The sequence below is a fragment of the Sabethes cyaneus genome, chromosome 1, assembly GCF_943734655.1.
Source record: "Sabethes cyaneus chromosome 1, idSabCyanKW18_F2, whole genome shotgun sequence".
NCBI classification, from domain to species: Eukaryota; Metazoa; Arthropoda; class Insecta; order Diptera; family Culicidae; genus Sabethes; species Sabethes cyaneus.
In genome coordinates this window covers 134,235,178-134,379,356 of record NC_071353.1, presented here as the reverse complement: position 1 = coordinate 134,379,356, position 144,179 = coordinate 134,235,178, and the positions used below count along the sequence as shown (strand labels likewise).

Here is a 144,179-nt window from a genome sequence, read left to right as displayed (position 1 = left end):
CTTTGCTGGTGGCGACCGGGTGCTGCTCGAACAGCTTGAGCCCCGTAAACACTGCACCGTACCTCTGCAGGAAATCTGCCGCAGGGGAGAGGTTTGCAAGTTCCGCGGCGGAGAGAACCGATGATAGGGCCCCTTTACCTTTACACAGACAGGAATGATAACGGCTAACGATGTATAAACTTCGCAGCTTCCCGAGGCCCGGTAGTCCGAAGCACCCTTTTCTCACTCAAAGATATCCTCAAAGTCACCTGGAGGTCACCTGACCAACGTACAAAGACCTTGATTGACCATGTTCTCATAGATGGTATGCTCTTCTCTAACATCTCGAACATACGGTCTCTACGGGGTGCGGATGCTGACTCGGAACATCACCTAGTATCAGTATATGTGCGCTCAAAACTGTAAACTATATACCAGACACGATAAAGCCGTCATTCTCGGTCGAACAACAGGCAGTTAAATAACCCGCAATCTGCCGAAAACTCCGCTCGAATATTGGATGAGACACTACCTTCTTCCGAGAAGATAGGTTCTTCAAACCTTGAAGACAGGGCAGAAAGCTCTGGCGGAGAGGCCGCTATCGCACCCGGTGAAGAATCTTGGAGAATATAGAATAATTTGCTTGATGACGAATGCCAACAAACAGCGGGGAGAATGAAATTGCTCGGAAAAATTATCTGAGCATTGCTACTAGGGAGAACTTGGCCAAATACCGACGAGCAAGGGAGCGCAAACGGAGGACAGAGCGCTTGAAGAATTAGTACTGGCTATTCGAGCTAATGACGACACACGCAAGTTTTACGAGAAGGTGTACAGAACTCGTATTTAAGAGCTACACACCGATACCTGACATGTGAAGGGATGAGGAAGGGAATCTAACCACAAACGAGCGCGAGGTGGTCAACAAGTGGAAGTAGCTCTTCGATGAACACCTCAATGGTGAAGTTGCACAAGGAGACGGAACGGAAGTTAACCTAGGAGTGCTCATGGAAGATAGTAATGTCGCAGTACATGATTTCCAAGAAGTCAAATGAGAAATCGTGTTGCTGAAGACCAACAGAGCCGCTGGTGAGGACCGTCTACCGGCAGAGCCTTAAAAATATGGCCGAGAAATACGGCCAACGGTTCTTCATTGGGTTATTTCAAAGATTTGGGTGGAGGAGAAGCTACTGTCCTTCGGCTATCACCAGTAGCACAGGGTTTCGTAGGGAATTACTAAGCGGGCTTCATGTGGGCTTGCGCAACTACGGACCAGATTTTTACCATCCGACAGATTTTGCATAAATGTTGGGCGCACAACGTGCGCTCGTGTCACATCTTTATTGATGTTAAAGCAGCATACGATACGGTCTATCGAGACCAGCTATGTCAGTTAATTAAAGAAGGGGTTTCTGGATAAACTGTCGTGACTGATCAAAGCTACAGCTACAGATCGAGTGATATGTTTCGTACGCATCTCGGGGACACTCTCGAACCCCTTTGAGACATGACGAGACTTGAGACAAGGTGACGGCTTATCCTGCATGCTGTTCAACATTGGCTCGCTCTTGCGGGGGTAATCCGAAGAGCAGGTATCGAAACGAGAGGTACGATTTTCACCAAGGGTAGCCAACTCCTAGGCTTTGCAGATGACTTTGATATCATAGCCTGGGAACATTGCGATGGCGGAGGCAATCTACGTGATTGACCCCAAACAGCCAGACTAGTAAGTTTCGTAAGTAATACTAGTCAGTTCGAAAGTAATTTGCGACTTTTGAGACGACTGGAAAATTGGCGACGAGTAGAATGGAGACGACTGCTTAAAACAGTACGACCCATCCAGGCTCTAGCGTGCTAATAACGACGACGTCTCAACGAAGGTCCACTGGAAGATATCGTAGCTGACTAACCGGATAATTTAAGCTCCATTGTCAGTCAATAAACCAGTTTACAAAAGTAAACGTGTTCGTCTTCTAAAAATGTTGAACTTCCAATTATGGATGAGCCGCATAACCGAATGCAGCGACGCTATGAAATTTTCATCGCAGTGATTAAAGCAAAAACAAAGTATGAAGCATGAGCAAAGTAACTTCAATTTGTTTCCCAGCTGCTCATTACGAGAATTTTATACAACTAATCAGCTAACTTATTCCTTCTCTATCTCGGTCTATGCTAGAACACAGGTCACGTGGCAATATGGCAATAAGTTGGAAATTAGAAAAGTTCGTTCAACTTCTGGGAGAAAAGAAGAGGACCGTGAGCTTGACGTTGACATTGAACCTAGTCTGTATCTCTTTTTTTCAATTTTGCTTTGCGATATTATTATGTACTATGTGTCTCCATTGAAATACACTCTATATTGTTGATTACTTAAACATTGAAATCAAAGGAAAAAGGAATTTAGGACAACGATAAGAATGCATTCGCTGCCGGGGGCATTTAAATTATTTATGTTTTGCTTCTAAAAGCCACTTTCTAGGATTCTGGTATTTTTCACGGTCTATTTGTCACATTTCCAGTGCATTAAATTTTCCGTTCTTCTTGAAAACATTTACTCCTCCCGTAAATAAAATAAAATAAATAAAACTATTTAATTGGGATAGATTGTTGGAGTCGGTGTACGAAATCCATCACGTAATTCAAGCAAAAAATATAGTCAGTTCGTTAAATCCATTCCACAGTCGACGTCATCAAACTCGGTAGCAGCAATAGAAATTAACTTTACCATTCCGTTCACGTAAATCACCCATTAAAATCGTAACGACGACGATGCTGCACAGCGATTTCCCTGGAGCTGCTTGCAGTAAAATCCATCCTCGTGAATATCACTTGCTTTTAATCTCTGAACGGCAAATGGCAGCGTGAAATGGTAAACGCGATGCGTGCTCCCGCGCGCACGGCTGTTAAAGTGTCGTGGAAAAGTGCTCGTACGTATCTAGGTACATACATAGTAGTACTTCATGCTTTTTCGGACGGACGGGACGGGACGGGATATATGCTTTCCACATGTGCATGCATACGTAAATATGCCCGCACCCGTCGTAGGCACTATGTTGTAATAGACCAACCAACCAACCAACCAACCAACCGACGGACGAAACTGTGATACGTACTACTAAGGGTCGAACGGTGCGCTAAAAGCAGTCGATGGGAAAATTCACGTTTTGCTTTCGTTTGCTCTGCTGGGGTTGGGCCACGAAATGGGAAACGGAACGAGATTGATGATCTTGGATCGAAACGTGAACGTGAATGTGATTTCGTGTGCGTGCGTGTTGATTAAATGGCAAACAGCTGATTCCTTCTAACGCGTTTTTCAGAGATGTTTCTGAGTGCTAGGGCACTTTGCATTGCATGTTTAATATGAAACATTCTCACTTTATTATCATCAATAAAAACGACCCATTTCTGTTGCCGTAGCAAAACATGTTTAGTGCGCTGTTACTTAGTTTAGTTGTGCTAAACCTTTCTCGATCGATGCCGTTCGCTGGCAAAACCTGTTGACCCAATTCGGATTCTATTGTCAGAAACTTTTTCAATCAGATTAGAGGACACCTGCAGAGGTGTTGAGACATGCAACGCCATGTACCACCAACCAGCTGAATATAGGAGGAAATGGGAAACTGAGCTGGAAACATATTTTACCACGGTTGGGAAGTGTAGTTATGTTTACCCAATCTGCAGCAAAGCGACTACGAAGCTAGCGAGCGAGCGAGAGAGAGAGATAGGGGATGTGTAAGTTTATCGAATGAATCAAGAGGCACAAATGGGGCCGAAACTTGATTATCCCCCCGCTTTGATGTAGCACAATTTTCCAGCAGTTTATCTTGCAGATTTGCCTCTGTTATCTCCTCTACGAGCATAGGGCTTCGTACCGAAGTTTTTGGCCCAAATTTTCAGCTCCCCTGATGCTAACCGGATTTACCGAATATTTCTATCTACGGCGTCGGAAAAGGTATTTGATATATTGGATCAGGAAGTAGGTTAATTGGTATACTAGCGTAGATAAGTCATAGCTGAGTATTTTAAGGATTTGTAAAGTGAAAAATTTTTACTTTTCCTATTGGAAAAAATTAATTCGCTCATAGAGAGTGAGAATTATGTTTTACAAACTTTTAACAAAAACTAAAAGTACATTCGGTACAGGTTCAAAACAAATTCAATTGTACTTAAGAGCTTTTGGTCTTAAGCAAATGATTGATTGCTACAATTAAAGTTACATACAACAAATTTTAAGAACTAAATGCTCACTGATAATTTTTAGTGATTTCAAGATTGGGAGCAACCGAAAACAACTCTCGCTGTGGAGCACACGTCACAAAGTTGCGAATTTACTTTCCCACTTACAGGTTCCGTACGAAATGGTTTCCCAGCCAGACAATGGACGCACTTTACATCCTAGTTAGAGTGGTTCAAGCCTAGTCTCCCTATCTTGAATAATTCAAAAAATTTTTAAAGAATGTGGCTTTATTGACTTTCACAGAGTCACAGCCTGGTGGGAAAAATAGACCAGAAATTTAAGCCTAACAATCCTGTTCATCCGGTGGTGAACCACGCTGGTACATAAATAAAATGCAACCCGCAAACGGTGTTGGCAAAATGTCAGAAACTTTTGAGTGGGTGGTGGTAGGTGGCAAGCAGCTATTTTTCGCGCTACCAAGGAACTTACAAAGCACACACACACACACAAAAGCTTCTTCGGTGGTGAGCAATGCAATTATGACAGCAGTAGCGGTACTGTGGTTTTGCTGACGGATGCTGGTGGAGCAGGAAACATTCCGTCCGGTCTGCTGATTTTCAAAATTAATTTGTTTAGATTTGCCACCCATTCCCGGTGTAATTATAATTGTAGCCGTGGAAAGTAGTACGCTCGGATGCGGAGACGGCGTTGTACTGCTGCTGGAAGCCCACAACAACGGCGTCAGTAAAACGTACAGCTCTGCTGCTGCCTTTCTGGTTTATTTGGACTGCTAAATTTTAGCAACTTGTTTTCAACTGACCTAAATTTTCTGGACCGTGGCTTGTTTTGATATGAGCAACGGAAGTTGGTCCGACAGGATCGAAACATATTAGGGGATTCAGCTCTATTGACTGAACAAAACTAGTGTGTTTTCAAGAGTCGTGCGTAAACTTTTGCTAAAGAATTTCAGCTGACGACACACCATAAATCTACTTTATATAAGAAAACTGTAACCCCTTCAGGAGAAACTTTCAATCAAGAGCAGTTAAGATATGGCAAAATTTATGTAGTTTCCAAAATCGTATTAAATAAAGAAATCATAATTTCATAATTAGCATACAAAATAAAGCAAATAAAGCAAATTGCATTGAGTGCGTCTCCTCTCAGCTTCACCTATTTCGAAGTTGTTTCACCATCGCTGTTGACCTCGCCTTGTTTAGTTTCTTCAATGTTCTCGTCACAGGAAAAATAGTTCGATTCACTGTCGCTGGATTCTGCCGCCACATTTTCCGGACCCGTATTTGGAATAGCCATATTTTCCTCTGCCACCTCCTGAGCAATAACTTCAATGGCGAGTGCAGCAGTGGAAACGCTACTTGCCAGGCTAACTGTTTCCGCTTCGAGTTGAAAAATTCCAACGAAAATGACGGAATCGCTTTCGCCTAGTTCATGCTCAGTCGTCTCCTCCTGTGAAGCAGCTGCGGTCATCGAGCGCGTAATTCGCACTTTTGTTTTCTCCGGTGCCGATCCAGATTGGCTGTTCGACTTTCTTTTCCGCGATTCCATTTTTGTTCCTGTTGAAGATCCAAATAAGCAAAATAGTTAAATTAATAGTTATTCAAGAGTTGAAATGAAGAAGTGTTACCGGCTGCAGTTTAGCAATCAAATTGATAAAAAAAAACTGACAGCGGGAAGTCTTATTTTCTTGTTGGTGAAATATTTTAATCCATGGCCAACCTTGCTGAAACTGGTGAAACTACCACTTTCTAATTCACATCTGATCCTTCTTTATAAAAAGAGCGAGAAATGAAAATTCCCCATTCGTCCCCATTAGACATACGGACGATAGCCATACGGACGCTAGGGATACGGACGTTAGGTATAACAGACGTTAGGCATAAATACGTTAGGCACAATGGACTTTAGGCATAATGGACGTTAGGCATAATGGACTATAGGCATTGTTAAAGCAGATCGTAATTTAGGGACGACCAACTGCACGAATGCATAAAATCAGCTTTCCCGTTTCAATTAATAATTATCAGAACCGAATCGATTAATTACTCAGGTAGTTTTTTCTCCTTGCATATCGATCGATAAAAGCCCACTGCACTCAGCAGTCGGCAGCTTAGTAACAAATATATTGCATAGCAGATCACCCCGGTGTATCTTTTCGCTACTTCTTTCGGTCAAATATACTTACCTTCAAACTACTCATTGCGAATACTGTTCCCAATAATCCGAAAGACTTGATCTGCGGCTACAGGCATAATGGATGTTAGGCATAATGGACGGTAGGCATAATGGACGATAGGCATAATGAACAATAGTTTTGTTTATAGGATACGAGACCACTGCACTTAGATTTATAGCGGTAGATAACGGACGTTTGGCGATTTGCCGTCAGCTTATAAGCGGTCTAATCAACTCAGTTTAAAAGTGCATTGTATGAGTCAGATTACATACGAGTGACAGAAACACAAAAGAATTGTACATTCAAGTTAAGTCTGCTAATGGTAAGAATCTGACCTTCAAGAAAGGTTGTCAGATGTGGAAACTTAATGTCACATGCAGAAACCTATTTATGGAACTGAAGGAAACCTGTAGGGTGCATCCCAGTTTTATATTCTCATTCGAATGCTCCTTATTCAAGTGACTTGCACTTCTTCCTGCAATAGGTAGCAATTATCTAAATATATTATGATATATCAATTGAGCCTTAACTCTTTTAAAATAACGCTGGGAAACAGCGGCGTGTTCCACATGCCAAAAGAACCTTGTTTTAACTTTCTGACACATAAACCGGCTAACTACTTAATAAATAAGTAGCTACGGCTAGTAGCAGTAAACTACGACTTTTGGCTAATGTGTCATCCCAAGTAGCACACTTTAGGTCCATTCAGTTGAAGCAACCGGATTACGACAGAAATTAGTCATATTTTGGTTATCACAACAACTTTGTAACAACCGTGCTAGTAGGGATCTTTGATACTGCGATGCGGAGGTCCAGCCTGGATCACAGCACGGAACCAGTATGCGTTATCGCTGGAATGATCCCCATTGACATCATGCTTGTGGAGGATAACGAGTGTTACGGACGAAGAAGCACCAGAGAAGTTTGGAAGCTAATGAGGGAGGAATCGTTGGCCAAGTGGCAACAAGACTGGGACACGGCCGAGAACGGTAGATGGAGGTATAGACTTATACCGGTTCTGTCAACCTGGTTGAACAGGAAATATGGAGAAATCGGCTTACATCTGACCCAATTTTTGTCGGGTCACGGTCAGGGCTTGAAAAGGGATCCCAAGTTGAATGTGACTGCGTTAATGCGTACGCTTTCCGCATTGCGCACTTGCGCTTTTTTGACGATCATTTGACTGTTTTTTGAATCCAGTCAATCTGGCGCTTGTGTTGCTGCTGTCTTATAATTTAGGTGGCATCTCAAGTGAACCCAACAGTCGTTCTCCCACTTTGCGTTCATATTGAAGAATATAAACTGCAAGCTGACTGGAAGCATAAGGTGACGTATTTTTTCGTCTCTCTTTTTGTCTCCAAATCGGCAGCCCACCCAAGTAATAGTTTGTCGCCCTGTCAACCCCGTGCTACTACGAAGCAAAATTTTACTCCGACAAATCCTGTAGAAATGCGGAGTAGTGAATAACGTGCTACGTGCATGAGGGCAATCTCGAATTCTTTCGAATCGCGCATAGGGTTCTGGCAAGGGGATGGTTATTCAACAGTGCTATTGTACATCCGGCGAGCGGGTATCGAGAGGAATGATCTTCAACGAGACTAGTCAACTCCTAGCCTTAACAGACGACCTCGATATCATTACTAGAAACCTTGGGATGACGGAGGCAATCTACGCCAGACTAAAAACAGAGTCTGGGAGGATTGGGTTACAATATATTTGGAATCTCTGGTCACCGCCGATACCCAAGCAGCATATCTTTGTCACTCCTGGTTGCTGCAACCTATTTATGACAGAAATTAGTCATTAATTGGTTATCGCAACTGGTTTATAACAACTGTGCTAGTAGGGTAGTAATACGAGTAAGGAGATTCAACGACGCATTCAAACTGGAAGTCGAGCATACTTTTCGGGTACCCCCAGAACATGCTTCGACAAGGCGCATACGCCACCGCACAAAGCTGGCGATGTACCAAACGCCAATCAGACCGGTAGTCTTCTACGGACATGGAACAGTCACTTTGCTTACGGAAGACATACGTGTACTTTTCGTTATATGAACGAAAGGTGTTGCAGACTATTTTTGATGGAGTAAAAATGAAGCACATACGCATAAACCACGAGTTGCAGGCATTACTTGGAGAGATTCCCATTGTAGACTTGGCGAAAGCTGGGATACTACGCTGGGCCGGGCACGCTGCAAGGATGCTGGTCGGCTGTGCAGTGAAATCCGTTCTCTTCAAGAACCCCACCTGTGCAAGGCAATGGAAGGACCTAACGCTAGATGGCTCGACCAGGTTGAAGCCGACTTGCGTGTGTCGAGACGCGCTACGAATTGGCGAGTAGCGGAGGACCGAGTACAGTGGAGAGGAATTCTTGATAAGGCAAAACAAAAGTCACACCGGCTCTCGGTTGGTAGAAGAAGAAGAAGAAGAAGAAGAAGAAAAAGAAGGAGAAGAAGAAGAAGATATACAACTTGATAGCGATGGTTCCTACTTTTTCGGCAAAAGAGTTAGACCAGACCCTCCTGTTGTTTTGCTCACAAGTTTGTTTAATAGCCGCAATGGTCCGAGCTCACTCAATGTCGGATTACACTTCCCTCCGCTCTTCGATCGTCCGCCAAGCTTATTCGAAATCCGCTTCCTCTGTCCGGCCGCTGTGCACTTTGCCGAGGATTTTGTCACTGGCCGTATTAAAGGCGTTCTCGAAACAGTTCCCCGGACTCCGTGCTGGCTGATCATGTGTAGACCATATCACAACGCTCCGCAATATATTGTGGCAGATCAACGAATTTCAAGACTCTTTTCTGCTGGTTTTCATTGACTTCGAAAACGCGTTCAACCAACTCAACCAGGAAAACAACTGGGAGGCACTTAGGCGTAGAATAGTACTAAATAAGCCAGTCCAGCCAGAGGCAGACCCAGAGGTACATAGCGACGCAGCTTAGCCAACGATATCTGGGCTGTAGACGAGAACCTATCCTGGCGACAGGAAAAAGCTATGGCGAATAACCGTCAACAGTGGAGTTCTCTGATTTTATCCCTTTGTTATGCCAGATCGGCGGACATGGACACATAAGCAATTAATATTTTTTTGAAACGGTGGTTCTACAATTGATGAAGGGTTGGTAGGGCAAAGTAATGGATTCTTTTTTAAAAGGAGGGGAAAGAGCAGAAAGTTGAGGGGGGGGGTTATTGGTAGCTACGCTTAACAAGTAGTCGCTGCGACTCCTACCTTTTTCCAATGCTGGAAGGTACATGGGTCAAACCAAGCTATAATCTGAGAATATAACCGGATACGAACCTACAACACCCGCCAGGGCATGTGATTCGCTGGTACCCATGTACCTTTGAACCGCAGAGGCGCTGGACAAAAGGAGACTGCACAACCCACTTATTAAGGTAGCGACGTATCTGGTTGGGTTATTTTTAGACACAAATTGTGTCTCTTGCTCCGTCTACTATAGACATTCAAAAATAAATATTAATACATATGTTCGGCCGCATTTCAAGGTCAAGACTAAAAACACGAGGTTTGGTCACATAAGTAAGTTAGAAGGATATTATAAAAAATTAAATGTTCCATAAGTTCTCTAGAGCGGTTTAAGCTAGCTCATATCATTTCTAGCCGGTTGGCTTCAAGGCTTGGCGATATCTGGTTACTTTGTTAAATCATGAACCGTCCAGCAAAACTTAAAAAGTCTACCAAATTAAAATAACATGTAGGTAAAGTATAAAACAAAACTGCGGAAAGCTTAAAAGACCCGCAGGGCGCTAAAATCAATGCACATAAATAGAACCAGTAAACTCAGAACCATTAATACATCGGAGTCTCTGTGCGCTTCAAACGTCAGAGTGGCACCAAAACAAAGCAATCGTTTTAAAAACAATATGGATGGCAACTGCAGCATAAAAGTAGAACAAAAATAGGTCACTCATCCAATTAAAATCTCTATTGCCGATGAAAATGAACAAAAGAATCGCTTTCCATTGCAGCATCGGAACCGAACCGCTCTTGGCCCGGGGAGGAGCCGCCGGAAGGATGTCTCTGATATCAATTTAATTGTGCTATTCTTGCGTTGCCCGGGCTCCGGCTATCGCGAATATGAATTGGAATTTTTGTGCAAACAAATAGGCAATAAACTGGTGCACAAGCTTGCTTTTGCTCAGTTGCTGCCGTTGCTGATGGTGGAACAACATCGTATCCTTAGGGGTCACCAAGATGATGCCATGTGATGCCGACGTTCAGCCCAACTTTCATTGACCCATTTGGCAGACTCTACAGAACAGCCTCTGCTGCTGGGACTGCGGGATTACGTTTTATTTTTTTGTTTTTGCTTTCTGTCGTGTCACGGCGACCGACGACCGACGGCAACGGCGGCGTCCGGCTTTTCCATAGCCAAGCCAGTGTCATCCGCCGGGCGGCACACAAGGCCGTCAAATTCCTGAGCAAGTTGTCCTTGCTTGTTTACCGACTGGCTCTTTACTAACAATGCCGACCGGCGTGGCGCGTGCTCATTATTTTCTGGACTTGGACAGAGCTGCATCCGAATGAGACGTTGTCCTAATTGGGTTCTATGGTTTGTTGATGGTAAAACGAGAAAAAATAACTCACTTTCTCTATGGTAATCATATTCATAACTTATTAACAACTTAATTAGGTTCACAAAAATTACTAAAAATAGCAGGTAATACCAAGAATCGCCAGATAATTTCTTTAGTACCATTTTACGACTTAAAAATATAATCAAAAGTAAGAGACCGACAGGTTGCAGGAATCCCATTCCGAGTGCACCCAACCGGTTCATCGTTTTCACGTAGGTAGAATTTTCTTAAAACTTCAAAAGGGTATCATTTTCTTTGCCTCTTTCTCTCTGCATCTATCTCGTACCTGCAAATAAGATGTATCAAATATCTTCCGCCGGTCGTAAGAAAAGGGAATAATCGCTCCCGGATGAACTGTAAACAATTTTCTTTTACGTGAGAAACTCGTACCAGATGCTGGTTGGCATTTCTTTTTTCCGAAATTAGGTTCCTACCTTGAGCTGGAATTTTCACTCTGAAAACTGCTGTTCGGTGTTGTTACGAGGGAAATGTTTCAGTACATAATGTAAGTGATCTGCAAGCTGAAAATTCAATAAATGTAGGATTAAAATATTTTAAACTATAAATTAAATTATGACTGTGTCCAATTTACTTTGCATAGTTGCTCTCACGAAGGGGCTGTTAATAAAAAGGGGTTAAACTGATTTTCCCAATGCTGAATAAGCCATTTCAGTGCCACTTGAGTGAATAATCACGTCAGCTTTAATTACAATGTAAAACATTTACAACCACACAATTTTCCTCTGTTCTATCGTTCCAGAGTGTGCTCCCGAACGAACCGGTGCGCCCGAAAGAGGTCAACAGTTTTCCGACAATCGCAGCGGGCATAATTTTCCACCGCGAGTAAAGTGTCATCATTTAACGATGTCTGGTGCCATAAAATTGCAATACCGATGCGATTGCAGTGAAATAAGCAGTGGTCACAGTAACTGCAACGGTAATAATGGTTCTCCCGTTCCATCGGCAAGTCAAGCAGCAACAGCAACAGTAGCGACGGTACCGGCGGGACGATGAAAAATGACACTGTAAAACGTCCAAACTTGCCCGTGTTCCGTACCCGTGCCAGTCAACGGCAATGGACAAAGTTTGAAGCAGTGAATACCGGCGGCTATGATGTCTCCGCTCAAGTACAGTAAAACATGGCCCTCGATCTTTACCAAAATGGCCATGGTTCAGCTGCGTGTTGACTCCAAGGGTAGGACCTACAGCTCGATAGTGGAGTCGAATCGCATTACCGGATCGGTAACCATCGTCGAATCGAACCCCGTCGGTTTCCGGATGGGGCATCCGCAGATTATAGTGCAAACTCCGGGGGATACTCAAATGCCGCTACCGGATGTGGCCAACGTGGGGGGAGAGTTGAACGCTGCGAGAAGCAGTGTCGGCTACTGTCAGTGTACGCAAAGTGAGAAGCAAAGTGTGCGGAAAGAAGAAAATGTGCGTTCGACGCGACACTACCGGTCGGAGTCGATCAAAATCGATAATTGGGATTACATTTACACGGAGAAAGTACTGCCAGCGAAGATATCCGGGGATTGTGGATAGTAAGTATTGCTTTAATAGATTAAATAATCCTAATAGAAGATAGTAGTTTTTGTCAAAGACGAAACAAGTTACTGCATCTTATGCACCGATTTCCACTTGCAATCTCATTCTCTAATTGAGAAATAATCCAATTAGTGTTGCACCTATTATTTTCAAATTATCTTCGAAGCTTCCTCACTTATGCCTTCAAGCTCCAAGTTCAGAAGACAATAAACTCCTTCGAGCAGTATGAAACCGAAGAAGCTTGGCATCAGCACAATCACAAACCGCTGCCGTTTACGTCTTCGTCGGTAACTGCTGCAATCAGGATGATAGATTAACCGGGTCAACGGTACCGGTGGCGTGCGCAGGATTTAAATCAAGGTGGGCACGATTTATTCGAAACAACAAAAGGTGCTTGATCTAGGTACCATATTTTAAATGCAGGGAATAATTCTATGATAATAAAATGCTCTCCTGAATATTGCATCTACATTGTGGATTGGTTCCGCCTTCGCCGTTTAAATTGGCTCCCGATTTTTGTATCCGCTGTACTCTATAAATATAGTGACTATATTCAACGCTTCTCCTGCAAAATTGGGGAAGCCAGTAACGTTGCGCCTCGTGATGTTGTCTCATTCGAGTTGCCTCATACCAGCCCTGATACCATAATTGCAGCATTGGGTAAACTGAAAACTTCATATGCAGTTGGATCGGAGGGAATCCCTTCTGGCATTCCGAAACGAAATTCTGAAATTCTTTACTTCGTTACCCTATTGCAAAGCTTTTGAATATATGTCGATAGAGCAATGCAAAATTTCCTGATCAATAGAAAAGCGACTACCGAAGAATCCTGAGCTGCAGAAGAACGTGACGAGTTCCAGGTACGCCCATTTGACTACAACGAAAGAACTGACGGAGTTTTCATCCGACGAGGTCTGGTATCTTCCACTCAACGTTGCACTAAACCCGTTGTACAACCTGATATGATACGCTTGGCATGGGATGCCGCAGCCACTGTATTAACAGTTTCGCTGAATTCGCAACTGCTGAAATGGCCAGACATTTTGGTAAAAGTTCTGTGTGATTTCCGAGACTGGTGACTCACCTTCGGTGGAGATGTGAAGGAAATGTTTCACCAGATGAAGATTTGCCAGATGAGGATAGATAAAAACAGCGGCTTCTCTACAGGAAAAATCCGAACGATCCACCGAATATCTACATCATGAAGGTACAGAAGGACAGCTGGTCGAAGCAGCAGCTAGAAGTTCTAGAAGTGATCTGTGATCCGAACACGACAATGACTTAACTTAACGACAACGACCTGCGAGCGGTGGTGAAATGTGCATTGCAGCCTGATGATGTGTCAAGCGAAGGTTGCACCGATAAAACGACAATCAATTCCTCAACTGGAGTTAATGGATGCGGTTCTCGAAGCCCGTTTGAGTCAGGTGGTTCTGGAAAACCATTCGAACGACAACTCTTGCATCATCTTCTGGATAGATTCTCTTACGATTTGCAGCTGGATCAATTCCGACCAACATCGCTACAAGCAATTCGTAACATTTCGCGTCAGAGAAATCCTAAGGCGCACTAAGGCATCAGATTGGTGATGGAAACCGCCTAAACTCGACTCATCGGATGGTTACTGACAAAGTGGCGGTAAGACCCGCCGCTTCACAGCGATGGCGTTTGGTTCAAAGGACCGGAATTCCAAAGGACCTGAATTTGTGCCAAGAGCTCACCAGTGCCAGTGATAGACGATGGAGACGTGTTGCGTATGGACGGGAGGCTAGCGAATTCCAAGAAACTCCTCTTCGACAAAAAGTATCCGATCATCCTATCGCGCTCGCACGAGATCACATAACGGTTGTTTAAACACTACCATGAGGAGTTCGACCACGCAAACTCGGCGTATAGATCCAAAAGGTAGCTGATAAATGTATATGGTGCAAAGTGAATCCAGATGGCCGAGAACGTCTTCCTTGCCAGTTGATCGGGTTACGTCGAATCTACAATCCTTCAACTCCGTAGGTGTCGATTATCTGGGCCCGGAGGAAGTAGTAGTCGGACGGCAAAAGGAGGAGCGTTGGGCGGCCGTATTCACTTGTTTGGTGCGAGGGCGGTGCATCTTGATGTAGTGCAGTCTGACGACAGAGTTTTTTCGGATGGCCATCACTCGTTTCCGTAACCAATTCGGGGCGCAAAGTCATATCTATTCCGATAATGCTACATGTTTCCAGGGAGCAAACAACAAAATGATTAGAATCGCGACCATCAGTCAACAGCGTGATTGGCACTCATTTTCTTCTGGAACGCATGCCGCACATGGGCGGCATTTAGGAAAGCATGGTGCGATTGGTAAAGGAAGCGATTACTGGAGGATAGAAGGAAGCTGACGGCCGATATTATCAGAACGTGTACCTACCTGGTGCAAGATCCGGTAGAAAAAAAGGCCCTGAATCACTTTCTTAGGAGAGCAGTGACCTGTGTCGATACTAAGTTGAATGGTGGACCAACGGAGCTTGCTGAAGCACTGCGGAATTATTGCCATCGATCAAAATACTTCGAAATCTACGCTCTTCGATTGGTCGGAATAAGTAGTGCTGATTTGCCGTAGCGAGAATGATGTTTCCATACCATACCGGTTACATACAACCGTCCGTAAATTTACACTCATTTCAGTTTTTACACTTGCGTTTAATGGTTCTCGTTACATTTTTCCTTTATTTTTATAAAATAAGTGACAAAGCCCCAACAGGTCGAAGATTCGTAACGACGTTCAGATTTATACTAATTTGTTATCTGTGTTTGGGAAGTATGCTAGAAAAGGCGATAAAATCCTTTCGTCCTGTCCTGTCCTGTCAAAGAATTCGAAATATTTCGTTTTATTATGGATCTGAGTTTTTTTTTGTAATGCTTGCTGGAAACTGAAAAAGTGATAAGAGATTAAATTCTCATTTTCTGGTAATAAACAACAGCAATTTTCAATAAATAACAAACCTTTGAATAGTCATATATTCCTAGAATAAGAATCACTATTGTCACGTGTTACACTCGATGAGCGCACCTCCCATCCAATTTACCACTCACACTAGTGATAAGTCATATCAGCGTACCTCAAACCATAAAACAATCATCCACTAGGCATCTGTCAAATCCACATAGTAGATGAAAAGTGATACTGAATAGGCGCCAAACACGTTAATTCTTCTTCTATCATAAAACCAGATTTTGCGTTAATAAGTTTAATACGAGAGGTCAAGTTCAACTAAGTTGTCCCATATTAAGTTATAAGCGTGAGTAGAGAAATTGTACGATTAGTTTAAGTACTGAGAAAAAAAACCCTTTACAGTTAACAGTTGTACCATCAAACATAACCCAGAAGCCAGCCTAAGGCTATCTACTGTTGTACCCATTGTATGACCGTTAGTTAATCGAAACTGTTTAATAGTAAGTAGGATGAAGACGAATTATGTATATGATAACAATGTTATTCTTCACCAGCCACCGAGGTCATCGACCCAGTCTTAACAGACTTACCGATAGCAACCGTTGAGGTACTGTACGCAGTCTAGTATCCCGTAATTTAGCATATTGCGTACGGGATTTACGAAACGGAAACTAAACGTGAGTTTGAACAACCTTAAACCAACTAACTTAGTAATAAGATCCCTAAATTATGCATTGTACTAATTTAATTTCGATCACACACAGGAATATTATAATCCTGCTTCATACCATTGCACATGTGAGCGATTATAATAACGGAAAGAAATTCCCTTCGGTTGCGACATTAAGCAAAAACTATTCATATTTAGAAGTATTATTAATGTAATTTATGGTTCATTCCACGCGAAGTGTCCGAACCCCGTGTAATCGATCTTCACGAATTTGAACCAAATTTCACCGGATTGTTCGTTTTCGGTCAGAAAGCGAAAATCGGAAATTTGGTGCCGATCTGACATTCCCTCGATTAATGGGAGCACCTCCATTTTTAAGGAAAATATCCTTTTTTGTCAAAATCTCTTATTTTATTTTGCTTGTATCTCCGGAATTATTGGGTTTAGAAAGACACTATTTTCGCATTTTTAAAGGAAATGACCCAAGGAATTCGAAAAAATATTATTTTTAAGCACCAGTACTGCCAAATATTTTTAAACTCAGTTTGAAAACTAAATTTTGATTTTTCTCTCAATAAAGACAATGTGATCTCAAAAATTCCAACTTCGTGTTTTGCAGATTTTTTACATAATAATCACTCACCGTCCCGAGGTATTTTCTTAACAGTGTTGCCAACTTTTTAGTTTTTCGTTTGATTCATAGTGCTAGATGAGGAAATGTTACTTCAAAAAGGCGTAAAATATACGTTAGTTGTTTGATCATAGTTTGATAAAATTGTCTTCATTGAGAGAAAAATGTAAATTAAGTTTTCAAATTGAGTTTAAAAATATTATTATTAGAACTTGTTTATTCTTTTCGGTGAAAATCAAAAACTATTGATTTGGTGTGACGTTTCTGCCTACTGTTTTCCTTCGGCCATCATCAGACGTAATAACGCGTCAATTCTGCATCATCACTTACAACCAATGATGATGCAGAATTGACGCGTTATTACGTCTGATGATGGCCGAAGGAAAACAGTAGGCAGAAACGTCACACCAAATCAATAGTTTTTGATTTTCACCGAAAAGAATCAACAAGTTCTAATAATATTAGTGTCACGGTGATCTAAATAAGCAAATGAGTTTAAAAATGTTTGGCAGCACTGGTGCTCAAAAATAATATCTTTTTCGAATTCCTTGGATGATTTCCATTGAAAATGTGAAAATAGTGTCTTTCTAAACTTAATATTTCCGGAGATATAAGCAAAAGAAAAAAAGAGGTTTTGACAAAATCGGGTATTTTCCTTAAAAATAGAGGCGCTCCCATTAATCGAGAGAATGTTCGATCCGTACCAAGTTTTGGATTTTTACTTTCTGGCCGAAAACGAACAATTTGGCAAAATTTGGTTCAAATCCGTGAAGGTCGATTACGCGTTTGAACTTTTTCTCGGTCACTTGGCATGGAATGACCCTTATTCATTTGCTTTATAATTGTAAGGGGTCTAACCGACCAATGTTACCTCGTTTTACGGTACTTCAAGCTCCACCAACACTGGCGAGTTGAGTTCTTTTTGGACACAAATTGTTCCTCTTCCTCTGTCAATTGTAGTCAAATCCCCGGACGAGAAATTTAATTTAACTTGTTTACTAACCGGGACGACGAAACTATGCAGGCACTTGCTACTGCACGTTACGCTGCTCGTTCGCATTTCACAACAGATTTGTACTAGGCGTGAAGGGGAAAGAACGTACCTTCTTAGAAAATATTTACCTGTGCTTCATTTTTATCTTCGGCGCTTAGTCGTACAGATTCCAAAAAATTAAAATGGAAATCGATGTTTGTTTATAATCTTTAAAAAAACTGGATTTATAGACAATTTATTCTATTTTCCATTGCTGCGAGTAACTACTTAGCCAGGTCATTCCTTCCTGCAGGAATGGTATTTAAATGAGCCTGACATACCAACCAGTCAGTATAAAATTGTAGCGAAGTAACATGGGTATTTTTCAGTTTTATTGTAGGATGGATTGAAGGTTCGAAAGCTTTGCAAAATTTTTTAATAAATGTCCAATGTTGCAAAAATTTAAAATTAACAGAAGGTAATTTTTGGTTTTTGTAATTTGATATTAAGAGTGTATACTTAAATTTTAATCCTGATTTTTAGCATTACCGTAAGCTACGTTTCTTTGATGGACGCAACCTGAGGATATTGCAGCAACCTCTCCAGGAATAATTGAACCAAGCGATACTGTTGTGTCAGTTTTCATTGATATTAACATATTTTTGAGATGTCGAGCGGCTGCCAACATGTTATCTCCGTTATCGCTGGTGATGGATCAATATTGAATCTGAAAAATTCTTCTTCAGTGACGTTTTTGAGGTTTATAGTTGTTTGTCTCTTGGTCATTTCATGCGTAATTATTAATTAAGTTAGAAGTCATATGGAATAGAAGTATAGATAGATATAGAGGATACAATATGTTTACTTAGCCAGATGAATAATTTCAATTTCTTCTTCGTTATACACACTGTAAGTTTATTGCGAAAGCGGAACGTCCTCAACGTGATGCAGAATCTACCGAAAATAATTTAAAAATCGTATTTATTACTTACTCACTTGTTCAATAATTAACAAGACGTCAAACTTCTTACGACAAGGTCTGCATAACGTCGTTGCTTCATCTAATGTAGACCAAAGACCACGAAGATAGTTCTCAGCACTCGCAAGCTATTTAGTTGTAAAATAGTTATAACAGTTCGCCACACCCGCGTTGTTCTACCCCGAACACGCCCGTGTAAACCGAAGAACATGGACACCGCTGGTTGTCTGGGAGTAGCTGTCTACTGACTACTGCAGCGAGTCGAGCCGTTTTATGCATCCTCCAACCAGCAATCAGATTCCAAAACAATGAAGTCAATTTTGTGGCTTAGAAGGTGGTGATGAATGTGCTACCATGCCACAACCGAAATGGAATATGTGTTGTTGTTTCGCAAGCAGGGGAAGGAACGAATGTAACTGGGTACAATGCGAGTCAATGGGTGTTTGGAGCAATGATGCACATGTGTTGCTGCAAATGCTGCCACTAAAAAGCTCACCCTTGACAATAAAACCAGCCAACGCAGACGGTCTGTGGTTACCCGAACCGAATGGCGGGCGCCGGCATCGGATGAAGAGGTCGTCCTTGCGTGCTCCGCAGCCATTTGATGGGAACGTTTTGCTGTTTCCTGCCGTCCTGTTTCTTGCTCCGTTTCTCAGTCTGCCTGTCGTACTGTGGCCGAATCAGAAGATCCAGATTATCCCGATTATTTTTCTTCAACGTTCGCCATTTAGTGAAGCACTGCAATTAGAGTTCAAGTCCAGTGATCAAAAAATTTAAAGTTGCAATTCTAATTGGATTATTGTCAGCCATCAAAGTATGCCAGTTAATGCATTGTTTTGATCTTGGAATCCGTTGAAATATTTTTCATGAAACATTTCATTTTGAATGTCGACTTAGCTACAGTTTTCAGCTTTTCATTTTTCTTATCTTTTTATCATTCACAGCGCAGCAGCCGAACTCCAGTGCGGGGAGCATCGTTGCATTTCCGGCCAGGCAGCGCTGAAAGCGTCCACCCTGCGGAGACACTACTACCCGGAAGGCGACTGGGGCTGGGTGGTTGTCCTGGTCGGAGTGCTTAGTACGATTCTCAACCACGGAGTTCAACTGGCCGGGCCTCTCTATTTGCTGCCGGCGGGCGAGCGGTTCAAGCAAAGCGCCGTCAACAGTGCAGGTAGGTGCAGGCTCTTAAAAATTCGACCACCAGTTTTTACGATGTTAGTTCCATCGAAAAGCCACCCACTCGAGAGCTAAGAAACAATGTGCGTTCAACCACACAGCTCTTGTAAAGAAGACACTGAGCTGAGCTGAGCGTAGACGATAAAAATGAAAGAAATTAAAGTGTCCATGCCCACCGTAGCCCCTAAAAACGGGTGCATTCCGTAATACCAGTTAAATCAAAGGAAAACTGGAGATGCACGAAAAGCCAAGAGTAAAGACCATCTACTAAACCATTTTTTGCTCCTTGATGATACAGGGTGTTTGAAATTGAACTCAAACAAACATTAAGCTGATGTAAATACAGCTTAAGCCCAAAACTGAAGCTTTACTGGCCCTGACACCCTGTTGTTGGTATTTCACCGCTTAAGACGTTCATCCTCCAGACAGACGCACATAAGCATCCACCAAATGGGCACATAGTTGGCTGCTCTATATTTAGCGAGCAACCACCAACCAGCATTTTATTTTTTTCCTCAGCTTTATGAAGCCCCACTTCTCTCGGCTAACGTGTCGTTCGTTACTGTTGTTGGCTCGAAATGTCTTTCGCTTCCATCCATGACTGCTGCCACGCCAGCCCGAGTGCTTCTGTCTCGGAATCACGAAAAAGGAAAACCACAGCTCCGTTGTGGGTGGCCCGGATGCAATGGGGATGATGAAAAGGGACTATCTAGATGCTTTTATTTTCTTTCAGTACAAAGAGATAAGTTACATTAATAGGCAGACCGTGCCAAGAATAAGCGCTGGTGAAAAGAGATTTACGATATAAAAAGGAGAATATTAAAAAATTGAGTTTAGATAGGCTGTTCCATCAAATTGGTCTTAAAGAGTGCAGTTTCCGAAAAACAGTGTTTAGAAGAAATTATTCACTGGATCAAGCAGGAATATCTGAAAAGTAAGAAGGTTGCCACTTCAGCGTAGCAAAGACTGTTGACTGTTGAAAATTGAAATTTTCATGACAACAATTTTTGTTGTTCCAAAGTTATGACTGGAAAACTCGGTCTTCCTGAATATTTACCTAAATAATTTAAACATTCATATCTCATGAATCAAACAACTTAGAGCAACCAGTTTCTTATGAAAAAGTTAAGAAGTTTTTGTTGATAAAAATGGAAAAACGAGACTGAAGGAGAAAAATGAAAAGGAGCACGAAGGAAATCGTGACAAAAACCAGACAAACGAGATAGAAGAAAGTAAACACAAAGTGACATAAAGAGAACAAAAATTGGCATGAAAAAAACCGAAACACGAAAGAAAGAGCGTGACAGAATGGGAGGCAACATAGAACATGAAAAGAGAAAAAGAGGGAGAAAACAAGAGGAAAAACAAGGCCAAAAAACGAGCAGAGTGAGAAAGAATTTAAAATGGAAGAGGAATAAAAAAACCGTAAAGAAAATGAAAAAGCATATGAGAATAAGCAGGAGAGAAAAGGAGAAAATACGGGATAAGGAAAATGAAGAAACGAGAGCAGAAAAGGAGGACAAACTGAACAGAAAAAGGAAAATTGGATAGAAAAATGCAAACGAAAGACAAAAAGAGTAAACGACAAAAGGAAAACCAAACGCGACAGAAAAGAAAGAAAACCAGGACATAATAAGAGGAAGAACGGACGAGGAAGACAGACGAAAACACAAAAACGGGATAAAACCAAAGGTAAAAAATAAAAAAACGAAAACCTAGATCGAAACAATTGGTAACGGTTGAAAACGAAGGTAAACGGAAGAAAAAACATGAAAAAACAGGAAAACAAGGACTCAGAGTGAGACGTGAAGACGGGACAGGAAAAGAAGAGCGCGTAGAAAAAAGAAAAACGAGAGAAAAAATCGGGTAAACGAGACAATAAAGTGAATACGGAACAAAAAACAAGAGAAACCAAAAGGCAAAAGAAGAATAGGAAAAGAGTAAACAGAGGAATAACGGAACAGATGAAGTCGAAAAACGAATTAGAAAAAGACGAAAACTGAAAACGAATAAAAAGGGAAAAAAGAGAAAAGAAAAACCGAAAACCGGGAAAGAAAACAACAGAAAACGAGTGTAAAATATGAGCAAACCCTGAACTGAAAATAAGTAAAAATAGGAATAGAAAAAACGCAACAATGAAACGGGAAACACGGGACAGAAAAAAAGAAAACAAAAGTAAAAGAGGAAAAACGGAAAAAAGGTGACAGAAAAAAGCATGCAGGTCTGTGCCTAGGGGCACGAACGAGGGGCTCACGTAGGACTACGAATACAGGTTCGATTCGACAAATCTTAGCGTTATGCAAATGTTTGTCAGGCAAATTTTTAATTTACTCTATTGTAATAAACGCTATGAAACATTCCTATAAATTTGATACAAAAAGACAAGGTAAAATTTCCTAAATGCCCGTGCTCTGTATATCAGTTTTATCTGTTTCTTCGAGTTTGTAGTTCCACTAAGAGTTTCATCAAGCCACAATCACACTTGTTTCTGGTAACTGACGACGATATTGCATTTTGAAAATCTTTGTGACACTCGTAGCACTAGGCAACTGTAGGTAACTGACTTGAAACGAATGTTAATTGGTTTAAGGATCTTGCTCAAAACATAAAAGATTTGACAGGTCAATTTGAAATATTATTATATTTCATTCGACATTATCATTCAACTACGATTGCCATTAACACCGAGTTAAAATTGTGACAGTAAAAATATCATCAATTACCTAGGGTACGGGAGGGTATTCCCAGCACGCTACTAATTTCGGCACACATTACCTTTTTTGGCTACACTTTCCTAAATAAAAACTTTGCCGCAATTTACGCAATACTGAACCGAATGTAGCACTCATAAGCTTTAATGTGTTATAGCTATTTTCATAAAAATGTAAGTAATTTGCTTAATTTTATTCAATAAACATCAAAACCACTGTTTTCCACTAGCACGTAACCAGGCTGAAAAACCCAGCAGCAATCGCTTACGCATATTGAATTGAATTGAATTGAACGTGAATTGAAATTCAACCAATTCTAGAGTGTTCTACTGTGTGCTTACGCAGAAACTATAGACATTCGAATATATGCATCATGTCCGATAGACGAGCAGCTCTAAATGCTTTAAAGTCGGCGATATGCACATCAAAACACGTCTGGGAATGTATTCAATCACTCCAAAAATTATCTTGCCGTAACCAAGTCAACTTATATTGGGTCCCAGGTCACTACGGAATTAATGGAAATGAGAGAGCTGATGCGCATGCAAGACTCGGATCTTCTCATCAATTTATAGGACCTGAGCCCTTTTGCGGCCTATCTGCTTCTGCCTTAAAAATGGAACTGAAGGCATGGGAATGTACAAAAGTGGAATCAAATTGGAATAACACTTTCAATGCTAGGCAGTCGAAACGGTTTATCTCTCCAAACATTTCTATGACTCGCAAAATACTGGAGCTTTCAAAGAAAGATCTAAGCATCTATACTGGTCTAATAACAGGACATTGTCCGAGCCGCTATCATCTGGAGCTTATGGGAAAACTCCAAGATGATATATATCGCTTATGTGGCATAGAAAAAGAAGACTCGGAACACCTGTTATGCTGATGTCCAGCAATTTTTAATAAAAGAATAAGGTTCTTCGACAGGGGGCTGTTAGAACACTTTGATATTTGGAGAACAATTCCCAGTACGGTAGTGCACTTTATCCGAAATGTATCACCGGACTGGACAAATGCTATTAGTCAAACAATGACGGTCGCTTCTGGTGCGTCACTTGACAACATAGCTATAGTAAAATGGGGGATATATCACAATAGATCAAACAAATGGTCGCAGCGATAAAAATACCAAACATGGAAAAAAATCCCTGTGCTGGCTAGTTCGGCCTGTCGGATTTAAAAAACACAGACACCACTATAGAAAATCGACTCAATTTAGTCGCAGCGACGTCATCATTTCTCGCGACTATAACTCAAATTCAGTAACGTTTCATTAAGATCAAAATACACGCCGATATTCAGTAAATATTATTCTATCAAAATATAAAATATAATAAAAATAAATATAAAATAATATAATATTATTCTATCAAAGTATAAAAATCTTGTCTCGAATAAATATAGTTTCAACGTTATTTCTGAATATTGTTCAGGCTACCGTTTAATGGGCTGGAAATACCCTCCCGTACCCTAATAAGACTGAAAGATTTAAATTTACAGACTTTCCTGACTTTTGCTATGAAAAACTATCAGAAAACTTATCTCTTGCCAAAGGATTGTTATGAGAAATGCTTTTTACTTCTTTAAATTTATAGCATCCGTTACTCCTATACGAAGGTAGGACAGAAGGAAAACCATCCCGTTGAAGATAAACATTATTGCAATGTTACACATTCCGTCCGACTGTCGATCCTTTTCATCTCGACCCGCAAAGTGACCCACACCAAATGACTGATAATTTTCAATATCCTGAACAACAACTCACACTGCGTTAGGGTCGTTAGGGTTTGCTCTTTTTTTTTGCTTCTCTGCTCTCTGTTATTCAACCTGCTATTCCTCTTCGAGCCATTCGGGTTGCCCCATTCTCGAATGACCCATTATTCGGTGTTGGTCATTAGTCAAACATGACAGGTTTGCTGGCCAGAGCCAGAGCCACCGAGTTCTATAGTAGGTATATAATAAATACAATAATTTTTTCCAGTTTATTCCTTTCAGCAAACGGTACACTACGGTCCTCGGTGCGGTGGTAAAGTTTGCTTTTTCACCCCCACCCACCGGAATAAAATGGCCGTTGATTGCGGGTAGCAAAAATCGACTGTGATCTGGCAGTCGATGATAGGTATCTCTATTTTTTTTTGCTTTGCTTGGTCAAGGACGAATAGGTATCACATTCTGTACCGACGGCGGCGATAGGCTACGGTCGGTGCCCTAGTTTTTTAGACTCCCAACAGCGCTTCCGCGCTCTTGATTACATTCGCGCAGGGAATTGCGAGTCGCAAATTGTGAACGCGCTGCCGTGCCGTGTAGGTTGAGGTCGTAAAACGGAAAGTGTGTGTATCTCGCACGAGCTGCGTCGAAAATGATCGTATTCAGTGAGTTTTGCTGGTGAATAGAAGAAGAGAAAAACTTGTTGCTTCAACCAAATACTTGCTTTGTTGCCGCCTGCTAGCGCTAGGATTTGGTGTTTGCAAAATTATTATGAAATTTTTCACTACATTCTTTTTTTTGTTTAGATTATAGTCACTTTAACCAGCTTTGGGTCCTTCGTGACTTCTGCGGGGTTGGGATTTAATCCCGGGTCCTCGGTGACTTGATTCTGCGGGGTTGGGATTTGAACCCGGCCTCACATGATTCCAGTGTGGTACTCTAAAAACAAGGTTTATTCTCGTCTATTGCGATTAATTTCTTTAATTACAAAGTAAATCGTAACTTGCTAGTTACTATATAACGTTACAGATCCTACAGATTCCACTATTTGTCTTCGTATTGTTTCAATAACCAATCTTCTAGAATGCTAATGGATTCGCTGGAATGGAGCAGAAACCAATGGAAACGCTGGAAAATAAAGCTGCACCTTCTTAGGAAATCGTTAAGTATGCCATCGTGTCTGCTCACAGACAAACTGAGGCGTTAAGTGGGCGTATTTTGAAACTCGGCTTCCAACAATTTTTCAATCAGGAATCACAGTTCATTTGCGTACCAGCAAACATCAGTCCGAACCCGGGCTTTCACAATATTTTAGCGACGAGCCTCTCTTTTAAATGTTTGGTTTATTTGCGTAAGCGTTTCTAACGATAGTAGTACCATCTACAGTAAAATATACACTAAAATTATGACTGAACTTGCATCGACTGCATCGCAAATGCAAAGTGTGTGGGTGTGTGTGGTTGGGTGTATTGTGTAAAATATGTTCTTAAAACGTACGGGAAAAGTGGTAAAACGTAATTACAAATTCGAAACTTTTCGATATCATATCAGCATTTCGATATCAAACGATAGTAGTAAATCATATAAAATCATGTACATCTAGTCTTACACAGTAAAACATAGCAGCAATTAACGGTACGTAATTACGTAAAATATCCTACGAGCACGCACGATAAATGTAACCTCGGGCAGATCGGGATTTGTTAGAGAACGGAATACTGAACCAAACGCATATCACACAGCTCAAAACTTAGCTTACGCACGCAGTAGCTTTTAAAAACCCAGTTCACCGATTGGTTGGCTTTACTAATAATAGGACATGACATAAATGATCGAAGATGGTGTTACTTTCTACTAGGTATAGTTTTGTGGTTATTCCATGTGGACACGGAATAGCATTACTCATTATTATTTAGTTGGTTTAACGCTTGTTTTTTGTTCTACTATATAAAGGCGTGTGTGTTTATCGATTTCTTTTCTCGAATTTTGACGGCAGCGAAACGGTTACGTTCTAACAGGAAAGCGAAGTTTTGCGGCGAAACTTCTTTTTTGTTTTTAAAATGACGTGTTTCGATATTACCTTGCGACTGTGTGTTATATCGTATTTAGTGGTGGCGGGATTTTTTATACTGATATTTCAATTTACGTGTGTTTGTAGCTGTACGTGTGCTTTGGGTTTCTATGGGTAGATTATAAATGGTGCTAGTCTGGTTAGGCTACTGTGGGTCTCTATTGTTTTTTGTTCGGTAAATTTAAAGTTATCAGTTATGACTAGAAGAGCATATTTGTCGAACGTACGGTTTTTCAATAAAGCGACTAATTTTTGTTCTGTTTAAGATTTACTGTTCTACGCAACTATAGGAAATTCGTCACTCTACAGCTTACTAGTACCTTCTATTGTTGGTGCTACTTTTGGATTACCCATTGGATAGGTGCAGTTGATTTGTTTTTGTAATTTTTTTATGACTTACTCCGCATTGAAAACTAAAACACGTTCTTTAATCCTAGTTCTAGGCAATAATTCTTAAACCATACTTATAGTATCGTGTACTGCAATTAGATGTAAATTTTCTCACACTCTTCTTGAGCCGGCAATATAAGCAGCAACCGCATCGTTTGATGTCACCGATCAATGATGGTGACACATTTTAATGTTCCGTTAGGGTGGCCTTTAGTCAACAGAGCGATCCATGCGTTACTAACTTCGTTGTTGTTAATGTTCTCCAATCTTTAAGATTGGTTCTAATTTTTCTCAGTCATTGAATAAGTTTGCGTCTTTCTGTCATTTTTTTAGTCACATAAATTGGATCGATTTATCGATAAATTCAACACTCGAGACAGGTAGATTACGAGAGCACTCATCGGCCAGGGACGGGAAGCGGAGAAGGAAAAAAGAGATTTTATCGATAACAGAATTTCCACATACTGTATAGATGACAACGTTCAGCTTTTAGCCTACCGTAGCGAGATGTTTCTGGTGGTAACTTAATTTATGATCAACAGTTGACATTTGTACATGGCAGTAATGTATATTTATCGACTGCCAGAGGACGTGATTGAATTTAGTTTATCGCACTTGTTAACAATTACAAGCGAATGAATTAATTAATTATCATGAAAGCACCGCAATTTGAATACGGCTCTGACAAGCAATGAATGCCATTTTTTGAGTTTCCACGTAACAATATGATTACAGTTCGACATATCATAATCACAATAGTGATAAATTATTGCTTGATTTTTTTTTAATTTATGTTACACTTAGATCCACTTCATTTTATAGTTTAAACCGTCGAATAAAACTGGAATATCAAAATTTCTAAACACAAACAAATAGGCGGGCAAACCATCAAATTGTGTTAATCAACTAATTAACGCAATCTAAATACTGTAATTAACAATATTTCACCGAATCCAGACGTCCCCCTATTTCGCGCGCAAATAGAAATGCCTTCCTTGAATCCTAGGAAACTTTTGCACTTTGTTTTCTTCGCCCGGCTAGGATAGCCGGCCCAGAGAAACCACGAAACCACTAAGCCGGCGCATTTTTCCGCCCCATCGCTCTCCCTTTTCGCTGACCTCGCTCTCTCGCGTAACCAACCCATCCATCCATCCGTCTGCCTACGCCGCAAGCACGGCGAGCAACACGATTCCAATCTATCTATTTTATACTAACGAAATCACCCGTTTCGTTTCGCACTGATAATTCGCAGCAGCGCAGGGCTCGCTTGTTTCCTATGCTATGGTATGGCAGCACAATCAAACAAAAACACTTGCAATAATCGTGGCGCTTCTTCGGTTTGGTCAATTCACACACCGACTAGTTTGCAACCATCATAATACGTGCCATGCAAACTTTTACTTTCGTCTACTACAAACACCGAAGCAACTCTATCGAAGCGGCTTTTCCTTGTGGTCTCTAAACCCCCGTCGTTTCATAGCAACTGTACGACTAAAATCTTCATAAAGTACAAAATAAATAAACTATAAAACAGAAACAGCAACAGATACACAAACCACACGTCGGCACCATTCCTGTCAGCTAGCTACTCAATTCCAAACGTGTTCGTTTCCTCGACCGCTAGCAGAAGCTTCTCGTACAGAATATCCGGCGTAGGGTAGGGCGGCAGATCCAATCGGTTAAAGCAAGTATGTGCCCGGGGAAGGGCGTTCGGTTTACCCCACTTTTCGATGCAGAACCGGCGCGGCCCGTTCGAGCCGCGCAGCGCGGCAAATCCTTCGTACGGAATGCTGGACGTTCCCGTCACGAACTGCAGCAGCCGCAGCCGCTGTTCGTTGGAAAACTTCTCTATCACATGCCAGAACCAAACGATCACCTGATGGCCGTCGTGGTAACCGCTACGGTATTCGGTGTTTATGCGCCAATCGTTGAGATCAATCTCCGCCGTACCGGCGATCACTAGTTCCAGCTCGCGGGCATCAAACACGGATACGAGCCGCGGGTCGACGACTTCATAGAAGCCCCGAACCAGCGATTCCGTTTGCTCTTGTACTCCGCGCTCCAGGCGCCACTTAACCATTCGTTCCAAATATTCACGTTTGTTTTTCTCAGTCACTGGAATGTTTTTACCACCCGGTTTCAGTTCACGTTCCACAACTCTACCCAGCAATTCCTCCGTTACGCAGAAGGTTAAACCCAAGGACGCTCCGGAACCGATATCATTGTCCCGAATCCACTGTAGCGATTGATGGAACTCGTTGTCTAACGATTCGAGATCACTGAGTGCGACTGGCAGTCGCAAAAGCGCCTTGTAAAAAGGTCGAGTAAAGAATGCATCCAACAAATACTGATGCACCAAAGCTAGTCCTAGAACGCGACCGCTGAAGCGAAACCTAAAAACAAACAAATTAGTTAATTATTGACCCAAATTGAAACGAAAAACTCACGCATCTCACTCACCAGTCATGGCTGTTGTCCACGAAGGCGGACAGTGGCGAAACCTGCACCGTGTAAGTGTCGTTGGCCGAATACTCGAACAGACCGTAGTACGGATTGAACAGTTCGCGGGACAGGAGGAAGAAAAACTCCCTCGAAGGCCCACCATAATCGAGCCCTTCCTCCGTGTCCCACAGGACGGCCAGTCGGCCGCGCTGAAGGTCTTTCTTGTTGGCGGACATGATCCGCCGGAAGGCATCCTCCAGCAGGTGCGACCGCCGGATGTGCAATCTGTGAAAAAAAAAACAGGAAAAAGACAAAATTAAATTTGGTTTTATTGACTATACATTAAAAGTAGCGCTTATAGGAACTTTGTTACTAGCCGATTTATAAGCGGTTAAACTTGTTGAGAAGGTTAGAACAAAAATTTAAAATGTGCGCATTGAGATTGCGATTTCAAATTCAATTTTCTGTCCCATATTTCAACCACTATTTCAAATTGAATTTCGAATTGAAAGTCAAGATTCAAATTAAATTTTGAATTAAATTTAAAGTACAATTTGGTGTTTTATTTGAAGTCAGGTTTCATGCCCAAATTGACCCAAAATTGACCCAAGTCTAATTTCGCATCAAATTTTATACCAATTTCATGTTGAGATATAAGTTAAATTTTAGGCCTAATGTCAACCACAATTTTAAATCCAAGTTCAAGTCCGTATCCAAGTTTACATTTAAATCCAAATTCTAATCTATTGACAAGTCCAATTATAAGTCTAGTTGCAAATCTAGCCTCAAGTTCAAGCTGGGGCTGGTATCCCGTTTTCTCTATAAAATTTAATGTAAAAAATCCCGATTGTGTAGCCCGGAAGTTAGCAGTTTTTAATCTAATCGACCGGCATGTTACGATTACTTGATTTTTCCAGGCCATAACATACCTTTGAGCATACGGTGCTCTACCTTCTGTTTAAGTTTAAGCACGCCGGTCAATAAGCACCTTTCCAATAAAGATAGTCTCAAACAATTCTATATGACAGTTATTGGCGTCTACGTATCGTATAAGAATTAATTTATTTAGTTCCAACATGAAATAATTTGTGATTCTGACCGTTTATAAGTATGGTGTCTTCGACACAGTTGTACAGTAAATCAAGGCCTTCCAAATCGAGTGCAGTAGTTAAAAGTGTTCTCGGTACGTGGCGCAGGTGACTTTAGTCTTCGGGATAATTGTTGAAATAACTGAGGCCTTCCGAATTGTGTGCAAAACGAAACGGATTGTATCACTATGCCAGCCACTAGCACCGTGCGAAGATTGTTCAAGTAATTGCAGCCTACCAATAAAGTAATGTAGTAATTAGCTCAGCAATTCCACACTACACGGTGCTAAAGTACAGATTAGAGACAATACTATTGTCAAGTGTCTGTGGCAAGAAAAATATAAACACTAGCGTCGCATGATGAGATGACTCAGAACTGTCTTACATATCATTCGGAGGGCTTTCTTGAGTACTAGTTCTGGAGAAAGTATGTCTCTATATAGTTAGACATAAAAGAATGTTACGTATACTAACGCCACGTAGCGAGAAAAAGCTGAACAATTGTTTTTCAATTGAAAAGTCTGATCTACTGAAGAATTTTGTCGAAGACACCATACCATGAACGCAGATAATTTCGATCACTTAACCAAAGTAGTCAATTCTTTTGAAGATTGTGGATTTGATTCAAAGGAAACAAATCATGTTACTGCTTTCCCTTTGTTCGATATATTTCGTGCATCTCTACTGCTTTATCACAATTCTCTTTCTTTGAAAAGTGGGTCATGCCACGCGTGGTGACCGAGAAAAGTTCGACCGCGTAATCGACCTTCTCGGATATAAGCCAATTTTTTTCAAATTGGTTGGTTTAGGTTAGGAAGCAAAAATCTCAGATTTGGTGCCGGTTGGACTTCCCCTCTAGGGAGCACCTCCATTTTTAAAGACAATGCCCCGTTTTGTCAAACCCCCTCATTTTCTTTGATTATATCTCCGAAAATATTAGGATCAGAAAGAAACTATCCTCATATTTTCAAAGGAAATCGTACGAGAAATTCGAAAAAAAAATTTTTTGGGGACAGTGCCGTCCTAACATTTTTTTCCTAATTAGATTTCAAAACGAAATTTACACTTTTTACAATTTGATCTCAAAAGTTCAAACCCAAACGTGTTCCTAACATTTGGTGGGGCACAAGGTGTTTCACGCCGACCCCGGGATACAGTCTTTTAAATAAGCAACTCCCAATTTCTCATGTAACAAAATTACATCTTCTTGAGGCAGTGAGTCTCCATGCAACGTACAGACACTTTGCAATATCGCGGAAGCATGTATACAGCATGTAGTAAAGTTTATCTTAACAGTGTTATTAGGCCGTATGAATAAAACAGTTTGCTTTGCTTTTCCCGAGTAAATCTTATGGGAGAGTTTGCTCTAACTCTTTTATTCACATGGCCTATTTTACTTATTAGTTTTCCGTTGAAATCCCGAGTAAATGATTATAACAAAAAGATAACAGAAAAATATCTCAATTAGATATAAATAACAGAATTTGTTATATTTTTGATCAGATAAAATAATGAGGTAAACAGAATTATTACAAGTTTTGTTATTATATCAAAATTTGTTATAATATTGTTATAGAGCAATTCCAGCTCAACTAATAAAACGGTTTATCTCGACTATTTTTGATTTCGAAATTTTGCTAATACATTGAACCACGCACAGATTCATTTTCCATGAAACATATTTTTTCGTCAAGAGTAACTTTTAAAAGGGCGTATTAAGAAATAAGATTATATTTTTTGAAAAATGCTGTCTCGAAAACTACTTATTTTATGAAAATGACGTCAAAGGAAAAGTCGTAGTAAAGTTGATGTATTTTCAGAAAAAAATACACTGAAGGAAAAAGCTTTGTAAATAGGGTGCTGGATGGTTTCATCCACTTTTCCGACATAGGCGTGAAAAACAAGCAATATAACTAACTTTGAGGTGAATTACATTCAAACTAATATGTACTTTGCATCAATATTTATGTATTGTGCCTTAGTAATCGACGAAAGATAATGAAAGAAAACCACTATTTTTACCATTTTCTTCAAAAATAAAAGTCCTCTTGGTTTTACTATCCGTTTTGAATATGACGAAGAGCATCAACAGCACATCAGCAGATTACTCGGAGTAAAAACAACGATATCTAAGCTCTGATTCAAACTACTTGCACTATTTTGGTGCCAGTTGAATAGCTCATGCACACGGCATAACGAATACATGCATAAATTTTTGTAAAGAATTGCGTTTGTCCATGGTGAACGAAAGCAAAACTTCGTCATGACGAAGTGCAGTTTCAACAAGAATATCTGTGTCTGTAAAAAATGTAAATTTTGAAATATTTTATCTGTCTAAATGGGTGTATATGCAAGAAGTGAGAGATTTATCTCGTGCCAAAAACTTGAGTACTTGTGGATATAATTCTTTTAAAAACTCGAAATAAAGTGTGAATCATGATTACATATGACGAGGTGGATCCGCAACCCTACGTTGCTTTTTTGTAAAACTAAAATGAAATTTTTCGCGTAATTTTACGCAAATTCTTCACATAATTTTGAACAAATTATGTCACATAAACTTTTTTCTTATGTTGTTCTCAACTTATTGCAAATGTAAAGTCTAAATAATACGTATTAGGGTAACTCTGCGCGAAATATCCGAGATGTTTCGATCTTCACGGATTTGGACCAAATTTTGTCAGGTTTTTCATTTCAGGTCAGAATGTAAAAATCATGTCGCTAAAAAATTGTCTAATCTAAAACATACTCGATGCAGTAATGCACCGTTCCTGTGAAGTCACGTTTTGGGAACCTCATACACTTTATAATCAAAAATTACAAAACGTATTTACAGAAGTCTTTGTTTAAATAACCTAAAGAGTTATTTTCGAACGTCATTGTAGAATTTCATGTATGAGAGAACCATTTTTTTAGTCAATGCTACAACTATGGCATGTACTTTATGGAGAATCTTTCGTTTATTCAAACTTTTATTTTGTTGCTAGATGCTTGGAACTGAAATCTAAAATGGTATTTTAACACTAATATTCTCGGTTTATGTTTTGTTTACAAAGTTACATAATGACAAAGTCATAGTACAAAGTCACATAGTTACTGAGAAATAGTTTCTTTTATATTTATATTAACATTAATTCATCTGACCACAACGTCTACATAAATAAAACGTTACTTTACAACTAACTATAGTACATTTAATCTTCGTAATCGGCGTCTAAAACTATCACAAGAACAATGAAAATCAAAAAGACTGTACACACGATTAAACAAGCAACACATAGCTCTAATTGGCTCATTTTGGCCGTACTCGGTTCGTCGGAAGTCCAGGCGAAGAAATTGTATGTCTCGAAGCGCACGTGGTGTGGCATTAAAATTGATTTGAGCGAGGATGTTTGGAGAGTCCAATTCGCCCACTAAAACTTTCCTGATGAACAGAACTCTTTCAGTTTTTCTCCTATTGCCGAGTGTTTCAATGTTGAGTAAGTTGCAGCGGTCTTGATACGGCGGAAGCACTAAAGGATTTCGCCAGGGCAAAAATCTCAAAGCATACCGTAAGAATTTGGCTTGTACTGCTTCTAACCTGGAGGACCATATTCCAGTGTAGGGGCTCCAAACTACAGCAGCATACTCTAGGAAAGAACGCACAATAGAGAAGTACAGGGCACGTAAACAATATGGATCTCTAAATTCTTTAGATACCCTAAATATGAAGCCCAAATTTTGATTGGCTTTAGATATTATATATGAGTAGTGTTCCCGAAAACCGAGGCTCGTATCAAGAAGCACTCCCAAGTCTTTGATTACATAAACCCTGTCCAGTACTTCGTTGCTGATGCGGTAGTTCCATATTATGGATTCTTTCTTGCGACTAAAAGAGATTACCGAACACTTGCGTACGCTAATGGAAAGCTCATTCTTTAGACACCAGTCCGCAAAAATGTCGATTAGTTTTTATAGTTCACAGCAGTCTTCAGTAGATTTTACCGGTACAAACATTTTAAGATCATCAGCGTACAGCAATCTGGATCCTCGTGGAAGTACAGCACACACGTCGTTAAAGAATAAGGAAAACAATAGCGGTCCGAGATTGCTTCCTTGTGGAACGCCAGAATGATTACAAAATTCGCTAGAGGACACATCACCAATCACCTTTTACGCATCATTTGAATAATTAAGTTCGTAGTTGTTTTTAATCTTTGCTGTGGTCGGGTCCTGCCAAAATGAGCAGAAAAGTTTATAGACACGAAAGCTTAAATATACGCGTAAGGGTCATTGCAAAAAAAACTTGACGGCCTTATTTTCTTATGTATTTGATGGCACATTGTACAACATTCTTAAAAAGGTGCAGCACGGATTAAGGGGGCATCGTACCTTTTGCACCATATTTTTTGCCTCATTTCAAATATTTTTTTGTCGATAACGCGCTAAACGATTCGATTCGACTTTTTTTGCATTCTAAACATTGCACTTTAGACAATTATTAACAATTTTGTTTTTATATGGAAACCTCTTCGTCCCTCCCCTACGGCTCCTTGAAAAACGTCATTCAGAAAAAACATGAATTGCGGTACCATGGGTTGGCGCTCGAGAGCTTATCCCAAATGAAAAATTCCAAAACGACATGAAAGTGTATTAAATTATCTCGTGTTTGACTCATCCTTTTTTTAAAATTCGAACGCCTAACAAAATGACGGACATTCAAACATAAAAGTCAGGTCAGGTGAGGTTTAGTCGAAAAAATTTACTTTAAACATTTCTAAAAACCTTTGTTATATAGTATAACAAAGGTAAAAATACATAAATTCCAATATCGAAAAAAGGATGGGTCAAACACTAGATAATTTTGTCATCTTTGAAGCAAAAAAAGAAGCAAGAGAATTGCTCGAGCCGTTCTTGAGATATTTATGGTACCGACTTTGAAAACCTGGTTTCAAGAAAAACGGCATTGAAGTTTTTATTCTCTGTGCAATCGTTCCAGACATGCGCAGTACAAATAGCTATAACTTTGTCAATTCTCGAAATTCATCCAAACGACTTCAACCACATATGCTCAAAATGTTAATCTTTCGAACTAATTAATAAAAAAAAATCGATTTTTTGGAATTGAAAAAGTACTATGCCCCCTTGAACGGATTCGATTTCTTCTTCTTGATCACGGTTTTGGACCGAACACCAAACGCTTTTTATCTATTTATAGCCAGCTTGAATCAAAAACTGACAACCCCGAATAAGCTATCGGCCAAATCATATAAGCCTTTAATCTTCCTTCATTCAAGAGTAGTTCTGGTATAGGGGATAAGACGGTTGCATTCTATGCGATATGTCATGAGTTCAATCCCGGCTGAAGGATGAACAATTTTTGAAAACGTATGAAAGTTTTTTTTCTGTGCTATTTGTGAATGTTGTCGAAAGTAGTTGTCTATTTTTGACAATTTCGTCGAAATAAAATGTCGATATAGCAGATAAAGGCAAAGAAGTTTTTGCTATATTTTAACAAAATTATAGCAAAACCTGTTAGATATATTACAACAAATTTTGATATAATTTTGTTCTAAACATAACAAATTTTGTTACATTTTTGCTACGGCTGCATATAAGTTCTGATAGAATTTTTGATATTTTAACTACTAACGAGACCAAAATTATAACAAATCATGTTAGAAAAACGGTCGTAACAGAATATCATGATTTGTTATAATTTTGTTACGTTTGTCTGATCGGGATACCATCATCATTAAAATTAGTTCAGTGATTCAAAAGTTATGAATTTGAAAAAAAGCTAAAGAGCAAAAAAGCAAAGCCATGTGTAAAAACATTTTTAAGATTTGGCCCTTCTTTATCGACAGACTTCCCAGCTAGCATTTTTATATGTACATAAAAGTTAAAAATCAGCATTACGTACATATATACATGCTAATAAATCATATTTGATGCGCAAAATTGGCATATCCGTGATATTTTGGATGCGATATACATGATAAGGAATAAATATACGCGTTTCATCGATATAAGTAATTATATACATTGAACGCAGTTATAAGAAGCAGCATTTACAAATGAAAATATTGTAAATGGAAATGAGTTGGAATGAGTAATATCTCGACTCAAATGAAGACTCCCAGAAAGAAGCTTCTAAATTCGGAGTTTTTCTGATTACCGTGATCTGGACTATCGAGTCGTCTGATTATTGGACATCAGATTAGCGGGGGGATACTGTATGTTAAATACTCATGCTTATTGATAATAACCGAATTGGTTTAGAGGTACGATGCTGACCTAACAAGCCAGTTGTAGTATGCTCGAATCTTGGCTCGGTTAGGATGCTAGATAGAGTCAGTAGGATTGTTGCACTAGCCCCGTAACTGCCTTGTATTCTAATAGCCGGCTGTGCAGTCTGTCGATAAAGAAGGATCTAAGACGTTTATTTCCTAGGTTTTTTTTTGCATATTGATAATAACTAGCATTTCTACATCTTTGTGTTTATTTTCTTATTTTGGCTTATTTTGTTTACTTTCTCCTCATAATAATGATAATCCAGGCAAGAGGGATAATTTTACGTGAGCTTATCGTCCAAGCATATATCCCATCATTAACCATCTGAACCATACTATTATCACTAATATCTAAGACTTCTTTAAATTTTTTAAAAGTGTTTTCCGGTGTTCGATTATTACAATATTTTTTTGTTGACCATTTCCCTGGACAATTGAAAAAGTAAAATTGTGTGTACTTCTTTTTCCTCTGGTTGCGTTTTGTGATACAAAATTCTTAGAAAGTTTGTATTGTAACCGCAGCGCGCCGGTGCGAATTGGAGGCACCATATCACAGCTCTTCGATATCTCCTATGGCGTTCCGCAGGGCAGCCACCTGGGCCCGTTGCTTTTCGTATTGTTTGTAAATGATTTATGCAGCTTGCTCAGAGCACCGAAACTTATGTTCGCATATGATCTCAAGTTCTTCCGTGCGGTTACTTCAGTTGCTGATTGTACTACACTTCAAGAAGACATTGACCTGCTTTCTAAATGGTGTGAATGTAATAGAATAGAAGCCAACGTAAAAAAAGGGTCACATCATAACATTTACCCCGCAGCGCAACCCATCTCTTAATCGACTGACCTGAACAGAGTGCATACAGTCAAATATTGGAATATCACATTGGACAGTAGGTTGACTTTCTCGGAACATATCGCGTTATGTGCGGCAAAGCCATTCGCTGTGTTAGACGTTGCTTCAATGTCCCTGCCTTATTTAATTTTCCGTTCCTTCCTCTTCACTCCTTGTCTCTCCTGAGGTATTATCAACATTTTTGTTGCATTACTTTCGTCTACCGTTCCCTCCTTCGATTGTAAAAAACTCCCGTTATTGATGATTGCACGAATTCTTAGACTAATGCCAAATAATTCCAATGACAGTTAAACTTTCGCAGTCACTAATACTACTAAATATTTGTGGTGACAATCAATAACGTTGATCATGTTTACATTTGTTCAACACTAGATGTGCAATGGCATTAACTAAATAAAACAATTAATTTTCTGTAGTAAGAAATTCCATTATATGAGAGTTGTAAACCTTGATACAGATAATTAATTGTTTTATTTAGTTAATGCCGCTGTTTATCTGAATGTTTCTTATAACATTTTTTCTCAGCTTTTTGTTGGTGGTCTTGAAATTAAAATCGGTTGGGGGATCATGGCGAAAACGGCGATTTTTTGATAAAATCCAACATGGCGGCCAAATCCAAGATGGCCGCCAATTTTTTTTCACTTCATTTATAAGTCTTATCTCTTCTCTTTACAAAACCGTGTCGTTTGTAGTTTGTTTCATAGCAAATTTTCGAAATATCACAATAATTATATGAAAATTGTGAACTTTGCTACAAATAACTGGTTGTTTTATTCAGTTAATGCCATTGCACACTTAATTTTATGAATGTTTCTTGTAGCATTTTTTCTCAGCTTTTCTATGGTGGTCCTTAAATGAAAATCGGTTGAAGGGCTCTTGGTGAAAACAGCGATTTTTTGATAAAATCCAATAAGGCGACCAAATTCAAGATGGCCGCCAAAAAATTTTGGCGGTAAATTTTTTTTGGTAAATTTATGAAATATCACATGATATAGATCTCAAGGTTTGCTTAAAATTCAACTTTTTTTGAAACTGTGAGGCTCCTTGGCGAACGAGGGGTCCACTATTTCGAGGTATTAAAAGTGTAATTCTTATTTTTTAACCATTTTCAACCAATTAAGGGCAAAAGTACCATTGTTTGAAGACCTCGTGTTAGTAGTGGCACCGTTTAAGCGAGAATTACTCAATATATTTATTATATTTTCGAAATTTGAAGTCTGCCATGCCACCCTTAAGAGAAGAGAGATAAAGAGGGATAGGTATAACGCTTGCTTTAAAAAAATGAACTTTTTTTTCGGATGGTGATTAAAAAAACTAAGACAGCTAATTGAGTGTAATAAATTTCCCATGGAAGGTTATTATATTAGTTTACTTGCAAAAAAATCTACAGCTCTATCAGTAGAACTCTAACCGTGATGGCGAAAACGGTGAAGCTACTCCGCTCAGAAGTGTGCGCGTTCAAAGAACGGAACCCCGCAGCGTCGAAAACGGACATCGTGCGGCGATTAGAAGCTCTAAAGGACGCTGAAGTGATGCTTGTTCGGGAGGTCGATGCAACCGGCCAAACAGTGAAAAAGTACCTGGTGAACCTGGACATACATATCAGGAAGCGACATGTCCCGTCTCGGAGCTGCAGGCAATGACGCAGCGACAGCGGTTGAATAAAATGGTGGTGGGGATGATGGACGACGAGACCTATCTCACCCTGGATGGCAACGACTGACAGGGCACTTCGTATTTTACTTCCCCCACGAAGGAAGTGTGCTCCGAGGTGAAGTTCATTGCACACACCAAGTTCCCCAAGAAGGTGCTGCTGCAACTGACAATCAGCGAGAAGGGGATGTCAAAGCAGCTCTTCTTCCGCTCCGGACTGGCCGTGAACGGGAAATTTTATAGTACGAAGTGCCTGCCGGAAGTTAAAGTTGCATTGTTCATCTAGAAATTCCATAAGGGCGAAGACGTGGTGTTCTAGCCGGCTCTGGCGTCGGCCCACTACTCGAAGCGATCGTTGGAGGATATGGAGCGGTTGGTACCCAAGTCGGCGAACCCGTCCAGCGTTCCCCAGCTGCGTTCCATCAAGAATTTCTGGACAAACTTGAAGCGTAAGATCTACTCTACCAATTTTGTAACGAAAACTGAGGAGGAGTTGATCAATAAAACGAAGAAAGAACTCAAAAACGGGGTCAGTCCCGGCGCCGGCGTAGTGGTTAGCATTCACGCCTCTCACGCCGAGGACCCGGGTTCAAATCTCAACCCCGCGGAAGTCACGAATGATCCAAGCTGGTTAAATAACTATAATCTAACAAAAAAAAACTCAAAAACATGCCTACACACATGATTTCGTCCGCCTGGGCGAATGTTCCGGTTAACTGCCAGAAGGCCGCTCGCAAGGGCGTAGATTTTTTTTTTGCAAGTAAACTAATATAATAACCTTCCATGGGAAATTTATCACACTCAATTAGCTGTCTTAGTTTTTTTTATTACCATCCGGAAAAAGTTCATTTTTTTTAATGCAAACGTTATTAGAGATAAAGAGGGATAAGTTCTTGTTTATAGGAGACTAGACCACTGCGACCAGCATTTAGATCTATTGTGATATGCTCCATCCTTAATTTATGGGCACCGTTTGACATACCACCAGTGCAGTGGTTGTCAGTACTTAGTATGCACAAAGAGGGATGGTTATATTAAATTCTTTTTTTCATTGTTTTTATTTTTTTATCTTTGTTTTTAATCATTTTTAATCAATGTCTATGTTGTAATTTCTTTCTGATAGACCCCCGCTAAAAATGTTTCATAGCTACGCTCGAAAATGACGAAGGCTTTGCTTGTTTAGACGAATTGAGTAGAACGATGTATGACGCAGTGGGTTCGAAGTATTTTACGCTTTATTGCCGATTTTCATTGTTTTCGGTATTTAGTTGATACTACAAGGGAAAATAGGTTGAATGGTTGGAAAAACTCATAAGATTTTTTCAGCAACGGTCAATTGATTTGATTACTTAAATCGCCTTTTACGAGAAGGATACGTTCCGCGAAAATTCAAAATGTCTACGGCGATGGAAAACTCCGAGCAAAAATCATAACAAATATGTTCTAGATAGAAAGACGGTCTTTTCCGTTCCTGAATTTTGCCAAAATACTAAGTACTAACGACTGGGCATGCGACATATTATAACACCGGAACACATAGTTTAGTTTTAATCGAATTTTTTAACCCTTCACCTTCAGTCTATCCAATTAAGCTACAACTGTTTACTACGGAGAACATTTTTCATAATAACAAATGTTTCCTATAGATCTGTTTCCGAAATTCGAAAGTCATTCGTTGCTTCACAAAGCAATAGGTAGGTACTCTACCAGTCGGCGTCAATTGAGGAGGAAGCAAACACACACGCAAAATCACACTAGCCGTCAGTGATTGCATCGCAACCAACCACTCATTCTGCTGCGGCTCTAGGTAGCGTTTGGCTTGGTTAAGGCCGGCCGTCCATCTTAAGTGCGAAACGAAACAGCAGCGGGCCACCCGGATGGCCAGTCATGTGTGATGGTGGTTTCGGTTTGGCTTGCCCGCTTGGTAGCGTTCGATAAATTAGCAATTTATTTATGTTACGGGGTTGACTGCCGTCTAGCACCGCACCGGACGGTGCGGTGTGTGGCGTGCTTTACCGGTACAAAGTTTGATCATCCATATTTGATCCGCTAATAGTTGCGGATCTATCGTGGAAACATCATACATCGAGCATTTTCATGGGTGATCTTCCACCGGATGGCCGTTAAGGGTCACCAGTAAATTTAGCCATGGTATATCATTTTCCGGATCGGCAAACTTGCAACAGTCGCGAATAAATTAGTTCGGGAAATATATTGTCTCAAAGATAAGATTTTCGGGTGGGTGAGCGTTACACGGAATCGAACGATTAGATAATGAATTACATTTGAGTGCCTCTTTCATGTACCCCCGCATTTGTCGCATGAAGAGCTATCGGTTATATCTGAAGGACACCGTTTTTTTGGAACGGGTGTGTCCCTGTTCGAAGCAATATTTATAAATAGCCGACCGATGTCATGGTTCATAAGAAAAATAAAAATAAAACAAATTAATCAGAGCATGAAGGTAAGCAAAACTCGACTTACTTTAGCTTGTGCGGCCCCTGGCCGAAACCTTTGGACTCTAGCTTGCGGTAAAAGGTGCGCAGTTTGGCCTCAAAATCCCGCCGGAAAGGAGGAGGAGCCCGCAGCGGGACCCGCGAGTTGTTGTGATTCGGTGATCCCTGTGGACTGCGAGCCTCCACCGGGATGTAGCTCATAATATCGTTCTCGAAAAGGCTGAAATGGAAAGAGAGAAAGAAATCGAAAGTGAACGGAAGCGTAAGCAACGGATGAAAATTTGTGCTGCAGTTTCTTCGATCCATTGCGCGGTCGCGATATTGACATTGGCCCATGAAAACAAACCCGAAAATATGACACAATGCACAATACCCTTGTGACTTAGCGCGCAGTAATCGCCTTACGCGAAGCTCGTAAAGCTTGCATTCGAACATAAGAAAATCCTAGTTAATCCATTAGTCGCCTCAAAGGGTAGGGTATATATTTAGCACTGCGGAATGCAAACCGAAATAAAACGAAATACACTTTACGCTAAATTTGTTAATGCACATGGTCGCATACGTTGCCAAAGTCACGTTTTTTCTCCACTGCAGGAAAATCCGCTGTGATAAGATATCGGCCCAACTGTATATAATTTCCAATCGAATCTATTCCTAGATTAGTGGATCTAGTGGACGACGGCTAACGGAGGATAAAAGAAGCGGTGTGTAAACTCAACGGTTTTTGAAGTCCTTCACCACTCACCGGGAGGGACATCCACTTTAATCCAATGTTAAGTACCCTTTTTCATTTGTATTGATGCAATACAAGATCCGTTTAATCTGGGTTTTTTCTTCGAGCTCAGATTATGAATGAGATTGCTGACGATTATCGTGATAACTTTTAAGTTTTGGCCAAGCTACGGACGACTGCGACTGTTGGTTTATCATCAATACTGTAAATCGCAGTTTCTGCACATGGTCTGGTAAGAACAAGATAATAATGTACAAGCTTTCCTAATGAAACACATGAAATGATTTGCAAACGATTTATTTCTAAACGTGCAATAGTTTGCCAGCGTTACACCTCGGAGTTTTTGAATAATAACCTTTTAAACCATTTAAATGTTTGTTCCCAAAATGGATTAAGGCGGAGTGGTTGAAACGCTGCCTTATCTCGATTGTTAGTGGCTACAAGCATCGGCAAGTCGTCAGGTCTTCCAAACATCTTTTCTAGCACACCTAGCCGATCCAAAATCAATACTCCATGTATCAGAAACAACCCGCCCTTTTGCATAGCCAAAATACTTTCCGCCCGACTGTAAACAAAATACCTATGGTCCTGTTGCACGCGATGCATCGTGCAAAATCCGATAACAATAAAAACGACGAATGCAGCAAACGAAAATGACGCTTCATGAACGTAGTTGATCTTACAACGACCGCAGCATATTAATATACTCCAAACCAGAGGAATTATCCAGAAAATTACGTACGCGCCACAAAATATTTCGAGTTCTGTCCGTTCTGACTCGTCTAGGGCACTGAGAACGTGGAATACACCGCACATCAAGGACCAAATCTATAACAATCTTCGTTAGAGTGGAAAAACTGATTGCATGACACAGCGACTCACAGTTTCGAGAAACTTCATACCCAGTATGGTCTGCGTTTCCTTTCGGAGATTTTCTTCCCGCAAGCTAACTGAGGGCTCGAGAACTGTCGCCATTATTGGCGTTGTACGCAAAAATAAGTTGTGCATTTGTTAGTGGTTAAAACTGAAGTGAAATTTAATTTAATTTCATTTAATTTAATATTACATAGGTTACTTAGTTTTGACCGATCTGACCGGCTACTACTCCCAACAGTTACTAGTTGTGATTCAAAATAGAGGTATCAACCCCAATAAATGGGGCATAAAAGTTTTGAGACTTTAAAAATCGGAGTTTTTATTGATTTAAATGCCAAAAATTGACGAAGTTACAGCTATTTGCACAGCGCCCGCGTGTCAAGAGCATTTACACAGCGAATAAAAACTTCAGTTTACTTATTCGTGAAATCTGATTTTTTAAATCGGTACACTAATATCTCAAGCGGGCCCAAGCGATTCACTTACAGCAGTCTCCCGAATAAGGCAGTTTGGATTAAGAACGTTTCCAATAAGAACGGTCTCGAGAGATTCCATTAAGGCCAGTGCCGTTAATATTCATCAGCATAGCGTTCAAACTTCTGGATTATCAGTCTACCTTGCATTGAAAATCTGCTTGCTTTGATCAAACGTACATAATAACTAAATGCAGCAAGCATGAACTTCATGCACGAGAATATACAATATCAGCGCCCTGTGATATTGTAACAAACTGATATTCACGTTTGAGCAGTGAAAATCAATAAAAAAAATTTATGTTGTTATTTAGCATCTATTGCGTTCAGCTGTTGGACATAAGATTTTTCTTTTCATTTACTGCATTTAAAATTGTTTTTTTCCTGAAGTGAATATCACCTTGTGGATTTGAAAATCACTTTCTCCTGTTCTATTTTCACGATATATTGAACTTGTATACTACGATGAAAATCACTGTGCAGTTGTACATACGAAACTCAGAGGCATAAAAAACAATGTATGCTAAGAAAAAAGATTTTCTGTTTTGTTTGAAATTCGGTGATAATTAAAGGCCCTGATTAAGGCAGTCGAACGTCTTTATTGGAGTCTACGCAGCATATGGGATTTGATTTAATTGGTTCCAACATGAAATAACTTGTGATCCAGACCGCATAGAACGTTACGGTCTTCGAGAAGGTTATTACTATGACTGCCACCTTCAAGAAGGGATGGAAAAAGTGCAAAATTGTCTCACTACGTGGCACTAGCGTTTATGTAATCCTCTTATGCAGGCTGTATCTCGCGCTGCTGACTATCTAGCAAGTTGCGGTATTCGGGAAGGTTATTCATGAAATGAGTCAAAAATAGAGGTAGAAAACGTCAAACAGATGACAACAGTACGATTAAAATATGACGACAAAGGGACCAAAAGATGGAGAAAATACGATGAATAGTTGACGAAAAGACGATAAGAATATGTCGGAAATAATATGATGTAGACAACAACGTCAGATGAATCTTAAGCAAATAAATAAATAAATAAACAAAAGAAACTGGCTAAAGTTGGGCGGATACATGTTTCTAGAGAAAACAGGACGGAAAATGCCAATACAGCGACAAAGAAAACAAAAACACGACTAGTAATGACAAAAAGACAACGAAAGAACGACGAAAGGCCAAATTTTTGGTATTTAGCACAAACAAGACGGCGAAAAAGAAAAAGGAAAAAAAGTTGACAAAAATGAAAAAAAGACGACAAAAGGGCAACGAAAAAAGCCAAAAACACAGGTGGAGGAGTGTTTTGATGTGGAAGAATGGTGGACTGGATGATATTGCGAAACTTCGATGTGAGGCCAAAAATATATTGTGTAGTTCAATTACTGTTTTTTCCATCGTCTGTTCGTTGTTATTCGTTGTTTTTGGCTTTTTTTTCTGTTTTACGTGTCTTTGACTCTGTCGCGGTCCAACGTAAATCATTTTTTTTATTAAAGATGGAGGAGCGTTTTGGTGAGGAAGAATGGTAGACTGAAGGATATTGCGAAACTTCGATGTGAGGCCAAAAATATATTGTGTAGTTCAATTACTGAGTGGGACTCTAACACTCTTTCGGTTTGCGCCCAACTGTTTTGATAATTAAACTATCAGCACATGACGCCAAAAACAACGAATAACAACGAACAGACGATGGAAAAAACAATGAAAAAATGTCAAAAAGACCATGAAAAAATCGGTACAGAAGAAAAAAGAACAAAGAGATGACAAAAGACAGCGAAAAGACAATTAGACAGTGATGGCCAAGCTGCGCGGCACTGCCAAATTGCCGCAACGTAGTAAAATCCGTATGCATTGTGTCTGGGCCTTTTCAGAGTAATCCGTGCGTCCAGTGGAATAATTTGAAGGATGGTGGAGGGGAGTTATAGGTAAACTGAGGGAGAATCGAGCATAGTCGTTGGTCCTCGAACATGTTGTGCAACCAAATATTTTCCTAAATAATCAAGGCCGTATATTTATTACAGTTATGTTTGGTTATGGTCAGAAGTCTTTTTCATGTCGTGATACGCAAAACGACGATTAGCTTGACAAAGAAAAATCTGACTGTCTTGTGACGGTTTAAAGACGACGAAAATGCAAAGTAAAAATGACGAATAATTGATGAAAAGATGGCGAAAATACGATTAAAAGTTGACAAAAGACAACAAAAATATGACAAAAATAGCACCCAATTATGGTAAAAAGACGCCAAAGCAATGACAAAATAAGCAACCAAAATGACAAAAAAGACGATTAAAAACGTCAAAACATGCAAATAAGACGACGAAAAGATGCCCGAATACACGACAGAAAGGCGATGAAAGAACGATGGAAAAGCAGTAAAACGACATTTTTTTAACTCATTTAAGGACGTCGAAAAAATGGAAAAAGGATAACAAAACATTAAGAAAAGACGACAGAATAACGACGAAAAAACGATAAAACTGCTTTTTGCCGTTTTTACAGTCTGAGCCAAAACTAGATGTGGGGTCAGTCCCGGCGTAGTGGTTAGCCATTCACGCCTCTCACGCCGCCCGACACCGGATCCGAGTTCAAATCCCAACCCCACTGTAGTCCCGAACGACGACGAACAGACGTCGACAGTACGATGAAAAAATAATGAAATGATGGCGAAAGTACGATGAAAGATGACAAGAATATGTCGGAAATTACATGAAAATTATATGAAAACAGGACAAAAGACGCCAAAACAGCGACAAAGAAAACAAAAACTCCATTAACAACGACGAAAAGGCAACATTTTTGCTCTCTTGAACACAAACAAGACACAAACAGTAAAAAGCTGCCAAAATAAGCGACAAAGAAGCCAAATCAGACGTCAAAAAACCATGAACTTGATGAATGACCCTCTGGGTTAAAACCACTCTAATAAAAAAAACCCGAATTAATCCACCTAGCGGCGTGACCTAGCCTTTCTACTGCCACAATAGTCATTATTTAATTTCTCAGGAACTTAATTGTAGATGTATAGATGTTATATTAGACTATATTTTTAAATATCCGTTCCGTATTCCTCAAAATCCTTATTTGCCAGTAAAATTCACAACGTATTGTGTAGAATAATTATATTTTCTTTCCTTGGGTGCGTAAATACATGTAAGCGTCATTTATGTTACTTGATGAACACCTTATTTAGTTTTATAATATTTATAGAAAAATAATGTAAACACAAAAGATAATTTTTACAGAATTGAATGAATATGTATAGAAAATTAGAAATTAACCCTCTAACGGGTCTACAGACGGCCTTAACTTTCGGGCTTCAGAGCCACATACGAAACTTGTTTTGAATTGACAATATGAAGTATTTGTTCATAGCAAATTTTTTGATATTTTGATATTAATATCATGCATTCAAAAGTTAGCAACTTTGAAAAACAAGAGTTCAGAAAAATTATTATTATATTTCGCTTTTGAAGAAAAAGGATATCTGCAACAAAATGATTGATCTCAAAATTTTACTATTGGTTTGCTTGGCTTCAATTTTGCAATATATCTGAATTAGAAAAAATAACTGAATAGAGCATTAGATATGAAAACGAGAAATGGAACTATTTCTTAGCTAGCACTCCTTCAGATAATTATTTTTGCATGAAAATCAAAACTTAAGCTTCTTTTGAATGTACTTTCATGAAAAGATAGTCATTAGCTTGATCGCATCGTTTTTACAATTTTAGAGGGTTAGGAAAACAAGATGAGGTCGAAAAATAGTGCCAAAGCTGCGCCATAAACATGCTTGAGAATGGGCAACGTTTACTTCCTATTTTTCATATAACATTTCTAAGCTCTAGTATCTATTGATTGAAAAGAGCATCTATTGATGCGCAGAATTTGTTTGGAATTTGTAAAAATTTATTTGGAAAAATCAACTCACTAGTATTTTTGATTCTATACACCCCTATACCTACATGCTTAAATAAACTGCTTTTCTTCGCTTTTTGCTTTTCTTGTACAATTGTGAGTAACAGCAAGTGAAGAAAATGACAATTGAAATCTGAAATCAAAGAAAAGAAAAAACTTTTCGATTGAATCCCACTATTTAATATTTATTTGCAACAGATACGTAGCTCACCTACGACGTGCAGGCTTCATCAGTGTCTTATTTCAAAGCGTATACGTATCTGTCGCGAATAAATATTAAATAGTGGAATTTAGTCAGTAAAAATGTTTTCTTTTCTTTAATTTCAGAGTTCGTATTCCACTAAGAGGCTTCAAAAACTTCAGACAATTGACATGTTTCTCACTTTTCTTGAATTTTATTGCAAATTTTAAAATTGCAAATTGTCATCACATACATACATACATACATACATACATACATACATACATACATACATACATACATACATACATACATACATACATACATACATACATACCTACATACATACATACATACATACATACATACATACATACATACATACATACATACATACATACATACATACATACATACATACATACATACATACATACATACATACATACATACATACACACATACATACACACATACATCACACACATCTCATACATTGAATACAATCAACATTTGATTGATATGTTTTGATTTCACACGTTTTAACAGTTTAATATACGGTGCTTAAGTATTAAAGTTTGAATAACTTTTGAATGAAGCGTCCGATTTTAAACAACTCGGTTTCGTTTGATAGATCTCAGCAGTAATTTTCAAATAATCATTAAATTTGTGATGTTTTCCATTAAATTAATGCTTATATGTTACATAAATATGTTTTAAATACTATTTTTTCACATTTCTTTATGTAACTTTCAAACTACAAGTTCAATCGTCATAAAATTTGGAAGTTAAGGGTTTGCAAGGCTCCTCTTTCATATGCAATCAATTTTGTTCAAATCGGTTAAGACACCTATGAGATAATGAAGTCCCATATTTTTCGTATTTTTATACATAACTTTTGAACTAAAAGTCCGATCAGTATGAAATTCAATAGCGACCAATGGGACACCCAGACCTTTCATTTGACGCTAAGAACATTAAAATCGGTCCAGCCATCTCCGAGAAAAGTGAGTGAGATTAAAAGCGTCACATACACACACACACACACACACACACACACACATACACACACACACATACATACACACACACAGAAAATGCTCAGTTTACGAAACTGAGTCGAATGGTATATAACATTCGGCCCGCAGGACCTTCTTTCCATTTCCGGTTTTCCAAGTGATTTCTATACCTTTATACTATATATTTATATAGTAGAAAGGCAAAACCATGAACAGCCAAAGAAAAAACAATGGAAAGGGTAAAAAGGTAATGAAAAGACAAGAAAAATACGTAAAGCTATTGAAAAACAGGCTACTCTGCTGGTGGATTATGCGAGGAGTCGTCAACTATGAAACCACTAGCAGAGTAGCTCAATTATCCCAAATATCTCGAATATTTTCGAACAAACACGTGTTGTTTGAGTGTTGGGCATTAATAATTATATAGTTAAAAATGCGTAGGACCGAAAAAGCACGTTTTGGTCATTTTGGCTTTTACGTCAACTATGAGTCCATGGGTAGTATACAGGCCAAGTTATTTTGAACTGGTCGGTGGTGTAATTGCATAACGCACTCGACGCCAGATTGAGACTTGTGGGTTCAAGTTCCACCTGGACTGTCAATTATTTTTCAAAGTTTGCATATAATTTTTCCCAGTTTTTCCAATGTCCGTTCTTCATTAAAAACACATTTCTCATATTTCTCACTCTGTAACGATTTGAGATTTGACCACATGCGTAGAAGGATTTTTTTCATCAAATGTGGTCCTCTATCACTCTTTGACATATCTGCACTAAGCTAGTAAATACCCTGATGCATATCTATACATATAAAAATGATTTTCTTTCTGTCTGGGTGACCCTAATAGACTCGGAAACTACTGAATCGATCGGCGTGAAAATTTGTATGCAGGGGTTTTTGGTACTGGGGAAGGTTCAAGACCCCTTCTTCCTCCTCTGGAAAGGAGGAACTGTCATACAAATAAAACACAAATTTCTGCATTATTCGAGAACTAAACAAACAAATGGAACCAAATTTGGCATAAGGGAGTTTTTGAAGGCAAGAAATGTTTCTTTCATGGTTCGAGACCCCTCCGCTTCTGGAATATAATCGAAGTCACAGATTAGCAAACGAAAATATTTTATCACAAAACTCATTCCGAAAAACAACCACAAACGCGTCAGCTCTATTAAATTTTCATCCATTTAGTTGTAAGCATAACGCTCGCACCGGGTTCAACTAATGTTTTAGAAAAATACTGATTTGATAAGCCCCTTGTGCCGAATAGCTTTGATCAACATAACCCATATTAATGATTGAATAATACACCCAAAAAAGTTATGCTCATACAACCAAAGAAAAAAACAGATTGTAAAGTATCCTTTGGACCTCAAAATGTATGTAGGTCAATCGTTAAAATATGCAAATAGCCAAATTTCCTGCCGCATAAACTTCGTTTTGTTCAAATTTTGAAACATCGTTAAATCATTCCTGGCAATAATTAAGCCACTACACGCGGACTGCAAGGAGGGGAAGCAGCTGGTTTGCAATCGTAAAAATAGAATGCAGCCTGCGAGTTGATTAATGCTGGGTAGTGTTTTGCTGCAGAGGTCCCCACATTATAGCAGCACTACTGTACTGTGTAACAGGAAGGCTACTCCGTAACGAACAGCAGAACTAGGAAGCATAAAAATGTAAATAGAACCGATCGCAATCAGCTGCGTCCAACGACCGCTGCCGAAGTACCGGATTGCCAGTCGCCTGGTGCAAATAGATACGAAGAAAAAAGAAAACAACGATCTGCTGGCTTGTATTAATGAAAGTTGGCAAAAAAGTCGTTACAATTTTCAACGGGGGGATTTCAGAATGTGCGCAATATTTTTCGAAATAGTTGATCAAAAGTATCAAACTGGTTAGAAATGCGCCTTAAATATACCCGTAATTCTATCTTTTTCTCCGTTTCAATCATTGTCAGCTGCGGGATGTTTTTTTATTCTATTGCAGTGCATTTGTAGCGGAACAAGTCGATGGAGAACGTCTCAATCCATCCATAAATTACCTCTTAGTCAACAGCTCTTCAGCGTTCGCCATGTCAACTGCACTTGTTTGCCCCTAAGGACCCGATGCCGCCGCCAGCGATATTCACAGCAATAATAGAATGGACAATCCGAGGCGAAACTTATCCTTCCACAACACATCGAGCAGCTCGTGGTGGGTGCCCCGATCCGATTCCCGGGTATAGTTTTCGACTTCACAAATGCACCACCGAGAACGTCAAAACGATTTCACCGCCAGTAATTATGCAGTCAGTCACCAAAGGGCAGCAGCAGCAGCAGCAGCACAGTGTGTTATTTCAAAATTAGCACCCTGTCAAAAACGATCAGTTCACCGTTCGTTTCCCGTGACGAGCTGTTTGCCGGTTAACATTTATCGATTAACTGATGTCGTGGATGGGAAATAAAATACCTACAAGCCACCATCCCGGCAATTCTACCCACATACACGCGGTTTGGTTTGCTTATGCACCGCAAACAGCAGTGGGGTCGATTTTTTGTTGTTATCAAGATTACAGCGCCCCGCCGTATCGGGCCCGGTTGCTCCACCGATTAGAATAACAATAATTTTATCGAAACTGATACTACCTATGGGTAATTGATGGATTAGCTTTTCACACGGTGCGATAGGAAAAATACTACCTTCACTAGCAGGTTTTATGCAGTTCCATCCATCCAAAGGGGCTGCGAAGCTGGGTACTGAATTTAAAAAATGATGAGGACACTCTAATGAAATTTCGTTCACGGTGCTGAACTTGGCATGTCAAAAAATTTGATTTTTGCGTATCAAACTCCATCCACCAAATGATGTTGTCAAATTTGTCTGGATCTTCCGTAGGTATTCAAGTGAAAAGATATCCAGAAATGTGATATCGAAATGCTGAACGCCTCAGTGGAGTCGCACATATGACCGCTGATCCCCATTGTAAATCAAGGCAAAAAGATCAAACCCGTACACAGTGACAAGTGACTTTAGCATTTAATCAAAACGACGAGCTGTCGTAAAACAGAACAAACAAATGGTGATACATTTTTAAAGTAACTACATTGGCGCTTATCTGAAATGGCCTTTTTCGCTCATATTTTTGATAATTCATTAAACCATTTTCTCATAAAGTTAAAAAAAGTCAATAAATTTTCGCGATGTTATCAAATTTATGCACAATTAAAATTCTTACTCTTATTTCATTAGTCTTAAAACCTTTTACTAGCGAATTACAGAGTATTTCAAAATACATTAAAGACATGATTCGCGACCGGCGTACCAACGTCGCACAAGAAAGAAAAAAAACAGTAAACCATAACCGACAATCCCGACTGGTCGTAAAACAATTAAAAACAGACATGGGCACGGGCCCAGGCGGGACCAAGCTCGGCAGGGATGAGTCGCCAAACCAAAAACAAAAAAAAAACAAAACAACACTATTACCCTGCTCGCGAGGAAAGTGTCACGCGCTTGACCGAGTGAAGATATTTGATTTTATTTAATTTTTTTTGGCAATGTCTTTCCTATCGATAGGATGCGACCGACCGACCGACGATAAGAAATACTAATTGGTTCACTTGAAGATTAGCGAGGTGTTCGGTTAAAGAGGGGAGGGGGCAAACCCACCCAGGTAAGGAGAACAATCGAGTCGTGTCGCAGCAGCAGTGCCAAATGTGATACCCCATTAGCAGAAACAGGCACAGCATTGAAGTGCAGGATGCGAATCGGTGTCCATTTTTGGAACGACGACGGACAATTCTAGCTGGATGACTAATTTGGTGCGCTATTTTATTCTGTTGTCGCACCATTATATCACTGCCGCGCCACCATCGTCGGCTGTTCTAGATTATTGCGTTGCGATCAATTTCGGATTTGAAATGGAGCGATTTCATTTATATGGCCGCCTAAATTGCTTTCATTAGATCCATCCAGGTTTCCCTGATGAGGTAATCTTGAACTGCCCGATCGCAGCTTAATGTTCTAATCAACTGATAAGTCTAAGATTCGCTGCTAGCTGGTTCAGTTTTTATTAAGGAACACGTATATTCCATTCCATGCAACGCATTCATTGCCTAGAGTCTAGACTGTGATAAGCATATTGCGGATATAGATTAATTTTTTTCTATTCCAGATTAATAAAATATGAATAAATGAAGGCTTATAACTCTTTCACCAGGTAAACGTGTTTTTTTCTTTTGCCAACATTTAAAGAAAAAAATATGTTGAAAGCTCTCCTTTCCTCTAGCAAATCAAATTGTGAATTTGAAGCATGTGTCAGTTAGATCAACAAAACATATTACAGCCGATTGTATTTTTCTTCGACATTCAAGAAATGATATTTCATGTGGTTCTGAAACGCACATACTATGTTAGTTGCAAAGAAATTCTGATCATTATTTTGTTCTTCTGAGCAAAGTATTTACGCCTTACATATGTTACACATTCTAAAAATCGATAGAAAAAAGAACAATTTTCAAATATTATACAAAATATTTAAAGGCTTTAACACCTCGTGTAGGGTAAATCGAAACAACGTTGATTACCAAATTAGCGTGCGCATGTCGCGCCATCTTTGTGGAACAACAGGCAATTCAAGATAATGTCCTCCATTATAGGTTTCAAAAAGTCAGATTTTATGGCCTAGCCTTATTTAAAATAAAATATTTAATTATTGGCAATCCGTGCTTCGTTGTCCCAACATGAAAATTTACCGAAATCACCTAACACTCCTTTTAGGAGGGGGGGAGGGTGCTCATACAAATGAAATACAAATTTCCTCATAACTCAAGAAGTTCTCGAGCAAGTGGAAGCAAATTTGGCATGTGGGGATTTTAGGAGGCAAGATCTTTTCGATGGCGAATTATGACCCCTCCCCCTTTAAGAGAAGGGGGGGGGGCTCCCTTACAAATGGAATACAAATTTCCTCATTTCTCAAGAACTAATCTAGCAAATGGAACCAAATTTGGCATGTGGGGGTTTTTGGAGGCAAGAAATTTTTCTATGGTGAATTAGCACCCCTCCCCTATTTAGGAGGCGGGCCTCCTATACAAATGAAATACAAATTTTCTCAAAACTCGAGAAGTAATCAAGTAAATGGAACTAAATTTCGCATGTGGGGTTTTTGGAGACAAGATTTTTTTTTATGGTGTACTGAGACCACTCCGCCTTCTAAGAGGGGGTGTTCCCATACAAATAAATTCCAAATTTCCTCATAACTCGAGAGCTAATCAAGCATGTGGATCCAAATTTGGCATGGTGGGGTTTTTGGAGACAGGATTTTACTATTGTGAATTAGGATCCCTACCTTCTTTAACTTCTCCTATAGAATTGAAACACAAATTTCCTCATAACTCGAGAACTAATCAAGCCATTTGAACCAAGTTTGGCATGTGGGGGATTTTGGAGGTACGAATTTATTTCATGAGGGAGGTACAAATTTATTTTATGAGACTGCTCGCCACTGTGGTAGGGTAATTTTTAGAGAGATAACTTTAGACTCTTCCTTAAAACATTAGTCAATAACAAGACCACTTTTCGCATTTTTCGTCATGTGTACTCTATCACCTTTTGCTGGTGTCTTTTTGTTGTTTTATTGTTGTCTTTTCGACGTCTATTAGCCATTTTCCGTTGTTTTTGACATCTGGCTTTCTAGACTCTTTATATCATCTTTTTATTTCTTTGCAGCGATTTATTATTTTTTATCGATTTTCGCGGCGTTTTTAGATTGAAAACGTTTTTTGTCGTCATTTTTAATATTTTTTGGCATTTATGGAACTATTTATAGTCTTTTGGACGTTTTCTCTTGCCGTTTTTGGTATTTTGTCATGGCGTTTTTTCGGCGTCTTTTCATCGAGTTTTTGTCGTCTTGAGCCTTTATTCATCATCTTTTCGCCTACTTGGTATCACTTTTTCGTCTTCTTTTCACTGTCTTTTTTCCGCCTCTTCCTAATTTTGTTTGTCGTCTATTTGCTGTATATTCACCTTGACATCTTATCGTCTTCTTTTCGGTTCCCTTTTCCCCATCTTTTTTCAAGTCTTCGTTGTCATTTAATCGTGTTCGTCATCTTTCTTCTTTCATCTATCGTATTTTTCTCGTCTTTTCATGATTATTTCTCACATTTTCATTGTATATTCATCAGCCGTACGATGTTTTTTGACGTCTGTTTTTGTCATTTTTGTCGTTTTTTTCGGCCGCTTCTTTTCCCGTTTTCATCGTCTTTTTTGTTGCTGTTTTGGCGTTTTTTCATTTTTGTTTGGTCATTTTGTCATTTTTTTCGTATTTTTTGTTAACTTTTCATCGGTTTTCTTTCGTATATTCGTCTGTTTTGTCGTCTTCATAATTGCCCATTAGTTTTCGGTGGGCCTTAATTCCGGTGCCTGGGGGAGGGGGGGTGGTGTGGTCATGTCCTTGGGTACGAAAGTGACCCCGTTTGGTTGGCTTCGTACCAATCTAGGACATCCTTTGAATAGTGTCACGAAGCTAGCTATCCCAAGCTATCCGGCCAGAAGATCATAGGGCTCTCGTATTACTTCAATAGAGGAATCAGACGCCGCTGTAGACACTCCTTGAGGTAGATCTGCCCGTTTACAGTCCCGATAGTCACGAACGGCGATCTCCGTTTGCGACATGAGCAGATCGCTTGCCAAATCATGTATTTTTTGGTAAACTTTGAAAGTTTCTGCTTGCTTACTTCTTCCGGAAAACCAAACTTGTGCTGTGCGGTGAAGAACAGTAGCCCCGGAAGCTGCCGGTAGTCCGCCTTGACGTATGACTCATCATCCATGATGAGACAATGAGGCTTCGTCAGCATCTGGATGTATAGTTTCCGGGCCCGTGACTTTCCCACCGTATTTCGCCGTTCGTCACGATTTGGAGCCGTCTGCACTTTGTACGTTTGCAGTCCCTCTCGGTCTTTGGCGCTCTGAACGAAAGACTTGGAAAGATTCAACTTTTTGGCCACATGCCTAACCGAAGCATTGGGATTCCGCTTAAACTCTTTCACGACCCGTTTGTGATCGTGATCCCTAATAGAACAATTATTCTGACCGCATTTCTCGTTCTGTTCGATGCTCTGAGTTTCGTAGTAACGTTTAATCACACGACACACCGTTGACTGCACGATTCCTAGCAGTTTTCCGAAGACCCGATGAGAGAGTTGAGGATTTTCGAGGTGCTTGCGCAAAATCAATTCTAAACTACTTCTACCCAAATTTTCAAGAAAAAATACCCAAGGGATAATTTTCTACATCGTTTTGACCGTGAGGCAATTTAATATTGGACATCATCATTGCATCAATTCAGACGTATTGCATAAAATGAATATGACATTTCTGAGCACTGCACAGCAGTCCCTCGAATAAGGCGGTTTCGAGTAAGAATGTTCCCAATAAGAACGGCCTCGAGCGTCTCCATTGAGGCGGTCGAACACCCGTATTGGAGTCTACGCAGCATATGGAAATTGACTCAATTAGCTCCAACATGGAGTCAAGACACATTATCCTGACCGTGTAGAGGTATGATGTCTTCGACAAAGTTGTTCAGTAAATTAAGACCTTCCGGATGCAGGCAGTAGCAGTTCAGGATCTTTGCCATTTCCGCTTAGTGTCATGCCACTGCACTGGCAATCCATCAGTCCATTTGACCAGTGTGCAGTTGACCGAGCGAAATTCCGTTTCTCGGAGGACATTTTTAGTTGAGTTTTCTTCCGTATCAGATAGCAGCGTAATATACAGCTTATACGAGAATACTACATGTACGCTAGTGTCACGTAGTGAGGCATGTCTGTACTATTTTCCATGCGATCTGAAACGCGGCTATTACTCAAACAACTTTTCCGTAGAAAGTAACATCTTAGGTTACATAAATCATTAGACATAGTGTTCGAAAATCACTTGCGCCGAACTTCTACCGAATTTAGTCACTTAAACAACCTTTCCCATGTGCTGCGTAAACTCCGTTGAGGTGGTCCCCCTTATTGGGGGATTGCTATATTTAATGACTACAGATAATACTAATACTTCATGTGCGGTATTTCGAAAATAAGATTCGAATTCGCTACGAAGGTTGATTGTTAAATTAGCGATTTTAGAGTTTGATGGATTAGGTGACACATCGCGCCATCTTTTTGAAACAGCAGACAGTCCAAGTTCATGTATCACATTTTAGGCTTTAAAAAGTCAGTTATTATGTCATTTCTCTAGCATGTATACTCTTTTTTTTTCAAAAACGAGTTCGAAGTTTTTAGTTTTCAGTGTGTTTGAAAATTATTGCTAATATGTATATATGTGATGTTGAAGTGATCGTGTAATAATGAGCCACCTGACAAAGAAATGGTCCATTCTCGAGCCTTGATAAAGAATATAAATTATTCGAAGCGTTGCTGAAAGAGAAAACACCGTTTTTCTGCTTTTTAGAACTACAAAGCCGAAAGAAACTCCATTGATTAAAAAAAAAACATTTATTTCCGAGCAATCCGTTGCAGTAACAACATGTGAATTTGCCGATACCTATATTCGACGGGAAGGATTGAGGTACTCTTCAATATCACTGCCGATAGACTCAATCGTACTGTCTTAAAAGCAGACCGTTCATTGGTTCGTTTAAGATTCCAGAAATTGTTCGATTTTGAAGTGCCCCTCTCCATTCGTCGCCAAAACTCGCTGTTTTGGCCTGCTCGCAAGCTGCACGCGTGCTACCACTGTTGGCAAAAATACAGAAATTACAGAAATGTTGTGAAGACAAATACCGTAATTTTATCGTCATCTGTGTTTTTATCATTGTAGAAAAGACGTGGTACACAGATTACGTAACGCGAAATCATTCGCATTTTCTACCTTTTACGTGTTTCCTTTTTTTGTCTTTTATCCTGAATTTTTCGTCTTTTACGTCTGTTACGTGTACTCTATCGCCTTTACCTGTCGGTTTCTTGTCGTTTTATTGTTGTCTTTTCTTCGTCTGTTAGCAATTTTTCGCCAAATAGCATCTTCTGGCATTTTTATATCATCTTTTTATTCCTTTTCAGTCATTTGTTGTTAGTTTTTATCGTCTTTTGCGGCATTTTTTGTTTGATGACGCCTCTTGTCGTCATTTGTAGTTTTTGTTGATATTTTTAGTGTGTTTTTCTTGGCGTTTTTGTCGTCGTTTGTGGCCATTTTTTTCTTCTTGTTTCTGTTTTGCCGTCTTTTTGTAGTGTCTTCATCGTTGTTTTTTATTTTTTTTTTTGACATTTTTTTTCGCTTCTTTGACGGGTTTTCGGCGTCTCTTTAACGCATTCTCTTTTTTCATTTGCTATTTGCTGTCTTATAGTCATGTTATCTTATCGTTGACTGTCTTTTCTCATTTCAGCTTATCGTTGACTGTCTTTTCTCCATAATTCGTTAAGTTTTTGTAGCAACCAAAAAGCAGTTTAGGTGTCCTTTTTTTGTTTTTTCGTCGTTTGGTTTTTGTCATCTTTCCATCACCTTATCGTTGTTGTTAAGTCTGTTTTGTTGCCTTTGTGACGCATTTGAACCGTTTTGCAGGTCGTTTTGCTTTGGTTTTTTTTTTTTGGTTGCTGTTTTGGTGTCTTTTAATGATGTATCCGTCGTATTTTCGTCATCATATTTCATCGCATCGTCGCCACCGTTTTAACACATTTTCGTTTTTAGTTGCTCTTTGGAGTCAATCCTGGTGTAGTGGTTAGCATTCACGGCACTCACGCTGCGGACCCGAGTTCATTCCCAACCCCGCTGAAAGTCACGAATGAAAAAGTTAAATGTTAAAGTGACTAATCAAAACAAAACAAAAAAAAAAGTTGCTCTTCGTTTCCTTTTTCCGTATATTAGTCACCTTTTCATCGCCTTTTTGTTGTGTTTTCTGAAGGCCTAAATGTTCAACAGTTCTAAAATATCATATAAAGTGTGAATCTAGCTAATGCAAAAAGGGCAAGGATTCCAGTTCCAGTTTTTTGGAATTTCTCCAAAGACACCATTGAAAAATTACCCACTGATCGAGTTTTTGAGGTTTGGTCCCTGGTGCTCTGGTGTTCAAATTGTCCACCTAGCGCCACGTACACAATTAGAATTTCAATTTTCATCTTCTCTTGAGCTCAGGCGTTAGGACCAGTTTTTCTGTTTGTAAGACTAGAACTACAGAGATCGCCATAGATACTGGACTTTTGGAGTTTCATGACGTGTTGTCCACTGGCAATTTATTTTTTACCTAGAATCACTTTATTTTAATTTTATCGATTTCCATTGAAATTATCAGATAATTTATATATCATAATATAAGTTGATGCATGTCCAAGGCGATTGATTCAAAGGAAATTTTCAGGAAAAGCAATCTGAGCTTACAAGTTTTTTATTCCATCTGCGAACTCTGTACTCAGATGATCATAAAATTCCAAGACCCTGTGGCTTTTATTTTACCGAAGCATTGTTTAGACGTTAAGACATAACAAAACCGAAACTGTTTTGTTTGATATCTGTTTCAAAAACATTGCGGTTTAAATTATGCAAACCAGTATAATGGGGGAATAATAAACCCCCGGTACACCGATTCAGATGACACCATGAGTTACGAACTTTTCTCCGTTCCGCGATCTGTATATGTAATACAATAAAATGTTTGCATTAGATATTCATTCCTACTACCCCCGCGTCTGCTAAGCACGATGAACTTTTTCCCGGTCGATCGTTCAAAGGGTGGGAACCTGTCGGTTATCGTGAGAAAACCTACTTTTACAGCCGTATAATGCGTTCAATTAGGGGAATTGTGTATAACGTGCCCCCCCTGGCCAATGTGCCCCCCCTTCGTTTTTCGCTAAACAAGCGAAATTAAAATGCAAAACCACCCAGAAACCATAGTATTTGATGGAACTAGCCTACTATGTAAGTATGACAGTTGTCACATGCTGTAAAAACAAAACAAAAATAAATTTGTTTTTGAGCAGCTTCCGATGTAACTTTTGGCGTCATTTCCATAAGCTATTTTCTTGTCAAAATCTGTAAATAACCGGTTGTTGCGATTCGATTGCGTAAAGTGAACTTCAAAAAGACATCCCTGCTAAAAATAACGGTATAAAACGCTTGATTTGCTTTAGCATTTAATATTTTTTCAAATAAGTAAAAGCAGGCCAATATGCCCCACTTGCGGTGGTGCAATTTGCCCCCCTGCAAATGTGGCTATAAACATAGGTAAACAGATCTAACGTGAAGCCAATTGCCATTATTTAATTCAATTAGTATTGTAGAGCAACCGTGGTGGGAATAATTTATTACCAACGTCCAAATTCTAGGTAATTCAACTACCCGGTACAAAACGCCACAGCTGCGGTATAATGTGCCCCATGCAGAAAAGAAAAAGTGCACCAGAAGGCCGAAACTAGGTTTATTTTACATAAAATAACGCTATTTTGCAAAACAAAGGAAATAGTTTTACTTTCTACAAAATAGAGTTGGTCTGTCACTGGTAGAAATACTCAAATTACCGCATTGGGCATATTATACCGCAGGTGGGGCATTTTACCCCGCGCAGACGAGAAACACAACATTTAGGTGCTTTTATTAAATAATTCCTAGCATGTTTATTCCACAATACTAAATGAAATAAACAATTGCAATTGGTTGTCAGCTTAAGTACCAACATATACACGTAGTTGTAACGTTAATTTGGGGAAGTATAACGGAGATATATCCATTTATTCTTAGGGGGGGCACATTATACACATTTCCCCTACATGAATTTGTTGCTTTTATCAGAGTAGCTTAATGCAGCGAAAATCGATTCGATGAAAATGTATTTCGATGCCCCCTCTAGCAATTAGAACGGTTCACAAATTTTACTAGACCAATTTTCACAACGATTTAATACAATACTTACATTGAGTACACGATCGAAAGCGTTTTCGTGAAGACCCCCATTGCGTTTCCTCTGGTGTTTGATCCTGGAACACTTCCACGCCAAACGAAGTGATTTTTCCTTCATCATCGGGGTATCACACACAACAAACAACACAGATGCACAGATACCAACGAACTTTTTTTTCTTCTTTTGGTCCAGTGGCTGTTTCTTTCCCTCGCTTGGGGTTCGAGAAGATCTCTTACGTTCACTTCAAACACAGTCTTCCATCCAAATTGCACAATTAGCAAAACCAACCAACTACCATCGGCAGGCTAGCTAGCTAGGACCGTTTTAATAACCTGCGCCTGTTGTAAAATAATTTATGCTAATTTTTGTAACAAATTGCGTGCTACCCATTTAGGACGGTGCTTGACACAGACGGTGGGGACACAGACGAGAAAACAGAGAGTTGATTATGGTTACAATAGCGCATTGCCACCGCCACCGCCACCAGGAGTGACTATTTGGCAGCGTTCGTTCGGGAAAAGTAATTCATTGGGAGGGATCGCATCGCATCGCATCACACGATGATAGTAGGTACCTACCAGAACATTAACAAACTGCGAAACTGTCTGTGCACGCTGGCGGCGGGTGGTGAATTGAAGAGGGCTGCTGTTTAGACGGTGTTTATGATAATTATGTTTATCGAAATTTACGACTTTCGGTTGAATGCCTGCAAAATTTTGCACCCGCACAGCAGCACACATAGCTCTGCGTGCGAGAACACGGAAGCATTAGCAGTAGCAGCAGTAGCAGCAGTTGCCTAACGGCGAAAGTTCACTTCGGTTTTAGAGTAAATAAATGTAACCTTTACTGTCCTTATGGCAGTGACGCGGATGGGGAAAGCGGGTTCAAGAGACAGATTATCGATTCCGGAACTCTAATCTAGCCGTAATCGAGGTGATGGAGAATTTATATCAAATAATTTCTACTAGGGATATGACAACGAGAGAAAATATCCATACCACTGAAAAACGTCGACATTGAAATGGGTACTCTCCTAACCTAGAATCAAGGTGAAACGACAAGGTGCGAGGCAATTTTGTCTATCGAAAAAAAAATACAACGCCCTTGATGTTGTGCAAGGTCTTTGAAATTTACTGCAGAGCAGTGATAACGCGATTGAGGCATTGAAACCTAACAAATTGAACCGAAAAGCGTAAGTGCTGATAATGCGCTGGTATTTCGGTAAATGCTACCTTGAGTTCGATTGGAAGCCATGTACGGTGTCGAAGTTTGTTTTTTTTAATCTTACAAAGCATGAGGGGGCTTTAGAATTTGAAGGAATATTACTTTATAATCTATTAGAAGAGACAGTCAAATGCAACTGATAGGAACCAGTTTTTTTCTTTTATTTATATTGCTCAAACAAAAATAGATTGGTCATTAATGAATAATACAGCTCATTGCAAGAGGTATGCATTTAAATAAATAGTTAATAAACAATGAAGGTTTGAGGAAATTTTTCCTGTGCGATTTACATAATGGTAGAAAAGTAACAGAAATTGACGTTACGAAAGGTCATGCAAAAATTCTTCAATTTAATGCTGAGTTGTGATGCCTAAATGTGGAATATCACCAGTCAAGGGTTGTAAACGTTAACAGCAAAAAATAGAGAGGAATAGCGATAGCCATCGGTGGTCCCCGGTTTTTCCCTTGGTAAACTTTATGTGGCATGCTGCAGAGTGGACTCAGTCAACAATTTGTGCATACTTGCTCCTGGTGGTGACACTAAAAACATTGTTTACAAACAAGTTTTGTCTAAATCAGCTGTAATTTTTTACAAGTTGTTTACAAATGTTTTACAAATAATAAAACATGAAAACATGTTTTATTATTTAACAATTCTTTTGATCACTAATTTTCATAATAGCCCTTTCTTTTTTTGATATTCTAGAGTTACAGTCGGAAAACTCGAGCTACCTAAATATTTATTTTTCTCAAATATTTATATTTTAATTTAAATTTATATTTTATATTTAAAAACATGAATTGCGGTACCATGGGGGCCAGTCCCGGTGTAGTGATCAGTATTCACGCCTCTCACGCCGAGGACCCGGGTTCAAATCCCAACCCCGCAGAAGTCATGAATGACACAATCTGTTAAAGTGACTGTAATCTAACAAAAAAAAATTGCGGTACCATGGGTTACTGCTCTGTGGTTTATCCGAAATGAAAAATTCCAAAATGACATGAAAGTATAATAAATTATCTCGTCTTGGACTCATCCTTTTTGAAAATTCAAACGCACAACAAAATGGCGGACATTTAAACGTTCGTTCTACCAGGCGAGAGCCGGGGTGGCTCTTGTCGTATCAAGAATTCCTCCCCATTGTACACGGTCCTGGGCTACTCGTCGCCAATTCGTTGCGCGTCTCGACACACGCAAGTCGCTTTAACCTGGTCGAGCCATCTAGCACGTTTAGCCCCTCTATTCCTAGCGTCGGTAGGGTTCTGGAAGAGAACGGATTTCACTCGGATCCTTGCGACGTGACCCAACTTCCAACGTAAAAGATCGTTTCGATACCCGCTCGCCGGATCACACCTTCAATAGCGATATAGAATAACATACATGACAGTCCATCCCCTTGTCGCAACCCACTGCACGATTCGAAAGGACTCAAGAGTGTCCCCGAGACGAGAACTTATCACACATCACTCGCTCCAGGGTAGCTTTGATCAGCCGCGTCAGTTTGTCCAAAAAACCGTACTCACGCATTATCTGCAATAGCTGTTCGCGTTCAACTGTATCGTATGCTGCTCTGAAATCCACGAAAATATTATGCGTGGGCACGCTGTACTCTCGACATTCCTGGAAGATTTGTCGGAGAGTAAAAAATTGATCCGTAGTAGCAGGGGCCCCCATAGAGCCCGCCTGATACTGCCCTACGCATTCTCTTGCTATTGGGGATAGACGACGCAACAAAATCTAGAATGTAGGCGGCGTTGACCAACATAATGTCGCAGTAATTACAGCAATCAAACCGGGCGCCCTTTTTGTAGATAGAACACTCTACACCTTCCATCCACTCTTCCGGTAGTTTCTCCTCCTCCCAAATCCTTGTAATTATCCAATGGAGTGCTGTTGCTAGCGGTTTTTCGCTAGTTTTGTAGAGCTTTGCCGGGAGTCGGTCCTTTCCGTCGGCTCTATTATTCTTCAACTGACGAATTTCTCGCAGGATAGAAGAAAATATAATGCAAAATTTTTATCCCAGTGCGCCACCAGCCTCACCGGCAATTGATTCCTCACGAGTTTTTTGCCTCGGGAATAAGTTATGCAGAAAGACAATGTGAGGATGTGCGTGCGCGTGTGTGTGGGTTGCAAAATGTCTGCACCCAGCACCGGCGGCTGTTTCTTTTACACCTGCGTGTGTGCAGCGTAAGCGCTAAATGCTATGTTTCTTATACTCTTTCGCGTGTGAGTAGGCATGGTTGACTTCTTGCTCGATTCGCAACATTGCACAATAGTCGGAAAATTGCGATTTTTGGCCAAAATTATTTTTTAGTTTCAAATTGATTCTAGATTATATTTGTTATAAAAGAAATGATTTAAACTTATAAGAACTCATATTTAGGGTGATTTGGGGAAAAATGATTAAATGTATCCGATATAAATATTTGCTTGACAAAAAAAAATTTTTCTCTCTCGCTGGGATTCTCCCATTTTCTCATTGAAACTCTCTTCAGGTACTAAATAAATTTAGTAACAAAGATAATCAAATTTGTTATAAGAATATTTAAAATTTTAAAGACTTGCAAAAATATGACAATTTTAAAATTAATTTTTTTCGGAAAACGTCAACTTATAGCAAACTTTTAATTCATATTTTGATACAACATATTTCGAACTTTCAGGCGCACTGTAAGAAACTGCGGCGACAAGAGGCGACAAGAGTTGTTTTTTTGATTAAAGTTTAAGAGAATTTCATTTTTATTATAAGTAGCCTATAGTGTACCTCATTGAGTTTAAATTTGTTTTCATTTCATTTTTAAATAGGCTAAGATATTAGTTTTAAAATGATATATAACAATAATATTTACATCCGCGAAAACTATTTAATTTTTTGACTTTTTTAAAATGACTTATTTTTCAAACTTTTGAAATGGGCAACTTTGACGGCTTATTTCTACATGATATTTCTTTTCTATCAAAATTTTATTCGCGAATCATAAAAATATAGACAATTTACTACAAAACCGCGTTTAAGCATGTGCTAAAATGTGAAAGTTTACATTCGGCAATTTTGGCCGCTACTTTATATGGAGCCCTTCTTATGTGCATTGGGAACAATCTATAGCAACAATATAGAGATTGCTGACAGTTACCGTACGCACACTTTGCCGCGTATACGTACACGTAAGGGATTTCCAACCAATAATTTTTGGTAAACATGGTCTTGTGATTCCTTAAAATTAATGATTACCAATGATTGCTTAACATTATCATTGCCTACTGTAATGATTACCGTTGGTTATGTATTTAAAATGTAAATAGTTACAAAAGTAATCTCTGATTACTACGCACTTATACGCCTTACTGAAAACCTCTTGTGCACGCGCGATTTGTTGTTGCTGTAGGTGGTTTTCCTACTGTACTGCTGTACAGTTTTTCAAACTGGGGGAAAACAAAGCACTAATACAAATTAGCTATTTCTATCAGTAGAGTATAAATTCCACAACTCGCGTAAAAAAAACCGCGCAAATTACAAAACTACGTATAAAAATAGGCCCATCAGCATCGCGAAAAAGCGCGTAAATTCTCAAGTTCGTGTAACAATAGTCGTGTTAAAAGCGACTCTAGTGATACTTTTTTACTTCAGATTTAAAAAGCTCTTCAGTTTATTTTGATACTAATATAAGTATTCGACCGGGGGAAATAAATTAAAACAATTATACACCTAACTGTTCAAGTGACTTCTAGCTCCGATGACAACAAATTCAACGCAAAAAAAACGCCGCTCCTATCCTGTATTTCGAACTTCATGTTCCATTTCTCAGTGACTAAACAGCGTATTGGAATAACCTTTCTTTGTTTTGTTGGTAAACTTTTCTCGAAATTTTGTTTTTTCTTCACTAGGTTTCTTCTCAGACTGTGTTTAGTTTACAAAGCTCAAAAGTAATAGAAGTTATTTCCAAACGTCTGACCACAAAAGAGAACGAAGTTACCTTTAATGAGTTTTCATGATTTTCATGAAATCATGATTTTACAAGAGCGGTCTGTCATTGTATCGAGTTTGTTTCCGCGTCATTGGAATATTTTGACAAATAATTTCGACTTCGACTTCTCCTGGTCATCGTAAAAAAAATTAGTTTTAAATCGGCATCAAATTAGATTTAAAAATAAACAAAAATGTCTATAGAATCGTAATCTAGAAAAAATTATTACCTTTATGTAAAGTTTCCACTTAACATATACCTGCGTATAATTTTGCAATTAATACTTACAAAAAAAGATTCAGACATTCATCGGATTACCATTTCCTATTTGCTTTATCTAATTTGTTATTATTTATCTATCTGGTTAATCAGTGGTCTCGTTTAAGCCACAATGCACAAAAATTTGGTTTGTTTTTATTCGAAATCGTTATCCGCATATATACTGGGTGATAGATTAAGGAACGACAATCTGTGAATGTTGAGATAACTTGCTGTCTAGACTAGACAATATCTAATGCAGACTTTCCTGCGATTCAATTGGTGGCTTAGTTACGATTGATGTGTTTATTTTGTTGGTATATTCTACCAAATTTGGCCGAACATTTTAGTCTCCATAGCCATTTTCGGCGGAACAGGAAGCTTTCCACGTGCCCTCGAAAAGTTCATTAAATTACTAATATTCTATTCACAATTTTTAAATATAGGGTTCACACCGAGGTGTCAAAAGCATTATCTCGCTTCACACACGCGAAAAAAAGCAAAATTGTAGGTCGAGATTGGAATCGGAATCGGAAGTACCTACTACAATGTTCTCGTCATTGCATTTACCCATGTAACTCCCAAAATGGTACTATTTGGAGAGACGCGGGCGGTTGCAGCCGGTGAGCTCGCTCTCGGTATATCGACGAACGGAACGGAACGGAACTCGGGTGACCTAGTTTCCACGCCTCGCTAAATTATGCTGCTGGTTCTTCTTCTTCTATAGATTCATATCGTGTATGAACTATACGCGGGCACAAAAGCACGTCCCAACGAGAATCCAGCATTAGCACTAGAACGACATATGATTCTTCCCGTCCGTCCCGACCGATGCGATGCGATGGTGACAAGGGCTATCCCTTCCAATTTTTGGCGCCCTCTTTTTTATCTATTCCGAAAAAATGTTTCTCTGAAGAGACATTTTATTGGATGCACTCGCGTCGCGGCTCCCTTTTGAGCAGCTAGTGTTGGGTTGATTGTTTGGAGCGAATCAACCGTTTCAACCGTGAAGTCATCCGCCGGAGGAGGAGGAGGCCACGTGGTTGGGTAAATTGAAGCTGGATTGATGCCGATCTTTGAACTAAATTGCTAGTTGGGCGCTATTAATTGGTTAGGTGTGATGTCATATTTGGGTGTTGCAGTCATGGTTCAAATCATCATCGAGTCAACAACAATTTTTCGGACTGTGAGGATCGTGATGAACCGATGCGGAATAGCGTTGATTGGTGACATTGAACAGCGGTTTCGCCCTGTGAGAAATATGTGATTGGCGATGATGTTTGCCTTTTATGTAAATTGAAATTTCATGATGCACAGGGCTGGTTTTGTCCCAGTCAGTAGTGGCGGGGTTGTTAATTATTGTAAATTAACACCTCGGGCTGAATCGTGGGTACTTTTTTTGTGTGCGTTCGAAAACTTGAATCGTCCACAGCGCCACTAGTTGTTTTCAAATGTGGAATGACAATTTATAAACAATAATTGAAACCGACTCAGGGTAGTTTAAACATAGAAAAACAGCCACAAGACGCTAATTACTTCTGTGGTGATTTCAAGCGGAGCAGTCCTAAATTGGAGGAATTCCTTGCTTCTTGGGATACGTTCTAACATTTTGAACATTATGGAGTCTAGTCAAATTATAAGTAATTTCCTGATCCTACAATCAGCGAGCAAAAAAATTCCGCTCACATTATTCCAGTATCCGGGTAATCCGGCAATTTTCAATATCAGAATGCACAATCATCAAATTCGAGAGTGCGTCTAGAATCCGGTACCACTTCTAGTCATTCCGGGGTATCGGTTTAGCAGTAATTGTTATAATCACTACCGTTGGTAGTCGAGATTTAACAAGAAAAGCGCTTTGGAAATTTTTCGACAATTGGCACCTACGGGGCAACGGAGACTCCTCCTCGTCGTTGGAATCATCAAAATAAATCAACTACGCGAGCCTGAGCAGTAAACAAACATCAACATCAGGTTTTTCTTTAGACAATTACTGCCGGCTGGTATGCATTGCAGTTTCACGCCGCGGAGCTGCCCCCGCAACCCAAGGGGCACACGCAAAGGCGATGTGTTGCAAAAAGGTGCCTAGCAGCTACCTATACCTAATTGCTGAACGCTCTCTTCAAGCGTCTGCGGTGGAGGTGACGCTAACGACGACGCCGCCCGTGCCGGCAGCACACGGAGGCCGCGCAATGGACGCCGACTGTTTTAGGGTGTACGCGCGTACATAACGCGTGAACCGTTCCGGTTGATTGTGATTGTTGTTGCATATCAACGCTCGAATGAAAAGCTGATAAATAGATTACCTATCTACTGCAGTACAACACAGTACGGCAGTCAGACAGCCATACGGAGGGTCTCTACCTTGATAGGGATTTTTCATAATTACAACACTGCAAGTATCAGATGGAATTATTAATTAATTAGAGCTGAGATGATGATATGCGAATTGCAGTGTACTTAGTGCTCGCATTTGTTCCTGGTTTTTTCCCTTTAGGGAAAAACTTTTGATTAATTACAATCAGGTGCTTTATGGCATTGGAAAGTTGTTCGATGAAACGCCTATGAATTTCCGTGCGAGTTATAAAACGATCCGTAGCCATTTTTTATGGCACCAGGATGTGGATGATCAACAATAGATGAAAATTTAAAAATCCCCCAATAGTGCTAATGAGCTATGAGTTGAACATAAATATTCATTAGAGCAATCAAACAACGAAAATCGGCCACACGTTTGTCGAAAAAAAAGTTCCCTGGCTGAATACCTTACAACAATCAACGGCATTTTTCTGCAATTTCCCACCTCACTGATAATAATTTGCTCTGAGAGTAAGTAAAAAGAACCCCCGATCAATTTAGTTTGATTGTAATTGGTATGCAGAGTGTTCTACTAATAGCACGAGGTATAGTAAACTCACTGTGGTCCGAAAATCCTCGATTTGTTAAGTTATTATAAGCCGTTTATTGCAAATATTCGAAAGAATTCTATTTACATTTGTTATTTCTCTAACATTTGGTTTTGATATTTTGAGTCAATTCGTGGTACAATCGACACTTTCAGTCGGGGTAAAACCGACACTGACATTATGCTTCTAGACAGCATATGTTTCAGTTTAATGCGTTTATTTTTATGTTTTCATATACCTACCTAAAATTAAGAGTCTGGTACGGAAAACAAGTGAAATATGTCAAAAGTGCAATTGATCGTTGAATAAAAAAAGAGGGTGCATGGATAAACCTTTTGCAATTTGTGTCAGCTATTCGAAGCTCTTTCCAATTATTTTATGGGAGCCCCCCTCCTTAAGAGGTAAGGGGTCCTAATTCATCATAGAAAAAATTCTTGCCTCCAAAAAGCCCCATAAGACAACTTTGGTTCCATTTGCTTGATTAGTTTTCGAGTTAGGAGAAAATTTGTATTTCATTTGTACGGGAACCCTCCTTCTGAAGATGGGAGGGGTCTCAAAAAGCAAAGCCTTGGGCTTAAACGTCTTTCTAAGAATTGACACTTCTTTATCGACAGACTTCACAGCCGGCTGGTAGAGTACAGGACAGCTACGGGGCTAGTGCAACAATCCTACTGACTCTATTTAGCAGCACCGCCTAGCCGAGATTCGAACATACGACGACTGGCAGATTGTTAGACCAGCATCGTACCTCGAAGCTAACTTGGCCGTGGGAGGGGTCCTAATTCACCATGGAAAAAATTCTTGATTCCAAATGTAGGGGCTCATGCCAAAGTTGGTTCCATTTGCTTGACTAGTTCTCGAATTATACAGAAATTTCTGATTCATTTGTATGGGAGCCCCTCAACGAAGTAGTCAACACACACGTTTTTGCAGAAGATCACAAATCTCTAGGACGTTTTCTTGCAATGATATCGCATATTTCAAATTTATTTTTCTTTGATCTCACAAGCCAATACACAATGGCGAAAATGAACTCGCAATCCTAATAATTAGAAACCGCTGGTTTGGAATCTTACAAAATACAAAATAAATTCAAGTAAAAAATTCAAGGAATCGATTGGTGATGCTCCAAATGTTGTCAAAACATCAGAAGAATCAAATCCCATCCATTGCATACTACGCGGAATGCGAGAATAGTTGATTTTACCCGATTCACCCCCAAATACATAGTAAAACCTAATTAAAGTGATTAAACTCGATCCAATTTATTTATTGAAAAACAGTCTTGAAAAAATGTCTGAATAACTTTGGAGACAGCTGAAAGCAATAAAAAATTTGGATGCAAAGTTAGGCAAAATTGATTTTTAAGTGTCATTTGTAAACAAATTATTATATCTCGCAACTAGTAAAAGATATATATTCACTATATTCAACAAAGTTACCGTCATCCGGGGATACTTGCAACACCGGGGTTACTTGCAACACTTTGGCGCATCGCGCTTTTGACAGCTTTAACGTTTACCTATTGTTTAGTTGAGTTTAATCCATTACATCATTGTTTTGCTTGGTTTTATACGATTGGAAAGTAATTTCACTTTCAGAGTAGGAAAAATGGATGTGCAAAGTTACGTCAGTTCATTGACATGGAATTATTTTTTGATTGCTTGGTTCCTGTACACAATAAGTGCATCATATAAGCTAACAAATAGCAACTTTGAGCTTTGTTTATATTTTGAACTCGGAGAAGAAACGATGAATTCGTTTTGTTACTTCCAAAATGGCGCGGCTTGCAGCACTTATAAAAAGGAAAATTATCGGAATAGACAGTATGTACAAAGTTAGTTTGCATCTATACGATGTTATTTTGTCTACCGCCATCTCCAAAAAAAATTAAAATTGTGAAAAATTCCATGTGCCTTCAAACGGCAATTTGGAGTTCGCCGACATGCTGTATTTTCACCGAATATCTTTAAAAAAGCGATAGACGAAATTAGGAAACAAAAACGTCTCCAGTATCCCTTGTTTTATTAAAAATTCATTCAAAATATCTACGAATAGTCATTCGCGGTTGAAAATCGAATATAAAATCATAAGAAACGCAAAATCAGTAGTGTTGCAAGTAACCCCGTTTACTGGGTAACTTGCAACACCCCTATTTTCGGTTCATTCTACAGATTCATTTAGTTTATATTTTTTCTCATAATCATAAATCAAAAGTACTCACCACTATACAAGTTTTGGCTACTTACACTTGGACCAAAACGGTATACTTCGAAAGTTATACTAAGTCAAAGTTCAAAAGTGTTGCAAGTATCCCCGGATGACGGTATCGGTTTTTATCCATGTGTTTTACAATTTTTCTGATTTTTTCAAATTTTTTTTTTGGACGTATTAAAAAAACAAAACAAAAGTCTTTGTGGATCTAGAAGAAGATCAGGCAAAACGGACCGTTTGTGAATTCTTCGCGGTACGAAATCGATGACATTCAACTCTGCTGATGTTTTTCAAATGAACTGATGCTATTCGAGTTTATTCCAGCCTTTGAGTTAGTTTTAATCGCTTTAATTAGGTTTTACTATGTATTTAGGGGTGAATTGGGCAAAATCAACTATTCTTGCATTTCGTACAATATGAAATGGATGAGATTTGATTTTTCTGATGTTTAGATAATATTTGGAAGTTATTGGAGTTCATTTCACGGGCTGTTTTTATACTGTTTAATTAGCTTTTGTCATGATTTTTGGGGATAATATGGCAAAATGAACAAGGTCTGCGTAAGATAGGACTTGGATTACGAGCTCATTTTTACACATTTTGAAATAGGGTAAAATGAGGCAAGAGGCATAAAATCAGCACTACACCATGAAACTTAGATGAATAAACTTGTATAGATGCCGCCTGTCCCCACACACCCATATTAGACTACAGCAGGCATACTATTTAATAAAATTGCATTTTTGTTTACCAGGGAATCAAAATATCATTTTTCATACCCAAAAATAAACGACAACAACGAAGAGCGATGAACTAGTTATTCCCTCTATAAAACAAACATACCTAGCACTGCTAGGCTAGCAGCCAGAATATATCACGACAACAAAATAAGGAAACAAACAAATGTTGCCTCACTGGTATGAGCGGGATAACTTCCTCGCTCTCACAAGCGTTTGACTTGGTGTTGCAGGTATACAATAAGATATATCTAAAAACAAAAAATAAGAAAACTTATCCAATTTAATTCTACTATGTGTATTTTATTCAATGACAGATACATATTTCGCCTACGACTTGCAGGCTTCCTCAGTGTCTGTTTTCGGAAATTCCGTTGTTCGAATTTCCATTTCTGTTTCATGCTAGAAGCGTTAATTCAACTCGGAGACTCATTTTTCGAGTTTTTCAGACTATAGAGCCCACAGATTTTATAAAAAGAAATTTGACTCATAACCTACAAATTATTTTTTTGCCCCTCGATTTTTCAAGGCAATTTCCAAGGGGGGGGGGGGGGGTGACAAAAACTTTAAATATGATTTGCAATGGCCTAATCCCTTTTTATCTATGATAAAAAATAAGCTTTCCACAAAAAACTAAAGCAAAATGTAGAAATTTTTTATGAAGAATAGAAATAAAGTAGAAGCATCTAATTGTAAATGATATGTCATATTAACACACCTCCCTCCTCTGAAAGAATGGTGTAACCATTCACTCTGAAATCAGAATTTACTACTTTACGATTCTTCGCTTATTCCACACTTTAGCAGCTTTGATTTTCACATTAGGCTATTTGCATATTGTACTAATCTTAAAGTATTCAAACTTATCGTTAAGTCTTAAAGCTATTTTTAAAATTTTATAAAATTCAATACCCAAGCATATTTGATAACCATATGAATGAAAACAATCAGAAATTTTCTCGGAAATCACTTATTTAAAAAATTCTTGAATCAAGCAACGCATTACAAACACTGTTTATAAAAATGCAAACAAACTCGCTCAGCAATTTAGGAAAAATATTACCTGGAAAAAATATTTCTCAAAATTTAACACAACGCAGAAAACTTAAAAAGAAAATCCGAGCAACGATCTTGTATGTCATGGAAAATTTTCAAAATATTTTTTTTTAGTGATAAATTTTGTGATTTTTAGCGGTTTTTGTTGTTCCTGATTTATGAACATGTACACATGAACATGTACACATTTTGAAAATTCTCATATCAGGAACGAAGCATCCTGCAGAGTATGTTCAGTGGGATTTCGAATTTGGCATGGCTCGATTTTGGCAACAAAAGTATCCGTTTTTGGCAACACAATATATTTCATTTCCAAAAGTATGCTTAAATATCAGTCAGTTTCCGCATACATGCTTTAACTGACGAAAAAATGATGCCCTCAGCGTGCTCATGAAAAAAAATTTGCGGTTACTGAAGGTTTCAAACAATAATATATTATAGCTGTAGGACTACGCATTCCCGCTGGTGGCCAAAATCTTATTGGTAGCGGGCGGATAGCTCTTGGTGGACTTTGTAAACATAAAATGGTTGCAATCGTATTTAGTGCAATAATATTTAGTCGATTTCTAACGCTTTACAGTTAATTATTTCATATCAAAAAAGAGTTTCGATTATGGCATGATTTCGGTTTTGGCAACATAGGCGACATGCATTTGTTGCCAAATTCGAAATCCTTCTGTATATCTATATACAGCTATATACAGTATATCTATAATACTGTTCGTGTGTCCGGTATAGACTCGCAAAGCGCTCGACGGATTTTGATGAAACTTGCCATACACATTGCGTTTGATGTGAGGAATGTTGTTAGCATGGTTTGAGACCCCTCTCCCCTCTAGAAGGAGGGGACAAATTTCTTTATAAGTCGGGAACTAATCAAGCAAATGGAACCAAATTTGGCATGTGAAGGTTTATGGAGGTAGAATTTTTTTTCTATGGTAGATTGAGAAACCTCCTTCTTCTAAGAGGGGGGGGGGGGTCCATACAAATAAAACACAAATTTCCCCATAACTCGACTATTAATCAAGCAAATGAATTTGGCTGTTACTGGGGGCAAAATTTTTTTCTATGGCGTATTGAGATTCCTCTCCCCACTGGAAGGGGGGAGGGCTCTCATACAAATTAAACAGAATTTTTTGCAATATTCAAAAAGTAATCGAACTCGCGAGTGTTGCCGTCCATACTAAAATATAAGATAAATTTGGAGCAAAATTGTTAAGAATAAATCGATCGGTCAAATTAAATAAAAGTAAGATAATATAATACTTATTTTAAAAACAAAATTGAAGAGAAAATACATTGTTGAAATGAAAATTTGAAGAAAATTATGTTGAGATTAGACTAAGTTTATAGTTTCTGACCAGTTTTCAACTGATTTCAATCGAACTGCACTAATATTTTATTACGATTTTGCCAGCATTACCATTTTAAGGGTTGGTAAGGCCATTACAAATATTTTATAAAGTTTTTGTCCTTCCGGTGTTCGGCCACTGAAGGTGGGGGGGGGGCGAAAAAAAAACAAAGTGAATTTTTTAATCGAGCAAAAAAAACATGGATTTTAAGAATTTTTATTTAAGGTTTAAACGTGAAAACCGAATCTATTCTTGCCTATAATATATACGTTATTATTTTCTATGCAAAAATATACGAAAAAAGACAAAAACGAAGGAAAATTTTTTTGGACGATTTTCGGAAATTCCATTGTTCGAATAATTCGAATTTCCATTTCTGTTTCGTGCTAGAAGCGTTAATTCACTCATTTTTCGAGTTTTTTTAGACTGTAGAGCCCACAGACAATTGATTTTATAAAAAGAAATTTGTCTCATATCCTACAAATTATTTTTTGGCCCCCCGATTTTCAAGCCAGTTTTCAAGGGGGGGGGGGCTGACAAAAACTTTAAATATGATTTGCAATGGCCTTATATAAAAAAAATTGAACTAACCTTCGCATACCGAATATTTTATTATAAAACTGCAACTTTTCTGAGCGATTTCGAGGAAACTGATGGTAGAAAATTGCAAAAAATATCGAAAAAACTATGTTGTGTGTCATGGAAAATTTTCAAAATACTTCTTTCTGTTAGTGATAAAAATGTCAGGATACCACATTTACCTATTTCGAAAATTCTTACCTCAGAAACCAAGCATCGCAAAGCGTACAAATTTTTATGAAAATATAAGCCAAATTTCTCAAGAATTATAAACAGACAATTTTCTAAATATTCTTTGCTTCAAGATAGTATTATTTTTCATTCCAGAGCTACAGCATAAATCATAGGCTGACGTGTTTGGGAATATAAAACCTGTAAAGCCGAGAAACTCCTAGCAAAATATATTTTCTGTCATACAACAACCTCTCTATAGTATAATTTGAAAATTTCCATGGGATATCACATGCTCTTTTCCTGGTTTTGTAAGTCAATGTGTCTAGGTTATAAGGATCCAATTTTCCAAATAATTTTCTTCGCTAACTTTATATCAAACAGAGCCGACATGAAAAACAGATACTCAAAGCTATTTCCGATCGTTATATTTTTCCCGGAACACTAGCAGTGTGGACCACTTTAATCGTAAAAATCGCTTATCACTTATCGTATGAATTCGTATCACTATTGATTTGACTGTGTGCAGTTAAACCAAACGGAATGTCAAGGTTCCGGTCAAAATTCGATGAAGTATGTATCAATAGAAGTTTGCAAATGTTCGGATCATAGTTTTCTAACATGCTCTCTGACCGTATTGATACAATTCAGCGCAAAAGTAAAGTAACCTTTCTTGTTTTTCAGCGTACGTATAAGTACGCTGAACCACAGTTTCATCGAGTTATCGAGCCCTTATCGGAAATACATCCGTTTGCTTCCAATCACAGGGTAAACTCCCACTCAACAATCAACTTAGAACATTGTCACTAGTTTGGTTTTAATTCCCAGTTCACATGGCTAGAAAAAAAAACAACAACAAAAGACCCTCCGTACGTACAAGCACCGACCCAACAGCTGATAAGATTCTCGTTCGTTCGTTTGTTCGTTCGATTCTCACACATTCGTCGCTTGACGGTCATATCATAACCACATCTGCTGTGCTATTGTTTCCTTGTTTTTTATTTTCTTTAATTCACCACCATCCACCGGTTGGGCTTGCTGAATCTGCACATTTTTTAAATTCTTCAAACACCCCACAACAAAACTTAAGAGCTGTGCACTAAGTAGAGAATATTACCAACAACGTCTTCGGCAGAACGGCACATCACCATCAAAAACGACGAAACAACACCGATCGAGTTTTTCACCGGCACCAGCAGAACGCCTCCCGGAGGTTCTCGATTCGATCGATCCTCGCTGCTTGAGGATCACATTTTCACTGACAACAAACGGCACCGTCGGTCGACCCCAAACATAACAGAGAATTCCGTTGAAGCTGCGAATCGCCGCGACGCCAGAGAGAGACGCCCAATCCACTAAACACCCATACAAACAACGCCGCGGCAGTCCGGTCGAAGCAGCACTAACCGAGTGCGAGCAAGTGCGCTCGATCACTGAAACTATAATAGACTCAAAGTTAGTCACACACGCCGCGCCGCGAACCGGCCTTTGCAGACAGTTCATAAATATGTTCGAATGTAGCGCACAACGCGAGCAACTCACATGCTGTCAGTTTTGTTATGCTGGTTTCTCCTGGCTCTGTCATGTAAACACAACTAACACAACACTAGCTTGTAGTATGAAGTTACCGCAATAGTTTATGATCTGCGAGCAAAGGGAGAGTGAGAAATTGCACGATCGAAAGTGCGAGTTTGGTTCGGCCGCCAGTCGACGGAGCCGCGCCCCGGGGGCGCCACACTGCCGCAGATGGTAAACATGCCGTCACTTGCTTTAGTATACCTTCCGCGCATCGTGTACGTTCACGTACCGACCGATTGCGCGTACGTTAAGGCGTAAGCAGTGCTTAAAACTGTTCACCCAGTCCCCGGGGTTGGATCGTTGATCGTACGGAGTGGTATGATATCATACGGAGACCAGCTGCAATGATGCATGTTTCCTGCGGTAATGGGTGCGATAGATATTTCCGCAAAGACAGTGTGCAATGAGTGGCGCAATATGAGAACGAGAGGCTCGGTCGCTGAAAATCTGCATAAAATGTGACGACGAAAGGGAACTGTGCTCAAGCCAGAGCTATTTTCCCAGGGTGAATGACCAGCTAATAGGTAGCAGGAATAGTGCCGGGGAAAAACGTGTTACCATACCATAGGAAAGTCAAAGTAGGGCCTAGATCGTTAACGAAACAAGAATTACAGTTTGCATCTGCTTGGTGAAATTTTGTCCTTGAGATAATCCGGGTTGAAATAGTACGGAAATAGTTTTAATTAGCGAAGTGGCAAATTTTGACTTGAGATTTTTATAATTTATGGAATGCTATAGAAGTCAAACTTTACAAAGATGGTATGAAATAAGAAATGAATCGCTAATGGTCTAAGAATGTTTGCGGCAAAGTCGAAAATGGACAATCATGTCTGTATTTAAAACAGCAAATGAAGTCATTGAATTTGTTCAGCAACGATTGGACAGATCTCAAAGATAGCAAAAGCGATTGAAAACATCTAGCAAAAAAGTAGATTGACAATAATATGCAGTCAATTTTCAACTTTGAGCTTTCAACTTTCAACTTTCAGCTTTCAACTTTCAACTTTCATCCTTCAGCTTTCAACTTTCAAATTTTAACTTTCAACTTTCAACTTTAAACTTTCAGCTTTGAAGCTCCAACTTTTAACTTTCAGTTTTCAGCTTTTAACTTTCAACTTTCAACTCTCAACTTACAACTTTCAACTTTCAACTCTGGGGCCATCCAGATACCACGTGGACAGAAAAATACCAATTTTTAACCCCCCCGTCCCCCTCCGTGGACAAGCGTGGACATTTGCTCAACCCCCACCCCCTCCCCTGTTTGACCACGTGGACATTTTTACATTTTGAAAATTTTGTTTTCAACTTCATTTATGCAATATTTATTGAAAAAGCTTACGTGAAAGGAAGCTCCAGTCTAAAGGCACCGAGACAATGCGTACGAATTTTTAGTCGTAGCGGAAATTTGAGTTTTCCATGGTTTTTCCGTCAATTTTCCATCTTTGTCTAACCAGAGCACCTCTGGCTTGGTCGTCTACTTCAACACAACACAAGATCTAACCGACACGATGTGATTCGTAAAATTTTCTGATGGCGAATCCTTTTGGAAATACGTTGCCCATGGATGCCCTTTTTGTGGTGAGCTGCATTTGATTTTGAGGCAAAATGCAATCCACATTTGGTGCAAGCGGTGCAATATTCGTGGATTCATCCAGGCTAGGCAGTCAACATCTACGTGCACTAACGCAGGCTTAATCTTTTCAACAAGATTTATGCCAGATATGTGCTCTCGTAATGCTCGGTTCATGCCTCAGAAGATGAAATTTTATTTAAGCTCAAAACCAATCACTGATCACTCCCCCCTTCCGTGGACAAGCGTGGACATTTTTATACCCCCACCCCCTTCTAAGCTGTCCACGTGGTATATGGATGGCCCCTCTCAACCTTTAACTTTCAACTTTCAAGTTTTAATATTCAACTTTCAACCTCCAATTGTCAATTTTTAATTTTCAGTTTTCAATTTTCGATTTTCAAGTTTTAATTTTTAATTTTCAATTTTCAACCTTTGATTTTCAATGCTTGATTTCAGTTTCAGATTTACAACTCAACTTTCGATTCTATTTTTTAATTGTCAGTTTTTGATAGACTAATCTCAAGATTTTAGTCTTGACCTTGGAATGAGGTCATACATATATTAATATTTTTTTTTGAAACGATGGTTCTACAATTGATGAAGGGACGGTAGGGGAAAGAAATGAAAATTTTTGGTGAGTGAAAAAGAGCGGAAAGGAAGGGGGGGGGGTATTGGTAGCTATGCTTGACAAAGGAAAGGTAGGAGTCAAAATGACTACTTGTCAAGCAAAGCTACCAATACCCCCCCCCCCCCTTCCTTTCCGCTCTTCCCCCTCCTTCACCAAAAATTTTCATTTCTTTCCCCTACCGTCCCTTCATCAATTGTAGAACCATCGTTTCAGTTTTTGATGTTCGATTTTTAAGTTTTAATTTTGAATTTTAGATTTTTGATTTGTGAATTTTAATTTTTATTAGGCCGCTACAGACATTTTATAAAGATTTTGTCCTTCTGATGGTGGACAACTAAAGGGGGAGAAGAGCACAGAAAACAGATTAAAAAACAACTAAAAAATAAGCGATTTTCGTTTAAACAATTTAGGGCACGGGAGGGTATTTTCAGCCCATTAAGCGATGGCATCTATTTTTTCGGCCTATGGCCTAGTTCTAGTAGAAGAACAGATGGTTTCGACGTTCTTTGAACTAAAAATAGTAGATTACTTACAGTCGAAAATAGTAGTAACATATTAAAATTGCAAGTCGGCAAAATATTTTTATTGGCGAAAGAAGAGGCAAATTTGCTGAATTTAGAAACCTGCTGAAAATACCCTCCCGTAACCTACTTGAATTTTAATCATAAAATCCAAATCTATTCTTGCTTTTCTCTCTCGATTCTCGATTTTTAATTTTCGGTTTTCAATTTTCCGTATTCTATGTTGAATTAGCTGCTTTCTATTCTCCACTTTTCGTTTTCGAGTTTTGCGATTTTCAATTTTCAATTTCCTGATTTGCATTTTCCATTTTTATTTTCAACTTTCTCTGTCTGTTTTCTTTATTTGAATTTTGGATTTTCAATTTTCGATTTTCGGCATTCGATTTTCAATTTACAATTTTTGGATTTGCGTTTTCCATGTTCAATTTTCTATTTCATGTTTTTAGTTTTTCATTTTTCATTTTTCTATTTTTCTTTTTCCCATTTTTCATTGTTCGTTTTCTATTTTCATTTTCCTGTTTTCCGATTTCCACTTCCCGTTTTCTGGGTTTCCCAAGTAAACGGAATTTTACTGTTTCCTGTTTAGTATGTGTTATTTTCTGTTTTCTGCCTTCTGTCTTATGGGTTCTGTCTCCTGTCTTCCGTCTTCTGTATTTTGCCTTTTGACTTCTATGTTCTGTCTTCAGTTTTCTGTCTTCTGTTTTCTATCTTCTGTTTTCTGTCTTTTGTCTACTGACTTCTGTCTTTTATCTTCTATCTTCTGTTTTGTTTCTTCTTTCTTCTGTCTTCAGTATTTTTATATTTTATCTTTTGACTTCTGTGTTCTGTCTTCAATTTTCTGTCTTCTGTCATCTGTTTTCTGTCTTCTGTTTTCTGTATTCTATCTTCTGTCTTCTGCCTGTTGTCTTCTGTCCACTGTCCTCTGTTTTCTGTTTTCTGTCTTCTATCTACAGTCTTCATTCTGTTGTTTTCTGTTGTGTTGTGTTTGTTTTCTGCTTTCTGTTACATTTTCTTCTCATTTTCTGCTTTCTGTTCCATCTTCCTCCACCTACTGTAGAAACCACCGACCAAGAAGTTTTTAGTCTAACTTGTTTTTACTTTCAGGACCACGACACTATGCAGGCCCTTACGACTTGCAAGGTACTGCGTGTGACGTTGTTCGTCGGTAATCGTGTTAGTCCGCGTTTCTTAGTGCGGGTCTTCGGAGAAAGAGGAAGAGGCACAATTTGTATGTCTAAAAATAGCCCAACCCATGTCGCTACGGTTAATAAGGGGGGTTGTGCAGACTTCTTTTGTCCAGCGCCTCTATGGTTCAAAGGTACACGGGTACCAGCGAGCCACACGCCCTGGCAGGTGTTGTGGGTTCAAATCCGGTTATAATCTGTGATTATAGCTTGGTTCAAAATTTGGACAAAATATAGGAGTCACAACGACAACTTGTTAAGTGTAGCTACCTATTACCCCCCCCCCCTTCCTTTCCACTCTTTCCCCTTCTTTCCCAAAAAATCCTTCTTCATTACTTTCCCTTACCGTCCCTTCATTAATTGTAGAATCGTCGTTTCAAAAAAATATTACATTCCAAATAATTTTGAAAGTTTTTGTCACACACCCCCCCCCCCCCTTGGAAATTGGCTTGAAAAATCGGGGGGCAAAAAATAATTTGTAGAATTTGTCTGTAGGTTCTACAGCCTGGGCTTATTAATTATCAATTTTTAATAAGGCCATTACAAATATTTTAAAAAGTTTTTGTCCCTCCGGTGTTTTGCAACTGAAGAGGCGGGGGGCGAAAAAAAACAAAGAGAATTTTTTAATCGAGCAAAAAAATTGGGATTTTAGGCATTTTTATTTTAAGTTCAAACGTGAAAACCAAATCTATTCTAGCTTTTAATATATACGTTATTAATTTCCATGCAAAAGTCTACGAAAAAAAGACAAAAGATTATTTTTTTGGCCGATTTTCGGAAATTCCGCTGTTTGAATTTCCATTTCTATTTCATGCTAGAAGCGTTAACTCAACTCGTATACTCATTTTTCAATTTTTTCAGGCTGCCTACAGACAATTGATTTTATAAAAAAATTTAACTCATATCCCACAAATTATTTTTTTGCCCCCCGATTTTTTAATTTCCAGGGGGGGGGTGACAAAAACTTTTAAAATGATTTGCAATGGCCAAATCCGCTTTTCTTTTTTCTTTTAAATTTTCCGTTTCTTGAATCCCGTTTTCGGTTTTCAATTTTCCGTTTTCTGTTTTCTTTTTCCGTTTTCTGTTTCATGTTTTCAGTTTTCTATCCTCAGTGTTCTGTCTTTTGTTTTCTGTCGTTTTCCGTTTTTCATTTTCCGTTATCTGTTGTCTGTTCTATTCTGTTTCTGTTTTCTGTCTTCTATTTTCTGTCTTCTGTTTCCTGTTTTCTGTTTTCTATTTTCTGTTCCCTGTTTTCTGTTCTTGTTTTCTGTTCTTGTTTTCTGGATTCCGTTTTCTGTTTTCTGGTTTCTGTTTTCCTGCTTTCTGTTTTCTATTGTCTTGTCTTTATCTGACTTTCAGATTTTATATTTTTCTGTTTCTTCTAAGAATGCAAAATTGCACCAACATGATACAAAAACTATAGAAAAATGATTTAAAACTTAAAATGATGCAAAAAATAAAATGCAACAAATAGAATTTAGTTCTAGAAAAGGCACAAAATTAACAAAAAAAAAAGTAGATGGACATAAAGGTAGGTTTGGCGTAGGACTACGAATGTACATCTATAGGTACAGTCCCTGCTCTCAGTTCAAAAAGAAAGACAAAAATAAAAGATTATTTTGCCGATTTTCGCAAACTCCATTGTTCGAATTTACATTTCTGTTTCGTGTTAGAATTACGCTACTCGTACTCATTTTTCGAGTTTTTTATGTTGTAGAGCCCACAGGCAATTGATTTAAAAAAATCGATTTTTCAAGCCTATTTCGAAGGGGAGGGGGGAGGGGTGACAAAAACTTTAAAAATAATTTGCAATGGCCTTATTAGCTACTTTTGATAGATTTAATGAAAGCTCTGTTTTGATATGTCAAGCTGTAGCGCCACCATGCATTAAGTGACTAGTTAATCTTGAAATAGCGATATAGATCTGCGTAGCTACCAGCAGGCTTGCTTTTGCTTATCATAACTATAACGAAGCAGAGCAATCAGCTTCTCACAACGCTCAAGTACTTTCGTTTTTTGTTCCGTGTTTGCGTTCGATCTCCCTCCGAATGATGCTGTTTTCTCTTACAATTACTCATAGTACACTATTCTAACACAGATATCAAAAATTTTAATTTAATTTAATTTTATTTCCTGGTCTTCGATTATATCGTACAGACAGTTCCTAATGTAAACTTATTCTATTTTTAAAAGTTGTTCGCCTAGGTTTAATCGTCTCGCTGTAAAGAATTTGTGATCTGTTGGGACATGGAGTTTTTGTTTTTTTCTGGCACACTTCCCTAACAAAGACATCAAATTGATCTAAGTTTAATGGTCGTAAAAAATATTCTTAAAACGAGGGTACTTTGTCACTCTTGCTGGCGTACTTCCCAAGCAAAGACATTTAATTGGTCTAGGTTTGATCGTCGCAAAGAATCTTCGACCTGTAGGGACAAGGAGACTCTGACATTTTTTTTAAAGGAAAATATGTATTTACCAGTCGCGAAGCATGGCGATCACGAAGAGACTGTATGGGGACATTTGACCTTGAAACTTTTCGTTAATTTTTACTAAGGCCATTACAAATTATTTTTAAAGTTTGTGTCACTACCGCCGCCCTTTTGAAATTGGCATCAATTTCTTTTGACTTTTCTTTATGCTCTAGCATTTTCTATCTAAATCCATTCTTTTTTCTACGTTCTATCTAAGTCTTTCATAGTTTTAATTAGTCGGCAAGCTAATTGTTGCTACTGTTGTTTTTGTGGTGTAAGTACGTACATAATAATCTTGCATCGTTTATCAAGCTTAACATCACCAAACAGCTAAATTTTCAGATAAAAAGCTTGAAATTTGCTAGTAGGCAAGCCGCTTAAAGCTTGAGCATCACAATCGTACAGACACTCCGCAGTAGGTATAAGGCGCAATAGCATTACATCATATCACATCACATTTATGCTCTCATTCAGCTGTATTAAATCACATCCCTGGCATGACGACGCTAATCGTCGTCATCATCACCCTCCTGCAGATGGCTATCGGCTACTGTCGGTTGAGATCAGCCGATCGATGCAAAACGATGTCGTCATTTGCGAGGATTAATCATTTACCTGTTTCACCACGATGAGGACGCTATGCATGCTCGACGCGTGCTCGTGCTTATAATTAGGTTCATCGTCGGTAGCAGGTGCACGATTCCGTACCGAAAGTTGTTTATGGTTGAATAAGTTTCAATTTAAATTCGGTCAAACCAGTCTTATTCTATGTTGTTAATGTTGCTGTTAAGCCAATTTTTTTGGAAATGACTCTGTCAGACTCTTTTTAAATCTCATAGCTATGGACGAAGAATGTTTTATTATTTAAGACGAAAAAGGATTTTCCTGTTTCAATTCGTACTTTACACTTACAGGAAATACACAAACGAATAAATTTCGAAAGCTGAGCAAATAATGTCAATCGACTTTCTCAGAAAAAATGTTCTCCTGTGAACAAAGAATAAACACTTTCCATGATTACATTATGCTTTGTGAAAACGGCATATTCTAGCTGATGGTAAAGTATACATTAGACCGTTGATAATTATTTGATATTCGGTATCAAATCTCTGCAGCAAGAAACCCAATGCTGACAGCAGCTAATCATATTTTGTGTCGCAAGTGGACTCGTTTCTGGGTAAAAGTTTACACCAGTCTTTGTCTACCATAGTTATAATAGAGATTTTGTTACGGTACAGTGGAACTAATTGTATTAGAAGTACAAACAATGCTCTCATTTGTCTCTCCAAACAACTTTTTTTCCAGTTAGAATCCGATCTTTGGCAACAACCAAAGACGAAAGAACAAGATCCCGTCGCGATCGTAGCTTTTCTGCTGCCGCCATTAGTGGTAGTGTTGATCAACAAGCAGCTGACAGCATCTGATCTGAGTCTGACGCTGCAGCGTCTGGTCAAGTGCGGTAAAATTGTCGAACGATCCGTATGATCCCAGCACGAACTCGCTTCGAATTTATGTATACCTTGCGCTCAGCATCAGCGGGTTATTTTTAACTGCTGACTGGCGCTATGCAAAAGCAAAAGCAAAAGTGATCGACTAGTAGTTCGCCGGTTGATAGAGTTTAAGCCGTAACAGGTTTAATTGAGTCTTTTGTTTCGCCCCATATTTTCGCGGAAGAGAAAGGAACCATCAGGCAGGCTGGGGTCGATGGGCACTGTTGTTCGAATTCAGAGCGAAATTATTTATGCAAGGATTTTAAATGCTTCATAAGCTAAGCTAATGCTTTTAATTTTTGTTTTGATTTTTATTTTTTCCCATTAAAGATGTTGTTCATTGTTAGTTCTTTATCTTGATCAATACAATAGAAAATCAAAATTCTTGATGAGAGACTGTCTTACATTTTGATGGCTTGATTTTCATCCAAATTTGTCATTGATGATCATTATCATCATCTGACATTAATCCAAAGCAGTACTTAACCCTCTAACGGGTAAGGCTGTCAGTAGCCGGTCTTCGCTTTCGGAGTTCCAGAGTCGCATACAAATTTATTTTGAATTGACATTATACAAAATGTGTTCAGAGCAGATTTTTCGATATTTTAATATGGATATCACAGCATTCTGACAATGCATTCAATAGTTATCATCTTTCAGAAACCAAAATTCAGAAAAATTCCGAAAATGATTAATGCGCGAATATTCCCTTTTTTACTTTTAACCCTTCGTTACTCGCGCTGTTGTATTTTGTACATTTCGGTATATCTCGGGCTTACAGCAATATAGAAAATTACTGTTTTCAGCAAAGTTGATCCGCAGACCAAGAAGTTTCAAACGGTGAAAAAAGTTTCATAAGTTTCTCACCAAGTGGAATTAGTATTCGAGTGAATTCTGTTAGGTTTTAGCATGCCTGTACGGATAGAAATTTAATCTCCAAAATGAGCAAAATTACTCATGATTCAGGTTTGTAGCTTATGCTTTATGAAAATACACCAAGAATAATACTCATGATACCATGAGCTTCTTGCAGTACAACACAACTCAATACCATGAACTATTTTTCATGATTTTGTGCTGCTTGATATGGGAGTTCAGTTATGATTTGACAGCCATTCAAACTTCATGATTTCATGATTTCATTCATGGTATTCATGGAATCAGATTTCTTTCTGTGTATAAATCGTAGTTGGCGCGAGTAACGAAAAGTTAACATCTAGAACAAAATGATTGGCTTCATTTTTTCTATGACTAAATTTCATGCTTCTATTTTGTAATATATCAGAATTGGAAAAACATCTGGGTAGAGCATTAGACATGAAAAACGAAATAGAGAAGTTGGACTTTTCATACCTGGCGCTCTCCAGATAACTATTTTTGCATAAGAATCAAAACTTGAGCTTCTTTTGAGAGTACTTTTATGAAAAATAGTCATTAGCTTGATCGCATTGTTTTTAAGATGCTGCCCGTTAGAGGATTAACAGAATTTAAGTGTCTTTAAAAAAGTCAGACTATAGTAATTAAACTTAATTATACTTCATAGCAATAGCGCTTCATTAAGACTGAAACTGTTGACTCCAATTTCCTATCCATCATGGCTTCCAAGTGGATCATTCCAAGGTAGATTTGATATTTGATACTAATGTATAAAATTAAAATAATTTGTGTATGTAAATATTATCAAATTGTCGAGCTTATTCGCAGAATATGTAGAAGTTGTCTAGATCTGTCTACAACTTCCATACTATTTTTTCGCAGTTAAAAAATGTCGTCATCTTCGGCACATCTGCTTGAATCAGAGTAATCATTTTATCAGAACTGTAAGAACAGGGATCCGAGATGACTACCTTGCGACACGCCATGTGTTATTATATGGTTCTCAGAGCGAGCGGCTGAATTTGAAACGCTGTATCCCGTAAGCTAGATAGTACAACCATCAACAGGTATCAGGTATCGCAACCCGCTAAGGTAGTATACCGAAAGCCTTATTTACTACGACAAACGGAAATTAGTACTAACGAAATTCAAAAATGTTTTTAGGCGGCATAGTAGCTTTTAGGTCATATTTTTGCCTCATTTTAAATATTTTTTTCGATAACGGGGAAGACGAATCTATTCGATACTTTGACGGAAGACCGTACGGCAATCGATAGATGGCAAATTCAATACCACGAACCATGGCGTGGCGAAAGGCGTGTTGGAAGACCATGATAGTGTAGGAAGTTACTTCATTGGTGCAGCAAACAACGCAGATATGACACCCCCATCGATAAGTGAAGTTGAAGAAACCATCCAGCGGCTAAAGATCAACAAAGCAGCAGGAAAGGAAAGCATTGGAGCGGAAGCCAACTGTTTGTATCAATTGATTGTTAAGATTTGGAATGCGGAACGTTCCATCTATAAGAAAAGTGATAAGCTGGATTGTGAGAAATGCCGAGCGATCACTATCTTGAATGCCGCCTACAAATTGCTTTCTCAGGTCATGTTCGACACTGTCTGACTGAACTGAAACTGTCGACAATAGCCAAAAGATTCGTGTAAAGTTATCAGGTCGGCTTCATCAGTCTACAACGGACAAACCATCGCCCTGCAGCAAATTCTCTAAAAGTGTCGCGAATTCCGAGTCTCCATGCCTCACCTGTTCTTCATTTGCGTAGCTAGCAAATTTCCCTGGAGGTGGCCTAGGGGGTGCCTTCCAAAAAAATTATCATTATAATCCTGTTACGTTGGCTGTCACCGATAACACAGGGTTTTGTAGGGAAATACTAGGCGGGCTTCATAAGAGCCCGCGCAATTGCGGACCAGATGTTTACCATCCGACGGATCTTGCCGAAATATCGGCAGTACAACGTGCCCAAGCATCACATCTTTATTGATTTCAAAGCAGCATACGATGCACTCGATCGAAGCTATACCAAATAATGCACGAACACGGTTTTCCGGATAAACTGACGCAACTGATCAGAACTACATTGGATCGAGTGTCCTACTAGCACAGTTGTTACAAAACAGTTATGACAACCGATATATGACTAATTTCAGTCATAAATAAGTTGCTGCAACTAGAAGTGCCAAAATTGTGCTACTTGGTTGATTTATGTAACTCTGTGTAACTCTGGGACACTTCCGAATCCTTCTCGCATGCTATTCAACATCGCTATAGAGGGGGTGATCCAACGAAAGAGGAATCTAGTAGGATTGAGCTAAACATAAATGCGTCGAAGTCCAAATAAATGAAAGAAAGAGGCTCAAAAAATCCAACATGTGCCTTCCACGGACGCTAGCTGTTGACGGTGACGAACTAGAAGTGGCAGATGAGTTCGTGTATTTGGGATCACTGGTGACTATGGACAACAACACTAGTAAGAGTTCCAGTACCGCATTTAAGTGGGAAATCAAGCCTACTTTGCTATTTGCAAAAAGCTACGATCAAGAAGCATATGCCACCATATGAAGAACTTGAAGCCGTGACACTGCTCTCGGAGTACATACGAGCCCTTGCCGTGTTCGAGCGGAAGGCACTGCGGACAATATTTGGCGAAGTACAAACTGAAAGCGGAGAGTGGCAGAGACGTATAAATCACGATTTGGGGATAGTAGAGTGATTTCAACTCCTGAGATACAACTTTGAATAGTGGTATATAGCTTTAACTTACAAAGTAAATTTTATTGGTTGTTGAGATTAACAAAAGAGATTCCCATCGTCATCTGGCGAAAGTCAGTAGGCTACGATGGGTCGGACACGTCGTAAGGATACCGGACGAAAACAGTTCTGTGTTGAAACTTTACCAGCCCCAGGAACAGGAAGGCTTAACGTACAAAGATGGCTCGACTAAGTCGAAAGTGATTTGCGACTTCTGTGACTGGGAAATTTGCAACGCGTGGCCCAAGATCGAGTTAAATGGAGACGACTGCTCAAAACAGCATGAGCCGGGGTGGCTACTAGGCTATTGACGGCTACTTACGACGACGACAACTACGCGTTTACGACGCCTAGTAAAAAAGAAAACATCTACGCAGTGGGAACATATACAGTGTGACACATATATTCGAACAAAAACCATTATATGCTGGCAGCGCAAATACAATTAATACAATCAAACTAAGACCATGTGTGTGTGTCCTCATGACTTAAGTCTTGCTTGACGTAGTTTCATTTTCGTATTGTGTCTCGTACGGTGTGCACGTACCAAAGTTTGAGTTACGGTCGTTGATAATAAATAAATTCCGAAACGGTGCTACATGCGGCACTATTTTTAGTGACCTCAAACATCACGGCATAAAAAGAGGATTTGTATACTATACACTAAAAAGATTTGTCGAAACTGGATCTGTTAAAAACCGGAAGAAAACGAAGTGTTAGAACTGCAGAGGTCAAAAATGTTGTTCGAGAGCGAATTCGTAAATGGCAGTCTCAGCTGAATATCAAAACGAAATCTCTCGAATTCAATTTCGAATTTTGAAAATGGATCTGGATAAGAAAGCATTCGAAAAACATAAAATCCATGGATTAGCGGAAGCAACAAAACAAAAACGGCAGGAAAGTTGCAAACTGCTGCTCCGTCGGCACGGTTATTCCGAAGTGATCTTTTCTGATGAGAAGTTGTTTCTTCTTCGTACCCCACATCATGCTCAAAATGATCGGTTGTGGTCGGTTTCGATCATGGACATTTCAAAGCACAAATGAAATGTACCACGATACCAAAATTCATCAGCGGTCAGGATATGGCGAGGCATTTCGAAGAAAGGGAAATATCCTCTTGTATTTATTGACAAGGGTGTGAAAGTTAATCCAAAATACTATCTAGAAATGGTCTTAGAATAAAATTTGATGCCTTACGGTCGGGGAATGTTTGGTGAAGAATATTACCGCTTTCAACAGGATGAAGCTCCTGTCCACACTGAAAATCTTGTGCAGACGTGGTGCAAAGCCAATCTGACGGATTTCATATCGAAAAACGGGTGGCCCCCAACTGGCCCCAATCTCCTGATTTAACGGGAAACTAGCAGTCATTAACTTTTCGTCTGAGAGCCTAATTTCGGAAGCAGTTTTTGGGCTCAAAAGCGGGGTTCTGTTTATAGAAATGTATTCACTGTATTCTTCTTGCCAATCTGAACACAGCGAATATATTTGCATGAACAGAATTTGCAGAATCGATGACGACTTATTTCACCTTAAACCCACGGGATGTATAAGTACATGCAGCAGAAGCTCAAGAATTATAAATATCATAATTTGAATGAATTCAATTTGATTATCAACAATATATGGGATATTATTCCGATGGAAGTAGTGCGTGCCGCGTGTAACGACTTCAAAAAGCATTTGAACCGTGTTATCCAGCCAAAAGACGATTCAATAGTAATGAATGTTTGCTGCGTTCTGTATCAATAGATAAACAACTTCTAAAACTAAAGTTCGAAATAAAGCCTTTATTTACAAAAAACATATGACTTTGTTTTTGTTCGAATACATATGTGTCACACTGTACACTGAATTTTTTCCGGTTTTTAAATTACAATGCGGAAAATTTCTGGAGGGGGCTTGCAGAATTCTGAAGGGAGCCTGATACCTCAGGCACCCCCTCTAGCTACGCCAATGCTATTCATGGATTTCAAACCGCATATGATAGTGTAAATCGACAAGAGCTATGGACAAAAACGGCTTTCCGAAGAAGCTTACTAGACTTATCATGGCTACGATGGATGAAATCCAGTGCTGTGTGGGAGTTTCGGGTGGATTCCCGATCAGATGAGTCCAACAAAAATATTACAGAATGGTAGCTCAAGTAGATATTTCCTTCAAACTTTGTTATAAATGTGATAGAAAAACTTGCGACACACAAATTGTTCTACAAAGATTCTATCTCGTTCTGTTACTTATAACACGCTTTGTTACAATTTGGTATAAAGTGAATTTTGTAACTCATCTTGATATAAACTAGATCAAATTACATCATAATTTGATACATTTGTGATATGCTTAGAGCAGATTTTGTTACCATTTTCGTTATTTTAACTACCAAATTTATAACAAAACACAAAGGAGATTTTGTTATGAAATACTTGTTATTTAGAACTCATCCTTAAGAATAAAATGCTGGAAATTATTAGCCCAAATTAAAATTATATTAGAACATACAGGAATTAAAAACGATTCTTGTACTTCGCACAAATAAAGGACGTTAGATATTCGGTATCGCTAAAACATACTGATTTCTTACTGCAACGCGGTATGCAGACAATACTAGTAACAAATTCCACAAAGTAACATTAGCTAACATATATTGATAAAAGAGCCAACGAACCAGCCGCAGGCTGAAAGCCTTTAAAGAACACAGACAGAAACAATCATTAGCCAAATAAAACCTGGGAGAATCAGTTACGCTTTCAAGAAACTTTACGGTAGTTTCATTAATATAATCAGTTCCCTATTGAATTTTAGCTGAAGTCGAGTCGAGAATTACTCACAGGTTTGAACAAAACTTTAAAAGAAACGCGGACCAATCTGGGCGATAAACACGAAAAGCATATTTCAATGCATGACAATGCTCTAGACTGCACATCGCCAAACCACCGTTAATAAACATTTGACATGAGTAAGTTGATAGGGTTTTCTTCACCCGCCATATTCAGCAGACATTATATAGACATTAGAGATATTTATAATACCGACTATGACAACATGCTTTCGATAAAACCCCGTTTGGAGTTATCATTCTGTGTAATTGATCTCGACGCGATCGGTACAAACAACTGTAACTTTGTAAATTTTCCGAATTTATTCCAACGGTTCCACATAGTCCACAAATTCTCAATATATCAATCTTTCGAAATAACAAAAACCCGACTGAAAAACACCTAAGCCCCCTTAAAGCAATTTTGTAGGGAATCAACCCTAGCTCTTCGGAATTATTATAAATTATTTTTTAGCGTCCTAATAAATGTCTAACGTTTCCTCGAAATCTAAAATAGATTTCTGCGGAAGCAGCTTCACTAGAAAAATCTCTGTGAAAGAATTCATACCGATAATACAGAGGTACTGATCAATTTTTTTCAGATGGCAGAAGATGACAATTGGTGTCTCAACTCTCAAAGATGACTAACAGCAAACGGCAAAATTCGCGTCGTGCTTTATTATTACTCAGACTCGCTAGATAACACCCGCAGTGACAAAACGTGTCAATGTTTGTCCAATTTTGGGTATCTGCCTTAAAATATAACGTTATCATTTGAAAGCCCGGACAGCAGTTTTGAACCAGTTTTATGACTGCAACAAAACAGTAGTAACCGCGAAACCCCTATAAAGTAATTAGTTTCAAAAACTCGATACAACTTTGGACATTTTTGGATACACAATGATACGCCATAATTCTGCGTTTTTTTTTGTTTCGAGACCATATCTAGCCCGATAAGATACTTAATCTGGTCAATAATCGAAATTCCAGTCCAGTAGTGTGTATCGATGGATGACTCATAGAATTTATGGAAACGAGTTTTCAGACATTTTTGCGCGACGCAGTTCTTGCGTAACAATATCGATACATTGTTAATACAGTATCACTAAGCTAAACTTCCTGTCTTTGTTGTGGCTATAGGTTGTTGAAAAACTTTTACGTGCTTTTCCTAAAAACAACCTAAGGAGCAATTATTCATACAGAAAGCAGCATTGTCAATTGACTCGGCAACGAAAGTGCTCGCAATAAAAATTGTAATAATTTTTAACATACGTTCAACGTCAACCATATAATGTTGAAGGATCAATCAATCCAGATTGAAGAAAGAATCACGGCTCAGATTTGAGCTGGCTCCAAACAGGGCATCAAAAGAAACGAACCAAATAAAATCGAAGATTTACGAGTTCTTGACGGACCGATTGACGGACGGTCTGTGCCCGTTCTGCGTGTTGCTTCTGCACTTTACGACGCCTTCAGGTCACGCACGGAGATGCATTGGGTGGACACGTCAAGAGAAGCTGCGGCTCAGTGGATGTGTAATTTACGACGCTTTGCTGCCATGCTTCACCGTCCGTCAAGCAAAGGTCCGATACCATTCTAGGTGACGAAGACGACGACGACGACGACGTCGGCGACGATGCCGACGATGATGACGATGGAATCTGGAAAATTATCATCGACGATTCATGAAGCACAACAAACGCAGCAGCACAGCAGCCAGCCACCAGCAAGAAGTGCCTGAGCTGAGCTGCACTGCAAACAGGCAGACCATGTAAACAAACAATTAGATGCTTGTTTGTTTTTGCTGCTGCTCCAGCGCTGCTGGACGGACGGACGGACAGTCTGAGTGTTTTCACTCGATATGCTGCCAGCCTGCCTGCCTGGTTTATTTCCGCACCACAAACGACGGGATTCATCCATATTCATAACGAAGAAAGTCGTTTTTGTGACAGTTATGGGGAAATTAGTTATCGAACGCAATTTCTCACCACACTCGGTCGGGTGGGTGGTTCCGCCGCTAGTCCGTTGAGTAATTGTGAAATTTACCCCACAAAGCAACTAATTGTACAAATTATGTCTTACTGTTATCACCCTTTTTATTCTACTCAGAAACTTACTCAGAACTTGTGTTGGAAATTACTCAAAATGTTTCTGATGGCTAACACATGTTACTAATTGATAATCAACTGCTAATAGCATCAGAGCTAATTTCTTAGTAATGAAATGCATTTTAATTACAATTTGTAAGACGAGTTTGTATAAAATTATATTGTTGAATGCATATTAGGGATGACTCGAACAATAACATTGTTCAAATACTGCAGAAACGGATAATTGGAATGCAAACATTATTTACTAACGCGCGATTATTAGTATGACTCAGCCACAACAGCTAGCAATCTGTGCAGTATAATTAGTAAAGGCATATGTATAATTTAACAGCCTCAACGACACATCATACACCGGGGAACACTTGGAGTGTGATATAAACCAACCTTTCCGATATATGCCTGACTACCTGAATCGCTAAGTATCGCTATTGAACATAGATAGTAATATACCAAATTATCAAACCATCAAACCTAACACAATTATTGCGTGAAAAATTGTAATTTTTGAAAGTTCTCTACGACTTCTAACAAACGTTCGATTCAGTGAGCGAAACGTCCTTGTTCGTTATGACTGCGGTGACTCCAGTTCACCCCATCGTCCGACAGCAGACAATTCATAGAACTGAAACATTTTTTGTGGCTTCAATTCTTCGTAGCTAATAAAATGCGAACATACAGTCTAGAACTTACCTTCCCGCACAAGTGCATTACCATTACGACTACCTGCTATACAATCTTGCCGCTTCCTTCCAAAATCGTCCGTTTAAAGCTTGTTCGTTGTTCAACATCCTGATTGACCCGAAACGTCCTCTCGTCGTATTTTGTCGTCTCCGACGAAGTGTGCAAAACCTACCACAATCCCATACAAATTTATGCGTACGTCCGCGCAAATCACTAGGTAATTGCACAACGACGAAAGGCCGAAATTGAACGCTTCGATGCACCCGATTAGCTATTCCGAATAACGCGGACAGCTTAGAGCTTACCTTAATGATGATGATCGGCCCGTCGAGTCGTGGGTTCTTTCCTTTGCTTGACGATCCCCCACCGAATCAACAACGCTAGTCAAGTATGTATGTTCTCCAATTTGTTTGGTGTGGATCTTGTGCTGTGGCCAAAAGTGCTGCCGGCGACACTCACTTCAAACGTGATAATTGGTTGGCAAATAAGCGCATTCTGTTAAGTACGATTTTGGCAAGGCATGGATTCCCAAAGGGTTAAAAATCTGGCGCTGTGTAATATGAGTATTGTTTCATTATTATTGCTAGACAAATTTGGTGCCACTCGGAAGTGAAACGTGACAATTGGTTGATAATATTTTGAAAAACGTTATCTAGACAAGATTTAAGATGAAATTGTTTAAAATAAAAATTCCTCTTTGGGAATGTATTCGCTTCATTCTTCTTGTCAATCACTTTACAAAGGAATATAACATATCTCATGAAGAAAATTATTGTCATCATCAGAGAACCTACTACTAAAATTTGAAAAAACCAAATGGTGTCCAATTTTAATTTCAAAACTTCATTACAACTTAAATGACAATATCAAAGATATCAAATGTGACTTTGAAACATTATCCGATATTACATCGTTGAACCACGTTTCATCGATTAGTTTTAGCCCAAACAAACAGACATAACTCTTTGAAGATACGCATCATGGGAACTTCAGGCGCACACTAACACCATCTATGATCGACATTCGCAGATATTAACTTACAACAGGAATATGCTTCCGTTAAGCAAATGTTTTGCACGTTGTTTTCCCTTGAGCTTTCCTTTTCTCGTTTCGTTAACAAGCGTCACTCTGACGAATACAAAGACGTTTCGAATCAAAACAAAATTTGAAATTAAAATAACTGTTACAGCCTCACAGCCACCCTGCTTCTAAGAAGTGAAGAAGAAAGAAGTAACAGCGTGCGACAAATGGAACAGTCAGTTTTACGTCTGTTTACCTGTGATTTTAGTATAATAAATGTCTTTACATTCGGTTTTATTCTTTTCGAAAAAACATAGATTCACCGGGCTTTCCAAAGAATGGGTATATTGTAACGACAGTAGTGTGGCAAGTTGCAACATCTTGTTGACATCAAATGGGCAGCGCCATTAAATTCGAACTTTTAGAAGGAAAACGGTGAATAACAGGTCACGATAGCACTCACCAAAAAAAAGCAAAGCCTTGGGCTTAAACGTCTTCCTAAGACTTCACCCTGCTTTATCGACAGACTTCTCAACTGGCTCTTAGAGTCAGGGTTTTATCCAATCCTTTTTTTCTATCGCATTCACACCACGTATTCAAATTCACACCGTCCGTTTAGTGGTGGAATACAAACGCATAACACTGATCTGATCTATTCTACCCAAGTAGCACACTTCTGTCATTTCTGGTTACTGCAACCTATTTATGACTGAAATTAGTCATTAATCGGTTACCACAACTAGTTTATAACAACTGTGTTAGTAGGGTAACGTTTTTGTTTTGATCAAGTTTCCTTTGCCGTTTGGAGCAACGAATGACTGCAAAACAGTCAAATGATTGGCGGCCACCACACTAACAGAAAGCAACCGCGCTGTCATATTATTCAATACTTCAAAAAAACAACCACTACATGTGCATGGAAGAAGTCGGTCGCACTCCGTCTAACACAAATGAACACTTTGCTTGCGTCGGACCGACTCCGGGCGACAAACTTTTACTGTGAATAACCGATTTGGAACCAAAAAGAGAAACGAAAATTTTCATTGGTAATATCTAACTCAATTATTGAATCATACAATAACTTTTCAGCATTTAATATCAGGCATTCATGATATTGACAGCATCTCAATGATATTGATATTTCAATATCAACAGCATCTTAATGATGTTGATAATGTGTATCAATCACTGCCCAATATTTAGGAATGACAGCTATGTTGATTGGAAGGCGATCAACGAGAGAATGTGTGTATTGAGGATAAAGGGCCGTTTCTTCAATTATAGCATCATTAACGTGCACTGCCCGCACGAAGGTAGACCCGACGATGAGAAAGAAGCGTTCTACGCGAGGCTGGAGGCAACGTACGACAGCTGCTTGTCACGGGACATCAATATCGTCATCGGGGATATGAACGCCCAGGTCGGTAGGGAAGAAATGCATAGACCGGTGGAAGGACCCCATAGCCTGCACACCGACACAAACGATAACGGCCAACGATGTATAAACTTCGCAGCTTCCCGAGGCCTGGTGATCCGAAGCACCTTTTTCCCGCGCAAGGATATCCACAAAGCCACCTGGAGATCACCTGACCAACGTACAATGAACCAAATTGACCACGTTCTCATAGAGGGCCGGTTCTTCTCTAACATCACGAACGTACGCTCCCGTCGGGGTGCGGATATTGATTCTGACCATTACCTAGTAGCAGTACATGTGCGCTCAAAGCTGTCCACCGTATACCGGACACGTCAAAGCCGCCCTCCTCGGCTGAACATCAGGCAGCTAGACAACCCACAAGCTGCCGAGAACTACGCGCGAGTACTGAATGAGGCGCTGTCTTCTTCCGAGGAGTTAGGTGCTTCAAACCTCGAAGACGGTTGGGGCAGAATACGCTCGGCCATCGGAGAGCACTAGGCAATGAGCCTCGGAGTACACAAAATGATTGGTTTGATGGGGAATGCCAACAAGCGGTGGAAGAGAAAAAAAAATGCTTGGAGAAATTATCTAAGTATTGCCACTAGAGAGAACCTGGTCAAGTACCGACGAGCTAGGAACCAGTTGACCACGATCCTGAGGAGAAAAAAGCGCCAAAAGGAGGACAGAGATCGAGAAAAATTAGAACAACTTTTCCGAGCTAATGACACGCGCAAGTTGTATGAGAAGGTGAACCAAACTCGGAAGGGCTACACACCGAAACCTGACATGTGTAGGGACGAGAGAGGGAATCTGATCACAAACGAGCGCGAGGTGGTCGACAGATGGAAGCAGTTCTTCGATGAACACATAAATGGCGAAGTCGCAGAAGGAGGCGGAACGGAAATTAACTTAGGAGCGCCCATGGAGGATAGCAATGTCCTAGCAACTGATCTCCAAGAAGTCCAACGAGAAATCGGGCTGCTGAAGACCAATAAAACCGCTGGGAAGGACCGCCAACCGGCAGAGCTTTATAAACATGGCGGAGAAACGCTGGCAAAGGCTCTACACTGGGTTATTTCGAGGATTTGGTAGGACGAAGAGGTACCGAAGGAATGGATGGAAGGAGTGGTTTGTCCCATCTACAAAAAGGGTGATCGGCTAGACTGCTGCAACTATCGTGGTATTACGCTGGTAAACGCCGCCTACAAGGTACTCTCCCAGATCCTGTTATGTCGGTTGTCACCGATAGCATAAGGTTTCGTAGGGAATTATCAGGCGGATTTCATGGGGGCTCGCGCAACTACGGACCAAATTTTTACTATCCGACAGATCTTGCAAAAATGTCGAAAGTACAGCATGCCCACACATCACATCTTTATTGATTTCAAAGCAGCATACGATACAGTCGATCGAGACAAGCTATGGCAGATAATGCACGAACACGGTTTTCCGGACAAACTGACGCGACTGATCAGAGCTACATTGGATCGAGTGATGTGTTTCGTACGCATCTCGAGTCCCTTCGAGACGCGGCGACGGTTGAGACAAGGTGACGATTCATCCTGCATGCTGTTCAACATCGCTCTTGAGGGGGTGATCCGACGAGCGGGCATCGAAACGAGAGGCACGATTTTTACCAAGGGTAGCCAACTTCTAGGCTTTGCAGATGACTTCGATATCATAGCCAGGAACTTTGCGACGGTGGAGGCAATCTACGCCAGATTGAAAGCGGAGTCTAGGAGAATTGGGCTAAAAATAAATGCATCGAAGACCAAATACATGAAAGGAAGAGGCTCAAAGGAAACAAACGCGCGTCTCCCATGGACGGTAACCGTTGACGGCGACGAACTAGAAATGGTAGAGGAGTTCGTGTATTTGGGATCGCTGGTGACCGCGGACAACAACACTAGTAAGGAGATCCAGCGGCGCATCCAAGCGGGAAATCGGGCCTACTTTGCCCTTCGTAAAACACTACGGTCAGGAAGCGTACGCCGCCGCACGAAGCAAGCAATGTACAAAACCCTTATTAGACCGGTAGTTCTTTATGGACTTGAAGCCGTGACGCTGCTTACATACGCGCCCTTGCCGTGTTTGAGCGGAAAGTGCTGCGGACGATATTTGGCGGAGTACAAACTGAAAGTGGAGAGTGGCGGAGGCGTATGAATCACGAGCTACAGGCACTGCTTGGGGAGACTCCCATGGTACATCTAGCGAAAGCTAGAAGGCTACGGTGGGCTGGACACGTCGTAAGGATGCCAGACGACAGTGCGACGAAAATAGTCCTCTTCAACAACCCCACCGCTATGCTATGTTCATACGGCTTTGTGTGTAAGTGAAACAGATGCACGCAGTCGAGAGGGAATAAATATAAATGATCGCGAAAAAGTTCTCTGGCGAGATGGATCAACTATGGTCTCAGCCTTGTCTGTCAAAAACAAACCATAAAAAAAACGTTTTCTGTCAAACGTGATCCTTTACACTGAGGTGAAAAAATTTTTCGCGTTGAATTTTCAATCTAAAAATTGCAGCACTGGCTATGACAAATTGCAGAATGGGCAGAATCGACCAAAAAAAGGAACTTTTAGTTGTCGCTGTTTTTAAGGGGTAAAAAGTGATTTTTTTATGTAAAACGACACGTGAACTCGAATGGTGATGGGCTTACCCCCGAAAATGACGAGAAGTAGTCCATTTTGCCCCATCCCTATTTGCTAATATTTTTGAAAGTATCATGTGCAAACTCATTTTAATTTGAGATTCTATAGTAAGGAAAGTACAAGAATTTTAGGAAAAAGGTTTATGAACAATTTTATTTTAATACAACATAGTCTAGAAATCTGATTTGCCCCATTTTACTCAAGAATTTTGTGCTATAGTCAAAATGCCAATTCGATACTTTTACCAGAAATTTTCAAGAAAGCATGCCTGTTCAAGAAAGCATGCATGTACAGGTTGAAAAAGTCAGAAGATAGGACGACGATCAAGTTTATCACTGAAATGTCGTGTGAGAGAATGTTTTGCTTCCGGGATAGCGTTACTAACATCCAGAATTTCCTAGGATTTGTTTTTGATGCCTAGCCAGTCAAAAATGTGTTTCCCAAAGATTGTCTTAGCATCAGACCAAATGACTGCCAGATTTTTGACAGATATTTAGATTCTTGTTTGCCAGATTTTCGTGAAAACTTTCCTTGGTTTTATCTAACCAAACAATCGCTTCTGGTACATCGGAAACTTAGTGTTCCAAGAGGGATGATCTGTTTTTAATTCTGGCAGTTCACACATTTCTCGCCGCACATTTCAAGCAACCCGAAAAAAACTTTAGATTAAATTTTACAGTATTAAAAATGCGTCCACAACAGTTTTTATTTTTACTTTTACCATAAAAGGACAATAACATTTACAGTAACAGAAAATTTTTGTTCGCCAAAAAATAGATTTTTTATTGTTAAGATGCTTAACAACCAGCCATTTTTATGGTAAAACCTCTCAAAACCACGAAAGCTATAGCTAACTACAAAAAGTTTGATCGTATGGTTATCTTTTCTGACCTTTAATTTTGATGTTTTTACATTATTTTGTATCCTACTGTTATAATAGTTCTTATCTTCGTGTTGTAGTTATTTTTTCATGAACGTATTCCTTTTTTAGATTGAGCAGCCTTGCGGCCATATTCAAAGCACTTAATGTTCTGCGTTACATTAACGATTTCAAAGATTCGTTAGTGGTTCCACCCTTTTTTTGCCCGATATTCTTTCATTAGACAATGGCAAAAGATCGATTTTTGTGGCAACTAATGAAGTATTTCCGTTCGATTGGTTTATTTTTTGACACGAAAAAACTTCGGACCAAGATCGGCAAGCAAGTTATTTTGCTTTTCCATGTCAGTTTCTGAGAAATTGTCGCCGACACCGTCAATTTTCACGGATTGAGCTTTTCAACATCATACTTTTGGGAAATTGGACTTTCTACATTTCTAACCATATTGGACACTAGGTTAATCGAGCCACATCCTACGGTAACTTCTCCGTTCTAGTGATAATGTTAATCCTTAACGTCGAATGTTTTTGGGTGGAGATCTCATCGGAGCCAAGGATAGTTTTCTTAGGACTGCTAGCCCTAGTGTCAGACATAATGCATTATTTTTTGCTTTGGCGTATGGAAATTAGGTGACTTACATGCGGGCGAATTTCACTGCCAAATGACTATTCGCTTCCATACAACTGTTATTGATATCATAATGGTTGCAATAAAACCATGACAAATTTTACTGAAATTTATAAATTCTGTCACTTTGAACTGTAACTCCCACTCACTTAGTTTAAATTTCCTTTTCAGGTATGTCAGAATTCCGGTGATATTGTTTGAGCGCAACGTTCCTCATGATTATTCTGGAAGATCAAAATGGCTTTACTCACCTCCAGTAGCTTGTAAGTATATGTATTCTTATTCATAGCTTTTCTAACGAAGGGAAATTTCCCTAGGAGTTTTCTAGGAAAACGAGAAATAACTAATTTTTATATTGTTTTCGTTGATAAGTTTACGAACTACACCATATTTATCTACTATTACAAGTTTTATTTTTCAATTGTCAAAAACAGTCAAAAAAAGTGGGTAGCTTATCTGGCATTCTTGTTGCATGGCCAGCGCACATGACCCAGGCGTTTGCAAAGCCCAAACCATGTTTGTTTTCTTGATACTGTTGAACAGTATTCCGTTATTCTGAGAGATATCTTAGTTGCTAGTCGCTGACACTTAATGTGAACCGTATTGTGTGGCGCATACACATCAGCCACTACGGTCTGGTTGGGAAATCATGTTCTAGCAGTCGTTATTTATTTCGTTTGATTGAATTATATACCATATGCCACCCCAACATTTTTGGAAATATCGATTTGTTAAATAAACTAACCACTCCAGATTCCTGTTGTAACACCCTAATTAACTCGCTACTGTAACCATTGCTGACGAGAACCGCACATGACGGTTCCAAATTGGCATACAAATTAAATTACCAACCATATAGGCAGAAAGAGTGCCGTCGTTTATTTTAACCAATACGATATTATTTTCACCAGACTGCAGTCGTGATCACGGTTCGGTGCGGCCAACTCGGAGACAGAGGCTAAACGACACTGATCACTGACACTGTCCAGATGCGCATCTCTCAGGCGCTGCGTTGTCAGCGCGACTTGCAAGCATTGCAAGTCCGCCGATGACGGCTTATCTGTTGTATCGCATCGTTCACACGCTATAAACGCGTATCCGTGCATTTGCCGCCTTCGTTTGCATATTTTATAGGGACATTTGCAATAATAGATCGACCGAGTGTGGGGGTAATTTTTCCAAGGTGCCGCTGTGATAATAATTGTCAAACCGGTACATACGGAATTTGTAATTAGACCGGGACACGCATCTAGCGGAGCTTATGATGTTTTCTAGGTATAACCCAGAAAGGAATGTTACATTGATTGATAGTCAATTTCATAGATGAATTGAATATCGTTGTTGATCCAGGTTAGCTTCGACGTACGATGCCAGTCTAACAAGCAGGTTAACGTATGTTCGTTTCTCGGTTGGGTGGTACTGCTAGGCAGTAGGATCGTTGCACCAGCCCCGTAACAATTAAACCCAAGATTTTTCACTAATACAAGTGCCATATAAAATGTAGAAGAAATTATTTGAAACATTAATCACAACATTTATAATAAAATAATAAAGAATTTTAGTCTCAATCCACCTAATGATAATTAGAGTACATAATATTTGCACCGTACAATCAAACATGTACAAAACGTTGTCAAACAATATACCGGAACCAACATCAAATATGCATGCAGATAACCTGCGATGCGTTTTCAAATTCATTATTGTGAAAACGATTAGGAAATCAGTTTTACCGTAAATATTTGCATTTTGCAATCGCTATTCAAAGTGAACACACTTTTCAGCCGAATTACTTACCGCCCAAGAAGCGCGGTAGTCTTCGTCTTTCATCTCGCTAGCGCACACCGGATCTATCGCCCACTCACGGCAAAGATGTGCGATACTCGGGAAGAATGCGATAAGAACTCAATCGAAAGTGAAACTTGCGCATCCGGATCACAGCGTTTGGCCTGCAGGCTGCTGTTCGCAATCACATTGTCCGCATTCCGGAGGAATGGTAATCGGATATCGCATCATCCTCATCGCAGCCAGTGTTCTGTTGGGAGTCTCAGATTACCGTACCGAGCAGTGAAAAATTGCAAATTAACGTTCTAATTGTTTTTCATTGGAACTGTTTGTTTGTGTTTGGATTCGGTGGCAGTAGCGCGAAATGTGCTGCTGCCGGATTGATCCGTGGGATCACATACCGTCAAGCGGTCTTATAAGCGGCTTCTGGCGTTCTGTTTTTCTTTGCGTTCGTGCCTGTCACCATAGAGCGGATCGAAACCATCATCATCATCATCATCATCATCATCATCATCATCATCATCATCATCATCATCACCAACCATCAGCGCCGCTCGCCCCTCGGCTATGGCTCAAAGTGACGAGAATCGGCGGATTAAGAACATATTTCCGTTCATTATGGAAACTCATTATCTAGACACTGTGGCCCCATGCGGGAGGGACCGACCGAGTGCTGTGTTTTCAATGGCGTTGTAATGATAGAACATAAATGATTTTAATTGCTAGAAAACACCAACTATGTGTACGATGAGCACCAATTCGAATACATTTCCGATGTTAATCAGTTGGTTGGAGTGAGTCTAATTTTAACATGAGCCAAATGGATTAGAATTAGAGTATAGTAAACTGCTTCTATCAGTAGGAGGTATGAGAAGACTATCTTTGCTAATTGGAACTATTTGTAATCCGTACAACTTTAGAGTATTATCGCGAAATATTGGTGGCTTGTGTTGGGTCGGCGTGATTCAGAATCATGTTTGTTTGAACGGGTTTTTACAAACCATTTGGAAGTTAAAGAAAAAAAATCAACCAAACAAAACAATAATTTACAGGAAATGTTTCAGTTTCAGTAAGAGTATTTCAACATTTGAATTTATATTTTCAGATTATTCTTTACTGCTTCACCTTATAATGTAGGATTGAGCTAAAGTTTTGTATAAAATTTTTTTTTTGGAAACGAACGCTTTCTACAGAATAAATGAAGATGGTAACTATATCTAGACAATACACGAAACGTCGTACATCACGACGGATGCTATCAACAGGCAAATCTACCAGATGCGTTTGCTGCTAGTCCTGTGATCCCGAGACCCTGATTTGGCCGGATTTAGGATTCTGCCACTACGCGCAACCAGTGTTAAACTGGTACAGAGCTAACACTGTAGTTTCCTATATTATTGGAAAACAAGCTGGTTTTGAAGAAATTGTGGGTAAAAGTTTCAAAAGCCCACCATTTCCCAAAATCTTATAAGTTTGCCTTATAAGGGCAAAATACGGGCATACGGTTATAAAGAGGATATGCAATAAAACAATTAAACAGATAATATTGTAGTATATTCCCAAAAAGCATGAAGAAAATCCGACTTAAAATGCATTTTTAGCAACGCCATGCGCCAATAGATGCTGCCGACCTACAGGAGAAACAGAATTTCTACAGCGAGCTGAACTGTGTGGTTGAAAAAATCCTGAAGGAGGACATTCAGATTCAACGCGGACCATGAACTTGTTATGGTCATTGAGACACGCTTGCACGTCACACGTGCCCAGCGACGGGAGGAGAGAGTTGGGTGTCATTACGATGTCCGCCGATTAGAGAATCCCGTGGTGAAAAGGGCCTTTAGGTCGAATAACTAAAATCCCAAGTCTCGAAGTTACCATCTAGTGGAACCGTCGAGAAGCAATGGACCGGCATCAAGAACGCCTTCATCACGATCCGTGATGAAACCCTCGGTAAAGTAAACGGTAAACGGGGAGAGAAAATAGATTTCGAAAGAAACTTGGAGGATGATCGATAAGCAAAGAGAGGCGAAAGGCGGTAGTGAATTGAGTGCTGGCCGATCATGTGAATAACGAAACAGGATCGGATCTTTCTTCTGGGAAAATGTGATTGCTGAGCACTTCTCCGGGTTCATTATCATACAGTTCACGACGCACCAAGTGGCAAAGACCTCAAGTTGATTTTGAAAAAAGCGTCAGTCGTCAGTCGAGCGGTTCCGGAAGTACATTTTAAGATCATCTTCATACGAGAGTCGTGGCCCCTAATGGCCAAATTAACGTCGTTGAAATAAAGCAGAAAAATCAGGAGGCCTAGGTGACTTCCGTGAGGTCTATCTTATGAAGCTGGATAGCTATTGGACCGTTAATCTCCAACGGCAACCACCAACTGTTGCTATGTAGTTTTGCAATTGTGATAGCGGAGTTATATTGTCAAAGGCTGCCGACAGTCCGGTGTATAAAAAAATCTGTTTGAGCTCGTTGGGCAATACTTTCCGTTATGTATGATGTAAGACAAAGCAGATTACTGTTAGTCAGCATTTGTTTGTTGCTTACAGTGAGCAAGCCGAGGTTCCATGGCCCCCAGCTCAAATAGTTTCGAAACTGCACTCAGCGATGTGATGCCTCGATAGTTGTTTACATCTCGTTTACATCCTTTTTGGTGTACAAATAACATATATGCAAATTTCCAACACAATGGCAAAATCCCACTGGAGTTGGACATTGGAAATAAACGGAGCAACGGTGTCAGCAAGCAGGTTATGTATCTCTTCAGGAATACGGAAGGTACTCCATCGGGTCCAGAATTGAAGAACGACATGAGCACGGCCTTCGAAATCATCTCGACATTGATATCAATTGCACCCAGCGTTTGACCATATAATGGGACATTGTTGGCTGCTAGGACAATACCCGCGCTCAATACCTCATAGGTGAAAAACCTCACAAACTTTTTGGAAAGGAAACGGCATATATCATGAGGAGCGGCAGCAACTTCCCCGTTGATACCGCGAAAATCATTGGCAACTGGCTCGCCTATACAAATTGCTTATCCTCGCATTGTGGAGTTTTAGTGAAAGCATGCGAAACTTCGTGAATCGTATTAATGCTGCTCTTTTGGATGACTCTAGCTTGCGAAGCTCATCCGTGTGCCAAGAGGGATGAGAAGTATTGCGAACGTCGGCAGGATCAAGAGTGTTTGCCCTGTCAATACTGGACAACAAATCATTGATGCTTTATTAATCAGCTTTACGGAAGTTATATGAGCAGCTGGACATACATCGAAATGCCGAAGGGGATTATCTTCAGGAGGTCAGAGGAGGATGGGGTGGAACTCTCTTGATTAACATATAAAAAGTAAGCGATCACTCAGCTTGATAACCGTCCAAACCTGCTCTACGCAGTTTTACGAGTAATTCTCGATGGCTACTACGACTACGACATCTTGCGACTTGGGTCGGACGATCATTTTGCTCAATAATTACATTCATTAGCAACGCTGAAGGAACCCCAGCCATCGTCGTTGGGCTGCGTTGTCCGCAGTGCTGTGAATTGGATCGATACCACGCAGTGAATGAACTAGTTCTTGAGTGAACCTGGCAAAGGAGGCAAGTTGAAAAAAGTTGAAAAAATCCTTATCCACATCTTGCCACAGCTCCGGGACGACTTAGCTGAATACTGGCGGGAAACTGCAGGACTGGACTAGCGGAACCAGGAGCGTCCCGGAGATGAACAAGGGTGACAAGGGTCGGCCGGTGAAAGTTGCATGCATGGCAAGTTAAATGACCTTCCAAGAGCTTCCAGGCAGCAGATCTCACAGTCAAGGTAGCAAAGCCTAAGTCTATGGTAATGAACACTGACAATCGCACCAACTTCACAGTAGCGGGACAACAGGTTGAGTAAGTGGACACCTTTCAATATCTGGATAAGCAGATAACGCCCGATGGTGGTACCAAGAGTGATATACTCCTACGGATCAGGAAGGCCAGGGATGCCTTGCAGGTCTGCGTAACATTTGGCGTTCAAATCAGATCATTCTACATACGACAACTCGAATCTTCAACTCAAATGGTGAATTCGTATTGCTGTACGCCTGTATTGGCTGTACTGGGTATCCAACGAGGAACTCCATCATCGATGTCATCGATAGCAATAGAAATTCAAGAACGCAGGTGGAAGTGAATCGGACACACCATGACCAGAGGAGCGAACAAGATCTGCAGAAAGCACTCGACTAGAATCCGCAAGGACAACGTAGAAGAGGCTGACCCAGAGGCTCATGGCGACGTAGCTTAGCCAGCGACACCCAGGCTCTTAACAAGAACGGGAACATGTCCTGGCGACAGGTAAAAGCCATGCGGGTAACCGCCGACAGTGGAGATTTCTGACGTCATCCCTTTGTTTTGCCGGAATGGCGAACTTTATAAAGACTTTAGGTAACTGCAGGAAATAAATAGATAAAGACTTTAATCAACTTTCGTGCCAACGTAAGAGCACTACAATAACAAGATATAATCTGGGACAAGACACAACACTTATTACTCTTGTAAAACATTAAAAACATATTACTCTAAACTTACGCGTCGACCAGTTTCCGGCATCAATTGCCTATCATCAGAACGAGAGCCGATGTCCAACAGTTGTAATTTAAAAGTAATTTGTTTTTTAACGTTTTATAAGGGTAAAAAGTGTTGTGTCTTGTTCGCGATTAAATATAGTTAAATAGATAAAGAAATAAACAATTATTAACGAAGATGCCAAATTTAGTGTTTTGGAGACCACGCATCCAAATCTCATCTTCGACTTGAGGTCTGAGCTGGAGAAGTTTCTTGTATTCGAATTTAGGCAATATTTTATTAAACAAACCCCCGCACAAGAAGCATATTGAAAGAGCGCTTTTTAGGTTTAATACCAAGACGTGCGCGGAATATTCACCAACATTGATAGAGCTGATGAAAAGGGTTGTTTTAACGATATCGATTCTATCAAAGCAATCATCACACTGCCCTAATACTCCCAGCGGAGGTACTTTAATTTTAACGGCAGACAAACGCAACCATGTCTCTCCAACTAAAATAACATCGGTCAAATTTGATCCAGTGCTGAACAATGTCACTGTGAATTTCAAAATTTATTTTTTAATCTGTGTTTTCTTAGAATCTTTCCTAACTGATCGCACATTTTGGGGTTCGCCCAAAAAATTGCTATCGGTCGCAGCAGGGGGATATTGGGAGGTTTAGCGGTCTTCTGTATAACATTTATCTACAGCCGCTTCATCATAACCCTCGAAGGAAAGAACAACAGCCTGAACATTTCGCTGATCGTCAGACACAGAAAGATCGACTTCAAGGAATTGAAGGAACGTTTGTAGCCGTCAAGTAGGTCTCGAAAGAACACGACATAGCGCTTCGCCAACAGGATGGATTCACCAGCACCTTCCTTTTGGGTGATTGTCTGCTGCTCAGACACGGCCGGCCTCGACTAGCGCTTCCACATAAAAATGTCCATTTCGGGTCAATTCCGCCGTTAAGCCGATTACTCTGGCCTCCCTGTCCAAGGCACAGAACGATTAAGTCACGTTGCTCTTGGTCTTTCTCTTCGGCTTTTGCTGCACTTCAAGGTCGCGCAGCAAAGTCGAGCGGCCGGAATAAGGCTTCCGTTCGACGGCCTCGCCTTTCTTTAGATGGAAGAGCATGTTGTGAATGCCGGATCCGGCGAATCCGGGTATGCCGGACCAAACAGCCGGTCTGAATCAAGGCTTATTCAGTTGGCTAGCTAAATCTTTCCGACTTCACGCTGTTGTTCGGTGATTATAGTTAATCCTGTCTCATTTGGAGCCAAATCAAAAACGTTGATCATATCGATTAACGATAAATACTAGTTTGCAAAACAACAGATTACGCTGTTAGACTCTTTACTTACTTTATGAACATCTTACACAGTCGACTCAGAAGATTTGTTTGAATCTTTTTTCCAACATAATCGTTTACCTACATCATAGAAAAAATCTCATATTAATCTTGCACAAAGAGAAAGACAAGCGAAACCTAACGGAACACCATCCCTACTACAAATGAATAAATTTTCATTTTACTAAAAACCCTATCATACAGCTGGAATACTCACCTAGTTTGGAAAGTTATTTGTCAAAAACTAGGTGAAACAGGAATCAATTTACAACATAAAATTAGTTACTAATTGTGACCCGTAAAACTGCAACGTTTCTTAACCAGATTATACCACACACATCTATTTTTAGTCGTAATGTCATGTAAATTCATTAACTTTATTGTGCTCAGAAGGTTTCACTTTTTGCGAACACTCTAATCAAGAGTCCACAATTGCGAAAAACAAGTCTATTAGCGGAAAACGTCACTCCAACGCAACCAAGCGCGCAGTCGCTCAAGACCATTTGTTCTACTTGAAGAATCATAACGTCCTGTAAATCATCAGACGAGCGCAACCTACATCCGACAAATAGTCACCTCTCTCCATCCGGTGCTGCGGTGATACTTAACGGAGCAAAACAAACGAATGTCTTAACAAACAGCACTTACCTCAACAGGATGGTCAGCTGCAGGTCATGGCTAAGTCGGTCCAGTGCGGTCGTTCCCTCCACACGGATGGAGTTAATTTTATCGCGCAAATTACGCGAACACGCCGCCGCCCCGTGACGTTCCCGAAGGATCTCGAGAATGTTTGGCTGACGAAGGAACGCAACTACCTGTTTCATAGGAACCATAGAAAATGTTAGAAACGGGTTGGTTCAAAAATCGTCGGATTTACCTTATCATTATAAGCGACGGGGATCTCCGGCGATCCGATGCTCAACCGTGGCAACGCTGGTGGACGGGGAGGGGGAACTGGGGCAATGTCGACGGGTGGTGCTGCTGCTGGAGCAGCAACAGCAGCAGCAGCGACTAGCTGTTCCGGTCTGCGACAGGCTCGAGGGCAATCGGTAGGCACTCGAGGATCCATAAAGGAAGTTCTTCGATTGGCATGATCGATAAAGAACTGCTTGCCACTCTGGTCCACCTTGGTCTCCCAACCTGCGGGAAGATCTTTGTCCATGGAGGCAAAACAATTGACCAATGCAACCAGATCCCGATTGTGTTGGTAACGACCGAAACAGTTGGGGTCGCGGCGTACTCGGGAGACCATGTGCTTCAAAGCGGCGTTACGATTGTAGATTAGGATGGCGTCGGTGTTGGTGTGGAGCATGGAATAGAAGTCCGCCCGACAGATTAGCAACAGCGCTGGGTGCGCTGTTCGGTCCAATTGTAGGCTCTCGATTTGAGCCGTATTTATTGCGACAGCGATGGCCGAAGCTCCTTGACGTGGGTTGATCGAATCATAGCCGAACCTAGGCGGACTACGGCTCATGCTGCCTTCGCGTCGGTCGTAAATTGTTCTCCTAATCGATTGATAACGACGATCCAACTGCTGCCGATGCTGATCCGGTCCGGAAATACCGGAATGTGCTCCTGGCCTTTGCCAGGACGTTGTTCGAGTGGCGTGGTCAATGTAAAATATACGTCCATGGCTGTCCATACGAGCTTCCCAGGCGGGCGGTAGAGGTTCATCGGGATCGGCAAGAGCTCCACGCGCTCGCTCCGGAATGGACGGCAATCGCGTGCTGGTCAAATGTCGCATCGGTGAATCGGTTTCCGTATCATCCTCACGACCTTCGGCCACTCGCAGCTGATCGACCCGGTTTCCGGTCACCGTAACCAGCTCATTATATCTGGTTGTTTCCGGGGAAATAACGATTTCCGGTGAAAAGACGTTTCGCGTTCGCAACTCGGGAGGTCCAAAGTTTTCTGCCAGCACGCGCAGCCGCCGCGCGTGATGAGTTGGCGTCGGTGGACATATGAGATCAGTGCGGCCGCAGCCGACTCTGGTCAGTGGACGAGGCTGGGGCCGTACCGGTTTTGGGTGCATTATAACCGGTGAATGGCGATCGGGTGAATGATGTTCCAGCGGTGACCCCGATCGGGTTGAAGACCCCGACGGGGGACTCCTCGCGCATGGGGATAGATTTTGAACTGGAAAAATAATGTGACTTGCTTTCATCGAATCTACCACTAGCAATTCGCCCGAATTCATAGGACCGTTAGTCGCGTTTTTCCCTCTCCCGTTAGATAAAATTCTAACCAACGGTTTGTGAGGCTTGATGATCCTAACTTCACCGGGCGGTTCAATTATTTCACTCGAACTGGATGAAGCTTGCGCATACTGGCTTTCCGGAAAAATAAACTCCGTCTTTTGAGTTGCTTTTCTTAGGGGAGCTTTCGCTGCATTGCTAATTTCTACGGCCGCTTCGTTGACGCTTTCACTTTCTGGTTCAACGCTTCGTTCCGGTCTTCCCAGTCTCAGGGGTGTGTGCTCGGATAAACTTCCGTCAGTCTCAGGTGTAGCCAGGGGGGCACTTTCGGCAATGCCCTCCAGCGATTGTTTTACTACGCGAACAACCTTCTCGTGGCGCATTTGTTTTGGTGTTTGCTCGAAAAACTCACCCGGAGCAAAATCGGTTCCACTCGCACCAGTTTCTTGTGCCGTCAGATTATAGCATTGTTCGTCTGTGTCAATTATATCGAATGAAAACTCCTCGGATCCTTGCTGCTGTTGCAAAAAAGCTTGCTGTTTGCGTTGCTGCTGTTTAGGGGGCCACGATCGCTCTAAAGGGCGGTGAACTTGAACAGCCGGACTAGTGGTAGGTTTTGCCTGAACAGATGTACTCTCTTCTTTCCTCTGCTCACCATTAGCGCTTGCCGGGGAAGGCCAAATTTGGAGATAATCTTGTGACGGTGATGATTTAAGCGAGCCATTAGAACGAACTTTTTTCTTCGTACCATTTGATACCGGTTCTTCCAGCGAAGTAGCTGTAACTTTTGCTTTTCGACGAACTCCGGAGCAAGGCGCTGAGGACGTAGAAGAGCCACAGGAGTCACCGACATGGTGACCTCCCGTTGGCGTCAACGAAGAACAGCATGCCGGTGAAAGACTGCTGTCGGCTTCGGCATCTTCAATTCTTCTTGGAGACCGATCTCCATCTAAAATGTAAATTCAATCGAAATTTGTACTTGATTCGTGTTGGACCATACCTACCAACCAAATTCGAATTGCTTGCATCCTTTTCCTCTAACTGTTTTGCTTGAGATTCCAATTCACGTTCTTGTTTTAGTAAAGTTTCAAATATATTCAGATCCAAGCATTCCTCATATGGCGTCGGGGGACAATTATCTTGATTGTTTTTAAACTCCAACAGTTCGTCGTCGTCGTCCTCGTCTTTTACGACACATCTCTCCGGCGAAACCACCCCGACAGCACCTTCAAGCTCATCCCCTGACTGGGTTGATTCAACGCAATGTGCTCGCCTATATGCAAAAAAACAGTAATCAAATAATAATATCATGTCATGTTTATTATACTAACTCGAGCACGAGCTCATTCCGAGCTGAAGCATTTTCCTCTCGAGTCGTTTTGGACGAATCAGCCTTTTCAGCCATTTGCGATGTTGATGTCAACGTCTAATTTCAACAGCCGTATGCGGCTGCAGCTTCAAGTTTCGATTTTTCGTTACATACTACTTAACCAGCCAAATAATGGCGACAGATAGTCTGGACCCATACATTCTAGGCAAAATAATAGCTCCTTCAGCATCGGGACGGGGTCGACGCACGACCTTCACGCTTTACCGAACGACTTTCTCCATCCGTTCACATTCGATTTTGTGCAACTTAACTAATCCATTTTCAATGCGACACACTAATCAAGAAATGAATCAATATTGTTCATTAAACTAAATTATTTTTCAAATTTCACTGCGAACCACCCTCCAACCTGCCTATCACAAGAACCAGTCGCCACGAATGAATTGCTATATCAACGCTTCTATTGAACCCTAGTACGGAATAATCTAAAAATCACTACTGCCCGATTAATAACCATCTGCTCGGTGCAGTTTAGCACTACATGTTTTCAATCTAAATCACACACAATCCACAACGAAAAAGAACAATGAAAATTACATCCTGCTCTGCGGACGATGATGACGAAAATTGCGAGAGAAAAACCAGCGTTTGACAGATAAGCTATCAATTACTGACAGTTTTCCGTGCGGTACGCACACCAGGCGCTGGCGAGTCAGTGCAACGCACACCACCGTCTGGCAAACACGTGCTATCCGTGTAAAAATGTAAACAAATTCCGTGTAAACAAACCGTTGCCCGTGCGGAATGCTGTGAAGCGGTAGGGACGCCACCGAAACAGCTGATCTACGCGTCGGCGCATGAGTGTGCACGCCGTTTGTTGATGGAAATTGTGAGATGTGAGCCGATTAGCAAAGAACAGAACCGAACCGAACCGTGCAATTTATTTCATTTTATTATTTATCATCAAATCGAATAAGTTTTGTTACAATAACGCGATCGATAAAAAGTTATTAACAAATATTATTTATTAGCAATTCGATTTGCGAATACTTTTGACTATTACTTTCTAAATTTATCGCTAAGTGTTCAACTCCGAACAAGGCTGTCAGTTTCCTGCTATTCACACTGCGACTTGTACTGACAGCATCGACAAACGCTCACAGCAGTGTGGTTCGAGTAATGGCTAAAGTTGCTTTTATGAGCACGTGTTTAGTAGTATCTTCTATAGTTTATTGGTCGTTACAATTCGTTAATGTATTTATAATGGTATTTCTCTTTTATTCTGAGGAGCACCAGAAGGAAGACTCGAGGTCATAGCGAGCTAGAATAACAATTCCGGACCAATGACGGGCACAAATTCTATGTGAATGTGAACCAATCTCGTTATGGAGTTACCTGAAATGTGTAGGGTGTAAACTTGATCACAAACGAACGTGTGGTGGTCGATAGGTGGCAGCCACCCTTCGATGAACGTCTCAATCTCAATAAAGATGTAACAGAAGGTAGTGGAACGGAAGTTAACGTCCGAAGGGACAAATCGATTGCTCTAAAATTAGCAGATGGGGAAGTGTTGTATTCTCTGTGCTGTATCCAGCTTTTTCGAGCCATAATGGCGGACGTGTTCATAATATTTGAACAGCATTTTTGACATTTCCCTAATAAATCGCGCGTTGTATTTCCGTACATTCCTTTAGTTTTACCGTAAATGCGCGGAAAGAAAACGTGCGATGTATTAGGGAAATGTCAAAAATACTGTTCAAATATTATGAACACGTCCCTCATTATGGCTCGTAAAAAGCTGGATAGTAACAACCTGGCGCTGAATAAGCGAATTTACTGAGATGTATGTTGAATAAACGTTATACTTGTTAAGCAGTTAGATCGCTTCTGTGCGCCTTGTTGCCTGCTTTGCGCGAATTGGTTCTTTAAAAACGCGCAAAAGCCTCTATTAAGCTGCATTACAACTTCAAAGCAGTTATTAGCAAGCCCGAAGCTAGATGTTTAAGAGCTGAAAAAAGGTTTTTATTTCTAAAACTAAACCATAGTTCAGCCACAGGTTGAGAAAATTCAGCTAAAAAACGTTTGATGAGCCTGGAATTGTTACTTTGGTAGCTGCTTTCAAAGCCGCAATGGAGCTTAATAGAGGCTTTTGCGTGTTTTTAAATTGCTGTCAATTCTATTTTTAGAACGAGAAATAGTTTTGCAATGCTTTTTCAGTCGCTTAATCAACGTCTTATCAACCTTTATGCAGCCAAAAAACAATCTGTTTTTAAATTTAAAAAAGAATAGATAACGCGTCTTATTTATTTTGCTATGGTGTCGTATGATATATTTTTAATTTCGAATAACTTGAATTTGTATATGTAAGCTAATTAAAATTGCATGTCGTCATCTTTCGGGAATTGAACCGTCATCTTCTGAGCCATAAGCACTCATCGTATGATCCGCCCTATCTGCATCTGCAGAACAGACAGTGAAAATATCTTTACACTTGAAGCAGTCGATAGTGTTGATAACTGGCATATATTTTTGCTGCCAGTCGAATTGCGAAACTCTATGATCTGACAGTATATGTGCTGTGAACCGAATGAAAGCTTGGTATTAGTTTGTAAAGCCACTTTAACACCCTTAAGCAGCTTTAAACTAGTTTGAAAGCTGTGCGCCTAATGAAAGCGTCTATTGATTTATAAAGCCACTTTAACACCTTTAAGCAACCCTAAAACGGTTCTACGTTTATGGCTGTTTAGAAGCGGATTATTTAGTAGAAAAATCCGCTTTTAAGCTTGTTTATCAGCTTTGGAAGAAAGCTGATTTGGCAAAACTTAAAGTAGCTTAAACATCGCTTGGTCAAACACCATTTGAGGGCTTACTTTACGCAGCTTGGATCGCCTTAAACCAACTCGTAAACAGCAATTGCTCTCGCTGTTTACGAGTTGATTTAAGGCGATCCAGTGTGCAAGATTTTTCGAAAACAGATGCTGATGAAGCCTGCAAGTCGTAAGCGAAATACGTATCTGTCACGAATAAATATAAATAGTAGAATTTAATTGTAAAGTTTGTAATTTCAGAAGATGGCGGTTCAATTCCCGAAAGATGACGACATTCAATTTTAATTAGCTTGCATATACGAATTCAAGTTTTCCGAAATTAAAATATTAAAAAAATATCGACGCCAGAGCAAAATAAATAAGACGCGTTCCTATTTTTTTAATTAAAACATAGATTATTTTTTAGTTGCATAAAGGTTGATGAGACGTTGATTAAGCGACTGAAAAAGCATTGCAAAACTATTTTTCGTTCTAACCATAGAATTGACAGTATTGCGCAAATTGATTATTTAAAAACACGCACAAGTCTCTATTAAGCTCCATTGCAGCTTCGAAAACAGTAACAATTTCAAGCTGATCAAAGGCTTTTCTAGCTGATTTTACTCACCATGTTGCTGAGCTATGGTTTAGTTTTACAAATAAAAAGCTTTTTTCAGCTCTTAAACATCTAAATTTGGCGATTTTATCAAGCTTCGGGCTTGCTCATAGCTGCTTTCTAAGCTGCAATGGAGCTTAATAGAGATTTTTGCACGTTTTTAAATAACCAATTTGCGCAAAGCTGGAAACAAGGCGCACGGCGGTTATATAAAAGGCGATATAATTCCTTAACAAGTGTTTTTTCTGCCTCAAACGAAATAGGTTGTATAAGTTCTCCAATTCGACTGAATAAGTATTGTAGAATTGTTTGCATAAAATTTATTCGATGCATATTCAACTATGACTAAATTATAATGGCTGCTAAAATGTTTAATCAGCGCACAAATGTTTCTTGGGAGGGTTATTTAGATGACAAATCATTTTTTCAGCTAGTATAGCACAATTATTGAGAATATTGACGGGTTGTGGAGAGGTTGAAGATGCGCCTATTCTGCTTGTGACACTATTATATGAACCAGCTGATTTATAGCGCATTCGTAGGCTGTTTAGGCCTTTGCTTAAATTTATTCAGCGTCTACCACCTGTATTCAGAGTTAAATCAGCTGTAACCAAATCAGTAGCATTTTAATTCAGTTTCGGTGTTAGTTGGGACAAGCGATGTATCTAGGAAGATGTGCCAAAATGCTGTGTAAATGTTAGGAACACAGATTATACAATCCGCCATTATGGCTCGTAAAAAGCTGGATAGCAGCACCGCTCAATCGAGATTCGAACACACGATGACTGGCTTGTTAGACCAGCTAACTGGGCGGCCATAAATGTTATATCCAATCTGAAATTAGAGAAAAGAAGAAAACTATCCAAATTTAATTCTACTATGTACTAGGGTGCTGGATGGGTTCGTCTACGGCGGGTCTTCGTCTACTTTCCAGACATATCGACAAGAAACCAGCATTATAACCAATTTTGATGCGAACTACAGTCAAACCAACCTGGTACTGATATTTATGGATTGTCACTTCGCTATCGAGGAAGACATTATGTTAGAAAATTACTATTTTTCAATATTTGTTCAAAAAATAGATGTCCTCTTGGTTTTTCTACCAGTTTTGAGTCAAAGAACATGTGCGTAGGTTGTAAGGGCATGTAAATAATTGCTGTCTGTCCATGATAAACCAAAGAAATCTTGCTTATGACGAAGTGAATTTTCGTATGACGAACTCCCGCTGGAGCATGAAAATTTGTTCCACTGAGAAATGTAAGCTCCGAAATATTCTTTCAACATTTTTTCCTAGAGAGCTATCTAACTGTTGCTGCAGCACACGGGCAATGACGATAGAACTGATTTGATAGAAAATTTTCAAATCGTCGGTGAAGGACAAACGGGGAACTTTCGGTTTGAAATTCAGATCATTGCCGTATAAAAGGAATATCAACGGTCCTAGGTAATTGCCTTGAGGAACACCAGATGGAACAGAAAATTCATCCGAAAAATTATCACTCATTTTCAATTCCAGTCAATGATCAGCGCGATACGAACGCAACAAATTGGTAGCTCTGCCACTGAATCCCGGCTTCCCAATTAGGCATATGTTATTTAAGAAATAAACGACCATAGATTGATTATAGTAGATCACTTTGGCATAAATCCAAGCTGGTCTTCAACAATGTATTGACAAAATCCAAAATTGCGGTCCAATAAGCAAGTTCGAAAAGCAATCGAGCTCAGAGCCGAAAAAACACCACTACATTTAACGATATGAATCTAACGCTTCTTGCCTGTACATGTACACCTATTTAAGCAGTTAAAATATGTTCCATGCTCCAGCGGAAGTTCGTCATACGAAAACTACACTTCATCATATGTAATATTTCTTTCATCTATCACGGAACCTTCTTTTTTTGAAAATAGTGAAAAACAGTGGTTTTCTTACAGTATCTTTTCGTTGATATCAAAGAGATATTCCATAAATAATAATACTAAGGAACAGTTTAAATGTAATTTGCGTCAAAGTTGATTTTTTCTGATTTTTTTTTTGCCTCTATGTCGGAAAACTAGACGAAGACCCGTCATAGAAGAACCCATCCAGCACCATAAGTTCTTATTATTGTAAAATTTGGATCTATTGTAGTACGTCAGCTCACAAAAAAAATTGTTATTGAAGCATTCTCTCACCAGAAATTGAATTAAGAAAAAATCTCACGTACTCTCCATCCATACAAAATGCATTGCGAAAAAAAAGAAAATCCCAGGCCAATTAGTAACCGGTCCTCCATTTAGAGATAACATCGAACATAACAATTGACACCTTCTTGTCTTTATACCGCACGTTGCGTGCCCAGTGATCCATATATTAGTAGCAAAATATGCCATAACTGCCAGCGTTTATTATCACATTTCCAGCATCTTGATTGCCTCATCATAAAGTCCAGCGCTCAGCAGTGGTCGCAGCGCGAATCGACGGGGGACGATGAATCCCCAAAGGAGCTGCCACTTTCTCAAACAAACATTCGCGCCAGTGGCTGCTGATGCTGCTGCTCGCTGCCCGCCTGTCGGTAGTTTGTCCACATAAAGGCATGCGGTGCCTCCGCGCGGAGATGAACTTACATCGAAAGCAGCAACTTAGAGGAATTCGGTGCGTAAAGAGTTCTCTCTTTCACAATCTAAACACTGCAGTGTCGTGTAAACTGGACGGAACGTCCAGCTTACCCCTGTATCCTCAGTGAACCGCATGCGAATAATTTATGGTGTTTTCTGAAATGCGCGAGCTCGCCTTCTCGCGAGTCGATCGCATCTGATGCCGGACTTTGTCCACGCGAAACGCGCAGAACGATAAATATGATATAAGAATGCCAATTCGAATGCTTGGAAATGCGGGTCGCATCTCTACTAGCCGAGATTTCCCTCCTCTCCAGCGCCGATCCACTGAAACAGCACCAGCGATTGATGGAAAAAATCGCTACTCATTGCTTGTGGCGTGATGCATTGAATGCACCACTTCGCACCATTTACAGCGGCAGAATCCCGTCATGAACTGATGGTGGAGCGAATAAATTTTCAATTAGACACTCGATTGGCGGGTATATGTATACTTGGCCATTTCTCGCACTTCGCCATCAACGGCTGGCCAGCCGTAATTTATCGATCGGGTTTTTGGCTGATCCCACAGCAGCAGCGCTCTGGCGCTGGTGACGGGTTGTTATTGCTATGATGATTTACAATGCTGAGTTGGAGGCTTCCGAGGGCTTTTTCGAGAAGCGCTGGAAATGTTAAGTAGCCTGGACCGCGTTCAACAGAATGGCACATCATCGGAAAAGGTATAAAAATATATGTCATGAATTAATTTGACCTTATTGTTAGGAAATCAAAAACAATCGTCTAAAACCCATGAGAAAATTATGGTGTACTATAGCAATAAATATTAACGTTTCCATTGGCATCCTGTCCAGTGTGAAAAGCAAAATTGTACAGCTATGGTCCCAAAATTCTGCCTTGGGGAACACTAGTGGGAACTTCCGATGCTGCGTAGCGCCATGACCGTTGTCTTCGAGATCGATTTGGTCTGATTAATCGTGTTTGAGAACAGTTTAAGTTGATCTTCCGCCCAGATTTCCAATTCTATAGTCCCCCGGAGGAATCTTGTGTGTTCAACACCAATGTTAAGGAAAGTAAGAAAGTACTCGAGCTCCAGACAGCGGTTAAAGATGTTTACGTGGATGGTTTCGCTTTCGGTTCTAAGTTTTTTATGGACCATGTTGAATAGTCCGTCGAAGCCTTAATATTTTTGGTCGACTTGATTGAACTCACCAGTTCGTACAGCGTTTTGCAGGCTTTGAAACTGTTTATAATGCATCTAGAAAAATAATTCGTTTTGTTTCATCATCGTCGGAATGAACTGTTGTTCGGCCCCACCGATGTCGTCGATATCTTCCTGCGTTCTTGGTATGGGATTTTCGATAGCCCGGACGTCCATGTATCGTTGAAGTCAGGGATAGTTCGCTCGGTGGTAGTTTTGTCATTCATGCTATTGACACTGATCAATGGTTCGGGTCAGCTTGAACACTCCTGAACTTCCGCTATGCTGTTGACACCAAGGCGATTGCAGGTAGGTTCGCACCCATACTCTTTCGGTTGGTACCCAAATATTTTACCAACTAAACAACTGCTGCCCGTTATATGAGGCAGTCTAATACCTATTTTGTTGTTTTATTGAGTTACTGGATAGCTTTTGGCCTGCCGTTTGTCGCCAGTTTTAACACACCACTTACCGTGGGATAACCTTAGCCTTGAAATAGTCTGCATTTATTGGTTGTTGGCGAATCTGATTAGACTTACAAGAACAGGCGATCGCTGGGATAGAAAAAGAGCAGAAACGCAAGATAGAAAAAGAAAAAAACTGGCCTGAAAAAAAGAAAAGTAAAAGAAAAATCGTGACAGAATAGCAAACATAATGGGTCGTAAAAAGAAAAAAAAAAAGGAGAACAGAAGAAAACTGTAGAGAAAAATAATTGAAAACGAAGCAAAAAAAGAAGGAACTGGACTGAGTGAAAGTGTGAGAGAACACAAGAGAAAAAAAAGAAAGAACGATAAAGAAAACGAAAAGAAAATTAGCACAAGCTGATTTTCTTTTCGTTTTTTCAGAAAGCAGAAATGGAGAAAAACCGGATCGAAAAGAGAGTAGAAACGAGAAACAAGGAGTAGAAAAGAAAATAACAAGAGAAAAATTAGGATTAAAAAAGGCGAACAACGATAGAAAAGGGAGGGAAAGAGGAAACATTTTTTCTAGCTTCTAGTCAAGAGGAAACAGCGGATAGAAAAAAGGTTTTTTCTTTTTCTCCATTTTCGAAAAAAAAGAGCAAAGCCTTGGGCGTTTAACGTCCTTCCTAAAACTTGACCCTTCTTTATCGACAGACTTCACAGCCGGCTATTAGAATACAGGACAGTTACGGGGCTAGTGTAATGGATAATGGAAATCATGTATAAACACTTCATACGGTCTTTAGCAAAACATTTGATCGCATTGACATACCAATGCTGCTTTTCAAATTGCAAAAAAATGGAATTAAACCAGGGCTCTTGAAATGGATTGAATCGTATTTATCTAAATGCCAACAAATATTAAATTTAACGGAAAGAACTCGAATCCAATTCTAGTCACTTCTGGGGTCTCTCAAGGCTCTCATTTGGGACCACTTCTTTTTATTTTGTATGTAAACGCCATTTCCTTCATTCTCATGGAACTTAAAGTGCTAATATATGCCAATGACATGAAGCTCTTTTTGGAAATAAGAAATGAAGAAGACATCAATGTATTTCAGAATGAAATACACATATTCTACATATGGTGTAAAAAAGCCTATTAGAACTAAATGTAAAAAAATGCAATCTAATATCATTTAGCAGAAAAAGAATTACACCAGAAGTCTCAATCAGATTCGGAAATGAAACAGTAGAAAAATGTGAAAAAGTTAAGGAATTAGGAATTATCTTAGACTCCAAGCTAACTTTTATCGACCATTATAACGCAGTAATACACAAGGCAAATAACATGCTAGGTTTTATTAATCGTTTTAGCTACAATTTTTTGGATCCATACACAATCAAAACATTATACATTGCCTATGTGAGGTCAATACTGGAATACTGCAGCATTGTATGGTCACCTTTTTCCATCACGCACGAATAGAGAATAGAATCAGTACAAAAACAATTTCTCTTATATGCCCTTCGTACTAATAAATATACAATCATTAAAAGAGCGTCGTAAATATGCAATGGTCTTATTTGTAAACGATATCGTTTCGCAGCATATTGACTCAGCAACACTTTTATCAAAACTGAACTTTAATATTCAGCAACTTCGTAATCGAAATTTATTTGCTATAAGCCATTATCGCACAAATTATGCAAAATTCGATTCATTAAATCGTATGATGGCCACAATCAATACTGCGAAACCATTGACTTTACAATGTCTCGGCATTGACTTAAACATTACTTTCAGTCAACACGTAATCGTAACGCGTAGCAAACGATACAAAAAAATAAGTACACTTTTTAACCTTCATTTAATTATAAGAATTTTATATGAGAAAATTGTATATATTATACTAGTCTACATCGGTTGACGAAATAAATAAATAAATAAATAAATAAATAAATAAATAAATAAATGAATAATAATCCTATTGACTCTAGCTAGCACCCCGAGATTCGAACATACGACGACTGGCTTGTTAGACCAGCATCTTGAAACCAACTAAGCAATCTGATTTCAAAAAAGGATGGAAAACGAAGTAAATAGAGAGACAACGTGACAAAAAACGTAACAAAAATGGCAGGAAAACATGCAAGAAAAAGAGACAAGAAAAGGAAAACGGAACAGAACACAAGAGAATCCTAAAGGGATAACATGAATAGCGAGAGAGAGATAGAGAGAAAAGAAAACCGATATAGACATGATGAAAACACGAAAGTGCATTCACGCGGGATATTAAAGAAGAGATATGATATTAAATGTAAATGAAAAATGGGAAAATGAGACAAAAAAAGGAAAGAAAAATAAGAATAACGGACAAAAGAAGAAGTTAAAACGGGAGTGAAAAAGATGAAAAGCCGGGGTATCCACAAGAGGAAAAACGCACCAGACGAATACGAAAAACAAGAAGGAAACAAGATAGAAAGAATTAGAAAAAGATGTAGAAAAATGAAAACTCATGGAAAGAAGAATGATGGAAATTGAGAAGCAAAATTTCAAAAATGAGTGAAAACAAGATGAAAAACAGTATTGAAAATTGGGACAGTAAACTAAGAAAGAATGGGACGGTAAACTAACACAAAAAGAACAATGAAACAGGAAACACGTGACATAAAGAAAAGAAAAACAAGAAAAAAAGAGTAAAAACTGATGGTATAAAAATAAAGAAGATAGACACCAAGAAAACGACACATAAAAGAAGATAAATCGAAACCAAAAAAAAAATTGAAAAAAACGGCAGAAAAGAAGTGACACGTGTGAAAAGTCAATCCTAATTTCAAGTGTAACTTTACGTCTAATTTCGTGTCCATGTCCAAATTCATGCCTAATTGTATGTCCAATTTGTTACCGTTCGTAACATTTACATGCTATGTTGTTTAATTAGTTAGGGGAAAATTTTGTCAGATTTATCCTTTATCGACAACCTCCGCAGCGCTTAAGTAAATACGGCCAATTCAGATATACACAAAACAATTGCAGAAATTTGACAGAAAACCCATGGAAAAACTCTTTGCATGATAAGATGACAACGCCAGCTGAGACATTCATACATTGAAACATGTCACACAATCATGCGTTTGCTATTAGAAATATAAGTTTGAGAACCCTTGAAAAACAAAGCAATTATGCAAAAGAAGAACAAAATTCTCGATAAAGGTACAACATGTTTACATCACCATAGCTGTAGCCGCTTTCCCACGCCATCGTCGGCGTGTTTCTGTAATACCTATACGGCCAAAAATGGGCCATTTGAATATTTATGTAGCAAGAAATTTCTCCAGTCACGATTTCAATCACCGGCGAATGCGAATGCTCTTCTTTCGCAACGCGCCGTAGTTTTAGAAGCGATTTCCGAGAGCAATCTGACAGCTGTCAGTATGGGTGGAAGTTCGCAGCCTCAGCCTCAGTGGAAGGCGGTCTTTTCCTGCTCAATCATCATCGTCGTCGTCAATCATTCATATTGGCCCTCTTCAAATCGCGCAATTGCGCGGATCTGGCTGTGATTTTGAGCGTGGCATTGTAGCTTTTCCGATTACCCTACCATATTCGCACAATCACGCGGCGGAGGCTTCATTGTCGGCGATGGCCGCGCGGAATGATACTACAGAATATATAGATCGTTCCACCGTACCGCGAGGCGCTATTTACCGGTTGCGAAAGTTGATGCGTAGTCATGAAGTTACGCGCGGTTTATCAATTTAACGTTGTACCAGAATTCAAGTGATTTGAATTTTTCGTAGGTTTTGCTTCGGTGATTGATGTGAAGCACCTCCGCCTTTTGCGTCACTTCTATTTTAACTGTTGATATGAAAAATATTTGTTTGAATATAAAATTCCGTTTAAGCCCAGTTTTAGGACGTTGAATTTGTGACAAAAAAATTGGAATGTGTAATGCATTGAAAGAATGTGTAATACATGAAAAGTATTTTGTAATGGAATTTGATCGGAAATGACACACACCACAGCAATTAATTTTAGTTTACTTTCAAGACGTGTTACCTTGTTTTGTTTCGTTTTATCAAGATTGTAGGAATTTTTAATCAACTTTTAATACCGGTCATCAACAGCGGTATTAATTAACTCAACGATCTCTCGTTATCTCAAATCCAATAAAAATTATCTTGGAGCCTTTTTTACTTTCAATCCCGTTCAACTGTGAAAAAACCCTTCTCGTCGTACTTTTCAGATCCCTGAACCCAGAAGAAGAAGAAAAAAACAATTCTGCAAATAATGAAGTGTCCGCCACAGTAATAAATTAAATTACGCCTTATGATTGAATTTTACGCTTAATCTGTTGCCCATTTCGAAAGACAAAACCTTCGCGCTCGGAAGTCGGCACCGCTCTCTACGGTCGCGTCGCGTCGTCGGTGATTTGTTTTTGGCGAGGATGACGAAAAATACAAGTTATTCCACTTTCTGACAGTCCATCGGATCGGCTCGGATTGGACCGGACCGGGCCGTCCGCCGTCCATCCATGCGCGGATGCAAGTGCCTTAAATGGTTCTCGCGGGCTCTTATCGCGCACCACAAAACCGATGCGATGCCGGCGATGCGATGGCCGCCCGTAAGAGTGGAATCACGGTAGTAAAGTGCTGCATTTTAAAACAGTGCGGCTTAACGCACTAATTGGCACTTTGGGATCGTAAATGAGCGCAATGGCATGGTGGTAGAACTGGCGCGGAGTGAAATCCAACCGAAATTCCAAGTATGCACGATAGTGCAATCTTTCGGCGAGGGTTTTACTGGTCCATGCTGGCTTCGCCAGTAGAAGGTTCATATTTTGCATTGGGATTTGTGTTCAACAACTTGGATAAATTTTATTGTCGATCCGATTGAGATTTACGTGGCGCTTCTTTTGGTGGTTGTCGTCGCCGCCGCCGCCGTGAACCGGGATGCCGGCTTTTAGCCGTTGGGGAGTCTTAATACGAATCATTCTCTTCCATTCTCGCGCGGAACGTTAATCGTCTTTCCACGAAGTCAGTGTCACCGTTGACACCGACAGCGAACGATTATTTCGCCTCAGAGTTGGCGTCTGGGACACGAAAACATGCATCCATCAGCGACTTACGTTAATGTGACAGAAACAAGCCAAGAAAAAAAAGGTTCGATCTGATAGCAAGTGTATCCGATAGTTGACGTATTACGTCATAAAAGCTACATAATCGGGCGCTATAAAAACAGAGAATGGGTTGAAGTTAAGTCCATTCGTTTTAAAATCAATAAGAAATGGTTTATTTGATAGTCCAAACATTTTCATCTACTACTTTTCTGTTTGTAGACCGTTCTTTGGTTTCTCCTCTAACTTCTCCGTTTTCCTTGTCCCTATTTTTCTTTCCCTTTTCATTTTTTATGTATTTCTCTTAATTTGCTCGTGGCGATAGATTTTGGCATTGTATCTACCTTCGAAGTTGCCGCGGGCCGAAATGTGCAGAGATAAAGCCCGGACAAGCTGGCCAACTATTTGCATCAATCATCATTTGTCAAGATTTGAGGAACGGAATAACATCCGAATCTGGATGGATCAAATGGAATGAATCAAATCTTCACCCTACGGCAGATCTTCCAAAAATACTGCAAATTCCGAGTCCCTACACATCACCTGTTCATTGATTTCAAAGCCGCATATGATAATGTAAACCGTTAAGAGCTATAGAAAATCTTGGACGAAAACAGCTTTTCAAGGAAACTCAATAGACTTATCTTGACTGCCAAGGATGGGATCTAGTGCTGTGCGAGAATTTTGAATGGACTGACATTGCGCTTGAAATTGTCATAAAACGAAATTCGAGGCTTTGTCATAAAACGTAAGACCGACTAATTAAGTAAATAACTTTGAAATTTGGGTAGAAGGTTGATGTTTCTAGATCGACAGCTTCTGGTTCAAGTGAAAAGGTTTTTTTTGCAAAATAATTGTACAGAACTCCCTATGGTCGATGTATCCTGATCTCGAAGTTCAACCATTGGTCAAGTACATTGTTGATCCAGTTCTAGAATCTTTTTTAAATTAGAAACAAATTAGTATCATCAACTGTTCCCGTGATTTTCCTGTGTCGGGAGTTGTACGAATCATGTCTGACAGTCTAATTTAAAAAAAATAATAAACTTCGAAAGAACACTGATTTAAGAAACAAAGAGCGTCAAATCGGGTCTTCGCCAGGGCCACCATAATACCGCGCTACGGCTCTTGGACCATGCAAATAATTGGGTCCAAAAATCTGAGCAAAAAAGAGGTGCAAAACATAGTCCACAATCTAAACCAAATCTGTTCCAAAATATGGAACAAAGTTGATAAAAAAAAATGTGGCTCACGATGTGGCCCAGAAACAAAATATGATCCGGGTCTAGAATCTGGTTCAAAAGCTGATTCAAAATCTGGCTGCTGGTTTAAAATCTGATTAAAAATGTGATCCAAAATCTGCTCCAGGCTCATGAACTGATCAAAAATGAGGCCCAAAATATCCAAAACCTGGTCCAAATTTGTTAAAAATGCGGTCCAAAATCTGGTCCAGAATTTAGTCCATCTGCAATCTAGTCCAGGTCAAAAATACAATCCAGGTCCAGAATCTGGTTCAAAACTTGACCCAAAATCTGGTTGGTGGTTTAAAATCTTCTGATGTATAGAATGTTAGGTCTAAAATGTGGTCCAAAATCAGATCAAAATGTTGGCCAAATTATTATCCAAAATCTGGCCAAAATCTGATAAAAATGTGGCCCAAAATCAAGTCTGGAGTCTGATATAGCACCAATATCTGATTCAGGTCCAGAATGTGATCTAGGTCTAGAATCTAATAAAAAAAAATGTAGCTTAAAATCTTATTCAAGATTTGGTCCAAATCTGATGAAAATGAGGTCCAAAATCTGCACCAGAACCTAATGCAGGTCGAGAATGTGGTCCAGACCAGTTCTAGCATCTAGGTTCAAAATCTGATTCTAAATATGGTCGAAAATCTAATCAAAAATGTGGTTCAATATTTGATCCAGAATCTAGTCCAAATCTGAAACAAAAGTTGGTAAAAATGTGGCCCGTGATGTAGTCCTGGTCCAGGATCTGGTTCAAAATCTGGTTGGTGGTTAAAAAACTGTTCCAAAACCGCAGCCCAAAGTCTGCTTCAGTCAAAAAAATTGGTCCACAAAATCTGATCAAAAATGTGGTCCAAAATCTGGTGTATTACCTGGTCCGATTCCAGAATCTGGTCCAAAATCTGATCCGAAATCTGATAGAAAATTGTGAACCAAAATGTGGTCCAAGTCCAGAAGTTGGTTCAGGTTCAAAATCTGGTTTTGGTCCTGAATGTGGTTCAATATCTGGTCCAAAATCTGACCAAAAATATGTTCCAGAATCTAGTCCAAATCTGTTTTGAAACACGTTACAAAATTTGGAACAAAATCTGATAATAAATGTTATTTAGAATTTAGCGCAGATTAAGCATTTGATTGGCGGTTTTAAATCTTATCAAAAATAATAAACCGGAAGGAACCGCCAAGAGCGCCACAATGTCACGCTACGGCTCTGGATTCAAGACTTTGAACAAGACAGTCAGCGCTGTCAGTTTTGGATCTTCTTAAGCTACCGTGTTGGTTTGCGTATGTTCTAAGGACTATGGATTCTCTTCTAGGCATAAAAAGATGATTTGTATGTTTGCTTTTAAGGATTTCAACTCGATACCAGAACAACTCTTCGTCACAAGCGCGGTATAAGGAGTAAAGACTACAATATCCGACCGCATTTCTCAAAGTTTTCTTGATTGCATTCACCTTTTCCGTGCCGTGAACCGAACAGTCATCCATTTAGCTTGTCATCACCATCCGCTGGTTGTTGATTGGCTGGCCTCCTAATCTGGTCCGCCGGGTGGATTGTTTCGCTGCCAAACCATCCGTCGCTAGTACTAGCAAGAATTAGTCCAAGTCCAAACCCAAGTCCAAGTCCAAGTCTAAATCCAAGTCCAAGTCCAAATCCAAATCGAAGTCCAAGTACAAGTCCAAGTCCAAGTCCAAGTACAAGTCCAACTCCAATTCAAGTCCAAATTAAAATCCAAATCCAAGTCTAATTCCAAGTCCAAATTCAAATCCAAATCCAAGTCCAAGTCCAGGTCCAAATCCAGGTCCAAATCTAGGTTCAAGTTCATGTCCATGTCCAGGTCCAAATCCAAATGACCATATCCATGTTCAAGTTCAAGTCCAAGTCCAAGTCCAAGTCCAAGTCCAAGTCCAAGTCCAAGTCCAAGTCCAAGTCCAAGTCCAAGTCCAAGTCCAAGTCCAAGTCCAAGTCCAAGTCCAAGTCCAAGTCCAAGTCCAAGTCCAAGTCCAAGTCCAAGTCCAAGTCCAAGTCCAAGTCCAAGTCCAAGTCCAAGTCCAAGTCCAAGTCCAAGTCCAAGTCCAAGTCCAAGTCCAAGTCCAAGTCCAAGTCCAAGTCCAAGTCCAAGTCCAAACCCAAGTCCAGGTCCAAGTCCAACTCCAACTCCAATGCAAGTCCAAGTCCAGCTCTAACTCCGATTCCAAGTCTAAATTCAAATCCAAGTCCAAGTCCATGCCCAAGTTCAAGTCCAGCTTCAATTCTAAGTCCTAGTCCAAGCTCACGTCCAAGGTCAAGACCAAACCCGTACTCAAACCCAAGCCCAAGTTTAAACTCAAACCCAAACTCAAATCCGACTCCAAGTCCCGTGGCAAAAACCTGTCTAAAGTAGTGCTCGCTTGGTCACGACCGAGGAGACAGGTGTTTCCGAGCACAGCTCATCCAGATTGCATCCCGCTAGGATGTAGTGAAGGTCTCTGAGTCTGAGTATGTTCTTGAACCATTGAACTCATCATTGTATTGGAAACAGCTGCAAAGTGCTTCGGGAGCTTTGTTGGAGTCCTTTCACTAACGTCCAGCTCAACACGAAATAACATTGCGGAACATTGCTTGGCTGTTGGTATTTTACGGAAAACCTCGAAAAGCCAAGAGTTCCAAACCGCAAAGTTTGCGTGTTTTCGATTCTTCTTGTACAGAGAGAGTTCGCTAATCGCTACTAATTCTGGCCTGGCGTACTTGTAGTGCTTTGCATCCCGCTTTTGATTGGAAGTCCAAATGTTTTCGCTGTTTTCTGAACTGACCCACTCGAACGCGTTTACCAAGTTTTCCGGAAGTTTTCTCAATTTCAATTTCGTGTAATTTTTTACATAAGAAAAGTTACTTATTACCCCTTGAAAACAGTGGCAACAAAAACTTCCGTTATTTCGGACGATTTTGCCCACTATGCATCGATTGATGGAGTTCCCAATTTTTCTCAAAAAATTCAATGCAAAATAATTTTATCTTTCTCAGTGTTAGTTGCTTTGTAATTACAAATGCCGTACGCTTCGAAATTACAATAGCTGTACGTTTTTTCTACAACCACGAGCGATTTCCTATGCTTGCATTCGGTTCCGGACGCTCGAAATGAACAACAACAAAGCGAATATTTACGATCTCTAAACGGCAGGCACGTCAGCACCACCGGCGCAACCGTACCGTAGACTGAACTGGTTTCTTCGGTCGGGAGAGATGTAAACAAACAATTTTTTTCCGTTTATCATCTCTCAACAATCGAAAAATGTTCATCGATCATTAATGTTTCTCTCCGTCTGACTCTGTGGTTGAAAATATGCTGCCTTTAGAATAACTTATTACGAACAGCAAACAGAGAATGAATATTACCTTCTGGACCAAATTCATCTCAATGGACATAAATCTCATCCATCTAATCGAAAGCAGTGGAAATTATGTTTGCTGAGGAACACTCCGACCAGCATGGAACGGAACCCAGGATATGGGATGCTCCGTCATATCGACCCACCAAGCTCCCTTGGTGGAGCATCTCTCAAACTCGCTCACTCTCTTGAATATTTGCTCTGCTGCCATGTATTTGGAATGAACTCACGGTGTTACAAGTTTACACCACCCTACCGCACGCAAGCAAGCAAGCACCATATGATAGGGCCCGTGTTGGGGAATGTCTTTTGCCTTGCCTGGACTGGCTCTGGCTCCAACGACCGATGACGACGACCACGGTCGGTCGATGGGAACGCCGACGAAGTCGCAAATTTCAGCAGGCAGTTGATTATGATCCGCGTTAGAGTGAGTACCGCGCGCGTGTGTGTCGGTCGGGTGTTGATTCGGGACACTTTCGGCGGCATTTTTCGTCGAACTTTACAGCAGCGCAGCCCGGTAAATTCGGTTGCAACCCTTATAGCTGGGCTATAGTAACTAAAGTAACTTTAAATAGGTAAATTTGTGCCGAATGAGACCTGTACTCGGGCGGGCCGGTGACATCTAAACGGGCTAGCGAGCGTTTCGTCCTTGCCGTCCAAGGGACGTGAAGAGTGAAGGGAAAAAAATTAATTGAGTGGAATTTACTGTTGATACCTACCTGCCGAGATCGTCGGATAGTGGAAGCGGCTTTTGGGAGCGGAAAGTGATGTTTGAAAAAAGAAGATTTGCTGGGTGCACATACGGCGATATCTGATGGAAAATGATAAATACGGAAGATTTATTCGAAGGAGATAAGATGTGACGGAAGACTAGTTTAAAATAAGGCAATCATAAAAAGTAGCATAATCGTTGAAGGAAAGTCGTCTTATTTAGATTGGTATGTGAATCGTATGCATTATCAACACAAAGATTAAATCGAGAGTGTATCTTTCAGCTGGCTGTTTTGAAATAAAAATTAATATTTAGAAATATTTGTGGAAAAAAAAGTTAAAAGTCTATTGATGTTATATTTAAGTTTCTTATTTTCAATGTTTTTGGGAGTCAAAAAATAGTGATAGTAAACACAATTGGCAAGATCTGAATTGAACTCCTTGAATGTTCATCTACAGCTGGCTGTGCCACAATATTGATGTTGAGGATATTAGGAAACAGTCTTCAACTACTCCAAGGTGTGCTGCTAAACCATAATTTTTGCTGGTGCTAACATAATTAATTTGAGGTTTCTCAGTTGTTTAACTTGATCTTGATCTTGGCAGCAGAGCGTTTCCATGAATTAGAAAGGAGTATGATGATGTTTCTATCTTCGAATGTTGAAAAGATTTAGCATATAGTTGTTTTATGGAGTTTTAAATCACTATCACAGATGGTTTAAACGAACACAAACACAACGTAAAAAGTTTTTTTCTCGTCTCAAAGGAGACGTGAGTGAGTCACGTCTTCTTACCGAAACGATCGTGATTCAATTTAATCAGATCACTAATCCAAAGCTAAATTGTAAAAAGCAATCTGGCAAATCATATTAATCATACATTTTGCACCCTGTTGGCGCCACGATCCTTCCTACCAGTCCTCACAAGCCTCGGCGCCAATGTATGTATGACGACCGTCTTTTGCAATCCTCCTACATCGAGATCGAACGACATGACAGAACAAACCAATTTATTAGACATACAATCAAACCAAATGAAACTATAATACTGTATCCATTCATACTTCACACTCCGTTACGATTATTGCCCATACACGTAGCATCCGGTATGACTAATACGCAATCTACGCAGAAGTACGTACAACCAGCAGTACGGCAGTTGCATACAACTTGTGTCGACAAGCCGATGATCCTGTAAATTACGGGGAGACTTCACGCGATCGCGTGCCTCCGGACGGTTAATTTTCTACTTCACACTACTCTCGGTTGGCTGCAAATTGTCCGAACCTGGTGCCATTTGTCAATTTATTTCGAGATTACCGCTGGCCAGTAAGCGCTGGCTGGTGCCACGCGATTCGCTTGAATTAAGTCCGCGCCAGGATAATTTATGAATTGTGCATTCTTCTGAAGATTGGAATTCCTTCGGTTTCATTTGTGCAATTTATGGAATCTATTAGTTTCGAAATTATTAAGGCAGTTAAAATGTCAAATTCGGTTAGTTATATGTATTCAAATGTGTTCATAATTATAAAGAGGAAATGCAGACCTAACTTTCCTCTATCTTAACAAAACCAACAGAGAAATTACCAGGATTTGGATGCGTTGATCTAATGCGATTATACGGAACATAACCACCTGCCTGTCCAGTACTTGGACGTGTGAAGTACGTGTTTTGTGGTGTTTTAAGGCAGTCCTAATTATTATTGTCAATGGTTCATTGGAGACATCGATTGCACTCGGAAAACGTGAGATAACCTAAAATGGCCGCCAAAAATTCAATCGAATTTTCTTCAAACTTTCACAGAATTAACTACAATATTTTGGTTAGCTTTATTGGATCTTCTCCGCATTAACCAATGTCCACACTTTGCCCTTGAGACCCTTCATAAGGTTTTGGAAAAATCGTTCTTAGCACTCATCTTTGGACACCTTCGATCACTCGCAGCACTGTCCACGTTTCAAGCCCGTAGAGAACAACCAGTCCATTGAGCATCTCGTACAGGGTACATTTTATACGGGAACTTAGACTGTTCGACCGCAACTGCTCGTGGAGGCCACAGCAAGCATGATTTCCGCTAATAATACATTTCGGAATCCTTAAAATACCTTAAACTCATCGCCGTCGATCGTTACACTGCTGCTCAAGCGGCGTCGATCGGCTTCGATTTCGACGGTTAGCATGTACTTCGTTTTGGACGTATTTCCCTTTAACCTTATCTCCGGGCTCCCACAAACTTTACAACCCACCCTAAATCCAAGTAAGCACTGTGTACCATCCATTGCAGATTGACTCAGTTTGATCAACTTCCTGAGAAAGCCTTTCTCGTCCTTGATTTTCAAAGCTGTTTTCGGTTGATGGTATAAATTCCCACAAATCTGTTCGCAATTTGTGATAGTCGGAGGAAAATGAGTTGGGAAAGCACTTTGTAAGTGGCGCGGCGTTGAAAACGTTGATCGCACGATCTCACAGTCTAACTTGTCGCACTGTCGTAGCTGTTTTGTATCCCAAATTCTAATAACGCAGATTCTAATAAATAACCAGTTTTGACGTAGGAATACGTCTTACAGCAAGGTTTGGGATAGGGTGACACTCCAAAAAATCGAAAAATGCGATTGTCACGAAAATATGAAAAAATTTAAACGCTAATAGCTTAGCGGTTTCTAGATCGATTTTAAATATTTTTACACCAATCGATCAGAAGATCTTCTACGCATCCACCCCAATAATGAAACCAATTGATTTCAAAGTACATACTATTGAAAAATTAAAAATAATAAAGCATTGTCCAACTGGAAATCCTCGCTTCAGGATTGGTTGAAAATGACCCCATCATAGTTTTACCGATCTAAACCTATGCCATTTTGATATCTGTACTTGCGAAGTAAGCCAAACCAAGTAACAAAGTTTGCTCGTCTCAACAAGATTTCTTAACACCGCGATTAAACCTAGACCATTTTGATGCCTTGCTTGGGAAGTACAGCACCCTCGTGGCAACAAATTTCTTACGAACGCCATAAAACCATGTCCAATTTGATGTCTGTGTTGGGGAACTGTGCCAGAAAATATGACAAAAGTTCCTTATCCCAACAGATTGCAAATTCCGTACGGCTAGACGATTAAACATAGGCTAACATAATATCGGTGTCGGAAAAGTACGCTACTATAGTTTTCGATTATAATATGATTCTGTATGGATACGCATGTTTGTCGTTTCATTGGAAGTGTAGTGAAAAGATGTGCTATTGATAAAATGGGATTCAATAGGTAAAATCCTTTCAACGTGGGGGAACCATTGGTAATACAAACAATCTTTAATTTCTTTACGGTAGCAGGAAAGCAATAGTTTGTGTTCTTGATTTTGTTAATATGTTACCAAATGCACTTAGAAATAACTCGGAAAAATTTATGATGAGGATTAAACGTATACAATGTTACTACTTTAGTAAATGTTACATACAACGCATGTAGCATGTATACATGAAGAATTGTATGATTACATGCATGGATACATGCTACTATCACTACAAAGAGATTTACGTAGTCCTGCGTCACCCATGCGGTCGTGTCTTGTACACAACCCGTCTGATTTTTTTCTGATACCATTTGGTATCAATAGGCTTCGCTTCGATCCCAGCCAATCTATTGTTGTTTAGCTGTGTATTGTTGGATGTGGCACCCCTTCTCCGTTTGTTGCACCGTCGAAATTGCTTCCCCGCCGCTATGGGTTTCCGCCTGAACGCCATTCTGGTGTTCGTCGAAGTGCTGCTTCAACATTTCGGTCACCTCAGAATCAGTTCACGTCACAAAGCCTTTGCGGGAAGCGTTGAGTTTCTGGTAGAACTTTCGCGTTTCCTGAGAGCGATTCAGCTGCTCAAACTCTGCATACTCCTGCTCTTCCAGGTAGCGCTTTTACTCCCGGAAGATTTGGGTTCGCTGCATCTTCTTCTGTCTGAGTCTTTCAACCCGCACAGCGTTCTTCCCATCTATCACCCTTCTACATTCATCGTCAAACCAGTTCGCTAGTTCCATGTTCCCGATGATAGAGCTCTCCGTTACACTGTTATTGAATGTTTTGGTGGTGTTTTAACAGTTCTCGAGAGAGGCTTCATCCAGCTCGTCCTCTTCTGGCAGTGCAACTTCAAGAGAATTCGCGTACCTTGCGGTGACGTCTGGTTGCTTCAGTCGCTTGAAATATACCTGAGGCTGGCATCAGTACCGAATGTGATTCACAACGGAGAGTTTTGGGCGCTTTTTGATCATTACTAGGAAGTGGCCCAAGTCAACGTTAGCGTTTCGTTAGAGTCTAACGTCAATTATGTCTAAGGTACTGCTTATGGCCATGTTCTTGAAGAATGCAAAGTTGATAAGTCTTGGACCCATTTCGTTAGCAGTGACCGAATTCACGTTCGAATTACGCGTAGAACTTCTCCTTGTTATCATCGTCACATCTGAGGTGAAGCCTGTGCACGTTGAGAATGCTGTGCAATGTTGAAGAACCGGCCTTTGTTTGGCACATTGGCACATTCGAGGATCGATTAGCCACCACCCAATCACCCATTTCCGCATCTCGCCCATCACTATAATACCCAGCTCGTGTATATTGCCGCAGTTCTGGTAGATGGTATGTCCATCTTAACGTACGTACAGCGCTACGACGTCGAACTCGCGGCTCATCAACAGGTCGGAGACCACTCGAGTGCTCCCTTGGAAGTGGAGAGATCGACAGTTTCACGTTTCGAGTTTCCAATCCATAGTCCTTTTTCGTCGCATGGGTCTATTCCGATTGTTCCAGTCCGAATTTGTTTGTTCATCATTCATTGCTTATTAGTTTTTCATGGTGGTGGCTTGCAAGCCGGAGGACCGCGAGAAGCTGCTGAAATTTGACCAAAAAAATGGTCTCTCTGAGTGAGCATATAAAAGGTGATGATTGTGTGAGTTGAATCGGTGACTGAGTATCGATGATAACATTTTGATGCGATTTTTGACTATGCCTGATTTCATGCCTGTGTCTTCGCGCGATAACATTTAAAAATATAAAAACAGCTGGCAATAATTTCAGAAACAGTTGGGAGTGCGGGATAACAGATTAAACAAAGCCGGTTCCTGGTTATGGCAGAATAAATTTACCGGATCGGGCGGGGACTAGATATTTCCGGCCTTACTCGGCATCATCATGGTGCTGCTGTCCTACATGATGGATAAGAGCATCACTATGTGCACGAGCTGTGAGTAACCAGCGCCAACCACCTAAACGTCGATGATTTGATTAACCTTTTAAGTTTCAGCACGAGTATTGCTGTACAGAAATCTCACTAACCATCCGGTGGCGCAGTATTTGGCCTGAGTTTCCTTGCCAGAAGATCGTAGGGCCCTCGTGTTGCATCAACAGAGGAAGCGGACGAATCGGTAGACACTCCTTGAGGTAGACTTGCCCGTTTATAGTTCCGGTAGTCACGAACGGCGCACCCAGTTTACCACGTGAACAGAGCGCTTGCCAAATCATGTATTTCTTGGAAAATTTTAAAAGTGTCTGCTTCCTAACTTCCACCGGAACATCAAACTTGTGCTGGGCAGTGAAGAACAGTAGCCCAGGAAGCTGCCAGAAGTCCAGCTTGACGTTAGTCTCATCATCCATAATGAGACAATGAGACTTCATCTGGGTGTATAGTTTCCGGGCGCGTGAATTTCCCATCGTATTTCGCCGTTCGTCGTGATATGGATCCTTCTGCATTTCGTACGAATGCAGTCCCTGCCGGTCCTTGACTCTCTGTCTGAATGAAAGACTTGGACAGATTCAATATTTTAGCCACATACCTGACCGAAGAATTAGGATTCTCCTTAAACCCTTCCACGACACGCTTGTGATTCTGATCACTAATAGAACATCCATTCTGACCGCATTTCTCCTCCCGTTCGATGCTGAGGGTTTCGTAGTAACGTTTAATATCGTTTGACTGCACTTTACTAAAGCCTGGCTAAAAGTAAATTTGGACGCATAGAACAATTTATAACTCGGGCTGGAGTGTCACAGAAAAACCCATAAATGACTGGATTGCAGTGCACTGAAGTCGTTTTTACGCGGTTTTTTTACGCGACTATTTTTACGCAGTTTTCGGAATTTACGCGGTTTTTTTACGCGGTTTTCGGAATTTACGCGGTTTTTTTACGCGGTTTGTTTTTACGCGGTTTTCGGAATTTACGCGGATGTGCTCAAAACGTCTATTTTTTCGCGTAGTGTTGAAATCCACAAAGCTTTTTTTACGCGAAATTTTGATTTTTTTTACGCGGCTTTAGGAATTTACGCGGTTTTTTTTTACGCAGTTTTCGGAATTTACGCGGTTTTTTACGCGGTTTTGATTTACGCGGGACGTATCCTGCGCGTAAAAAGCGACTTGAGTGTATTTTATTCAGCTTTAAGTTTCACGGTGTTACATTATTGCATTTCTCTGGTTCTGATAAAATCTCGAACTTATTTCTTAATTGAACTCATCGTATCCTGCACAGTTGAAGCAGCAGTGTGCATATCCTGTTTAGCACTGTTGACTGTCCCCTCGCTTCGCCGAAATCGTTGTTTGACAATTACCCAACATTTTCAATGGGTCAAAACTCCGAACAATTTAGAGGGTTCATCTCTTTTGGTACAATATCGACATCATTAGTGGCATAAAACACTCTAGCACCACTTTAGAGTAGTGACAGCTACATAGCTACATGAGGCCAGAATATAACGTTAGCCTTATTTTTACGAATGAATGGTAAAACCCGTTTCTTCAAGCATTCTTCCATGTATAAACTTAATGTCATTGTTGAGGAAGTGATGAAAGGCTTAAGGGTAAAAACAGAATGCTGCGTCAACGCATCCGTCAGCGTCAATTTGACGGTAAACCCATGGTAAAACTGTCAGAATAACGCTGATGGACGCGTTGAAGCAGTATTCTGTTCGGCCCTTTAGTTTTCAGTCTACAGCTATATATTCCTTTCCAGATCATGGCCTTCTTTGCGAAGTTCATGACCTTATGAGACATCACCACGCCCAGTTGCAATAAAACAAATTTTAAACGGGAAGTTGCTTGAAATCATTTTCATGTAGCTTTCGTCGTCTAATAAAGCCACCGTTGAATTTCTTCAAAACTTACCAGTACAAATGCCTAGCACGCTTTTTGGTTACCACATTCTGCTCCAAGTGCCGATTCGGAGTTTACTGGCACCCCTTTTCGATATTCCGATATTCGATATTCCGCTTGGCTTGATAGTTGGCATCGTACCTCTCCTAGCCATATCCCGGGTGGAAAAGCTAGGATTAGACTCAACGCACCTCGATATCTTCCTCCTCAGCTATCGGTCCTTAGTTTCGATTTTCTTAAAAGTTCTTTGCCGCCTTTCCACACCTAAGTTCACCTTATAACCTTTTAGAACATTACACACTGTTGATTTTGGCATTTTTAGCACTTTCGCCAACTTTGATCCCGACCACTCTGAATTTTCCAGAAGTTTGAGTAAGTATTTTTTACGTCGTTCGAGTTCCATCCTGTACTGATCCGCAATGCGGGGAATTATTTGAGGAAACTTGCCCCAGTTGTTCTTCATAAACATGTAAACAAAGTTACGTCAAATGCTTCGTAGGTGGGTGCCGGTGACGCACGAGGAGTGTCCCAATTTACTTTGAGCTAGACTATAAGACTAAAGAGACAAACCGAATACTGGGTCAAGGCGTCCTCCAGCGGTATTCTGACAATTTTCCCATGGGTTGACTGCCAAATTGGTGCTGACGGATTGATTAGCTGAGTGACTTTTGATAACAATAATGTCCCTTAAAAAGTAGTTTGTTAGAGTAGGTTTTCAAGATACTCTCCTAAACTATGAAGGAATATACTTTAAATATGAAAAAATAATAACTAAATTTATGCTACTGGCAATCAATTTGCAAGATCTAAATATTTGTGCTGAATCCGATCCGATTTAATATTTGCGTGATTTATATTTTAATAGAACTGCAAAGAATCCCAATAAATTAAGTAAGTCCGTTTTTGTTCAGGAAATATTAATGTTCAACCAAAGCTAATAATTTTGTTGAAATATTACCTTCGCATGATGCAAGTGGAGTAACTCACTCGGAAGAATTTCGATTCCCGGACAACGTTCAATAATGGCGCCAGTTTATCATACTTTACACAGAATTAAATACCGCAACCCGTCCTTTTTTTAATCATTAAATTTATTACAACTTACAGCGGAGGTAATAATTTAAACGACCGTTCAGAGCCAACTCTGGAGAGCAACTTTTTCCCTCATTTTTTTGACACCTGTCACCGGTCTGACGATCCCTTATCTTGAAATATCACCTGTCAGATTGATCTTGAAAATTATTTCATTTTCCCCGTTGCTGTCAACAACGGTAACCTTCTCTTGTTACGCAGTACACCGAAAGGTTGCTAAAAGGAGTAAATTATTTGTCAATTAGTGTGAAATTTATGATAATTTATTCATTATAAATTTCCACAAACCATACCCACTTACCTCGCATGGTCGCGAACATGAAACTGTACCAAGTGGCAGTCGTTAACAAATCACTCTGCTACCGATCGGAAAGCGGCCATTCCTTCGGAAAGATTACTGGAACTTTTCAAGGAAACCGTTGCTTCACTAGATTAATGGTTGTTCTTGTCCCAGTTTCCGAACCCAACGCAGCAATTAGTCCGATAATGGCAGCACAAATGAATCCATCCGAACCTCTCGATCTCAATAATAAACAATCTTAAAATCCAATTCAAGTTGCAATCAATTTCGGTTGTTTTCGCACTGATGCACACTCACACTGGTGTACCCGTGTCCTCCACGTCCCACACTGGCACTGCTGCACTGATTGACCTTTTCTGGTTGCCGAAGCCGCCGCCGCCGCAGCGGCGTTTGATGCTGCCGTCCTTGCCGTGAAAGTGCGCCGAAATCGGACCGCGTGCCGCGTCCTGCACGGTAGGCAAACGACGAAGTGCACCTCACTTTCAAGTCGAGTCTGAGACCGAGACCAAGACCGAGGGGAAAACAAAAACAGCGGATAAAATTTAATGTCGAGTGATGAGCCACTTAGGTTCTATAGGGCACTTCAGGGGACGTGCAAGTGGATATTGCAGAATGGATTTACGCGCGGGTATGGAAGCCGGCAGCTCGGCAATAGGCCTTAGCGATTACATTGGTCTGATAAGGAAATTTTATGATTTTCGATTTTTTCGGTATCGAACAAACGAATTTAGAAGGTGAATGGAGCAGTATCTGAGTTGCTCGATTATGAGCGATCAGCATGTGCCGAGTTTGCATCCAAAAGTCCAAAAATATTAGCAACAATAAATATTTTATAGGAAGTAAAGTTTAGCTTTTTCTTTTCTGTATAAAATTATTCAAATATATCTTGGTACGCTCGTAACAGTAATTTTACTTGATTGACCACATGTGACGCTTTAAATGATGGAAACATTCGCTCTCCAGCTAACGAACCGGAATAGCAGCCAGCCTTATTGCCATTTAAATCACAGCAACAACAACAAAAAGAAACTGACGCAATTTGGCAAACTAGTTGGTTCGGTACCCTTCAATGTTCAATCGAACAGGCTTTCTGGACCTGCGCGGCGCATTCCATCATATGATGATTAGGCGTCAATTTATGCACTCGTGTCTGCCGAAGAAGGTGTGTAATCAATCACCACCGAGCCAATTAAAGCGTCACCAATATGGACACGTGACGAATCTCGCGAATGATGGAAGGATTTTAAAGTACACTTTTGGTACACGCGTTTGAAGACGAACTGGGTGCCGTACCTAGATCAAAGTCAGACGCCGCGCACTGCTCGTGTATCGGTTCAGTCGGTAGCCGCTTCTGTTGTTCAGTTCGAAATGATGTGCGAGATGGATCAAATCTTACTAGGACAATATTTGACTTATAAATATTCTATTTACTGATTTATTGATCAGTGGTTTGTACAGTGTCAGCTTCGTGCGGTAACGCAATCGGTTCAATCACTACATCTGCCAAAGTGATGAATAGCCATAATTTCAGAATTAAACTCTTGTCTCTGAATAATCTTGCTGTTATTTTTATTTCTCGTAAACCATATGAATTCGTCGATTACTTCTGGCTCGTCAGTATCTACTACGACCCATGATCACAGGCTGATTGTGATTCTCTTTGGAACCACTTGCCCTGATGTGTTTAGCGCTTTAATCCGTTGGCAGCCTGATTCGTCTAGTTTTCGTGGTAATTCTGACTAGATCTGGTGACGGTGACCTTGTTCAGCTACGCAGTTTTATCGAGAAAGATGCATTCGTTTTCGTACGTGATCGACTGAATCGTACGCTGCCTTGTAGTCGATGAAAATGTGATTTATAGACATGTTGTTTGTATTCACAGTAGCTATTTTTGCAAGATCCATGGTTTTTGATCGATGTCTGTGAAACCCCCCTTGCTCTATCCCACGAAGCTTGTGGTTAACTGCTCTCCACCTTTTCGCGTGCTTAATGGCGGATAGTGGGCGCAACTTTTGGAAAATATTTCAATGCTTTTGGCAACTTTGCTAACATACGCTTGACAGTTTTGCAAGGCGAAAATGTCAACTTGACGTGAGCAGAGTTGCCAAAAGCATGTTATTTTTTCCGATAGTTGTACCCACAAGCCGTAAAGCCCTATAAATGTATATCTTTATAAGGCTTTAACTAGCTGCCATTGGGCACGCGAAAAGGTCAATAGGCGTCGGAAATTGTGCAATCAGAGTTGAATAGCATGTCACCTATCTTGTGGCCTACTCTACCTTTCTATAGTTTTTCCTACTCTCAGCTTCTGAAAAATGAATGTAGTACAGTGCTGTAGCGAGTGTTTTTCTATTATTCTTGTAAAGAGCTCTCGAAGGTTCGTCTTTCCTATCGGCTTGTTCGTTCTTCGTTCATGATAGTATATCAATCTTCAACTGATTCTAGCAGAGACTGATGGCTGGACCCAAGCAACGCAACTTGCTCTAAAACACTTCATAATACATACTTCTTCAATACGTCGCATAGTTTTCAAAGTCTCCAGAGTGCACTGACGAGTAAATCCAAACCGTGAAATCCTAATGCCGGTGGATGATTCCAAAGTACTGCTTAAAAGTCTTTTGTTCTGGATAACGAAACCTACTTTCCTACATGATGGGAGGCTCCATCGAAGTTTCAGACACCCGAAAACGACCGACTCTGCACAAAAGACAAACCCACTACTCCTTAAAAAGTGATATACAAGTTCAAAAATAAGCTTGAATCGCCGGTTGTGTTGTACAACGTAACATTCGATTAGAGAATTTCGAAGTCATTGTTCAAACAAGGCGGGTTGGTCATCAACCAGAAAGTGCCACATGCCAGAAAAACTGTTTGCAGAAAATACTCACTCCATTTATAATAATAATAATAATAATAATAATAATAATAATAATAATAATAATAATAATAGGATATATTTCTAATTCCCGTCGTAGTTAGTAAAGTCACTCTAATTTTCATCATTTCTTGGTAGGATTTAGTGAATACTACAAAAGTTCTTATGCTGATTTGACTCAAACACACTTACCTTCCAATCCGTGTACTTTGAATTCACTAAAAAGCGTTTATTAAAGCATTTTATCGAAATTACGCAACTGATTTTATTTCTTAAATTCGTCGTACCGTTTTAAAATCCGTGCATCAAAATTTTTCATCGTCCGAACTAAAAATCACAACAATTTTTGCGAAATTAGCGCGCATGTATTTGTGTAAGACGGCATGACAAATATTATTCTGCAAAAATTTCTGCTGGTCATGCAAGTTTTCTCGGCTGCAGAATTACGACAATGCGTTGCGTGAGTTATTTTCATTTCATGAATAACGGAAATTGAAACGATTAGTCGACCTCGACATTGTCTTCTTCGTTGCACGAAAAAACGTAGGAAATTTGACTGCTATGAATTCTTTATTGAAAAAAAGCATTTAAATAGATCTCAGCTCACTTTGATTGATCGCGTATGATCGTAAACAAAATAAAATATAGGGAATAACTAATTTTGCATTGTGTGTCATAAAAAAACGTAGTTATTTTTAATAATTTGTGTTGGGAAGGACGAGAATAGGTAAATACGACGAATAAACGAAAATTTATATATCAATAAAATATCCATTTTACACCGCACCAACGTCATCGCTAAGGCAACACGTCAGCTTGGCTTTATCTCTAAAATTGCTCGGGATTTCAACGATCCTCATTGCGTGAAGGCCTTATATTGCTCACTGGTGAGATCTACCTTCCTGCAGCTCATGGCCGTGGCTCACACGTTGGACCTCTCAATTTTCCGTAGAGGCAGTCATTATTTACTATTCGTAAAAGGCGAACTTAGCTTTCTATGGAGCCCCCTCCTGTCATAGAATTGGTTCTAGACGCATTGACCTTTAACGCAATCCTCCTAGCTTCCGTTTTTAGTCTTGCGTAGATTCCATCCGCCGTTAAGCTACTTTTGCTGAAAATCATTTCTCTCGCTTCGATGCCCGCTCACCAGATTACACATTCAATAGCGATTTAGAGTAACATTCAGAAAAATCCATCTCCTCGCCGCAGCTCTTTGCGTACGTGATTCGAAGGGCCTCAAGAGTGTCCCACAAACACAGATGTAACACATCCCTCGCTCCAGGGTAGCTTTGATCAACCACGTTAGTTTGTCTGGAAAACCGTTCTCGTGCATTTTCTGCCCTAGCTGTTCGCGCTCGATTATATCGTATGTAGCGTTGAAATCCACGAAAATATCATGCGTGGGCACATTTTACTCTAGACATTTCTGAAGGATTTGTCGGAGTACGAAAATTTGATCCGTAGTAGCACAGGTCTCCATACAGCTTGCCCGATACTCCGTAACGTAATCTCTACTGTTTGAGACAGACAATGTAACAAGATCTGGGAAAACGCAATGCCACGGTAATTAAAACAATCGAGTCCATCGCCCTCTTTTGAGGTAAGACGAACCATACCTTCCATCCATTCCTACGTTAGTTTCTTGTTTTACCAAATCCTTCAAATTATCAAGTAAAGTGCTGTTGCCAGTAGTTCTTTATCATTTTTATTGTGTTTTACCGGGAGGTAGTACTTTACCGTGGCTCTATTACCTAACCAATTTTTCGATCACTTGGAGATCGGGAGCCAGGGCGTTGTTATCATTGATGGATACTTCTAGGTTAAGCTCCATTTCCATCTCCTTCTGTCATTTCGCCGTTGAGATGTCCTTCGAAGAGCTGCGTCCACGTGTCGACCCCCTCTCGCTCGTTTAGGACCGGGCTTCCTTCCTTGCCCCTACACAACTCAGGCTTCGGTGTGTACCTTCTACGACATTGGTTTACCATCTCATAGAACTTGCACATGTCATTAACCCGGAATAGTTGTTTTACTTCTTCACGATCTCTGTTCTCCTTCTGGCACTTCTTGCTCCTCGAGGCTCGTAGCCAATTTACAACCTCTTTTTACCTCTTTTTACCGGCTCACGGTGGCGACCTTATTGACGGTCGAGCGTATCCTGCCCCATCCGTCTTCGCGGCTCGAAGCACCTAGCTCTACTGCGGAAGGTAGTATTTCATCATGTAGACGCGCGCAATTCTCGGCAACTCGTGGGTTGTCTAATTGCCGTATGTTTAACTTAGGATGACGACTTTGTCGCAGGATATATCCCATCGATACTTCCGAGTGCACATGTACGAGGTAATAATCCGAGTCGATATCTACACTCCATACGAAGGTCTACTTGACTTCTTGGCTGCTAAGCTTCTTGACTTCTTAACTAGAAACGTCCGTTAATCGTTCGATTAATTCAACTATCGAATAATCGACTCGAATCGAATAGCAAAAAAAATATTCGTATAATTTTTAGTCGAATACTGCCAGCACGAGTAGTTGAATTAATCGAATAATTCAAAGGGAATAATATGAATATGAACAAACCCCGAATAATACCCGTTAATCGTTAACAATCGTGTGGTCCAATTTTCTCACACACGCTTACTTATTCTAACAAACACGCCAGCATCAGGAAAGCCAGAGCACCCCCTTCGGACTCTCGCTCTTATTTATTCATGCACTGCGACGAGTTTTTGCAAGGGTGTATTTAGTCCAACAGCTACGGTCGTCGCCCTCGTTCGTCATTGCAGCGCGAGTTGCTGCTACCGATTACTCGCGAGGGCTCGCACTTTTGCCCGTGAGTAGAATCAAGGGCTATAATGAAGAATAAAAGAAAAAATAATGCAAAATCTGTATCCGGTGCGCCACTAGCCCTGACGGCCAGTTGATTGCTCACGAGTTATTTGACTCGCGAATGGGCTATGCTGGAAGATGATATTAGGCTGTGCGTTCGCGACTGTGTTGGTAGCAAAATTTCTGCTCACAGCAACGGCGGCTATTTGTCGTAGACTGTCATATGCTATGCTTCTCATACTCTCTCTCTCTCTCGTGAGATTTGCAACATTGGTGGTAGCTGATAGCTGATAACTGTTGACCAAATCTTCCGAGATCGGTGCTCTCAAACTTACGATATTTCTGCTATTCTCGTTTCGATTCC

The 144,179-nt window shown here is 39.9% G+C and overlaps 2 protein-coding genes across 2 annotated transcripts; one reads left to right on the top strand and one right to left on the bottom strand.

Annotated features, from left to right (window-relative positions):
* Nucleotides 1-12,064: 12,064 nt before the first annotated feature.
* Nucleotides 12,065-19,984, top strand: LOC128746260 (uncharacterized). The gene is made up of 4 exons (XM_053843308.1): nt 12,065-12,488; nt 13,721-13,735; nt 19,631-19,852; nt 19,959-19,984. The coding sequence occupies exons 1-4, from the start codon at nt 12,065-12,067 to the stop codon at nt 19,982-19,984; spliced, it is 687 nt and encodes a 228-aa protein (XP_053699283.1).
* A 5,637-nt stretch (nt 19,985-25,621) lies between these two features.
* LOC128738551 (E3 ubiquitin-protein ligase HECW2) lies at nt 25,622-112,107 on the bottom strand. The gene is made up of 7 exons (XM_053833778.1): nt 111,535-112,107; nt 111,208-111,476; nt 108,886-111,152; nt 108,657-108,823; nt 41,529-41,720; nt 29,197-29,463; nt 25,622-29,129 (listed from the first exon to the last, which is right to left on the bottom strand). Exons 1-7 carry the CDS (start codon nt 111,606-111,608, stop codon nt 28,322-28,324), a joined length of 4,044 nt encoding a protein of 1,347 aa, XP_053689753.1. The 5' UTR covers nt 111,609-112,107; the 3' UTR covers nt 25,622-28,321.
* Nucleotides 112,108-144,179: the final 32,072 nt, after the last annotated feature.

What these genes read in the sequence shown, in the direction of transcription:
- LOC128746260 (XM_053843308.1), top strand. Translation starts at nt 12,065, where the DNA reads ATGTCTCCGCTCAAGTACAGTAAAACATGGCCCTCGATCTTTACCAAA. An exon ending in AAGCGCCGTCAACAGTGCAG is followed by an intron (nt 19,853 to 19,958) that starts GTAGGTGCAGGC and finishes TCAACCACACAG; the next exon opens with CTCTTGTAAAGAAGACACTG.
- LOC128738551 (XM_053833778.1), bottom strand. Translation starts at nt 111,608, where the DNA reads ATGGCTGAAAAGGCTGATTCGTCCAAAACGACTCGAGAGGAAAATGCT. An exon ending in CCGTCGCTTATAATGATAAG is followed by an intron (nt 108,824 to 108,885) that starts GTAAATCCGACG and finishes CCTATGAAACAG; the next exon opens with GTAGTTGCGTTCCTTCGTCA. An exon ending in GTGGACAACAGCCATGACTG is followed by an intron (nt 29,130 to 29,196) that starts GTGAGTGAGATG and finishes GTTTGTTTTTAG; the next exon opens with GTTTCGCTTCAGCGGTCGCG.